The 132,347-nt window shown below is 36.6% G+C and overlaps 1 protein-coding gene and 1 long non-coding RNA gene across 7 annotated transcripts; one reads left to right on the forward strand and one right to left on the reverse strand.

Annotated features, from left to right (window-relative positions):
* Nucleotides 1–39,720: 39,720 nt before the first annotated feature.
* Nucleotides 39,721–87,638, reverse strand: SMC2 (structural maintenance of chromosomes 2). 6 transcript variants are annotated; one of them, XM_033237929.1, is made up of 25 exons: nucleotides 87,480–87,637; nucleotides 86,418–86,646; nucleotides 85,676–85,825; nucleotides 83,473–83,595; nucleotides 82,351–82,389; nucleotides 81,836–81,946; nucleotides 81,607–81,651; nucleotides 79,810–80,043; nucleotides 79,429–79,578; nucleotides 69,457–69,690; nucleotides 67,829–67,988; nucleotides 67,226–67,343; nucleotides 66,482–66,620; nucleotides 65,005–65,124; nucleotides 62,952–63,156; nucleotides 60,863–60,998; nucleotides 57,855–57,979; nucleotides 56,082–56,275; nucleotides 54,419–54,562; nucleotides 53,753–53,947; nucleotides 51,370–51,570; nucleotides 49,103–49,219; nucleotides 46,623–46,783; nucleotides 42,668–42,815; nucleotides 39,721–41,962 (listed from the first exon to the last, which is right to left on the reverse strand). In XM_033237929.1, exons 2-25 carry the CDS (start codon nucleotides 86,583–86,585, stop codon nucleotides 41,786–41,788), a joined length of 3,594 nt encoding a protein of 1,197 aa, XP_033093820.1. In that variant the 5' UTR covers nucleotides 86,586–86,646; nucleotides 87,480–87,637; the 3' UTR covers nucleotides 39,721–41,785. The 6 variants fall into 6 exon arrangements, with proteins under 6 accessions (XP_033093820.1, XP_033093817.1, XP_033093821.1 ...); XM_033237926.1 differs by having other exon boundaries at nucleotides 87,452–87,637; XM_033237930.1 differs by having other exon boundaries at nucleotides 86,418–86,688; nucleotides 87,452–87,637.
* Nucleotides 87,639–87,914: 276 nt separating this feature from the next.
* LOC117099407 lies at nucleotides 87,915–99,724 on the forward strand. The gene is made up of 3 exons (XR_004443801.1): nucleotides 87,915–89,850; nucleotides 95,021–95,137; nucleotides 95,633–99,724. It is a non-coding gene; the product is annotated as an uncharacterized LOC117099407 (long non-coding RNA).
* The last annotated feature ends 32,623 nt before the right edge of the window (nucleotides 99,725–132,347 follow it).

A 132,347-nucleotide genomic window follows, 5' to 3' on the forward strand; every position in this document is an offset into this window, starting at 1 on the left:
TAAAGGAAGTATGTGTGTGTGTGTGTGTGTGTGATGTGTGTCTTCCACACATCGTATATATATATATGACAGAATAATTAGCCATAAAAAGCAAGAAATTCTGGCATCCATGACAACATGGATGAACCTGAGGGACATTGTGCTAAGTGAAATAAACTGGATGTATTTTTAAAAAACTATATGGTCTCACTTATATGTGGGATCTAAAAGAGTTGAACTCACAGAAGCAGAAAGTTGAATCATGGTTGCTAAGGACTAGGGAACTGGGGAAATGGTGAGACATTAGTCAAAGGAGGCAAACTTTCAGTTATAAGATGAATAAATTCTGGCATTATAATGTACATCATGGTGACTGTAGTTAATAATTCTTTGTCGTTTACTTGAAATTTGGTAAGAGAGCAGATTGTGAGGGTCCTCACCACACACACAGACACACACAAACACACAAAAGGTAACTATACGTCATGATGAATGTGTTGATTTGAATGTGGTAATCAGTACACAACGTATATGTGCAACAAATCATTACATTGTACACCTTGAATATATATAATTTTTATTTGCCAATTAAATGTTTGTTAAAATTGAGATGATAAACCCAAATAAGCTCACCTTTTTTATAAGACGTTTTTCCTCCAAAGTCAGAAAGGTGTCGTCAAAGCCAACATGCATTTAAGAAGTGTCTATGTTAATCCAAAGGAGGGCCACAAGCAGGTTTTTTAAAAGTCACTTCACATTTGAACGATGTGAAGCAATTTCTGCGAAAGTCCTCATTTAACCATTTGGTTTAGTAATCCATATTTTCTTTCTTATACAGTTATAAATCATCCGCCTCCTGGTTTAGTTTTAATTACTGAAAATGGTTCAATAATCATGCAAATACAAAGTATCGTTTTCATGTATTAACGTTCCTCAGAATCGACCTTGGTCAAAGGTGATAGCTGACACCTAGTGGCTGATAAATGCCAGGTAATAAATGCCCAAAACCCTTGTCTCAATTTATAAGTCTCTGAATCAATATATCAACTCTAGAGTTCCCTATGAAACTGACTGAACTGACTGTGGCAGCAGTGTGCTGGAGCCAGGTTGTACCTACTCACAAAACTTAACTTTCAAATATTCAGGAAAGGTACACTGTACTTAGTTATCAAAATACATGGGGGCTGGAATCTGACTTAGAAATTAGCTTACCTTCTTGAGCAAAGTTATTTAATCTCTCAGAGCCTCAGTTTGTCATTCAAAAACAGAATAATCCCTACCTCACGAGAAAATTGTAAGGATTAAGTAAGAAAGTTCCTGGTTTGAAATTAATATTTGTTAAAGCAATATGCTAGCAAAACCAGTAACTGACCACAGGGTAAAAGTTTCAGCATGTTCAGTGAGCCTTGGCTATCTCTCTTTACAACACCCTTTTTTTCTATTTCCTTTGACATTTCCTTGGCTGGTAAGATCATGTTCTGGAAAAGAATATTGCTTAGAATAAAGACTTAAGTTTCAATCCAAGCTTTCAACCTGTGATTTGGAATAATCTTTTATGGGTTATAATGACCTTAACTGCACAAGGTGGGCTATTTAATTTAAAGTCCCTTCAAGTTAAAAAATTCTGTGATCATATATCTTTTCAATATTTTCCATAAACATGTCCATTGTGAATCTAGCTTGAACCTCTCTACTTCTGCCTTTTCCAACAAAACAGTTTCTTCCCAAGGAACCTATTGCAGTCTTTAAATATTCCAGTCACAGCTCATAAGTGAGCCTGTGTAATAAAGGTTTAGAGAGAGATCTCTGAGAATGTTGTGATGCAAATTTCAACTTAAATTGCTTCCAGGGAAGCCATTGGCAAACAGATCTTTCTCTTCCTCAATTTCACAATCGTGCACTGTGAACTAATTGGATCTGATTTATTACGTGTCGCAACTGACCTTCCAGCTCACTGCTAAGCTATTAGGTTTGTCTTGAAGTCAGTAAACCTTGGGTCCCTCTGGTCCTCAATCTGGGCCTTCGGCATCATATGAGCATCATTCACCTTGATTGTCTCAGTCAATGACCTTTCCTTTTAACTCACTAGAGCTTCTGGGATGTTTTCTTTTTATCCCCTACAATGAAATAGCTTTCACTATTGAGACCTCAGAGCCTCAGATAAGAAACCAGTTAAGGTGCTTTAGGCCATTTTTTTATACTTCAAAAAAGATATTATTGCTGTAATATATTGTTTTCTTTCAACAGAATTTCCCCTGTGAGACTGCTGTGTACCTCTTGGTGCCTCTGATTATTCCTGATTTTGAATAGAAGCATTCTAAATTTAATACAAGAGCTATATACTGAAAGTCCAGGCCAGAGTCCAAGTGGCTTTGGAGACTGTATTTGTAAATTTAACTGGTACCTAAAATGTATCAAATGTTGCTTTTTGATTATGACACCAATATTTTATTTTTTATATTTATTTCACAGCAGAGAAAATGCTATAATTCGCTTAAGGGACAACATGGGAAGGAGGAAACAGCCTATTATTTTTAGTTATAGGCTGCATCCTGGATCTACGGGTTCTAGAAAGAGATTCCGAGGCCCAATCAAAGAAACTGCATGTGAGCCTGAAGCTCCTCATTGGTGGTAAAGCTTGGATGTATGTATATTAAGAGGAAAAAATTCAAAGACAGCTATAAAATAGAACTACCATTTGAGGAACAGGTACCTAAGAGCATCATAAGGCATAACTTATGCTACACATATAAGTGCTGTCCAGCCATGCTTTTTGAAGCAAAGAACTTCACTAGCTACCAAGCTCTTTATTAATTCCAGAGTACCCAGTAGACTGGTAGCATCTGAAAAGCAGCTGAAGATGTAGCACTGATTAGAACAAACTTGGTGTTAACGAAAGGCTATAGCAACAAAGTTTTATGTGCAGGCCTTCATGGCAGAAGACCTATGTTTTTGCTGAGTGATGTCTAACAGACAAGGAGTCTGTGAAATTATGAAGGTGGTCCTGATGTCTACTGGCAGAGCTAGGGGCTTGCCCAATCCCTCCTTGTGGCCTCTGCAGTACTATCCAAAAGTCACACCTTTGTGTTGTATTGATGTAAACCAATGTAAAGCAATCCAAAACAGAATAATTCTTGCTTCTTTTGGTCTTTGTTGTTCCAATTCTGGCGCCAATATTCATCAGCACTATGATTCATCAGCAAGTTCCTTCAACTTTCTAAGCCTTGCTTTCTTCATCGACAGATACAGGTTGAGCATAACTCATCCCAAAATGCTTGGGATCAGAAGTGTTTCGGATTTTGGATTTTTTTCAAATTTTTGCATATGCATAATGAGATATCTTAGAGATGGGACCCAAATGTAAACACAGAATTTATTTATATTTAATAAATACATTATATGCATAACCTGAAGGTAATTTTATACAATATTTTTAATAATTTTGTGCATGACTGTGACCTGTCACATAAGATCAGGCATGGAATTTTCTACTTGTGGTGTCATGTCTGCACTCAAAAAGTTTTGGATTTTGGAGCCTTTTAGAGTTTGGATGTTTAGATTAGGGGTGCTCAACCTGTATATGTACCTTATGGGGTCATTGTAGGGATTAAATTGAATTAAAGTACTTGAAATATAATGTGTGTTTAATAAATGGCAACTGTCATTGCTATTAGGATAATGATGAAAATGATAATGGAAATACTGACTTTTGAACAAATATTTATTACAGAGTTTAGTACATAGTAAAAACTTAATATTCATTTCCTTTCCTTTCCATTTTGAGATTACTTCATGTCAAATATTTACAGTGCAGTCTACGTACAGGTCTTCTCCCTGAAGCCTCAAAGAAAAATGTCCTGCATTTTTCTCTTTAAGAGTGATCAGACATCTTCTCTCCACAAGATACTCTACTGTGCTGTGTCAAGAAGTGGGAGAAAAAATGGCGTTTGGATTCAGAATAGCTGGATTTTTTTTTCTCTCACTACTCTTCAAGTATTAATAAACATCTGTGTTAATCATTTTTCTCTTATTTTCAAAGACCATTAATTGCCCCAAAGTTCCTGAATCTTATTCCATTCCAAAGTATTATATAATGAGAGTAGCTACCATTTGAGAACATTTACAGTGTTTCTGTACTATCTCATTTAAAGCTTATGATTTTATGATGTGATTATTACTGCCATTCTCATTTGATACATGAAAAATGGCTAATAAAAGTAAAATAAAACTAGCCTAAGGTCACATAGCCAATATATAACAAGAATTGGGATTTAAACTTATGCCTGACCCTAACTAAAGCCTTTGCTTTCATCAATTATGCTGTTCAACTTCCTTACCAAAGATAGAATCTCTAGGAAAGTTGATTATCTTAGTGAACCAAATGTCAACTTCTTCGTTAAAGTAGGAAGTATACACGATATAAAAATGATAAATCAGTTGACTTTTTTTTTTACAACCTTGGTGTTTCATGAGAAAACTAAACTCATCAATCTTCTTCCCAACTAATCTTTTCAACATTAATCATTCTCTACAGTAACTTAGAAACTAGGAATTAATTTAATGAGTTTTTCTTCCTAATGACATAAACCTCATATCATTGTGCTTTCCAAATCAAATCATCATTTAAGTAATCAAAGGACGTGGACTGCAGCCCTCTCTGATACTCAGTTAAATGTGCAATTGAACAATTAAAACTTCTCACTGAAGTGGATACTTTTCATTCTTGGAAAACAATATGTTTTAACATAGCCAGAGGTCTCATTTCCTTAGCAATGTAAGGATGTTTGTTTCTTGTCATGTGTTACCTGATCCACAAAACACATGCTGCCAATATAACATGTGACTTGTATACATTTTTAAATACACAATTATAATTTTCAATGAGCCATGTACAAGAGATGTATTGATTCATGTCATTTGCATAAAATGTCAGTCATATTGTCAGCTAGTTTATCCTTTTGCTGTCCTTGAAGCAGAGCACAGAATGCTAAATCCCACAGTGTCATTAGTAATGCCACTCAGAATAACAGTCACTCACTTTTAACTAAAAGAATGAAAAATTGAATTACCCCTGATTTGTCAAATTATTTCACAGAGTAATAATACCATTAATAAATCAAATTAGTCCTACAAAGGGACCAGAATTCCCACCATAACATTTACAGGCAAATCATTATATTTGAGGAGGTAGAAAATTAAACCAAAAGGTTTGGATACTTTTAAGTAAATTAGCACTTGAAGGAATAAGTTTATTCTTTCCAGTCAGTGTACATCATTTTGTTTATTTGTTTCAATATATACTCTGGACAAGATCCCCTTTTCATAAGGGGAATGTCAGAACAGTTAAAAACATTTCTGAGTTGCTGCTATGCTAAAGGACGTGTAATTTACAAAGTTTACAGAAGAGGTTGAATTATGATGATGAGAGGATGAAACATATGAGGAATGGTTGAGAAAATTGGATTTATTTAGCCTCATGAAAATTCAGCAGAGGACGTGCTAGATACTTTAATTTATTTGAAACTGTCATATAGAAATGGATTAATAAACCAAACAAAGGTAAATGGGTAGAAGACACAGGAGTTAGATTTCAGCTCACCATAAGAGAAGATTTTGTAAACATTAGAGCTGTGCATTACTATCTAATCTGCATATCATTGGGAATATTCAAACACAGTTAAGAATACCATAGAGGATACAAAGTATTTTATATAAGAAGAACACTAGGTAAATGGCCAGTGATGTCTTTCAATCCTTAATGTGTCTATTCTAGAGAATAAGAAAACAAAGACATGAAATTACCCAAAAATAATTTTGAAAAAAAATAACAGACTAACAAATATGAAACAAAAATTCAAATTGAGTAGAAAATATTGTCATAGGCTGGGTTCCTCCAGAAGCTGATTCTAACACTGAGTTTAGTTTGCTGCATGTTTACTAAAGAGTTCCCTTAGGGAGAGTCCCTGTAAAAGGGACAGAAAGGAAATAGGTTTGAGTAGAGAGAGAAGTCGAGTTGTGTGGCAGGACCAATGACAGCCTCAGCCTACTCCAAAAGTTGCTCTGGAGCTAAAATACTCCTTCAGAGTTGTCCTGACTTGGGTCAAGAGAGCCAAGTCTTTACGCATTTTTATAAATCATCCATTCTATATGAGCAACCCCAAGAAGGAATGCAACCCTGGGCAAAGCGAGTCTCTGTGGCTGAAGCAGAACCTAGAATAGCTGACAGCTAAAACACTAGTGAACCAATCTCGTGATTTTTCCTCTTCTGTCAGCTGGTCATATGGTGTGATTTGATGGAGAGGCACTAAGTAAGAGTGAGAGATTAAGTGTGGGTCTTCAGCTAGCTAACATGACTCATACTCGATTCTTTGTTGTTGTTGTTGTTGAGACAGAGTATTGCTCTGTCACTCAGGCTAGTGTGTGGTGGCACCATCACAGCTCACTACAGCCTTGAAATCCCAGGCTCAAGCAGTTCTCCCACCTCAGCCTCCCAAGTAGCTGGGTACTACAGGTATGTGCCACCATGGCTGCCTATTTTTTTTTTATGTTTTGTAGAGACAGGGTTTCATTGTATTGCCCAGGCTGGTCTTAAACTCCTGGGCTCAAGCAATCCTGTCTCAGCCTCCCAAAGTACTGGCATTACAGGTATGAGCCACCATGCCTGGCCTCAATTCTTGTTTCAACACTTTCATTTTAAAATGCATAGTTGCTGGACCCACCTGGCTTTATAACTTGGTGAGTCTGATAAGAGAACCTAGCTAATGATGGGCAGTTGGGGCTGTAAGGTCATTTGGTACCCCATGGTTAGGTGCTCTACCTCTACATAGGCTCAGTAGCACACATGGAGCTGTTTGGCAAAAGATATGGAAGTCTCTGCTATAAATAGTGTTGGCCTTGCCCTAGAAGTCTGTATTGTGAATATCTCTTTGAGGCTTTCATAAACTCCACATGGTATCTTTTCCCACACTGATACTTACAGTACTATAGGGTGAGCCTGGTCATCTGTTCCAAGTGGCAAGGCTGCTTTCATCATAGCCTGGCCTGGCTATAGAGCCCTTTCCTGTTTGGGGCCCCACTTGAAGCTTCCATATCTCTTGGCATATGGGTCAACACAGTATTCCCAATTGTTGAATATGCTGCCGTCAGAACCTGAAGAGACCTACCAAGCCTTGTGCTTCTGTTTTTGTGTTGGAAGGTACAAGATGCAACAGTTTGTTTTTTACTTGATATGGGATGTTCTGGAATGTCCATGACCACTGGACCGCTAAAATTATACTGATGGAAAATATCCCTGAGCCTTTCTGGGGTTTATCTTCTATCCTCTGAAGCATATGTGTCGTAACAAGGCCTCTAATACTCTAGCCACTTCTTGTTCATCTTGACCAATTACCATGATATCATTGATACAGTGGATCAATCAACATGGTTTTCTGCAAGAGGTTTAGAGTGTGTCCAAACCTCTTCATAGTATGTTATGATAGCAAATGGGAAAATTGATTTAATCCTGGAACTAAACTGTAAATAGATAGTGTTGTATGAATTCAAACTATTTCGGATCCCTTACTCTGATAGTAATGAAAAAGAAAACATTTGATAATTGAATGGCTATATTCCCACTATCCAGGGCTATTTCAATCTGCTCAAGCAAAGATATTTCATCTAACATAGTGGCTGTGGATGCAATCAGAGTTACTTCTTGGTTAAGTCTGCCATAATCTCATCCCATTTTCCAAGATTCTTTCATCTTGTTCAGGGGCTAGAGTGTTGAATTAAGCAGAGAAATGGCAGGGACCACCAACTCTCCACTCTGGTATGTTGACTCTAATTTCTGCCAACTTCATGGGATATGTTTGCTCACTTGGATGGGAGTTTTGCAGTATCAGAGGCTTCCACTTACAATTTCACGCTATGACAGATTTCACTCCAGAGATCCAATGTAAGCGTTATGCTGTTACTCAGCTTGTCATACCTGGGATCAGAGAAATGACCACTAGGTGGGCCCATGCACCCAGTGGACTCCTTTGAGCCAGTTTTAATTTATTACTAAGCCTTTATGTACTCCCATTTTAACAAGTCATGATGACATTTTAGGCCTCCATGTATCAGTACAACTCAGATTCTATGTCCATATTTTCATACAATATTTGGCTTTTTACCTTCCATGGTGCACAGTTAACCTAGCATATAGTTGGATCTTTTTTGTTAATCTAATCTGAAAGACTGTCTTTTTTAAAAAAATTGATGCATTTAGACCATTTTCATTTAATGTAATGATATTCTTGGATTTTGGTCTACCATTTTCTTGTTTGTTTTTTCTTCATCCTTTTGTCTTTCATCTTTCTGTTTCCTCTTTCTTGATTTGTTGTGGATTACTTGAATATGTTTTAGTATTCTATTTTACTTTATGTGGCTTTTTGACTTTATATATTCCTTTAGTTTATGTTGGTGATTGCTATAGGGATTTCTCTCTATATATACATATATTTTTTCAGTCTACTTAAAGTTAATATTTTATCTCTTCCAGTGAAATATAGAATCTTCATAGCCATGTATGTCTCTTTACCCTACCTTCTTTATTTTGTAGTTATCATAGATTATGTATGACAGAGTGGGGAGGATGAAGAGAAAACCAGGAAAGAGGAAAGAACACAGATAAAAAAGTAAGAAACTGAAGAAGACTAGGGAAAAAGGAACAGTGAAAAAAGTACCTACCTCCTTAATATTTATAAGTTCCATTAACAGAAGAAAAATTTCAATTTTTAGTTTGTTTTAATATACCGAGGTTTTAAATACAATTTAAAGCTCTTATTTCCATTTCTTATATCAAATATAACAATATCTCCACTAAATATGTTTTTTATTTCATTCACCAATATTTCTCTTTTGTAATGTTGGCCTTGGAGGCTGACAAGATAAGGGATGGGCTTTGGAGAACATCTATGCAGTTAAGATCAGGAAAACCCACTGAAATTGTCTGAAACTCATCAGATAATTTTTTAATTTTTTTATTTCAACAGTCATGCATATTTTTAAAAACTAAAGCAAAAAGGGTATTTTATATACATACTATTTACTATTTCTGTTCTTCCTTCATTCTGAAATTTCAAGTTTCCTTTTGATATCCTTCTGCCCACACAACTTCCTTCTTTCAGGGAAGGTTTGCTGGAGACAAATTCTGTTCATTTTATTTCATCCTAGAATGTCCTATTTCTCCTTCGTTTCTGAAGGTTGTTTCCTTTAAATAGAGAATTCTGGGTAGTCGTGTTTGTTTCTCTCAGCCCTGTATAGTTCCACTGTTTTTGGCCCCCATTATTTCTGATGAACAGTCCGAGGTCATTCAAATTGGTATTCCCTTATATGTACTATGTGGCTTTCTTCTGTCTGGTTTCAATATTTTTTCTCATATTTAATTTTCATTACTTTGATTATAATGTATCAGCACGTATTTTTATTTGAATTTATCATGTTTAGGTTTTGCCAGATTCCTTTAATCTTTTTTTTTTATTATTATACTTTAAGTTCTAGGGTACATGTGCATAACGTGCAGGTTTGTTACATGTGTATACTTGTGCCATGTTGGTGTGCTGCACCCATCAACTCGTCAGCACCCATCAATTCGTCATTTATATCAGGTATAACTCCCAATGCAACCCCCCCCCCCCATGATAGGCCCCGATGTGTGATGTTCCCCTTCCCGAGTCCAAGTGATGTCATTGTTCAGTTCCCACCTATGAGTGAGAACATGCGGTGTTTGGTTTTCTCTTCTTGTGATAGTTTGCTAAGAATGATGGTTTCCAGCTGCATCCATGTCCCTACAAAGGACGCAAACTCATCCTTTTTTATGGCTGCATAATATTCCATGGTGTATATGTGCCACATTTTCTTAATCCAGACTCTCATTGATGGACATTTGGATTGATTCCAAGTCTTTGCTATTGTGAATAGTGCCACAGTAAACATACATGTGCATGTGTCTTTATAGCAGCATGATTTATAATCCTTTGGGTATATACCCAGTAGTGGGATGGCTGGGTCATATGGTACTTCTAGTTCTAGATCTTTGAGGAATCGCCATACTGTTTTCCATAATGGTTGAACTAGTTTACAGTCCCACCAACAGTGTAAAAGTGTTCCTATTTCTCCACATCCTCTCCAGCACCTGTTGTTTCCTGACTTTTTAATGATTGCCATTCTAACTGGTGTGAGATGGTATCTCATTGTGGTTTTGATTTGCATTTCTCTGATGGCGAGTGATGATGAGCATTTTTTCATGTGTCTGTTGGCTGTATGGATGTCTTCTTTTGAGAAATGTCTGTTCATATCCTTTGCCCACTTTTTGATGGGGTTGTTTGTTTTTTTCTTGTAAATTTGTTTGAGTTCTTTGTAGGTTCTGGATATCAGACCTTTGTCAGATGAGTAGATTGCAAAAATTTTCTCCCATTCTGTAGGTTGCTTGTTCACTCTGATGGTAGTTTCTTTTGCTGTGCAGAACCTCCTTAGTTTAATGAGATCCCATTTGTCAATTTTGGCTTTTGCTGCCGTTGCTTTTGGTGTTTTAGACATGAAGTCCTTGCCCATGCCTATGTCCTGAATGGTACTACCTAGGTTTTCTTCTAGAGTTTTGATGATATTAGGTCTAACATTTAAGTCTCTAATCCATCTTGAATTAATCTTCATATAAGGAGTAAGGAAAGGATCCAGTTTCAGCTTTCTACTTATGGCTAGCCAATTTTCCCAGCACCATTGATTAAATAGGGAATCCTTTCCCCATTTCTTGTTTCTCTCAGGTTTGTCAAAGACCAGATGGCTGTAGATGTGTGGTATTATTTCTGAGGGCTCTGTTCTGTTCCATTGGTCTATATCTCTGTTTTGGTACCAGTACCATGCTGTTTTGGTTACTGTAGCCTTGTAGTATAGTTTGAAGTCAGGTAGCGTGACGCCTCCAGATTTGTCCTTTTGACTTAGGATTGTCTTGGCAATGCGGGCTCTTTTTTGGTTCCATATGAACTTTAAAGCCGTTTTTTCCAATTCTGTGAAGAAAGTCATTGGTAGCTTGATGGGGATGGCATTGAATCTATAAATAACCTTGGGCAGTATGGCCATTTTCATGATATTGATTCTTCCTATCCATGAGCATGGTATGTTCTTCCATTTGTTTGTGTCCTCTTTTATTTCACTGAGAATCTTTTTAATTATATCTTTCATACAGCTTTGGAAATCTTAAGCCATTATTTTTAAAAATAAATTTTCTGCACTGATCTCTCTCTTTTTTCTCTAGAACTTCACTAACATGGATATTAACTTTCCCGTATTCTTTCAAATTGGAAAATTTCAATTGGTCTATCTTCAAGTTGATTTTTTCCTCTTTTTTTTTTTTTTTTCCTGAGATGAAGTCTCGCTCTGTCGCCTAGGCTGGAGTGCAATGGCATGATCTTGACTCACTGCAACCTCTGCCTCCTGTGTTCAAGTGATTCTTCTGCCCCAACCTCCCAAGTAGCTGGGATTACAGGTGCATGCCATCATGCCTTGCTAATTTTTGTATTTTTAGTAGAGATGAGGTTTCACCATGTTGGTCAGGCTGATCTCGAACTCCTGACCTTGTGATCCGCCCGCCTCGGCCTCCCAAAGTGCTGGGATTACAGGCATGAGCCACCATGCCCAGCCAATTTTTTCCTCTCTTATATCCATTTGGCAAGTAAGCCATTAAAGAGATTTTGGAAATTTTCCATTATTGTATTTTTTAGTTCTATGATTTTCATTTGTTACTTTTTAATAGTTACTACATCTTTATTGAGAATATCTATCTTCTCATTTGTTTCAAGAATATTTGCCCTTATTTCACAAAACATAGCTACAATTCCTATTTTAAAATGTGGTAATTCCATTATCTGGGTCATCTCAGGGTTAGCATCTGTGAATTTTATAGGATCCTTGAGTTTTGTTGAGATTGATCTTTTTTGGTATGTCATGTAATTTTTAATTGTACTTAACTTTATGAATATTATAAAGGTTTGTCATATCCCTGAGAATGTTGGCATTTCGTTTTAGCAACAACCAATCTCATTAAGGTTAGGTGCAAGTCTTAATCTGTCTTCTATGGTGTATAGTTTAGATATCAGTTTAGTTGTCAAAACTTTTGCAGTGTTAATCGTGCCATCTAGGATCTGGTCTGTGATTTAGACTATAGTATACCTCAACTCAGTGCCATGCATGTGTAAATCAGGGAGTGAGCCTGGGAACTTATATATAAAAGTAGAAATCTTTTACTACAGAACCTTCTTCTCTGTGACATTCCTCCTGCATTCTATATCCAAGAAATATTTTTTTCCTGATCCTCTGGCTACTAAACTAAAATTTTAGTGCCCCGTGCTCCCAAACACTTCTCATGACTGGCTCTACATAGGCAGCAAAGTGGTAAGAGAAAAAAAGAGAGAGAGAATCAAAATTTACTCCACATTCTTTGGATCACAGGAACATCTTTTCCAAGTTTTTTTGGTCAAAGAGAAGGATTTTATCTCACAGTTTTATGTTACTACTACTATGGAAATACAGCTTCATAACTGGAGCTTGCATGAGTCTTGGACTACTATAATATTTTTAACTGACATTTTCTCCACAACTTTTCTAGGGCCCCTTTTTCTCTCCTGTTAGCTGGAAAAGAAGAGAGAATTTCTTGGACTTTTTTTTTATCCACACCCACTGATTTGGGATACACTAAAACCTAAAGTAGGAGACAGAGAAAAGAAAAGAAAAGAAAAAAAAAAAAAAAAACAGGAAGATGTGTTGGTTATTCTTTTAGTTTTTATTTCCCTCTCAAGTATGCTTCAGAATTGTCAGTTAGTGACTTTATTTACTTTGTCCAGGGCTTTTGGTTATAATAAGTGAGAGAGAGAAGGTGAAGTGTGTTTTCTCCAATTTAATTGGAACTTCAATCTCAAAAATTGAAGTTTGAAAAATTTAAGAATAAGTATTTGTGAAACTTACAAAAAATATTGGGTACTACTAAATCATTACTATTCTGATAAATTAGAGTCATGGTGTTTAAGAAAACTAAAAACTAAGAGCAAGAAACATTCAATAGTTTTTTCTTATGGGACTATTTTTACTTCGTTGGTTTTGAATTATCCTGTAGTTTCAGTTCTTTTCATGTATTAAGTGATTTTACCAATTTTTTTTATATAACAAAGATTTTAAGTGTCCTGGTTTGACAAATGATTCACTTGACCTATTTATGAACAAATACAATTGTTTGGCATTTCTGCTGCAAACTGTAAAGATCTTGAGTTTTCTATATTATTTTTCATACTAAGTGAAATGACTCCTTAAATGTTAAGTATCTTAGTCTTGTTTGAGAATAAATTGCTTCTCAGCAAAAATGATTTTAACACCTATATTTCATAATAAATTGTACAATAGCATTTATATGCTCTATACATAGCTTACAAATTTTTAAGTGCATTCTAATAAGCAGGAACACTGACCCTAATACTATCGTTGATGATGCATTGAATTGGTTTTTGTAATTCCTACCTTTTCAGATTCCCTTAAATATCTTCATCTTGATACTGAAATTTAACTTTTAAAAACTTTCTCTATTCTGCCTCTGTCATTCTGAGCAAACTATTTCACCTGTCTATGCTTTAGCTTCTCTGCTCTAAAACTGGAAAAGCCCCCACCAGATTAGATGACTGTTGCTAAGACTGAGGATAAAATATCTGTAAAATTAACAGGCACAGTAATTTGTAGTTATTAGTCCTTGAAATATATTATCATTTCTCCATATTACCATATCTTCTCATTATTAAATCCACCCACACTTAATAGATGACATTTGTGGCTACTTGTATCCAGGGCTTGGCCAAGTATGACCCATGTGGTCCTATCATCTATGTGCTCTTAGTGTGATCCTCCAATGTTCTCCCTTTAAAATGTATGGGTGAACAATGTTACCCACTGTGTCAGTTTCTAATAATCAGTTCAGTATACTAGAAAGGCTGTAATGACAAGCTTGTACTGATGACATTACAAGGCTAAAATGACTCAAAGGGATAAGTAACTTACTTTTCAGGGATGTGAAGAGAATTCATGAATTTAATATATATTTCCTGAGATCCAACTGTATACCAAGAACTGGGCTAAGATCTGGAAATCAAAAGGAAGGAAAAAACGTATCCCCAGATTTGTGGAGAAATCAGAAATCCCTGAACTAGATTGCAAGTTATTTCAGGATAGCTATTTCATTTTACTTATCTTACTGTTAACTGCATTTAGCAGATTTTCTGACATAAGGTTGTAAGTACTTCTTGTTCAATGTATGCATGAACCATCAATTGGAATACAGTTCTAATAGTGCTGTGATGGAAGTATACCTTTTAGTTACAAATCACCAGGCAAACTGTTACCTATCAATCATACCAGGTTCCCATATAATCTCTTCAGGAAAAGAGCACCACCTTCGAGCTCTTACAGCCTTTTTTATATTCATTCAAATATCCATTCAAAAAATATGCATTGGATAATTACTACATTGTATTATAAGTATTTTATTATGTGTCTGTTTCACTCTTTCCCAATAAATGTCCTTCTACTACTTCACCCTCCCAACCTCCACCAGCAGGGCTAGGACTGACTCTCAGTCCTCTCACACACACACTCTCTCTCTCGGCTAAGAAAATAACAGGTACTTTACAGAAAGTACATGGATGTTGAAGTTTTCAGTTAGCTTTCAAGGCTACATTTTGTTTTCAGGTAACATCTTTAAGACATACTGGACCTACTTCTATCTAAACAGAGAGGCCCAGGTCCCCGGACATTCTCATTTAAATTTCTGATTTCCCAACTGAAATCTCTCCTTTCTCATTTCTATGTCCTTCTTGACACCCTAAGATAGGAGACAAATAGATACACACTAAGTAGGACTTAATACTACTATATCAACCTATGTTAAAGATGTGTTTTAATTTTAAAAATTTATTTAAATATTTTTTAGCGTCACATTTTCTACAAAAAATCTATAATCCAACAGGAAAGAGTAAAACATCTCTGCTATACTCATGGACAGGAACTCAGAACCACTTGGCTGTTCTCAGCCCCATGGCAATATATCTATGAAACCCTATGGAACACAATTTGAAAACCGTCACTCTAAAGAAATACTACTGCTTGTCATCAGCTGTGAAGAATGTCCTGTGGAATAGTAAATGGGCAGTCTGTATTTTCTTCAGTGCCTCCTATTTTCTCTTATGTAAAAATCTCATCAGAACAGGATGCTATCATTAAACCCAACAAAAATAAACAATTTTGTTATTTGTTACATTTTGATCAAAATAGTGAGAGTCAAAGGCTTGATATACAAAAATAAAATAATTAATGATCCTATCTGGCTTGAAAGCAGCTGTACTTCTAGCAATTCCTACAAAGTCTCATGGATTTCAGGGAGGGGCACACTGCTGTAAAATATTTGCTTAAGCCTCTTTGCTTGATAATGGTTTTTATAAATATAGTTGAGTGAGATTCTATAAATCCCAGTCGTGTCTATTCTCTTTCCAATTCCTTGTTTCAATCCACATAGCTCACAGTTCTCTCCTTTAAGTGCTCTACAGAAATACATAAATACAGAGTAGAGACACGTTAAGCCCCGTTGTCTAAGGTGATGATAGAAAATAAGTGAGATTAAACTTAAAATGTTAATAAAAATATTACATATTTAGAAGTGTTTTAATCTTTTTAATATCTCTGACCAAGACTTGTTATAGGACCAGTGAAAAGTTAGAGAAAGATTGTTTTTTGATGTCCTCCGTAATTCAGAATTCAATTTCAACCACTGTTTCCCTTCCTATTCACTCCTTTCTTGACTCCATGTTGGCCCATTTCCTAGGATTGAGTTTCTTTCTTACTTACTACTCCTGTTTTGATTTCCTGGGAATGGAGCTACGTAAATGCAACTTCAAGTCAGCTCCCAAGGATTACCTCTCTTTCCAATCATATTCCATGCCTAACCTCTCCTATACACACATTCTGGCTCTGGCCATTTAGTTAGATGTATTTACCAATTCATTAAGTTATGAATTCTTATGCTGTATGCACTTCTCTCTCTCTTTTTTTTTTTTTTTTTCTTTTTTTTGAGACAGATTCTCACTGTATCATCAGGCTGGAGTGCAGCGGCACGATCTTGGCTCACTGCAATCTCCACCTCCCAGGTTCAAGTGATTCTCCTGCCTCAGTCTCCTGAGTACCTGGGACTACAGGCGCACACCACCACTCCCAGCTAATTTTTGTATTTTTACTAGAGATGAAGTTTCACCATGTTGGCCAGGAATGCACTTTTCTTTAACACGTTATACTTAACAGATGGTTATTAAAGTAATATTATAAACAAATAAAAACATAAAAAAGCACCAAAAAGAAAAATATCCCCGAACACCAAACATTTGGAAAAAGTGTTTATATTAATATATCTTATAGGGAAAAAGATTTGGGAGGAGAAATTTTGTGTAGCTGAGGATACTGATAAGAGTCACTCAGAATGGTTGAATAGACTGTCTCCTGCTTTGGCATGATATTGTATGTATGTGTTTGCAGGGGAGGGTGGGAAAAGAAGACAGATAGCTAGAAAAGTATTCAGAGATGATGATTTGAGCTTTATGTTCAACCCAGCAACTTTTTTTTTTTTTATTTAAATAAAGGCTACCCAGTACTTTTCTGATGAGACAATTCCATATTACTCTACGACCCTCGGCATGCCATCATACCTGGATTTCTCTTACTATGTTCATAATTGCCTAACTGGTTTCTCTAGGCAAGAGAATGAAGATGACTCCACCCCAGTGCCTTCTCAAGAATTAGCCTGTTAGTTTTTCTAGGCTCTGCTCCTCATGGCCCCACTTACTGTGACCTCCTGGACACCTATCTTGTACTGACCTCAATATGAGTAACTCAGCAGCCTCCTATAACCATGTCAAAAGTTTTTACACATAATATAAATGTTTCTGTTCTCCATTGTTGAGGCAGGCCATGAAACATATTCAGCATTGTTATTTAAAGTTCATCTTGGCCCAATTCTCTGGTAAGAGTGGGGTGGGAAAATTCAGAGCATGAAAAGGTTACTAGCAATTTTTATAACTAGGAAAGCTCATTTATATAATAAATCTGGAGGATAAGTATAAAACTCATCCATAGAATAAGTTATATCATGACAAGACAGTGCACTGAATAACCGTAGTCTACATAAACTATGCTATCCTAGATAATAATGTAGTTTTTTCTATTAGGATAGAAGTTATTATGAGCCATAATGTCCTAAGTATTATTTTTGTTTGTTTGTGGACTTATCCACAAAAGAGGAATACTTGAACCAAAAAAAAGTGCAACATTATATGTCATTCCAATATGAATCTTGTCTTAGACTAAAGTTGATTTGCCATGTCTAGCTTGTGAGAAGTCAACTACACAGCAAGGAATGGGTCTATGATAATATAAAGGAGGCAAATAAATAGTAGAATGCATGGTGGAATTTCTGCTCAAAGACAATTAAACAGGAAAGTCTCTTCCATAATATCTTTGATCAAAAATAAACATACTCAAATAACTTTATGGTACTGACACAATGGAAAGAGGAAATTGGTAATATTAATTAGGAAAGACTGAAATAGAAATGGTCTAAAAGTGTTACTCTGGAAATAGAAACCCAAGTGGAGAGTGGGAGAGACAATGTTTTTATAGGTATAAAATATAAATTTTGAATTTTTTGCCATGTCCATGCACACATAACAGAATTTAAAAATATTTAAAATAGGCCGGGCGCGGTGGCTCAAGCCTGTAATCCCAGCACTTTGGGAGGCCGAGGCGGGCGGATCACGAGGTCAGGAGATCGAGACCATCCTGGCGAACACTGTGAAACCCCGTCTCTACTAAAAAATACAAAAAACTAGCCGGGCGAGGTGGCGGGCGCCTGTAGTCCCAGCTACTCGGGAGGCTGAGGCAGGAGAATGGCGTGAACCCGGGAGGCGGAGCTTGCAGTGAGCTGAGATCCGGCCACTGCACTCCAGCCCCGGCGACAGAGCAAGACTCCGTCTCAAAAAAAAAAAAAAAAAAAAATATTTAAAATAATGATGTAATTGAAGACTTGAAAAAGAATGCCCTGGTTTAATTCTAAAATTCTAGCAGTAACATTTACTATGATACTTAACATATTTTCAGCATTGGAAAGATCTTAAAGGCAGAATTATACATTCGTTACTAAATTTATAAATGCTTTGAAAAATAGTCATTTAACAAATACTTAGTAGATACCTACCATGTAACAGGCATTGAAAAAACACAGCAATATATAAGGATGTGTGCAAAGATTAACAATAGCAATGTTCATTGCAAAGTTATTTACAACTACAAAATCTGGCAACAGTCAAAAGACCAAAAACGATTAGATGTTTACAAAGACCTATTTTTCTGTTTTATACACACACACATATATATCGTATACATGTATTTATAAATTCCTTTTTAAAAGCATGTATGAGTTTGGGAGGCTGAGGCGGTGGATCATCTGAGGTCAGAAATTCGATACCAACCCGGTCTATGTGGCAAAATCCCATCTCTACTAAAAAAATTAAAAAAGGAAAAAGAATACACGAATTAGCCAGGCATGGTGGCACGTGGCTATGGTCCCAGCACCTCGGGAGGCTGAGGCAGGAGAATTGCTTAAACCTGGGAGGCGGAGGTTGCAGTAGAGTGAGACTTTGTCTCAAAAAAATAAAATATATATAACTTTTGCATATTTTCTTTTACAAAATATGAACACATTCCATAATTCTATCATTTAAATATAAATGCATTCTATCACAGTTATATACATGTAACATGTACTCATGGAGAGTGTATACATTCTATGATGGAATGCATTAAATTATACACAGAATTAAAAATTATGTAATATAGGAACATTTGGAAATATGCATCTTGTTCAAATGGTAAAAATGTAAAGAAATGCTCCTTTTAAATTAAGAAAGTATGTATTATGTAGATAATAGAAATACAGAAAGTTTATACATGATAATGTACAGTGGTTATAACTACATAATGACGTTGTGAGTGAGTTTTATTGTCTTCTATGTATTTTCAATGGTGAACAAAATTTTTCTAAAGAGACAAAAAGTTGTTTTAAGAGGATATAGTCAAACTTTATCCATCCTTTTTTGGAATTGCAAAGGCCAATAAAAACATGCGTCAAACTATTCTATGATTTATGTATGCGAGAGGGAAACTGGGTGCATTTGCCTATGTTTGAATGGGTGACTGTACATCTAACGTTACAACAAATCTTGTGAACTTGGGAAACTTACTGATATTTGAATCTTAGCTCTGTGTACATTGTTCCTACATTTCTGAATGTTACTTAAGCTTTAGACCAGAGTGGTTTATGCCCAACTAAGTTTGGATTTCCCCATGTTTTTGGAATGGAATTTCTCATCCAAAGTTCAGATTCACAAGGCACCAATATGAGTAATGTACACTCAGTGTTTAAATGCACACATGGAGTTAATTTAGCCTGTGAAGTTGACTTTTTCTTTAACAGTGTATCAGTAAATTGGTAGCTAAATTGTTTCTAATTCCATTTTAATGCTTGTAATAAAATTTGGAGTTCAATAAATTTAAGGTAGCATAATCAGAATAAACTATGATTATAAATAAATTTTATTTTGCATGACATACCGATTTGTGGCCACCTATTTATTAGAATGTTGACTTCTAATGGAAATGTGGTAAACATTACTGTGCTGTATAGCTTCTTTTGTTTTATAGAGCTCAGTTGTGCATTGTAAATATAACCTATTTGAATTCATTATAGTTTGTCAAGTAAATTTTTAAATCAGAAACAATGAAAAGCATTTAAATTTGGCATTACTGGGATACAATTTGGACTATATGTAATTTTAAGTGGAAACTTGCTTTGGAATTCATTTACTGTGTGGTATTACAAATATGACATATAATTAATTGTAGATTTTTTCTTATGTTTTTAAAGGTGGAATATCGTATATGGTTCTCTGTAATTATTTGTGTGAACAATTACCATGGATTTTAAAATTGGGGAAACAGATGGACCCTCTGGATAATTTATACAGTAAATATCATACATTTAAAATGGCCACATTCAGTGTGCTAAATCTAACCTTGGTTTACTATGAGATGAAGATAAAAAGGTTTCTTCTTAACTAAAGTGTTTGGTAAAACTAATCGTTGAAATAGACACCAGTGGGAAGTGACGTAATATAAACAGGGAAATCCTAAGCTTTGGGATGGCACAGGGCTGTACTAAAATGTCAGTTCTATCATTTATTATCTGTGTGTCCCTGGGCAAATTACTTAGCTAGTGTGATTCTTGTCCATATCTGCACAATAGACCTGATAATACCCACCTTTCAAGAATGCTATAAGAATTAACTAAGTAAAACGTTTTAAAGTGTCTACTAGAGGCCAGGCACAGTGGCTCATGCCTGTAATCCCAGCACTTTGGCAGGCCGAGGCAGGTGGATCACCTGAGGTCAGGAGTTTGAGAGCAGCCTGGCCAACATGATGAAACCCCGACTCTACTAAAAACACAAAAAATTAGCTGGGCGTGGTGGCAGGTGTCTGTAATCCCAGCTACTTGGGAGGCTGAAGCAGGAGATTAACTTGAACTCAGGAGGTGGAGGTTGCAGTGAGCTGAGATCACTCCATTGTACTCCAGCCTGGGCAACAAGAGTGAGACTCCATCTCAAAAAAAAAAAAAAAAAAGGACCTACTAGAGAATACTGCACAAATGTAAACTACAAATTGTTAGCTACCTACTTTATCCCATTTCATATAGACAAATAGGACATTAGTACTGTATTAGTGTATATCTATGGAAGCAGTATGAAAGCATCTCTCCCTGCCACATCCAAACAATCCCATTCCTACAAAGTGATCCCTTAAGGAAAGTATGACATTTTGGCACACCTCAAAGATTGGCTCTGCCCATTATGCTGCATTCGTTGGCCAGGTACATCTCAAAATCTATTGATTGCATTCTTTCAATCATTAATTTTTACATTTATATTATTTTGTAATCTTTAAAACTTTTAACAATGTTGATTTCAGTGGTCACCATTAAACTTTTCAAGCTGCAACTTCTCTATTTGATTCTATATTTTGACATATCCCTTGAGTAGCTGGACTATTGCTTGGAGTTATTTTGTTTTTTTTTTTTTATGGAGACAATGTGGATGATACTATTTTTGAAACGTTGCTTAACTGGGAATGATATTCTATTGCATTCTCACATTATTAACAATTTGGCTGAATATATAATTTATGACTTTTTCTCATGTAGGTTCTATTCAAATATCTTCTGCTATATAATATTGTGAAGGAGATATCAGAGGCCACCAGAATTTTTGTCTTCTGTATGGCATTTTTCCCAAAAATCTTATGAGATTCTTAATTTATACTTTAAATAAAGTGTGTATAAACTATTTAATTTGTATACATATTTATATATATACATGTATATGTTTGTTTATATATATGTATGTATATATTTTTTAAAGGGTTTACGTGTTTTTCTCTCCAAGCATTAAAAATCCTCAAAAAGACCTTTTGAGGTCAAGCCTTTCTTCACCTTAGGAAAATATTCTTTCCTTACATCTTTGTTTTTATCTGGTCCTTTTGTTCTTGACTATTGTTCAAGAACTAATTATTGTGTATTAGGTATTTGAGCTGAACTCTGAGTTAGAAGTATTTAAAACTTGTATTAATCTTTATTTTTTCTCTTTTTTTCTTGTTTCTGTAACTGAAATAGTACTTTACGTTTGTTTTTCACAATATTGATTTGATTTTTCAAACTGAACTTAACTACTTTTAATGTAAAATTTAATTATATCTGTTTTTCAGTATTATGATGAATTTTCCTATGCAGTTTCCTTTACATTTGTATGCCCTTATCACTAATTTACTTCAGGCTATTGTTTGGTTTGACCGTATCTTTCTCTTTTCATAAAGTTGGTCTTGTTTCATAAACATTGAGAAAAAGGAAAAGCCTAATTCTTGATTTTTGTGTATTTATTATATTAAAAGCCTTAAAGTATATTTATCTCTGCATTTTAAGTACTTCATTCTTTCTATTTGATATGCAGAATAACTTAATATACAATATTTTGTTCAGTGCTTTTTTTGGTTAGTTTGTTTAACTACTAGACGTTTCTGAAAGCCCCATGTTTAGCCATATGTGGGTGGTTATTGATTTTTTAGATGTCTTCACTCTCCAATCTTATTACTGTTAGAATCTTTCTCTCTTATCTTCAGATGGATGGCTAATAAACTGACATAAATATCTCCGATCAGTTCAGACGAGGCTGATCTGGAAACATGACAGAGCCAAGTAGTTCAAGTAGGGAAATGTCCTATACTCACTAGATTTCTTTTGAGTTGAATCAGCCTTTTCACCAAAAGTCCTTTGTGTCCCAGCATCTCATTTGAATATAAACTTTGGTTGTTCCTAAACTTCTTAACAAGTTATGCTTATAAACATTATGTTTTAAAAAAAACATAAAATATACCACTATAAAAATAATATGACTGAATTATTTGAATATAAAAAAACACTCAGAATACCCACTATTCTATAAGTGCTTTCACATTTTTGCATACTGTTTTCAAACCTTTTTTTTTTCTTCTTTTTTTTAAGACACAGTCCTGCTCTGTTGCCCAGGCTAGAGTGCTAGAATGTTAGAGTGCAGTGGCGCGATCTCAGCTCACTGCAACCTCTGCCTCCCAGGTTCAAGCGATTCTCCTGCCTCAGCCTCCTGAGTAGCTGGGATTACAGGTGCCCACCACTGCACCTGGCTAATATTTAAATTTTTAGTAGAGATGGGGTTTCACCATGTTGGCCTGGCTGTTCTCGAGCTCCCGACCTTGTGATCCACCCACCTCGGCCCCCCAAAGTGCTGAGATTACAGGCATAAGCCACCAAGCCCGGACTTCAAACCTTTTATGTAACCTTTTAAAACTTTACATAGTAAAACAAATAAATATATGTAGTATTTTCCCAAAAGCAATCATAAATAATGCAACATGCAGGTTTGTGCTTCACCAAGAAAATTTTTGTAAGGCAGCTGGGACCAAGAGAGTTTGTTTTCTGCTTGGGGCATAATTTTCTTTCTATCCAGAGGGAGTGAAATAGGTGAGTGGACCATGCCAAAATTGATTCAACATTGTCTAAACAAAGTCCCATCTACTTTTCAAACTATATAAAACTATGCTGCTGATTGACGAAACTTAAATAACTAGTCACGTGAAAAGCAGCAGAAAATCTTGCAAAATGTTGCCTTGAATTCTTTTGTAAAAATAATTGAATGGCATCAGAAACAAGCTAGTGTTCTATTACGTTGGTGCAAAAGTAATTGTGGTTTATGCCATTGAGGGGAATAGCAAAAACTGGCCAGGCGCGGTGGTTCTCGCCTGTAATCCCAACACTTTGGCAAGCTGAAGTGGGCAGATCACTTGAGGTCAGAAGTCGAGACCATCCTGGTCAACATGATGAAACCCCGTCTCTACTAAAAATACAAAAATTAGCCAGGCATGACATGCACACCTGTAGTCTCAGCACTCAGGAGGCTGGGAATGAGAATCCTTGAACCTGGGAGGCGGCGGTTGCAGTAAGCTGAGATCACGCCACTGCACTCCAGTCTGGGTGACAGAGCGAGACTCCATCTCAAAAAAAAAAAAAAAAAAAAAAAAAAGCCGGGTGCGGTGGCTCAAGCCTGTAATCCCAGCACTTTGGGAGGCCCAGACGGGTGGATCACGAGGTCAGGAGATAGAGACCATCCTGGCTAACATGGTGAAACCCCGTCTCTACTAAAAACTACAAAAAACTAGCGGGGTGTGGTGGCAGGCGCCTGTAGTCCCAGCTACTCGGGAGGCTGAGGCAGGAGAATGGCTGAACCCGGGAGGCGGAGCTTGCAGTGAGCTGAGATCCGGCCACTGCACTCCAGCCTGGGCGACACAGCGAGACTCCGTCTCAAAGAAAAAAAAAAAAGTAAAGGATTATAAATTACTCTACTACAAAGACACATGCACACGTATGTTTATTGCGGCACTATTCACAATAGCAAAGACTTGGAATCAACCCAAATGTCCATCTGTGACAGACTGGATTAAGAAAATGTGACACATATACACCATGGAATACTATGCAGCCATAAAAAAGGATGAGTTTGTGTCCTTTGTAGGGACATGGATGCAGCTGGAAACCATCATTCTTAGCAAACTATCACAAGAAGAGAAAACCAAACACCGCATGTTCTTATTCATAGGTGGGAACTGAACAATGAGATCACTTGGACTCCGGAAGGGGAACATCACACACTGGGGCCTATCATGGGGAGGGGGGAGGAGGGAGGGATTGCATTGGGGAGTTATACATGATATAAACGTCATGCACATGTACCCTAGAACTTAAAGTATAAAAAAAAAAAAAAAAGTAATGGCAAAAAATGTAATTACTTTTGCACCACCCTAATATGTTTACAGTAAGAGTTATAGACATAAAAGAAAATTACCAATGAGACAAAAATAAGTGTGGAAAAATGTTACATCATTCCAATATAAATCTTGTTTGAGGCTAAAGTTGATTTGTCATGAGTAGGTTGTGAGAAGTCCACTAGAGAACTCCACCACATAGCAGGGGTAGGTCTATTACACTATGCAGGATGCAAATAAGCAGTAGCATGCATGAAGGAATTTCTGCTGAAAGACAATTAAATAGGAAGGTCTCTTCCATTATCTCGGTCAAAAATAAATGTACTCAAATACCTTTATGGTACTGACACAATGGAAAGAGAAGATTGATAATATTAATTAGGAAAACTAAAATAGAAATGGTCTAAAAGGGTTACTCTGGAAATTGAAATGTGAGTGGACAGTGGGAGGAATTTTTTTTATAGGTATAAAATGTAAATTTTGAATTTCTTTTCCCATGCCCATGCACACATTATTTATAAGAGAATTTAAAAATATATAAAATAGGCTGGGCATGGTGGCTTACTCCTGTAATCCCAGCACTTTGGGAAGCCGAGGCGGGGTTGGATCACCTGATGTCAGAAGTTCAAGACCAGCCTGGCCAACATGGAGAAACCCCATCTCTACTAAAAATACAAAAATTAGCTGGACATGCTGGTACATGCCTGTAATCCCAGCTACTCGGGAGGTTGAGGGACGAGAATGGCTTGAACTTGGGAGGAAGAGGTTACAGTGAGCTGAGATTGCACCTCTGCACGCCAGCTTGGACAGCAGAACGAGCCTCTGTCTCGAAAAATAAATAAATAAATAAAATAATTATAATGAGGTAACTCAAAGCTTGAAAAGAAAAAGAATACTATAATAATTCTAAAATTTTATCAATGTTACTAGTACTTTATAACTTTGTTTTATAGGCATGTAAAATACAAAAGCTATATGTTGTTTGGTGCATTTCTTGTGTAAGGAAATGGTGAATAGCAGAAGTAGTCAACATATAGCTTGCCTCATATTACCTAAAAAACATGATCTACAAAGTGACAAAGGGATGCCAATCCCTCTCCAAATAACTGCTGTCTACTTATGTTGTATTCTGAATCACACCAGTCAAAAGTAAGAAAAACTTATATTGAGAACTTTTAACACCAAATTTTATATATATAAAATTATATATATATATACAGCCTATTATATATATATAATTGCATATATACAGCCTGTGTGTGTGTGTGTGTATAACATTGGTCCACACTTATTTTTCTCTCATTGGTAATGTTCTTTTATGTCTGCACACACACATACACACACACACACACGAGCACAGTAAAAAAGAATACCACTTGAAATTCTGTGCTTTCATTGCAGAAAGGACTTTGAATTAAGAATGGCAATTTGGGTGAGAAGTTAAAAATTAGAACTGAAAATCTATGAAATCTATGACCATATGTTTTCAGGGAAAAAATATATATGAAAACATGAAGGTTACTAATTGCAGTGTCAGTAGAATTTGTCACAAACTGTGAATGGCTCAAACAGGCTTTTGTACCAATACACCAAACTGTTGTCTTTCACTTTAAAAGATTTAGTGCTAAGAAATGCTTTCATTTGTGGCAGTTGCTACATTTATATACTTACTGTGCAACATATCTTTTTATCTGGATTATTTGATAATGTTTCCTGTGAAATGTTGGAAGTCATCATTTTTTAAGGGATTGGAAGTAACTGTGCCTGCTTAGTTTGGTATTACTCTTCCAAACTTTTTATTTCCTTTCAGAGAAAGAAAAAAAAATTACTTAAGTTGCTCACTAGAATATTTTTAGCTGAAAATATTATAAGAGTCTAAATTTTCTTCTCTGATTAAGCAGAAGGCCAAAGGCTTAGCCTGGGCTATAATTCTGGGGAATGAAGGCTGGAACTAGTAGTAGGGTAGAAACAGTGTTTCAGGAAAGAAATTTCATTTTGGCAGAAAACTCTCCTGTAGAAATACTAACAAAAGATCTACAAGAGCATGCAAGTGATTCAAAACCAAAAGAAGCCCGCAGTGGTGCAGATTTGTAGTCCCAGTTACTCAGGAGGCTGAGACAAGGATCACTTGAGGTCAGGGGTTCGAGACCAGCCTAAGTAAGATGGTGAGACCATCCCATCTCTAACAAAATGTTTTTTAAAAAGACCATGAGAAAATATGAAAATTAGGTTTGTAGTTAGCAAGACTTGAGTAGATAGGTTCAAGACAGAAGAAACGAGGAAAGCACCTGAGGGATGGATAAAATAATGAGAGGAGCCTCAAACAGAAGTGCTGATTCTGACACAGTTACCCAGACTCTGTAAGTCCCAAACATCGAATACAGGCCGAATTTTATTCCCATTGGGTTCTGAGTTAGGTCTGTTGTGGTATCCGTAGGCTGGACAAAGCAGGAGGCAGCAAAAAGTGTAGTAGATGTTCATAGTATGCTTGCAGTTGAAAAATGAGTAGATTGACAATTTTTACATTTTGAATTTGAGTTTGAATATATCAGTTTGCATATTTAGCTACAGATAATGCTTTGTAACCGAAAGCAAATCAGAAGGCCAAGATAGTTTTCAATGTGGTTCCTTTCCCGCTGATTTTGTCTAAAATCCAGGGAACACCTTGGATTTGCCTTAGCAGTATTTTTCTGTTTAGAAAAATTTTAATGATGTCTCTGGTTTTTGCTCTGGCTACAATTGTGCTAAATTCGCAAGGTTAGATCATGGGTCCACATCCACATTAAAAAAAAATTTGTCACGCTGCTTTTCTCCTGATTGATCATTGTTTTAGGATCTTTGTTTTAGGATCTTCTAATTTTCCAGTGAAATCAGATTTGTTAGGAAGAGAGAATTTAAAGTCAAATGCTTTTCTCAATCCAGTTGTAGAATTGCCTTTCCAGCTTCTTTTCTTGATTCCATTTACATAATCTATAACCCAGGCATATAGAAATATTTTTAGTCCCCAACATTTAATGTTTCATATTTTCATGCCTTATGCATGTCCTTCCCTCTCCCCTGGAATGACATTGTCTTTTGCTGCCAGTAAAGGTTCATTCATTTCCCACTCTCATCCAGAAGTATTAATCATCAGAGCCTCTATGCCTACAGCTGTCTTACAAATAGACTACTTGTGATTTAGTGACAAGTACCGTAATGGATCTCCTGGAAAACCATCTGCTCTACCTCTTGTCCAAGTGCTTGAGATTTCCTCAATTATAAACTCACGAATCTTTAACAAAATGAAAAACTTTTTAACAAGCCTAACACTTTCCATTTAGAAATACTTGTTTAGCTAGAAGAGATAACTTGAAATGTTCCCAAAATATAGACATAGTAAGTACTCAAGGCGATGGATTCCCCAAATCCTTTGACTTGATTATTACACACTCTATATATGCAACAAAATATCACATGTACTCCAAAAATATGTAAACCATTATGTATCAAGTGAAGAAAGAAACGTTTGTTAATCTCTCTGTGTCAGATACTGTGTTACGTATCAAGGATAAAGAGATACGTTAAACGTTCTCCCTGTCCTCCTTGCTTTCCAGGGGGTATAACACAGAAATAGAATATAGTAACCATCCTGAGAGGTCTTGATATATTGAAAAAGTATGAAAGAGGCAGCATCTCAAGCTATCTGCGGCAGGGCCTCAGTAGACATAGCGTTAAATCTGACACTTGAAAGATAGACAAACAATTTCTAGACAGAGATTGAAATGACTTGTAGGCAGAAGAAACAGACAAGTAAAATAGAATGGAAAATTTGAGTAATGTAAAATATATATATATATATATATATATATATATATATATATATAAAACTATAAATAACCAAGACACAGAGTAGGTCGGGGTAGTAGGCAGCATACATAAGGGAGAAAGTACTGGGTTGGACATTCAGGGACAAGTTAAAGAAGTTCCTTGACATTCCTAAATTTAAATTGCCTCATAGTGAAAATAATTATGGGGTTGAATCAGATGAGCTCTTAAGGAGAGGTGTGTGTGTGTGTGTGTGTGTGTGTGTGTGTGTGTGTGTGTTTGGGTGGAAGTGTGATTTAATTTATACAATTCTTTCCTACTATGTTTCATGTATTGTGTTAGGTAAAAGGAAGATAATTCAAAAAAAAAAAAAAAAGAGGAATCTTAAAAAACGTTTTACGACATTGTCTCATGTGAAGGTATTACACATCATATGTGAGGTGACATAAACAAGAATTCACTAATTCAGCAATTCCTGATAGGAAAACTCCTAAGTGCTAAGCACTAGTTTAGGCACTGAAAATGCTAGAATAAGCCTGCTCTCTGAGTTAGAAGAGTTTGGTTTGTTGGGGTGACAAATTAATCCATAAGAAATGATCAAAATATAAGTGGAAATGTACATTTGGAATAGTATAGAATAATTTTGATTTATGTTAGTGGTGATAGAGTTTAATATTTTTTAGTACCTTGTATGTGTCAAGAAACTGCAAGAACATTTACCATCTTCAAATTTGTCTATCGAGTTGATATTATCAACATCAAGTTCACATTATGAAAGAGAAAGGACAATAAATAGATTACATTATATTTAGCATTTGTACAGGACTTTGAGAAATTCAGAGCTAGACCTAAATGGGAAGAGCTATTCCAGCTCGCTGTTCTTAATCCCAAAGTCAAGAAGTCTGTTCTGAAGCTGTCACTCTTCAGGGAGATGGGGAAAAAGCTTTACTCTACACAAAGTACAGTAGAACACAGATGAGAAATATTAGTAAAAATCTTCTGAGGAAACTGTTACTGTGGAAGAAACTTTTGTCAGAGAATAATGTTCCTATATAAAAAGCATATACACTTTCATATGCTATAGGGCAGTCTTCCTCAAACTGCAGTGTGAGGACCTCTGGCGAGGGGTCTTAGGATACATTCTCAGGGGTTGGTAACTTCTCAATATTTTAAATTTGTGCTTTTTCTTTTGATAAGTTTAAACATGAATATAGGCATGTTTGAGGCTCATCTTAGTAACTTGTATTCTTGATACAAGTGATTTCATTGCTTGCCTTTATAATTGTATAACAGTATCTTTAGCATGAAGTAGGAGTGCTTTAATGCAATTGGGCCATGAAATAAAAGAACAGAGGTGTTCTTAGTCTGTACATGGTTTTGTCTTAGTAGATGATGACAAAATAGCATACTGTATAAGATTACATTGGTTTACATTGAGAGAAGTGGCGGGAAAAATGAGTCATTACATGGTTCATAATACATGTTACATGCTCTGTATCAGAAAATATTTTAGTCTCTATGCAGCAACTTTATTTCACACCTTTATCTGCATAATGAGATGTTGAGCTAAATTTTGTTTTCATGGTTGTTTGTAGTCATTGTGTATTTTTTGCTATTTCAGTTTAAAAGAATGGAAGGCAAGAGTTCATTTTGAAGTTTATGATCCTATATATTTAAGTAAATCTGTGTAGAAAGTCTTTTTTTTCCTTAAATTGTTTTTACGTTATTAAATGGCATTTTAGAAACACATGTTGAAAAATCATGAACCTTGGAACTGAAGAGATATATTCAAATTCTGATTCTACTACACCTCAGTTGAGGGAGGTAAATTACGTCTTTGAGCCTGTTTTCTTATCTATGAGAGTAATAATAGCAAATGTGCTGAGTTGTTAAAAGGAGATAATAGATGAAACTTTGTGCAGCCAATGCATCCTTGTTTTCTTCATTTCTCTTCTCTACCCTGAACCCACATTTTTCAATCTAAATTGTTCAGTAGCAAGGCACCAGGGTAGCATGGGCCATGAAGTAGTAACCCAGTACATTTTTGGTTCATTTAGTCCAAATGGAAATTATGTGACAGACAGCGTGGAAGATATGGCTTAAAACATTGGAGTTATTTATAAAAGTAAATTACCTATGTTCTTTCTGGTCCCACAAAGCAGAGGTAATCAGGATATGTTTAATACCTGCTTCCTTATGCTGAGTTAGAAGCAATCTCAGAATAAAAATTTTTTCTCCTCCATTAGATTTCTTTTTCCTTTTCTTCAAATTAACATATGCTTTGAATGTTCAATTCTAAGTAATTAGCAATACAGTAGACTTCTATAACTAAATTACTAAGGGATTTAAAAATTTGTCTTTGATTAAAGTTGAAAGATGTGAAAATAAAACCTTTTACGCATACAAATATAGAATAGGAAGCAACAGGTACAATACATAAAAGGGCTGATACTATTGATTTTTTTTTTCTTTTTTCTTTTTTTTTTGAGACAGAGTCTCATGCTGTTGCCCAGGCTGGAGTGCAGTGGTGGAATCTCAGCTCACTGCAACCTCTGCCTCCCGGGTTCAAGCGATTCTCCTGCCTCAGCCTCTGAGTAGCTGGGATTATAGGCGCCCACCACTACGTCCCACTAATTTTTAAAAATTTTTTACTTTTAATAGAGACAGCATTTCACCATGTTGACCAGGCTGGTCTTGAACCCCTGACCTCAGATGATCCACCCGCTTTGGCCTTCCAAAGTGCTGGGATTACAGGCGTGAGCCACTGCGCCTGGCCAGAATATTGTATTTCTATTCAAGGGGGAACCACATGTTATCTTAGCTCCAGACATAAATTTAGGAGTATTTCTCACTCATTATAATGGTGCAATATCTAAGAGTATGGGCTTATCAGCTAGACAGTCTGAATTCAAACTTTGGCTTTTCTATTTTCTAGCTGTATAACTTTAGGCAAATTGAGTAACCCAACTAGAATTGAGAACAAATAGGTAGTTGGAAAAGGGAAGAATATTTTAAGTGTCTTCAAATAATGTGAATATTTTTCCTTAATATTAAAAACAAAATGTGACAATAGCTTCTTAAAATTTAGTTGCAATGTGGAGTTTGAAACCATATCAATAAAGTTTTTGTACTCTGTAATATTAAAACCATTGATCATTCCTGTACTGTGAATGACTATTTTACCCACATAATGATTTTGTAATATCACACATTGGTCACTGGAAAATGCCATTCACTGAATCATGCATATCTCCTAAATGTTAACACATTTCATAATACAGTATCAAAAAAACTTCATTTGTTAATATTGCCACCAGTTGTATTAGAAAAGTCTTGAAATATTAAGATATGTCAAGCTCATAATGAATACAACTTTGCCAAAATTCTAATTTTCATTTGAAAGCTACAGTTTTATTATTGGCAACAGGTATGTCAGGTTTATATGAAGGCTCACTTTGTTTAATTCTGAAAAATGGGTACCTAATACCATAAACTTAATAACCATAGTTTGTCTGTTACAAATTTGCTCAAAAAAGCATTTATTTCAGACTCCAAATAAAACGGCTGCATTTCTGTAAAATAACTATCATGTTTTGCTGTGCAGTAGAAGTGCTTTATACATAATTCTCATTTCATCCCACAGATTATTAAAGACATGTACTCAGGAAGTTGAGATACTAAAACTTAGCGATTATTATAGCTTTATTAAAGACAGAAACTGCCATTAAAAAATGCAAATGTGTTGCAGTGAGAAGTACAATCATTAGAAGTCACTGGGTTGCACTGCCTTGCATGGTAAGGTGTCAACAGTTTAACTCAGTCGGCCGCTCAGTTTACCATTCATACAAATGTCAACAAGTGGGTTGCAAGAGTTCTTTAAACATTTTGGATGCAATTTTGTTAAATTTATACATTGCAAATAATTTATCCTATTCTGTAGCTTGTCTTTTCATTTTCTTAAGTGTCTTTTGAAGAGATTTTTTTCAACTTGATTTGATGAAGTTCAATTGGTCCATTTTTCCCTTGTATCTTCTTTGTCCTAAGAAATCTTTGCATAACATAGGGTCACTATGTTTTCTTCTAAAAGTGTTAGAACTTACTTCTGAGCCTATGACCCATTTGTATTTATTTTTGCATATGTTGTTGAGGGTCAATGTTTACATTTCTTTCATATAAATATCAAGCTGTCGGCACCATCTGTTAAAAATAACTCTGTAATGGCTAATCTTTTATAATATGTCATTAGATTTAATTTGATAATAGTTTAAGAATTTTTGTTCCTACATTAATGAGGGTTGTTTTCCTCTAATTTTTTGTTTTGTAATGTCTTTGTCAGGTTTTACTATCAGAACAACACTAGTCTAGTAAAAAAAAAAAAAAAAAAAAAACAAAACTAGGAAGTGTCTTCTCCCCTTCTATTTTCTGGAAGACTTTGTATAAGATTGGCGTTATTTCTTCCTTAAATGGTAAAATTTATGAGTGAAACTTGGAGTATTCATTGTAGGATTGGAGTTTTCTTTGTGGAAAGATGTTTAATAATAATTTCAATTTCATTAGTAGATGTGAGGCTATTCAGATTTTGTCTAGTCTTGCGTCAATTTTGGTTTTATTTTTCAAAGAATTTTTCTATTTTGTCTAAGTTGTCAAATGTATCAGCATAACAGTGGTCATAATTTTGTATCTTTTTAATCCAGGTAAGATCCACAGTGGCAGCTCTTCTTTCATTCCTGATAGTGATTTGTAATTTCTCTGGTTGACAGGGATATATAGATTTTGTTGACAGTTTGAGAACTCGATGTGGGTTTCACTGATTTTCTCCATTGTTTTATATATTATGGATTCCTATCCTTTATTTACATCTTTTTACTTGAGTTTACTTTGTTCTTATCTAGAATACAGCTTAGAATAGAACCTTAGACTATTATATTTGTGGCTTTTTGTTTTTTAATAGAAGCATATAAGTCTATCAATTTCTAATTTTTTAAAAATGGAAATGATACAAAGTATGATCCCTGACCAAACAATAATTAAATTAGAACTCAAGAAGAAAAATATACTTGGAAAATCTCAAGAATTTGTAAGTTAAAAAATACACTCCCCAGGGCCAGGGGCGGTGGCTCGCGCCTGTAATCCCAACACTTTGGGAGGCCGAGGCGGGTGGATCATGAGGTCAGGAGATCGAGACCATCCTGGTTAACACAGTGAAACCCCGTCTCTACTAAAAATACAAAAAATTAGCCAGGTATGGTGGCACACACCTGTAGTCCCAGCTACTAGTGAGGTTGAGGGAGGAGACTCGCTTGAACCCAGGAGGCAGAGGTTGCAGTGAGCTGAGATCGCCCCACTGCACTCCAGCCTGGGCGATAGAGTGAGACTTCTCAAAAAAACAAAACAAAAACCAAACAAAAAAAAACACTCCCCCAAAAAACCCATGATTTGGAGAAGAAATGTTCAAGAAAGTAAATTAAAAAACATTTTGAATTTAAAGAAAATGAAAATGGAAATGACAAAATCTGTGAGATGACATTGAAAGATGACTTGAGGGATGTTTGTATCGTTACATGCTTATCAGAAAAAAATTAGAGTTCTCAAATTAGTAAGTTAAGCTTCCTTATGGAGAAACTAGAAAAGGAATATCAAAGTAAGTCCAAAGCAAGCAGAAAAAAGAAAATAATTAAGCTAAGAGCAGAAATCAATGAACCAAAAACAGAAAAAGAGTAGAGAAAGTTAATGAAATAAAACACTGGTTCTTTGAAAAGATCATTAGACAATAGATAGACAAACCTCTATGTACCAAGGGTGACAAAAGTTAAAAAAAGACACAAATTATCATATTGGAAATGAAACAAGGGATATCAATGAAAAAACCTGAATACATCAAAAGGGTAATAATAAGGAAATACCATGATTAACTCCACACACAAATTTGACAATTTAGATGAAAGACAGTAATTCCTCAAAAAGAAAAAACTATTGCAATTCATTCTATATAAAATAGATAAAAGATATAGAGTAGTCCTATAACTACTAAGGAAATATTTACTAATAATTTTACCACCCACCACCACCCTCAAATCTCAAGGCCAAGATTATTTCACAAAATTCTACCAAATATTTAAAGAATTAACACTAGTTCTACACAATCCTCCAGAAAATAGAGGAGGGAACATTTCCCAATTCAATTTTATGAAGCCAGGATTATCCTGAAACAAAGCAGAAAAAAAGAAAACCATGCCAATGTCTCTCACGAATACAGACATTAAGACCATGACTAAATGATTAGCAAATACAATTCAGCAAAATGCAGAAAGAATTATACATACCATTCTCAAGTAGAGTTTATTCTAAGGAAAGACTGGTTCAGTATGTAAAAATCAAGCAGTGTAATCCATGATATTAACAGGCTAAGGAAGAAGTTACAGGATCATACCGATCAATGCGGACAAAGCGTTGAAAAAATTCAATACTGATTCGTGATAAAAAAAAAAAAAAAAAAAAAAAAACTGCCATCAAAATAGGAATAGAAGAGAACTTCCTCAATTTGGTAAACAGCATCTACCAAAACCCTACAGCTAACATTACACTTAGAGGTGAAAGAATATTTCCTTCCTGATTTTGGGAACAAGGCAAGTGTAGTGGCTCTCACCAACTTTTATTTTTTTTGAGACAGAGTCTCGCGCTGTCGCCCAGGCTGGAGTGCAGTGGGGTGGTCTCAGCTCACTACAACTTCCGCCTCCTGGGTTCAAGCAACTCTCTTGCCTCAGTTTCCTGAGTAGCTGGGACTATAGGTGCCTGCCACCATGCCTGGCTAATTTTTTGTAGTTTTAGTAGAGATGGGTTTCACCATGTTAGCCAGGATGGTCTGGATCTCACCATTCTTACGCAACACAGTGCTAAGAAGTTCCAGTCAGTGCCATAAGGGAAGAAAGAAAACTGCCTATGATTGTAGAGGACATAACTGTCTGTGTAGAAAATCCTCCAAAATCTACAAGAAACCTAGAACTAAGAAGTTTAGCAAGGCCAACGGTTACAAGATAGACATATAAAAATTATTTGTATTCACTAACAATGAACATATGGATATTAATGTTACACATACAATACCCTTTATTGTAGCTCAAAAAATGAAATATTTAGGTGTAAGTCTAACAAAATGTACAGAATGTTTCAGCATATACATTTGATTCCTGCTACTTTATTCCTCTTTGTCAAACTAGATATTCTAGACTGTTGTCTTTCCATATATGGTGTACTGAAAATTATCAGTATTGAAGTTAAAGATCAAAATAAATGGAGAGACATTCAGTCTGTGTTCCTGGGTTGCCAGGTTCAACACAGTAAAGATATCAATTCTCTTTAAATTAATACCTAGGTTTAATGTAATTCCTATAAAAATCCCAAGGCATTCTGTAGATATAGTTAAGATTATTCTAAAACTTGTATGGAAAGGCATCCATCAAGAATATCTAAATCAATTTTGACAAAGAGCAATAAAGTAGTAAGAATCAATCTAACTGACTTCAAGGCTTATTACGTAGTGACCATAATTAGGACTGTGAGATACTGGAAAAGGGACTGACACATAGATCAATGGAACAGAATAGAGAACCTATAATAAAAATAAGACTTAAAAAATGCCCAAATAATTTTTGACACAGTTGAAAAAGCAAAAAAACCAACTTGATGGTTTTCTAGGAGGAAAGATAGTCTTTTTTTTTTTTTTTTGAGACAGAGTCTCTTGCTCTCTTGCCCAGGCTGGAGTGTAGTGGCACAATCTCAGCTCACTGCAACCTCTGCCTCCCAGGTTAAAGTAATTCTGCCTCAGCCTCCCTAGTAGCTGGTATTACAGGCACACACCACCATGCCTGGCGAATTTTTTGTATTTTTAGTAGAGATGGGGTTTCACCATGTTGGTCTGGCTGATCTCGAACTCCTGACCTCAAGTGATCCACCTGCCTCTGCCTCCCAAAGTGCTGAGATTACAGGCTTGAGCCACCGTGCCTGGCTAAGATAGCCTTTTCAAAAAATTGTGCTGGAGCAATTGGATATCCAAAGGCAAAAAACGAAACAAAACAAAACAAAAAACCACACACACACACACACACACACACACACACACAAAAAAAAAAAAAACAGTTCACCTCTGGCTCCTTTCCATGCTGGGGGTACATCCTTACTCAGTATTCAGGGCTTAGGTTCAGGTTCTGTTGGTGTACTGGTGTACATTACAGCGTTAGGAATGCTGGTGCTGTTTTAAATTAGTTACCTCTGCCAAAATGTCAGAACCACAACTAACAAAACCTTGAGGGGCTGGCACTTTGACACACCTCTTTTTATTACCTGAGTAAGTATCCCAATGGCAACAACAAAAACAGGGACTGGATTGTTAGCCCTCTGTGTAGGGGCTTCATGAGTAACATTGTACACGACAACCTGAGCAAATGCAACTATGCCATTAATAAGACTTGGTCACTGTGGTCTGCGACAGAATGAGGTCCAGAATGGCAGGTCACTTTGCGGCCATGGTCACAGCTTAGGAGAACCTAACAAAGGTGTTAGGATTTCAAGCCTTAGATGTCTCACCCCATGTAAAAAGCATATTGGCCGGCTAGTACCCTACTCTGCAGCGCCCCCACCAGATCTCTCAGAGTTGACCCTATCTATGGGACAGAGGTCAGGCTGAGTTGGTGCAGCAACCCAGTCTGTCTGTCCCTATCCTGAGGCCACTACCTCTGCAGGCCCCATTGTCCTTGTTACTTCTCCCAGACCTTTTGGCCTCAGCAGTCTAGCCCAGGAAAGGAGGTCCGGTCCTAAACAAACTTGACATATCTGATAACATCGCCCGTCACAATGGAAGGATCAGATCTCTGTGACCTGTACACAAATGTTTATAGTATTCATACGAGCAAAAAACTAGAGTCAACATAGATATAAACATACACACAGAGGAATATTATTTAGCGTTAAAAGGACATGTTATTTGTGACATGTATTAACATAGAAGGCATAATGCTAAGTGAAATCAAAGAGGCACAAAAAGACAAATACTCTAATGATCTCACTTGTATGTAAAATCTGAAAAAGTCAAACTCATAGAACCAGGGAGTAGAATGTGGTTGCCAAGGGCTGGGGAGCAGGGGAAGTGGGGAGATGTGTATCAAAGAATACAAAGTAATAGTTATGCTTGATGAATAAGTTCTGAAGATCTGCTGTACAGCATGGTGACTATAGCTAATACTTTATTATATATTTAAAATTTACCAGAAGAATAGATCTTAAATGTCCTCACCATACACACAAAAAAGGTAATTATGTGAGACATGTTAATTAGCTTGATTGTGGCAATCATTCCATAACATATATGAATATCAAAACATCACACTGTATACTATAAACATTACCATATCCTGTGGTACTATCCTTGAAATGCCTCAGATCTTTCAGCCTCAGTCATCCAGTCCAGGAAGGGAAGTCACTTCTTGAATGATGGATGACACGTCTGACATTGCCCAGCTAAATGGATCAGATGTCCCTGGCACTATTAGAGGGACTTTAGCACCCTGGTATTTCTTCATCCTGTTTCCACCCCTGAGGGATCTCACAGGGAGTGCACCTGAGGGAAACACTGACTCCAGATGAGAGTTAGGGGGGCCTTTTGGGGTACTATGGCAGCCAGAACTGCAAATCACCCACAGGATGTACATTGCAAAAAAAGAAAATGGCTGGGAACACTGGAATTTGGATTTCACAGGCAGAGGCCATTATCTGGTCCACCTGTACCTCCTCCAGACTCAGTGTTTCTCAACATGTGCTGCAATCATGTGGTTCCTTTGCCCTGGAGCGGTGTTCAGTGTCCCCATACTGCCCTAATCAGATGGGCTGCTATCACCCCACTAGTAGGTTATCCTGATGTCCTTCCTTCACTCGTTGTGAGCTGGCTTTCCATTGTTCAACAGCTCTATTGGACTGAGGATGACAGGGTGCATGGAAAGCCCATTGTATTCCATGAGTGTGCCTGCTGTCATGTTCCTTGGGCAGTAAAGGAGGTTCCTTGTCGGAGCAAAGTTTTACAGGGTATCCAAAAACATAATTTAAGTTCCCCTAAAAGGTGGCTATGGTATTCCCAGCATCCACAGGTGACACGTATTTGTCCTTTCCAGTTAGCAGCCTTTTGCCATACTCCTTGTAACCACACAGATCTTTTTCCACTTGGTTGTCATTCACCTGACCAGATAGCAAGGCTGTTCTTTTTGACAACCAGTGAGAAGTGGGGAGAAGTGGGTTAGTCCAAGGTCACCTGGAGAATGGTCTTGCAGGTGGCGGCTCAAATCACAATTCAATTTTATTAGAGTAAACTGCAAACTTCTTGTCTCACAGATTATCTTTGATGAAATTTTAGCCAGGCTCCTCTGAGTCCTTTCTACTTCTAAATAAACCTTTGCCTGTAAAGATCTGAAAAACACATTAGCAGTTTCTAACAGCTCAAAGCCACATCCATAGGTTGACTGTCCTCCTCCTGAAAGTGCTTACGTGAGAAAACTCAAGGTTGCTAAGAGTTTACTGTTTCTTCCAACCAACACTTGAAGGTCAAGTCCCAGTCTCTGTGGGAGGGTAAGAGCCTACCTTGGCATTACAGCCAGTTAACAAATCCAAATGGGTTTCACATTAACCAATTCCCTTTCCTGTTTATATTCCTGACTCAACTAAGCCCCCACTTATCCTCCTCTCTATTCCCTCATTCTCCATTTAAGACACCCAGTCACCTCAATACAAATTCAAGTTGAGTTCAGTTCATACTGGACTCTTCTTATTGCAAGAGTATGTTACTGATTTCAATCTGTCCTTACTGTTTTAACTAGTATCTGGCTTTATCTTTGATATGTTCTGTATCTGCAGAGTTCAGGGGTTAATTACTTTGGCTAACTTCATCTACTAAGTCTGGGATCTCTTTCTCTAGGTCCTCATTTATCCCTTCTGAGATTTTTCCTTCACTTTCTGGAAGCTGTGGTTAGCCCAGATTCCATCTCTTAGTTCTTCAGACCAGAAAGACCCCAGGCTTTCCACTGCAGCCTTAGCTGTCCTACAGCTGCATCGTGACTATAGCTGGTACTTAGGTCAAAAACATTAACCTTAGCTTGTGCCTATCTCTTCCTCCATATCTTATCTCCCATCCAAAATCTTTCTAGTTTTTCTTCAGTTTCCTGAACTCTCAGGTAGTTGTTTCTAGTATTTTGCCCAGGATCTATATTTATTATCTGTGGGAATGTTGGCCTTTAGATTACACCACCATACTGGAAGAGAAAATTTCATGTCTTTGCTTTGCATTTGCCGTGAGCTTACATGAAATGCCAAAACTGCCACCACCACAACGAATCCTCTCTTCACACGGTTGAGGTTCTTCTTTAACATTCACATTGTCCATACTGCTCATACAGGTACTTTTCTAAAATTTATTCTATACAATAAATACAAATATTCAAGCTGTCAGTGACATAGTATATCTTAGGTTCTGGAGACTGACAAGATTTGTTACATGGGCCCTGACACTCCTAATTGTATTATCACCCTGAGCAAGTTTCCTAACTTTTCTGCTCAACTCAATTCCTCAATTACACCATGCTGACAACAGTATTTACCTCACTAGGTTACTCTGAGGATTAAATATGACAATATATACAATGTGAAAAATGTAAAAGAGCTTGGTAAATATTAGTTAACTCATATTACTGCAGATGTGTGAAACAAATGTCCCCAATCCCCTTAATAACTTCCCTCTGATGAAAAAAAATTACAAAAATTTAATACATGTTTGAGGATTGTCAAAGATCAAGATTATACAAGATAAAAATCAGGAAAGCATACAAGCAGAAAATTTTTAGCAGAGAAAAGGAAATGAGTACATAAGCCAAGATAGTCAACCTCCCAAATTATTTTTTAAACACTGGCTAAAACAGTAATGAACTACCACTTAATAACTATTAAATCAGAAATATTAACAGCAAGTACTGACTAATTTGTATACTATGGTATACTTTAATGTTGACTGTGTGAATTGATAACTGTTTTGGCACAGTTTGTGATACATCTGAAAGGAAAACAAAAAAACTGTATTTGATATTAGACTTTTTGTAACTCAACATTTATAGCATTATTTCCTCTCCCCTCCACAGTGGACAGAACTAATTCCAGATTCAATCCTTTCCAATGTGTCCCATAGTATCAATTACTGCATGTTTTCTGACATCTCATATGTATGTAGAATGAAGGGTGAGAAATGTCAAGCCCAGGGCCAGGAAGTACAGCCATATATCAGGGAAAGTATGATAATAATACTAAGGAAATAACACATGGAAGATCAGATTACATCACGTCAGAGCTTTTATGATTCAGTTTGGAGTCACTGTTCTACTGATGATGTACCTAAAGATACTAAAAACTGTAGATAGCATTCTCATGGTGTTTGCTAGTGTCATCTTTCAAGTTCTAAAGGAATTTCATCCCTTTGAACTGGAAAGCAGAAGACACAAACAATTATCCAACTTTTGAGTTATTTTGGTGGAACAGATGGATCGATTTATTTATATATATATATCAGATATAAATATATATATTTTATATATATCTCAAATACATATATCAAATACATATATATATGTATCAGACTCAGGGAAAAATAAATTTGGTTTAGTCTACAGGCTCCTACATTCTTGTTTACCAATAGGCTGTTGATGACTGGATTATGAAAAGGCTGACAAAAATCTTGGAAAATATTAACAGACTTCAGATAAACTTGCAGCAGATAGTACCACACAACACACCTCCTCCTAAGCTTTTATTTAAAAATACTTATAAAGCTTAAAAAAAAAAAAACATTAAAGTCGTAGAGACCAATTATTAAGCATATAGGAACATGATATTCATGTATCATTAACATAAGAAATCTTTCAAGATCTGTTTTCTATCTCAGTCTAAATCAGGGGTCTGGAGTTGTGTCGTTAAAAAACTAGCCTCAAACAGCTCTGTGCATGCATAATAGCTTTATATGTGTTCCCAATGTTGGTCCAGTTACCTGATTTATAATTCTTCCTTACCTGAATGACTTTATTAGAACAGAAAACACATTAATATTGCCTTAGGAATTAAATCAATTAAACACTGATGATCAGCTACATTTATCATGTAATTTAATCTGCTTTTTTGTATATTAGCTTTTACATATGGAATTGGGTATCTCAGGATTCCTAATATATAAAAGACCTGCGTAAGAAAAAAACATTTGATGATATGCATAAAATCACAATCACAATAATTGGACCATAATTAGACTGGTTAAGAGATTAGGAATATATGCTCATTTGTAAGTGATAAGTGATTATATAAAGAGAAAACATGGATTAAGTAACATAGTAACATTAATTTTTTTATATCAACAAATTACTTATCCCAAGTCCTTAAAAGTTTATGTTTAAAAAAACAGGTCAAGATGAAGAAATAAACTTGTAGTTTAAACTTCCACATGTGCTCCTTTGGGTGGTTTTGCCTTGGATTTTGCTTCCTTTGAAATCTTTCCATTTTGACATTGAGTAAATCTGGCTACTGTAGAAACACCATCCACAAACTTGGTTTTGAAAAGAACGTTTGCATTGTTGAACATACCTTCTTTTAGTGACACTACGATGAACTTAAGGAAAAAAGAAAAAAAGTATAAAAAAACTTTTTGTGATATATTTGAAGTTTACTCCTTTACACTGGGCATAAGAATTGTTTGGAGATAATTTTGATTTTATTTCTTTAGTTATATGAGGCACCTAAATGAATACTAGCTGTCCAAATTGTTTTAGAAGTCTCTTAACTATGAGTGGAGTCCCCACAGTTGTACAATGCATAATTTATGCAAGCATATTTGGCAGCCCCAGGTCCTACAGCAACACTGTAATAAAAACAAACTGTTCTTAGCTTCAGAGGCTTTGTTCGACTTTTTAGCCATGAGAAATTAAATTCCCCCATCAAGTGGCACATGATTTTCTGATACCTGAGTTAAATATCCCTGAGACAGTTTTGTTTTGATTGTACATCTTGTACATCTTTATGGCAGCTAACTAGAGAAGACAATTGTATTAACCCTAAGTTAATTCTGTATTATGACTAAATTGGAATCTCCCTCATGCTACAACCAACATTTTTAATGCCTAGGTCTTTCTTTAAAAGGAGAGTGAACCTTTTTTCCTTCTATACCTATTTAAACATAAGTTTATTTAAATAAATATACAATACTTTAGTATTTATCAACCCTAAATATCTTACTAACATTGACTACTACTAAAGAACGGTTTTAGAAAAATAGTCTAATTAAACTATTACTGAGACTTTTTTTTCTGGTTCTTACCTGAGAATGTGTGAAATGAGTACGCAGCATCTGTCCAATGTTTTGGGTATGAGAAAGATCCAAGGCTGCATCCACCTCATCAAGGATATAAATTGGAGCAGGTTTGAAGAGGAGCATTGACAGTATTAATGACAAAGCCACTAAAGACCTAAGAAAAAGTCAGTAGAAGAAAAGCCATAAAAATTTGATTTTACCACTTATCAAAACACTGAAGCAAATATGTGATCCTATTATTGTGAATACAGCAGATTTATCTGAAAGGTAGTCATATAAAAAAAGAATCTTGAGTTTCAAACTTTAACACTTATGTTGTATTAAAATATTTTTTATTTTGGCTTTCCATTTTTCCTCTTTTCAGAAGCATGCTATTTTCAGACAATTTTAATATTGCCATATTACGTTTGGCACCTACTCTTAAGATCATGATGTTAGTTTTAAAAGTTCTTTTTTTTTCCTTCCCCAGTTGGCTCATTAGAGCCTAGGTAGCAGGTGAGTAAGGGCTATGGTCATTATTTAAGACAATAACTATCGTCTTGGTAACAGTAACTGGGTGAAATGTCATTTTTCAAACTTTCATAATGTACACGCTTACATAAGTATGCATATATACACAAAAACACACACACAATCTCTATATTTTTGGTACCATTTGCGAATAAGTTGTATGGATGATGGCCCATTACTCTAAGTACATCACTGCCAAAAATTCAAACAATCTTATGTAAAATTCATAGTTACACCTAATCTCAGGTTCCACAGCACTATTTTCAGTTCTCTTCTAGCTTAGTGCAGCTCATTCTAATCTGGTATGAAGAATCATAATAATTATTATATTTTTTCCTTAAAAATAAATTTTTTCCTTAAAAATAATTCATAAAATCTTATTTTAATATAAAATATTTATAATTACTTAACATTAGACTAAACATTAGAGTAGCATTTGTAATATACTTATTCTGTAACTTCAAGTACATCTTGGCATACAGTACTAGAATAGCCAACTCAATGCTTGCTGCATTCTTTTTTATTTTTTGAGAGTCTTGCTCTGTCACCCAGGATGAAGTGTAGTGGCACTGCAAACTCTGCCTCCCAGGTTCCAGCAATTCTACTGCCACAATGTCCCTAGTAGCTGAGATTACAGGTGCATGCCACCACACCCAGATAATTTTTGCAGTTTTAATAGAGACAGGCTTTCGCCATGCTGGCCAGGCTGGTCTCGAACTCCTGACCTCAAGTGATCCACAAGCCTTGGCCTCCCAAAGTGTTGGGATTATAGGCATGAGCCACTGTGCCTGGTCCAAGGCTTGCACATTCTAATAGGGCTATTTATTAAGAAATATATAAGTAGGGAAAAAATGTGTGCACAAGCAGAGAAAAATTCCTAGCAAAAAAAAAATAATAAAACAGTATCATCAAAATGAAATCGCAGTGAGACTGTTAATCATCAATCACCTCTATAAAAGGGAGCTAAAGTCATTCAGCCAACCTAAAATTAAGTTTGTCTTTCTCTGTGATGAGTGCCTCAAGTACTGAGTTTTAAACTTAATCTTTAACCCTTCAGCATAGCAGAATTTTTTTTTTTAACTGCCATGCTGGATAGTGGTATATCTAAAAATAGCTTTATAGCACCTTAATTGTGGAAATAATTTATAGGTCGCAGTAAGAAGAGAAGCATACATTTTCTATTTTCCTCAAAACATTTTCTAGGGCTTTGGCAAATATAGCTAAAGATACTGGGAACTAAACTGTGGAATTCAATTTTTATGAACAGGCAGCAGGTGCTGTGTTTTTTATTCTTATTTACAAATTTTATAAAAATATAAAAATATATTTCTACTCATAAAAATGATATAAGGGGTCATAAGGAACATTAACAGGTGTCTATATTTTCTACATACATTAAAAAAAGGGTTACATGATGGTATTACAGGACACAGTGGTATTACAGGACACAGAAGAACAATTCAAAGCCTATGGATTATATACCATGCCGGAGAAAAAAACAATTACTAAATTAATCACTAATTCCAATTATGTGAATATTCATTCACAACCTTCTTTTAGGAGGTTTTAATTAATTGGCTATCTGCAGGTAAGACGTGAGGACATATGACCTTTTAGATTTCTATCACTATGCTGACTTTCTGAATCACTGTGTAAGGTTGGAAGAAACTTTCCTGAACTCCAAATCCATGTTATTTTCCAACACTCTTCCTTCCTTTATGTAGATCCAAGGTTCCATCTGGTATCATTTTCCTTTTGCCTGAGAACTTCCTTTAACCTGTAGTATGGTTCAGATGTTTTTGTCTGAAAAGTATTCATATTGCCTTCACTTTGAAGAATATTTCTGTTAAAGAAACAATTCTAGTTGACATGTTTTACTTTCAGCACTTTATGGATGTTCCAGACTTCTGGCTTACATATGTAGCATTTAACAAGAAGTCTAAAGACATTTTTATTTTTGTTCACTAGCATATAGCATATCTCTTTTCCTCTAGCTGATCTTTTTTTTTTTCAGAAGGAGTCTTGCTCTGCCGCCCAGGCTGGAGTGCAGTGGCCAGATCTCAGCTCACTGCAAGCTCCGCCTCCCGGGTTCACGCCATTCTCCTGTCTCAGCCTCCTGAGTAGCTGGGACTACAGGCGCTCGCCTCCTGGCTAGTTTTTTGTTATTTTTTAGTAGAAACGGGGTTTCACCATATTAGCCAGGATGGTCTCGATCTCCTGACCTCGTGATCCGCCTGTCTCGGCCTCCCAAAGTGCTGGGATTACAGGTTTGAGCCACCGCGCCCGGCCTCCTCTAGCTGATTTTAGGATTTTTCTCCTAATTACTGGTTTTCAGCAGTTTTATATATCTTTTGCTTTGTTATTTTGTATGTGTTTCTGTTTATCCTGCCTGAGCTTGACAGAACTTAAGTCTGTGGGTTTACAGAATTCATCAAATCTGGAAAATATGGGGCTATAATTTCTTCAAGTATTTTTCCATCCTCCCTATTCCTCTCCTTTTGGAACTCTAGACAGCTTCCCTTAGGACACTGAAGCTAGTTTTTTTTTTTTTTTCCCCCTCCAGTTCTTTATTTCTCAATGTAGCTTGAATAGATTCTGTTCTATTGCTATGTCTTCAAATTTACTCATCTTTCTTTTACAGTATCTTATCTGCTGTTAACCTCATGTAGTAAACTTTTTTTTAATCTCTTGAAGGTCCACTTAATTCTTTTTAGTAACTTCTATTTCTCTCATTATGTTCATGTTTTCTTGTAATTTTGGAAATGATTAATGTAACTCTAACTTGTTTCCTACTTTCATGCCCTACTTTCATCAACTGTCGTTTCAGAGTCTGTTTCTACTCACTGCTTTTTCTCTTTAATTTTGATTACCTGCTGGACATTGTGGTTATGTTGTTTAGTATCTCAATTTTTTTTTAACCTTCTTTAAAGAACACTGGCCTTTGTTGTGATAAACAAGTAACAGTTTGATCCCTTCAAGAAATCTGTTCAGTTTCTTAGGGTGTGTCTACATTAGGCTTCACTTCAGGGACAGTAGAGACCTAATACCAAGGTGTAGCACTCTAGGGCTGTGCAAAATTCTCATGTGTCTTTTTTAACTTAGTGAGGCTACTGACCTCTGTTTGGGCACCTGAAGTCCAAAAACTGCCACTAGAGAGAAAGCCAGAGTGAACACAGGGCTCAGCATTTCTGTTTCATCTTGTCCTGGACTATTCATTTTCTAATATTTGAAAATACATTTTTAAAAAACATATTTTGTCAACTTTGTCACCTGTTTTAATCAAATGTTTTAACCAAAATGTTTAGTCTTATATATTAGGCTCCTTAAATTCTACATGCAAAGGTAGTTAAGCAAATTAAAACACAAATACAATTGTAAGGTAATGAGATGATGAATCATAATAAAGTAAGAGGAATGAAAATTATAATATAGCAAAGTGATTCCTCCTCACCTCTGACCACCACTGAGTTCAGTTAGGTTTTCTTTCCAGGTATTTCCTAAGGCAACCTTGAACTCCAGACCATCCAAAACAGTTTGACCCTCTGGTGGTGCAAGCATAGCATTAGCACCAGGCAAAAGAGTAGAAAAAATAGAGCCAAAGTCCGTGTTCACCTGGATTTAAAAAATAAAAAAGTTAAAACATCAGGATGCTTTCCAAGAAGAATCAATTGTTGATATATGTATATATGCATATATGTATATGCAACACAGCAGGTCTACTTTGTCTACTACTGTAACTCAGGGGTTGACAAACTATGACCCATGTGAAAAATCTGGATATGCTCATTCATTTACAAAGTGTCTATCATTGCTAGTGATACAACAAAATCAGGTAGTTTCAACAGAGACTGGATGGGCTCCCAAGCAAAAAATATTTATTATCTGGCCCTTTACAAAAATGAAGTACTGAATCCTGCTCTAATTTCCAGGGGAACTAGAAGTCACACCTCTAACTCTATCCAAAGTTTTGACACTTTTGTAGAACACACTGTAGGAATCCTCAAGATACAGTTGTATCACATGAGGAAAAAAACACAAACTAGAAGCAAACACAAAAACAAAACTCTTTTTGGAATAAACTGTTCTCTTATAAAACTTTGCTTTTTCCTGTTGACCGATGTAAGAAGATGGGTCTAAAGGCCTAAGCAGATCAGTGTGAGGCCCAGGAGAAAAAGGGGCATGAAATCAAAGGACCAGATCTGTTAAAGGGTTATTTTCTATATGGCTCATCTCCTAGCCGAAGAGGATAAGCTGTTGAGGGCCAGAAAATAGGATTAGATCCCAAGAGATCTAATGTTTGGCCTGCCCCTGTCTTGTCACAGAAGGAGACGAGATTTAGGGCCAAAATCCTAGTTTGTAATAGTGTAATTTTTGTTCATACGCACTTGATTGATGATCTGGAAATCTGGCCATCTGTCTTCAAAGACATGACTAATATTCTTAGTTCAGCAGTCAAACTTGAAAGTCTAACACACATACACACACATACAAAAGGACTTGACAGCCAAGTTCTCTAGAGAAATCTCCAAATTCAAATGCAGATATACAATATTCAAATGTAAATATACTTTTTAATGAATACTTAGTGTAACAAGAAAATCTCATAGACACAAGCAGTGCTCCTAAATATAGTACTAAGTAACAAACATTTTAAGAGCAGGTACACAGCTGCGAATAACATCCTACAGAATGGAAGTAGGTTCTAAACCAAGTAGGGGAGAGGCAGCTCAGGACCAAGAGAGAGGAATGCTACTACACCTGAACATAACCAGGGATCTAATGTGAAACTTCCTCCAAAAGAGAATGGACACAGAAGAATACAGTCCTATGCTACACAGAAATTGAGTTACATTCATAGACTGATACAAAGATGAAATAAAAGAGAATTCTGCAAGTCCAATGAGGCTATGAAGGAAACAAACCAAAAACAAAAGAAACCTAGAATACTCTGGCTTTGTCACTTTGTCAATCAAGTATGCCTGAGGCCAGAAGGAAGAATATAATGCTGATAACAGTACCTACTTCATTAGGTTATTGTGAAGATTAGATAAGAAAATTAATTTGAGAATAGTGCCTGAAGAAGCACTGAATAAATGTTACTACTGGCTTTGGAAGAACCTTGGAAATTAGGGAAGAGCAGGATATGTTTAGACAATAGATTCTGATTTGTACTAAGTCCAGGAACCTTGATGGGAAAAAAGAAAACAAAAACTTCTCAGATCCAGTGTTAAATTGACATGCTGTACAACAATAATAGAGTCAGCCTTTTGCTTCCATTTTTAAGACAAAAATAGTACAGGGAATAGAGCACTGAAACTAAGTCTTAGAAAAGAAAAAAGCAAGGTGACTAAAAGGGATAACTGTGCTGCATTACTGAAGATAGAATTCCTGCAGAATTACAAAGAGAAAAAGAGGCAAGGTGCCCCATTAAAACCCAGAAGGCACAGGTTTGCTAAACTACCAAACAGCACAGTAACTCTATGTTTGGAATCTTTGAAGTAAGAGTCTTCTGCGACAGTAAAAATGGAAAAACTTCCACATGAAAGGCTAAGGGATTCTCCTATAGCAGACAGATACATGAAGTCAGGGAAGTAGAAGTAACAGCAAAGAAGCCTGACATCTGCCAAAGTTGTCATAAAACAAAATGGAATTGGGATTTTCTTCAGTAAGCGTTCTATAAAAGAGAATACTAAACTTGGCTTGTTTACTGTCCAATTCTTAAAGGACAAGAATGCCAGGATCTGGTAATAGTCAAGTCTGAAAAGAAAAAATGCATTTAAAAGTCTGAGGTTTTAATTAAAGTGTGAATATGTGCCTCATTCAAACACAGATCAGCCATTTCAAATTTCTCATAGAGTATAAATCCACTGATATTTTTTTCATCCTTGCTACCTCATATAAAACAAAACATAATATTCTGGGGTTAAATACCTTTTGCCATGCAATATTTAGGGCTTGGTTTTTCTTCTGGTCTAGGTCTTCTATAGTTGTAAGAATTTTGGATTTGTCATTTTCTACAATTCTCTTCTTCTTCATCAAGTCATTATACTATGAGATAAAAAACATGGTTAACTGGGAAAACATAAAATCTCTTCTATATTCCGGAATTCAGTCAGAAATAAACAGGTTTCATTATTTTGATATATAATACATACATTCCTATTTACCAAAAAGATATAATGCACTAATAATTATATATACTCTTATAAGCATATGCTATACATATACTACATGATTTGTGTATATATACATACTCAACAAAATTAGGAATAAAATCATCCATATGTATATAACAAAATTAAATTGCTAGAAGAATTTATAAGACAAGTCCTTAAAATATTTTGACTCCACTAATATTCCCTTATCTCCTTAGCAGCCAAGGCAAAAAAAAAAAAAAAAAAGAAGTGTTATATATAAACTTAAATAAAAGTAGCCCTGAAAAAAGGTAGTCCTCTTAAGGTCAGCCTTAGCAGTGACATGAATAAAATTTTGATCCTTCACCATGATGTATAGGTCCCACATAAATTGGACTTTTTTTTTTTTTTTTTTAAATTTAAGTTCTGGGATACATGTGCAGAATGTACAGGTTTGTTACATAGGTATACATGTGCCATGGTGGTTTGTTGCATCCATCAACCAGATTTTAAGCCTGTATGCATCAGGATAAAGGGAATTGGACCTTATTTATCCCTTGACTTTATGGCATTAAACTCCTCCCCAGGTTCTGGCCATCTGGTCTTTTACAGCTCCTTTGAACACAATAAACTCACTATTGTCTTATGGCCCCTGCACTGTTCTCCCTTCCTGGAATATTCTTTCTTCTGGCATAACGGTTGCCTGAAATTTCAGCTCAAATATCATCACTTTAAAAGTAGTATTCCTTTGAGCAAGGCTGTAGAGGGATAATCATACCATCAACAGCAGTGGGACTTCCTAAAACTCTTCCTAACTCATTTCTCCTCAAAGCCCTGCATTTCACATTCACCTTTAAAAACTCTAGCCAGTCCTGATGTCTTCCTTGCTGTCCCTCTTCTTTATAGCCACGTTCCCCAAACCTCCTCTCTAAGTTTTTATCTTATTTTTTCATGAAAATCCATATAATTGATTATGTAGATGCATATAAAACACAAGAAGAAAAAAAAGGCCATCTGCTGATCAACAATACAGGCTTCTCCTCTGGTAACAAGATGGGAGTTGATAAATTCTTTTGAAAAAAATATTAGACTCAGGTCTCCTCTAACAGAAGTAAACAAGTAAAAGTGAACAAGTTTCATCATATTATGCAGATCAAATTCAGACCAAAGTTTTCCTTCTATAAATATGCCACATATATGCAAAGCTTTAATGTAGAAATGAAAACCAGCAGGAGCATTTTATAGAGAGATCACAACACCTGCATGATTCATGTTTGGTATCTAACATAATCTAGACTCTTGGTGCATATATTCATGCCAGTAACAGTTAAAAAAAAAAGTTATGGTAAAATTTCTTAATTGTGCTATTATCAGTGTTGCAGATTTCTCATGAATTTTACTCTATGATTTGCAAATTCAAACAGAATTTTGCAGAATTAAGGAAGTTATGGGGCATTAATATAAAATTACTAAGATAGTCATTTCTTATGGCTATCTTAAGAGTAGGGAATGCTTCCCCCACTGGGTTTTTCTAGTGATAGGTCCTCCCAAGTTCATCACTAAATGACAGTAAACTCCCTTCCCAGACTCAAAGTTTTGTCAGGTTAGGGGAGATGGATAACACTATCGAGTAATTAAGAGCATTAAAACTGAGAAGAGGTTGCAGGATTTACAGATTAGTGAAACAGTATGTATGTATGTAATGGCTTTAGTCATTACTTATATAACAGTTTCAGTATACAGTAGAGTCAAGAGAACGACACCAGCATACCCTATTCAAGGCTTTTCAATGCAACTGAAAGAAATGACAGAAATGTGAGGAATTATGTTTGACAAAGAACAAAAGTCAGTGGAAAAGTCATTCCAGGTTTAACAGAATGTAAAAACCACTAATGACGCACAAGAGTACTAAGAAAAAAATGACAGAGAAAAAGGAAAGCAGAAAGAAAAGCATCAAAGACATCTGCAAAAGGTTAACTCTAATAACTCCATCAGGGGTCATACAGAGCTATCAATGCTGGTCATGTTCTAATGTGGCCAGATATTCATAGGAAATTGACTTACCCGCTCTTCAGCTTCTGTCAATACATTCATAGCTCTCATATTGACATTTCTTCCTAGTTTCTCCTTCATTTCTTGCAACTTCTGAAGTCTCTGACCAGCTTCTTTAGGGTTGTTAGTTTTGAAATCATAGGCACTATTGGGTTGGCCAAAGAGGTGTCTCTCTGCATTAATCCAGTCATAATCTTTCAACATTTTGGATACCTAGCCACATATAAAATTAGATGGAGATCTACAAATGTTTACAAACCAATATGTATAAGCCAGTTTCTTAAATATTTAATACTTTTGAATCAAATACTGAAGATGAAAAAACCTTCAATGACTGATTTTGTTTGTTTGTTTGAGATGGAATTTCGCTCTTGTTGCCCAGGCTGGAGTGCAATGGGCAATCTTGGCTCACCACAACTTTGCAACCTCTGCCTCCCAGGTTCAAGTGATTCTCCTGCCTCAGCATTCCGAGTGGCTGAGATTACAGGTATGCACCACCATGCCCAGCTAATTTTATATTTTTAGTAGAGATGGAGGTTCTCCATTTTGGTCAGGCTGGTCTCGAACTCCCGACCTCAGGTGATCCACCCACCTCGGCCTCCCAAAGTGCTGGGATTACAGGTGTGAGCCGCCGTGCCTGGGCGACTCGTTTTTAAAATGAGTTTCATTACTGACAAGAATAAAGATGAATATTTTTACGTGGAGCACAGACTACAAAAACAAGACATTGCATAGCAAAAGATCTTCCCATTACGTTGGCATTAAAAGAGCCAACTCAGAGAAATTTTTACAAAGTGTATGCAAAGCACCTCCATTAGAATGAAATGGAAGTCAGATAGAACTCCTTTAGAATTTAGCAAATTCTACCTATTGCTTCAAAAAACAACTTGTAATAAGTTAAAATTCCTTTAATACTTAAGTCATAGATTTGATAAAATCATGGAAGCCTAATGCTGACTGAGACCTAATGATTTTTCTCTCAGAACTATATTCTAAGAAACTGCCCTAAACATGGACTCTATCCCTGCTCCCACCCCTCTGAAAAAGGCACAGGATAATACTTCATGTAATACAACCGATTATACAGTTCAAATTATAGTGCTTAAAGAAGACTTTCTTCTACTAGAATTACGATTCATTCTCACTGGCAGAATCCAATCCTTGTTAATTTGTTGACTTGCATTAATTCCATGGATATGGTCTCAAATGTAGGCCCCAAAGTAGAATTATCATTTCAAGTCTATCTTCCTCTTGACCTGTAAACTCTCTGAAAGCATTCTATATCATTCATTCTGTATATGTGTTGCTCATCCTTATATTGTCAGTGCCTGGCACAGGATCTGATATTAGTAGGTATGTATAAATCTTTGATAAACTATGTTTTTCAAAGAATCATTGACTTCTTAGCAGACCCACTTGCAAGTCCCTCCTTTTACTCTTTCAATTGTAAATAAAATCTCCTAGCAATCACCAGTACTAGCATTTTCAGTTACCAAAACACTATTAGCAGTAACATTGCCATTGGTAATATTTCAGTCAGTTCACTATCACTAAGCTAATGGGAAATCAATAGTAATAAAGTGGGAGATTATAATGTAGCCATAAAAAATGTTTTTTAAACCAAGTTCCACAGTTCTTTCAGAAGAGGGGAAGATTGTTTTGTATGTTCTTGATCTTTCTGAAGTTAAAGTTCATGTATTTTTAGGATGCTTAAAAAAAAATATCTTGGACATTAAAAAGGTGCCAAATTGTTACACACTCGTAATTATTAACACCATGTGAATGCAGCTTCTCAACCAAGCAATGAATTTCTACAAAAGCATGTGTTCTCTTTACAGCACTGAAGTAAGGGCGCTGTGATACATGAAAGAAGGAATGTGTCTTCTGTGGGATAACCTGAAAAACATAGCTGCTTGGCAAAACATCAGATTTTTATAAAGTGGCAAATCCTGACAGCAGTGACACTCATAAAGACATGTGGAAGCCAATTCAGTCCTTTTTTTAGGTTACCTGTATATATAGTTCTGTGAGTTCTTTAAATTCAATTTGAAATAAGGTAGAGAATATACATCATTATTACTAGCACAACAGTAATTAGTTCTATCAACATTTGGAGGTAAAAAGTTATTTCCATGGGAGACCACTAAACATTTGGTAACTACATCTTGTAGATGGGAACAAATATCTAAAATTAAATCTAAAAATAAAACATTTGTGCAATTTGTTGAAAATTAGCATTGTTGAAAAGCAGTTAATAGCTGCAAGCTCAAATTTATGCCAGGTTGTAATTTTGCCATTTATATTTATAGATTTCTCCATCAAGCAGTTTTCTAAAATTTTTCAAGAGCTCAGTGACAAAAATTTGATTAAGTATAAAAAATGAACACAAACGTACCTTTGCAGCACCATCTTCAGCCTCCCGTTTATGTTTGCTGATGTTGTGGTCTAATTCCTTAATTTTAAGCTGAGAATCATTGTTTTGCTCCTTGTGTTTTGCCACTTCTGCATATTTAGCTTTAATTACAGTGTCTTGGGCTGTTATTACCTCTTTTTGCTTGGTCACCTCTTCTTGAGCTTTATTTACTGACTCCTAAAACAAAAAATAAAAGAAAATATGTGGTGAGGTAACATGTAAATCATTTTAATCTACTAAACAGTTATCTGACAGATCCCTGGGCAAGATGTCAATGTGATTACAGGCAGAGAGAAGATCACCTAACCCTCTATTTTATATCACCATTAAAAGGACTAATGAATTTATACACAGAAGAAAACTTGGATTACCCCTGGAAAAAGGGTTGGGGTACAATGCCCATGCTGCAAATGACAGCGTTTCTGCTGGATATAATGTAGATGGAATCAACCGGGTGAGGAAGACTGCTAGAGGCTGACCTATGAGATCCCCAAACTGGCAATTCTGGATGAGTAAAAGCTATTTGTGCCTCATTCTCTCATGACAATGAGTGAAAAGACTGAGAACACCAAAGTCAAACATCTTAAGCTAATGTTTCATAAAAAGATTATCATTTTCAGCTTCTCCAATTTGATAAATAAATCCTACCTTATTTTTAGCCACCTCAGCTGCCATTACTTCAATCTGACTTTCATAGGATTTGATAGCTTCATTTACAGCTTCAAGCTGTTGTTTGTAAGATGTATGCTCTCTCTTGAGCTCTTCCAGTTCCAGAGTGATAGCTTCAACTTCCTATAAAAAACACAGTATTCAGGTATTCACATAGGTGATTAACTACTCAAGAACAAGTATGTACAGGAAAATTAAATAAATAATAATCTCATGCAAGTTAAGACCCACAGCTTTGTTATCACTCAGCTACCAAAAGTACAGGTTAAGCTGCTTCCCCAGAAAAAGAAAGTTTATTTTCCTGTATTTAAAAAAAAGTGTAATTTGTATAGGCTGAAAGAACTCTGCATAAATTATATCCTTTATCATTTATTCCTACAGGGAAAACAATATAATATTCTACATAACAGATGAATTAGTGGAAGTAAAGTTTAAAAACAAAACTGTTCAATGTGTAAAAAGTTTCTCAATATTATTCTTTCCCACTGTAGCCTTCATTTCATTAGAAGAGCAGTCCCCAACCTTTTTGGCACCAAGGACCAGATTTGTGGAAGATGATTTTTCCATATGGTGGGGGCAGGGAGAGAGTATGGTTTCCGGATAAAACCACCCCATCTCAGATCATCAGGCATTAGATTCTCACAAGGAGTATGAAACCTAGATCCCTTGAATGCACAGTTCACAAAAGGGTCTGCAATCCTATGAAAATCTAATACCACTGCTGATCTGACAGGAGGTGGAGCTCAGGCAGTAATCCTCATTTGCCTGCCATACACCTCCTCTGTTACTGGTCTGTGGCCTGGGGGTTGGGGACCCCTGCATTAGAAAATACTTTGTACAGCTATGTAATGGTAAGAATCTTAGAGTGGGCTAAAAAAAAAATGTGAGGGAAATATATTTAGGTGAAATCAATCACATAAAAGTGATTAAAAACCTAGGTTCAAATTCCAGCTTTGATATTAGCTAAAAGATATAATAAAGTATCATCAGTTTACAACTGAATGACACCTTGTAAATATAACATGCTTTGTCTTTCATCATGTTCTCACAGTGCACATTCATTTAGGTGCTTACCAAATAAAAATGTCAACTTGCTGAATCTCTGATATGACATCCACAGTATCAAATAATCCACTCCCGAAGAAAGGCCATCTGCTCTTGAAGGAAGCATTTACCAATGGTCAACTTTGGCCTTTCCTTAAAATTAGCATCCCCTACTCACAACTATGAAATACTAGATTGCAGTGTTTTCAGAGAAAAATACAGATTAAATATCCCTTATCCAAAATGTGTAGGACCAGAAGTGTTTCAGACTTCAGATTTTTTTTTTTTTTTTTTGGATTTTGGAATATTTGCATTATACTGACTGAGTATCCCAAATCAAATCTGCTCCAATGAACATTTCCTTTGAGCCTCAGATCAACACTCAAAAAGTTTCTAATTCTGCTGTATTTCGGATTTGAGATGCTCATCCTGTATATTCCTTTGACTTGTAAGAAGCATAATTTGTTTCCAAAGAACACTGGTCCCTTTTAGATTTTGAGATCAATTGTGATGACTAAGGTCAACCAATGATGCTCTACCACCTTCAGCTCTATGTTGACTTTAAAAGGTTGGTTCAATTTCAAAAAGAAGTTATTACCTGTTGTTTTTCTTTCATCTTCTTGCTAGATGCATCTGCCTTTGTTTTGGCACAATCCAGTTTTTTCTGAGCATCCTTCAGTTCTCGCTCTCTCTCAGCTTCTGCATTTTTCATTTTATTTTCCAATACTTCATATTTTTCTTCTGCTTTTCTTTGGATTTCTTCAGTGTTTTTCAAAGTCTCCTCACTTTCCTCTGCATCACAAAGTAGGCAAATGTTGCTAAATTAACAGTTATACGTAAAAGTTTACAAATTCAACTTTTAATAGAAAAAATGGTTTGGAAAATTACAGGCTACAATTTAAGAAAATTAACTATCCCAATGATATTCTAGAAATGGTATAATGAAACACAGATCCTACCTAAAGGTCATATCTGAATTATCTAAAAATCTGTAATGAAATCATTTCTTCTGCTATGAAACTGAACTTCACCTACAACCATTCTTTTACAAAGGTATTGAAGCAACCTATTTAAAACAAACAAACAAACAAAAACCACGGATTATATTTTTAACGCAACTGTATGCTTCCTAAAACCAGAACAGTATAACTATGGTATTTTTCCTGTAGTTGCTGGAAAGTGTATAAATTCATAAACAAGCTTACTTTATGTTCTTTGCCTATTTTATACATATTCAGGGAACTTCTCATTAAAGTTGACAAATAATGTGACAGCAGGATACAGCAAAGGAAAAACTTCCCCAAATTTGTGAAAGAAAAAAATAAGGCCAGGTGTGGTAGTTCACGCCTGTGTAATCCCAGCACTTTGGGAGGCCAAGGAGGGCGCATCATGAAGTCAAGAGATCAAGACCATCCTGACCAACATGGTGAAACCTCATCTCTACTAAAAATACAACAATTAACTGGGTGTGGTGCTGCACACCTGTAGTCCCTGCAACTCAGGAGGCTGAGGAAGGCTCTTGAACCCGGGAGGCGGAGGTTGCAGTGAGCTGAGATCGCGCCACTGCACTCCAGCCTGGAGACAGAGAGAGACTCCATCTCAAAAAAAAATAAAATAAAAAATAAATAAAAGAGCAATAGTGAATGAACAAGTGTTGCTGTAACAACTGAAGTATACTGTTTGTTAGTGTTGGGACCCAGGTGCAAATAACCTTGGAAGTCGTTACTGCACAATTTCTTACGCTACTTTTCATTGCAGAAAATACCATTAAAATATTAGTGGAGATAAAAACTTTTGTATAACAAAAATATTATGAACACAAAATTAAAAGACCAGTACATAGCCAAAAAAGACAGTAAAAGGATATTTGCAATGCACATAACCTACAAGAAATTAGGACTCCTAAGAATGAGAACACTGGGAAAAAAACCACGAGCAACCCATGGGCAAAAGAAATAAACAGAAAATTTACAGAAGTATAAACCCAAAGGTCCAATGAACATATAAAAAAGATCCCAAATTCCAACAGCAATTAGGGAAATGCAAATTAAATGCTAATGCATGCGATCTTTTCACAACCAACAGATTTGGAAAATTTTAAAAGTCTGGAGAAAAAAAGAACTTAGAGAAATGAAAACTTTCATATGCCACTGGTGGACATGAACATCGGTAAAAATGAACAGACCTTTGACAATATATAATAAAGATGAAAATAACCATACCCTAAGACCTAGAAATCCCATACTTGGATTTTCCCTAAATAAACTTTATCATATGTATCTTAAACATAGCACAGGTAGAGAAGATACCTAAGGTAAGGTAATGGATACAAATAAAACCAGAGATTAAGCATGGGCTGTTTTCATCTTACCAATGGTTTTTTTAAGGGCATCTAATTCTTCCTGTTGCTTGTGATATGAGCTTTGCTGGAGCTTGGTTTGTAATAAATCTGCCTCTTCAGTTTTCATCTCCCACTGCTGTTTTAGTTGGCGATACCTTACAAAAACAGAAACACGTAAGAAATGACTGTAATTTCTCTAGTATTTGAGAAATACATTCAAACTTCAGATTCTTACCTAAAATAAACTCATATACATTATAAACCATATAAGATGCTACTGGTTACAGGAATAATTTTGATGATTTTCAAGTTTCTGAGGCACCAATTAATTCAAATTTAGATATAGTCATTGAAGGTAAACAACTCTAAATGACTAAAATCCACAATAACTATTTACACTAGAAATATTTAACAGCTAGGTTTCCTTAAAAATAATCCCTCTTGCTAACTAAAAAGAAAAAAAAAACCAACTACTCACCACAAAAAATGGTTATAACAATTACATAACATTTCAAAAATTTAATTATCTATTAACCTCATTTTCAAATGTTAATAATAATGTTCCCTACTTTTAGTGTAAGAAAATCGTTTTGAACTTAGTTGTTTTAAAACGCACCTTCTTGAAAACTTTGTAATTCAATCCCAGTTCTGGATGCTTAGTCATTTCTTTGAAAGGTATTTAGCTAATTCAGTTGCAGTGAAATTTCAAGTTAATATAAATTCACAAAGTACCTTGTCACTAGAAATTCATGAGGTTTGAGGAAAAAAAAAACAAAACTTATAAAATATAAATACTACCCTGAATATTCCTGACTGAAGCTATACTTGACAGTACTTAATAATTTTAACTTCAAGTTAATTTAAAAATGTGGAGTATAGAAATATTTGTTTAAAAGATGTTACTTTCCTGATATGGTGTGAAACAATGGCTTTAGCTGATCCTTCCACCATTCTCATTTTTTTCAAAATCTATTTTCCTTCCTTGACCTCAGTGACACAATTAGGAAAGAATTCAATTCTGCAGAACAAATGATCCAATACTACTGAACAAAATTGACAGTTCTAAGCCAAATGTAACTAACTACATACTCATCACCTTGTTAGAGCTTCCACATATCACAGAAAAATTTTGTTTTACTCTTCTCACAGAAAAAAATTCATTTACTTTATGGTTAATTTATATTCATGAAGGTAAAATGCAGGCCTTTATATGTATGTGATGTTTGAAAGTAAACAGGATAGAACACTTGAGGCCAGGAGTTCGAGAGCAACCTGGCCAACATGGTGAAATTCCATCTCTACTAAAAATACAAAAATTAGCTGGTGTGGTGGCAAGTGCCTGTAATCCCAGCTACTTGGGAGGCTGAGGCAGAGGTTGCAGTGAGCCGAGATCGGGCCACTGTACTCCAGCCTGGGTGACAGAGTGAGACTCCATCTCAAAAAAAAAAAAAAAAAAAAGAAAAAGAAAACAGAAAAACTGATTCGATTTGTATCTTTGAATGGTCATCCTGACTATGAAAATCTTGTCCATATTTAGCGTCCTCAAAAGTCTTGGTGCCATTCTAAGCTTTCATAACTACAGAATTTGAATGCTAAAAACGTACCCCAAAATAATCATTTCAACATTTATTTAGATTTTTTAAATTGTATTCAGTATTGCGAATTCTGAATAAAATCTTTTTAAATCAGTCCCTATTTGTCATCTTCAGAAATACTGGAAAAAATTACAATTAAACTTTAAAAAAAAAAATTTTTTTTTTGAGACAGGGTCTCACTCTGTCCCCAAGGATAGAGTGCAGTGGCACAATCTCAGCTCACAGCAACCTTGAACTGCCCAGCCTCCTGACTAGCTGAGACCACAGGCACATGCCACCATGCCTGGCTAACTTTTTTGTATTTTTAATAGAGACAGGGTTTCTCCATGTTGCCCGAGCTGGTCTTGAACTCCTGAGCTCAAGCGATCCACCTGCTTCAGCCTCCCAAAGTGCTGGGATTACAGGTGTGCACCACTAGGCCTGGCCAAACTTTCAAACAATGCACTTTGTTAGGTTTGTAGCTCTTTTAACTCATGAAGCTTTCAATTCAAGTGGGGACTTATTCTCCCAGATAACCACAGAGCCAGTTCACTCACTCTTGTTCACTCACTCACTCGTGTGTTTACTCAACAATCATGTCCTCAGTGAGGCTTTTCTTGGTCACCCAATATAAAATTTTAACATGTCTTTGCCCTAGATAGTTCCTATCTCCTTTCCTGATTTACTTTTTTCTTCTTAGAACTAGTAACATGTTTTACCAATTTATCTTTCTTTATTGTCTGCTTCTCCAACAAGAAAAAAATAGATGAAGGCAGGGATACTTATCTGATCCCCAGCCCCTAGAAGAATATGTGGCACACAGGAAGCACTCAGTAAATGTTTACTGAGTGACACAAAAAGGTTACATTAGCATGATCCCAATATTGAAAAATAAAAATACACATATAACTCTATTATACTAAATAGAAACGATGTTGGAAAGTATTTATGTATCTTATCCATACCTATACAGAAGAAATACTGTAAGGAAACACAGTGCTGATATTCGACACGAACTTGTTTACCTGCTCATAGACAACCTAGCAGATCCTTGATATAGGAAGGATGGTCACAATGCTATTAAACTTACTGTGGGCACCTGATCAATGCTATACTCTACCATTTTAATGTCAAATCAGGAAATCAAGTAACCTCTGGTATCAGACACCAGAGTATCTAAGGGTTTCCCCACCAACGCTATCCAAGTTCTGCTTCAGCAGAAAGAATGGAATATTTGAATGATTTTTTTTGTTTTGCTTAAATAGATTTTGCTGATTTCTTAAGACATCTCTCTTATAAGAAAAAAAATAGATAAATGGTTACCAACTCACAATTTAATCAATTTTAAATAAACCAAAAAATATGAGAAAAGTCAGAAGCTGTATTTCTGCAAATAAAAGTAAATTTTCTATCATTTTCTACAATGCAAATCTTTAATTTAGAAAATGTATATACAGTTCTTACTTTTCAGCAGTGTTTTTAAGACCTGCTAATTCCTCCTCTAGAGCCCGCAGCTCATTCTCTTTGATTCTCAGTTCATCCTGAACATCTTTGAGTTCTTGAAACTTGGTTAAAATAGAAGCCGCCTGGGATCGAGCACCTGAGAGAGGCAAATTCAAACAGATCTTCCACATTGAGTTACCAGGTATACACTACACAATAAAAAGCCTTCTAAGAGAATTACACTCAAATCGATTCAATAGTAAATATTATAGTGAGCTTATGAAGCCATGGAATTCATTCCATCACCTGAACCTTAGAACACAGAGAACTCATAACAGATCCAAGAGGTTGTAGTAGGTATTATTTATTCAAAATAACCACTGCCTTGTATACTGGGCCCATCTTCCACCCTCTGACATTGGACTTGCCTATGTGATTTGCTCTGGCCAATGAAATGGAGAAACGTGTCCCTTCTGAAAGTAAGCTTTAGGAGGCAGTACATAATTTATCATTTGCTTTCCGTTTGCCCTGAGAAAAATATGTTCAAGACAGGGAGGGACTGCTTCTCCTTCACAATGAGTCCCAGAATGAGAATAGCACTGAGCAGAAAGGCAACTGATCTGCAGCAGATGTAGCATTCACATGAAATAAATTTGTTGTAAGCTAAGACTGGGGGGCTGACCTAAGTTCTGATACAGCGCAACAAGCAGAATAAACCGATTTCACATTATACAACTATAATTATCTGGCAGTGACAGGCTGAGGTATTATGTGGACAAAGAAACTCTGCAGATTTGATGGAAGAATGCTAAGGTCAATTAAAAATGCTGTTTAAACACTTGGTAATTAAGATATGGGGTTATTTCCTATCCTGTAAGTAAAAACTTCAAAAGCATCTGAATCAATAAAATCTAAAAAGTTTCTTCTCTTGTAGACATGTAAAAACAGTCTCTTTTTATCTTCCATTTGCAGATACTAGTCATTTGACTGTGTACTGTAGAACCTAATACCTGCATGGAAATCATTGAACTGGCTATTGTTTTCATGGCCTAGAAAGACATTAAGTCACTTGATACCTCAAATGGCTTTATGCCGTTTACTGGGTTAAAAACACAAACCCTGAAATCAGACTGCTGCGATTCAAATTCTGAGTTCTGCCACCCTGTATTGAGTTATTTAACCAGTCTGTATCTTCATTTCTGCAACTGTATATTAGAGATGATAATACTATGCCTACTTCATCGTTGTTATTAAGAATTAATTCTTATTTAAAGCCCATAGAATAGGGTTTTATAGAATGATAGACATGTTCTATATCTGCATTGTCTAATTATCCATTAATCATTTGTGGTTATGGGCTCTTGAAATGTGACAAATGCAACCAAGGAAATTACTTTTATTTAACTTAATTAAATGTAAAGAGTCACATATGGCTAGTGGCTACTGTACTGGACAGCATAGTTGCAGAACACTGGTATACAGTAAACATATTCAGTGTTTGTTATTCGATTGTCTTGACAAAGATCTGCAAACTCAGTGTGGCAAATACCAGACCAAGAAGAATACGATCACTGTCTAAGAATTCCTTTAAGACATTAAGGTACCATTTCAAGAGCAGGTTTAATTTTTTGTTTTACTTTTGACAGGAGGTAGGCGGCACTGGCAAACACACAAATGAGAAGTTAACAGGTTTCCTGAAGAAGTGGGTAGTTGGGCTAAAAATGTACTTAAGAAAGGCCTCTTCCTATTTACTACAAAGAATTGTGAGGACAAAAGGATATAAGTCGGGCGCGGTGGCTCAAGCCTGTAATCCCAGCACTGTGGGAGGCCGAGGCGGGTGGATCACGAGGTCAGGAGATCGAGACTATCCTGGCTAACATGGTGAAACCCCGTCTCTACTAAAAATACAAAAAACTAGCCGGGCGAGGTGGCGGGCGCCTGTAGTCCCAGCTACTCGGGAGGCTGAGGCGGGAGAATGGCGTGAACCCGGGAGGCGGAGCTTGCAGTGAGCCGAGATCGCCCCACTGTACTCCAGCCTGGGAGACACAGCAAGACTCCGTCTCAAAAAAAAAAAAAAAAAAAAAAAAAAAAAAAAAGATATAAAACTTACCTCCACTCAATGTCCCATGAGGATCAAACACATCCCCTCCGAGAGTTACAGTTCTAGTCATTATCCTCTTATCAAAGGCCACTTTTTTGGCATTATCCATATTGTCACAAACAAATGTTGTTCCAAAGACAAACTCCATTGCTTTCTGAAGTTCTGGTTTATATTCAACCAGGGAAAGAGCCACATGAACGCTGTCAGGGCCAACCTGTGGGACAACAATAGATACGCCACAGTACATACTACTTCTTTTCCTTTCAGGTATTATTTTATAAACTAGTAAGAACTGCTGTAATGGAAACTTAAGTAATACTTACCTAGCATTAAAATTCTTTCTGAACTTTCTAAAAAGCTATGTAATCGGGAAAAAAAAATTGCAGGTTTAAATACTGAAAGATCTATCGCTAAGTAAAATATTCATTAATAGCTAGTACTGGGCATCATGAAAGTTTCTATCAATAAGGAGCCATCACCATGTTTCTAAGTGTCCATTATCAAAGTTGACTGGACACAACTTTCTTAATGATGGTACAGATTGAGTATCCTTTATCCTAAATGCTTAGAACAGAAGTGTTTCAGTTTTCAGATTTTGGTATATTTGTACTACAGTGGTTGAACTTTCTAAATCCAAAATGTTCCAATGAGCATTTTTTGGGTGTCAGAGTTTTGATTTTTGCAAAATTTCAGTTTTTGGACTTGGAGTGCTTAACCTGTAATTCCCAGATCAACACAACTATATGAAAATTTTGTTTCAATAATCAGGAATTTGGTTTAACAAATATTTTTTCATACAAATGAAACATGCTAGAGCAGTCATCTGCCAGTTACAGAAATAAAAACACAAGTAATAGAGAGTAAAAGTAATTTTAAAAATCCCTCAGTCCTCTATTTTGATCACAATGCTTCTTCTCAGCCTTTGTTTATAGACGCTACCTCTGCCATCATTTTAAGAAAAAATAAGCATCTCTTTTAGAGCTTAGTATCAGCAGTGGCAATCACAACAAAAGAAGCTCTATGTAACGTATGTTCAGTATTGTTCTTTGATGTGGCAGCTACCATCAAATAGGTCTGGCTAAGGGATCTGAGGCAAAGTATTTTTGCTGTTACTTGAAATCCCAATTTCCTTCTAATGCTGGGACTTGACGTATGGCTGAATTAACTTCCTGAACCTTCTGGACTTAATGGTGATTCTTCAAGTAAAGAAAGTACCAACCAAAAACACCACCTTTCAATTACTCAGCATTCATCCTCCCTCTCCTGATAGTATACATATCAACACAACTATATTTTGAAATCATTTTCATTGAAATCTTCTGAATTTAACTAAGGATACAACATCCAATTAGTTACAAGTGTATTTGTAAATTTCACAGAAATGTTTTTTCAACTCATGTACTTGGAATGTCTGCTCAATAAAAAAACTGATTACAGCTGAATGTTATCACTGACTTCATGTTTTCACAGTATTACACAACTACAATAACTTTTAAATGTATTTCCTTGTACTGATCTATTTTCTTACTAGCAAGCATGTCACTTTAGATCAACGTCAGCAGTTGAATGGGATCCTGGTCCCTGCTATGTACCTGCACAGGCTGAATAACAATCTAGAAGAACTCTAATAAAGAAGCATCACTGCAATACTAATGAAGGCCTCCCATAATGGATGTCACTGTGGGCAGTTTAAGTATGCCTGACATAGGAACAAAAACAAAAACTTGAAGAATTTGGGGTATTTATCTAGAAGCTCAATTCTAATCATTCAGGAATCAGGAGTGTAATTTTCACCATCACCTGATAGTCATGTGACTTAAGGTTAAAAAGGACATTCTAATACCACAAAGTGAAGTATATGAAAGGGAGTTCAAGTCTTTCAACATTTCTATTTTCTTGTCACCTAATTGCACAAGCCAACCCAATTTTCTTGTATTTTAATTTTGTGGGTCTGTATATGATTATGCTCCTCAAAATTAACGTCTTCTAACTTAAAAAAAAAACACACACACACCCACACAGATGAAGATTAAACATATAAATAAGACAAAATGAGACTTACAAGATTCTGAGCCACTCTCAGAGTTTCTGGTGCAATACATCTGGCTGAAATTTTATTGAGTGGAATTATGGTGTATCGACGTTTCAGTTCCCCCCTTTCGAGTAGCTTTTTACCAGTAACCTACAACACACATTAGAATTTTAAAAACGCACGTTAAAAAAGACAGAAAATTGAGAGAATGCAAGTTTAGTAGTCTATAACAAATGTTTAGTGCCATTTATCCCAAACAATCAAGCTATAATTATTATATGCAATGGAACATCATTTGACCTTGAAAAAGGAGATGCTGCCATTTGTGACAACATGAATAAACCCAGAAGACATGATGCTAAGTGACATAATTAGACAAAGAAAAAAAAATACTGTATGACCTCACTTGTACATGGAATCTTTAAAACGAAGTTGAACAAATAAAAAGAGTAGGATAGTGGTTATCAGGGATGAGGAGGGAAAGAAAATGGGTGGAAGTAGGTCACAGGTCAAAGCATACTTACTTGCAGTTGGGTAGGATAAATAAATCTACCTATTCAGAGATGTACTGTACAGCATGAGGACTATAATTAATAATAGTGTATATTGAAAATTTGCTAAGAGTAAATTTTAGGTGCTATCACACACAGAAAAGGTAACTATGGAAGGTGAATGGCTATGTTAATATGTTTGACTACAATAACCATTTCACCATGTATATGTATCAAAACATCTTGTTGTACATTTGTTTTTTTCTTTTTTTAGAGATAAACAGTCTTGCTCTGTTGCCCAGGCACGAGTGCAGTGGTGTGATCTCAGCTTACTGCAACTTCCACCTCCCAAGTTCAAGCAGTTCTCGTGCCTCAGCCTCCACAGTCACTGGGACTCCAGGTGCGCGCCACCGTGCCTGGCTAACTTTTGTATTTTCAGTAGAGATGGGGTTTTGCCATGTTGCCGAGGCTGGTCTCGAACTCCTGGGCTCAAATGATCTCCCTACCTCGGCCTCCCAAAGTGCTGGGATTACAGGTGTGAGCCACCGTATCCAGGCTTCTTATACATTTTAAGTATATATAATATAAATTAAAAAAAAAAAAGTAAATTTGACAATGACTATGTAGCATTTACAGGAAAGAGTATGAGCATTTTACAGAAGGATAACAAGGAGAAATGAAGAAATGTAGATAAATTCAATGTTACCTTGATGGGAAGACTGACATTAAAAACAGGTCATTTGCTCTCAGATTATTTTACAAATTAAATTCAACTTATACAGCAAAGAGATCCCAAAAGTTTCAGATTGGTAATATGCATTCTGAGTTTCTGAGTAAGCATGAGCCTTCCTTTGGAATAGTTATCAAAAAGTTATGAACCAAAACAATTTTACCCTGTAAATACGTCACCTTAGAGGAGAGCCTTAAAACATCAAGAAAGTATTCAATTCTTTTAGCAGCACATTACTTTTCAAGCTAACCAAATTTAAAATTTTTTAAAATTAAAATCAACTTACTTCTGTGTCTACTACAACATTGTAGAGTCGTTCTCCAGCCACTAATTCTAAAGCTGTGGTTGCAGAAGTATCTTTCACACTAATCAGAGAAGCCACAAGTCCTTTCACACAATTCCTGTTCCAGTTCTTCTCTGGATCCCTGAAATACAAAAGTTGACAAAAATTTATCTTAGATAATAAAGTAGAAAAAGTTATACTTTACTCATCAAGAGCTCTTTTGGACAACACATTAAAGTGAAATGAAAGCAGAATCAGCACATGGTTTTAACAAACTAAAAATTTTAAAATGTCCCAAATGACTAGCCAGCTGTTGTTTTTACATCAATCAATAGATCTTTCAGTATGTTTCAATGTAATAAGAACAACTCTGATGTTCTAATCGCTATAATACTTATGATTACTGTAAATATTCCATTAACCCACATAGCAAAACAAATTATAAGATGTAAACGTGGATATTTAACATTAATGACAGAATAACTTTAAAGACATTTTGAACTGAGATTAAATTTCCCTGATTTTAAGATTAGTGCCATCATTAGCCATTAAATTTCACAAGAATTTCCCTGCCAACATTTAAAACATTTCAACAAATGCTTAAAGGAAAAATACCAGTGAAAGAAAAGCAGTTACAACAAATTTCATACAAAAATCTCGGTGTCGACAAAACTTTCAGACTACTTCCAGCTTAAATAAAAATGTCTTGATTACTTCTATCTTAAAATTCAAGGCAAAGTCTCTTACTTGTATGCAAATCGAAGATTGGGAAATCTGGCTAATAGAGCTTCATATGTTTCTTTCAATCTACCAATATCACGAGACAGCTGCCTGCGCTTTTCCAAAAGGCTTTCCTCTTTATTTTCTGAAAGATAAATCATAATAAATTAAAACCAAGTTTTAAAAGTTCAGTCTACTGTTTTAAGGAAAATATTAGTAACCACTATTTCCAAAACATGCAAAAAATACAAATTTCTGTAACTATTACAAACGCAGGCTGAACCTTCCAATTTCTATCCATTGTCAAACATTATTTCCAACAGTAAATAATTTTCATTTCAAAAAATAATATACAAACCGAATGCCTACTAATGTAGAAATACACAAATGACATTTTTGAGCTTTCAAATGATTGAAGCAGGAAATTCTCAATACTGAGTTTTCAAAAATTCAAGAGTTGTTTTATAATTAGGTTTTTTTTTTACTATACTTACAAACACTTCTTAATACTAACGCTCGTTAATAGGCTAAGAAATGTTTCCTACTTGCTTGCGTTCTTTATTTAAATTAGCTTTTTATCAAAAATCACTACCTCCTCATGATCTGATTATCATGTTTTTAAAGGCAAACCTTCATAATTTAGCTTTTTCATTTCAGCTTCAAGGTTTTCTTTAAGTCTTTTTACAGCTTCTAAAGCTTCTTGATCCTTCCTGTAGCCACTATCCATCTTCTTAACTTCAGCTTGTTTATTCTTTAATTCCTGTTGAGCATGCTTCAACTTCATCTGAGCCTGTGGCAGAAAAATGCAACAGACTATAGGATGTATGAGGGAGACAGTGCTAGTAATTAAATGGCCAAAGATTCAGATTGGTTTTACTATGAGATCTTAGCCTTAAAAATTTAATTGTTTGGTCTCTTGGATTAGTACTTCAAGAAATTAGTCATTTCTTAGTATTTTCTTCTCAAAAACTACAAAAGTATAAACTAATATATGATCAATATGTTGTTAAAGAATTTGAAATTAAAGTCCATATTTTAATAAGATATGACATATTAAAATTGAAGGATTATATCGAATAACTGTCAGTAGCTGGTAATTACAGCAAGCTAGAAATCACAACTCTCCTTCCTTTCCTTTCCGCTTAGTTGTTCAAATTCGTATTTGTATATATTTGTGAGTGCTGTCTAAAAACAGTTAAGATACTGAATTGAGCAATAAGATCTAAAATTATATAGGAAAAGAAGCTAAACTGACAAAGAAACATAAATGCTGAGAGTCTAATAATTAAATGCTAGAACTATTTAAATTAAATGTGTCAGGCATTCAAGAGTTTATACAATTGACCACTGCTTCTTAAAACTATGAACTAGTATTCTAAAACCCAGATGGGGGTATCCTCCAAAACTGTGTATTTTTTCCCCGTTCCCTTATAAAATAATAGACAGAGTACTTTAAAGATTTTCTACTGTTGAGAGTTCTTATAAATTTGTGACTGTCATCTCTGTCATGCCTGAATGAAAAAGTTGCAAATATATAAAGAGGAAAACCTGAGGATTAATGCATAATCACACACATTTGTGTACCTGTTTTAAAATCTGCATCTTCCATTTAAAAAGAAACAATGATATGCCTGTGTATATGTATTTTTTCTGCTAGCAAAATTCTTGTGTTCATAGGACTTTAAGTTGTACTACTATGTAAAATCTGAGAAACACTGTAATAGACTGACAAGACTTTTAAGATTATGAAATCAGAGTAGGGAGAACAAAGACTATAATGTGGCTAAATGTGAGGTACAGATACTTCCTAGAAAAATGTAAAGCTTCAGAAACAAGGTTTTAAGAACTAGGTATGATAGGCAAAGCAATGGGGAGGACAATCCTGTTTTCCTGTTAAAGCTTAAGACTTCAACATTGTGATATTAATAAAAAATAAAAATAGCCAAAAAAAGAATAAATGGATTAATCTCTAAAATTCCACACAATGCTGCAAACAGAACAAAGCATTTATTACACTCACATACTGAATTAACGTAATTTATGTTGTACAGCATCTTAACAAATTAGGTTCACCAATATTTAGCAATAATATATTTGAATTTTCCTGCATTAGGCATTAGAGTTGCAGAATAACGTAAACAAACAAGTTCCTTGACACTGATTATTTTCAACATTATGTAACAATTGCCAAAGCACAATGTGAAAAGAAACTTCTTAAAAAAAACAGCAATCATATAGTGCTTAATGTCTATATTTACCTGTTTGGCTTCTGTCTGAGCTTTACTTATATCATTTTTACAGGCCATCATTTGACCAGCAAGAGTTGCTTCTGCTCCATCTTCATTACTGGACAGGCCAGCGGAAACTGCATTGAAGTGCTGCTGTGCAACCGCCAGAGCTTCAGCATCTTTATTACTTGCTTCTTGAAGGGCATGCAGTCCATCTGTTATCTTTTTAACCTCTTTTTCCTTTGCTGCTAAAGTTTTAGAGTCCTTTAGGAAGAGTTTCAAATGGAAAAATAATGTATTTCAGGAAAAACATCTACTTTCTTATACGCATATATCCTTATGTAATCAAATTCCATAGCAATTTGGAGTGAGCATAATAAAGCAATTTAACCATCATAACTGTATATAAATACTGAATTATCATTTTGAAGTTACAGTTTTTAGAATAAATATAACTCTTAAACACTACTTGAAATATTTTCATTCCATGTTATAAATTAAATCCATGAGACACTGGGCTAAATAATAATTGCAGATTTAAACAAATCACTTGAAGGGACTAAAAATGAATTTCTAAAACTGTAAAACTGAAATAACAGACATCCTACACTAAGCTTAAAAGTAGATTTTAGAATTAAGAGCACATATATGAAAGTATTTTATAAACTGTCAAGAGCCATAAAATTCGACCACTAAATAGTTACAGAAAAAGTATTACTATTATGTAACACTTTTTAGGTAATATTAACCAGATATCTGACACTATGCAAGATACCAGCCCCGAAAAAAGAAAATCTAACGATCTTATTTACAATGAAAGTGACAACAAATTATGGCCCACTTGATTAGTTCATGATTCATCATTTATTAAGTGCTTACTGTATAGTAGACCCTGTTCTAAGACACTAAAGACACAGACTAAGTCACTGTTCTAAGGGAGCCTATATTCAAGGTTAGAAGACATGGTCAACAAACAAAATAAGGTTGGGGAATAGAGAGATAGGAACTCGTACTTCAAGAAGAGTAAGAGAAGGCCTTTGAGATGCCATTTGAACGGAAGACTGGATGAAGTGGGATGAGTGACTGTGCAAATACTTGTGGGACAGTATACTTGAAAGCCCTTAGGAACATGTTTGAATGTTTGAGGAACTGGACTAGGAGCACAGTGAGTAAATGGTTAAGGAGCCAACAGTCATATCATGAAGCACCTTGCCGGCCATGGTAAAGACTTAGATTTAATTATACAGTTGATCCTTAAACAAGATGGGAGTTCGAGTACAGACCCACCACACAGTCAAAAATGCTTTTGATTCCTCCAAAAACTTAACTACTAATAACCTACTGTTAACCAAAGCCTTACCAATAACATAACACAATTAACTTATATTTTGTATGCTACATTATATATTGTATTCTTGCAATAAAGCTAGAAAAAAGAAAATGTTAAAAGCATAAGAGAAAATACATTTACAGTACTGTAGTGTATTTATTGACACGGTAAGTTTATATCATCTGTTTACAATATAAATCATCTGTCTGGAAAGGAAGGCAACTACAGCTGCAGACCTCAATCTATGGTATATTATCAAGCAACTCAACTGTTTCTTGTAGCATCCTGACTTCTCTCTGCTTTTTGGGAGCATTTTCAGTATCACTAGTGCCACTTCATATAGATCCCATGTTATTCGGGTTTATGGTATTGCACTAAACATGATGAAAAATACAGGAGAACCACAAGACATCACTTTCTACCGAGCTTGCCACTTACTGGAAACGCGAACTACTCAGAAGTAAATGATTAATGTCACACTGAGTTTATTTGAGTTCACCACCACAGCAACAGGAGGTGGCTACAAAAGTATTACAATAGTGTAGTATGTTCTATAGTTTTATGCAGTTATTTAATATTGCATCTTTACATTTGTTTACATTTCTCTGAACTACAAATAGTGCCAAATATGGTGTTTAAGTTTTGAAAAATTTTAACTTTTTATAACAGATTTTTGTGTATTTTATTGTAGTAAATGATAAAATAGACTAGTACCTACATATATTTTGTGCATTTATGACATACTTAAATTTTTCTTAATTTTTTTGATATTTCTAGGTCATATGGTATTTGTCTGCAAGTTTTTTCAAATTGTTGTAAACCTTCAAATAATTTTCCAATATATTTATTGAGAAAAATCTGCTAATAAGTCGATCCACGCAGTTCAAACCCATGTTGTTCCCGTGTCATTCAGCGTACATGTAATTTGGAAACCACTGAAGGATTTTAAGCACAGGAGTGATGTGATTCAATTTATATTTTAGCTTCTGTAAAGAACAGACTATAGAGTGGCAAAAGGAAAAAAGTAGGGCAACTAATAAGCACATTATTGCAGTAGCCCTCATGAGAGGTGATGGTTTGAATGAAGTTGGCAGTAATGCAGGTAACAAAAAGTGGCTGTATTCTGAATACACTTTTAAAGTTAACAGAATTTATTGATAGACTGGATCTAGATATTTAAAGAATGGCGAGAATCCAGAGGACTCTTAAGATTTCTGGCCTCAACAATTAGGTAAATAGTGGTACCATTTACTGACATGAGGAAAATTCAGTAACTCAGGTGGGTCTGGGTAGATGAGGAAAATTCCTAAATTCTATTCTGAAAATGTTGTTTTACACTTTTTAAAAGTCATCCAGGTAAAAATGTTAATTAAGTAGCTGGACAAAGAAATCTACAGTTTGTTGGACAGTCATCTGGATGTCATTAGACTAATCTTTTTTTTTTTTTTTTTTTTTTTTGAGGCGGAGTCTCGCTCTGTCGCCCGGACTGGAGTGCAGTGGCCGGATCTCAGCTCACTGCAAGCTCCGCCTCCCGGGTTTACGCCATTCTCCTGCCTCAGCCTCCCGAGTAGCTGGGACTACAGGCGCCCGCCGCCTCGCCCGGCTAGTTTTTTTGTATTTTTAGTAGAGACGGGGTTTCACCGTGTTCGCCAGGATGGTCTCGCTCTCCTGACCTCGTGATCCGCCCGTCTCAGCCTCCCAAAGTGCTGGGATTACAGGCTTGAGCTACCGCGCCCGGCCATTAGACTAATCTTATTCTCCCTTTCTCAGTTGTGGTTCTTAAAAATAGCTGTAGAATGTGCTAGAAAATGCAACATTCTGATAGAGGGAATGGCCTGAATAATCCATACTCTATTTCAGTTTCCTCCTAGAAATATGCATGTCTTTTCATGCTTTAGCTCAGCAACTCATGTAAACCAGGGGATCATGTGCTGACCACCCCCATTTCTCTATTTCTGTGATACAAACCCAGGGCAGGCTGGGTTTATAGCCTGGGGTGTAAACCCAGGGCAAGCTGCTTTCTAGGGTCCATCAGCTGTATGGGGAACACACAGATGGAACTCCATCCAACACTTGTGGGAATGGCCCACCATGAAACCTAGGCGTTTACTATTACTGCCTATCTGTAGGAAATAAATTTGCTTCATATAACTTGTGCTGTATGAGTTCCATTAACACTGACAAGTTGGTAACTAGTACATAGTGAACTTGTTTCATACCATCACTGCAGTTAGTAGGGTCTGTTCTGACAGAATCATGGCTTACTGATAAAGCTGGAATGGCTTCACCCCTTCGCCTCCCTGTCCCCAATACCCAGCCTAGGGCAGAGATATCACCCTAAAGGGTTGAGGGGCTTGGATATGCAGCTGGATGTTTTATGGAGAAGGAGCCATAATAAATGGAATATAGATGACCCCCTCAATGAATAAGCTGGCTGCATGAATTGAGGCAGAGCAAGAAACAGAAATGGGGGAGCTCGGCACATGATCCCCTGGTTGTTGGACACATGTAATTGCTCATTCCCAGGGCCAGATAGCTCGGGAAGCGGGTAGTCAGATGGATCCTGAGAGGGAACAGGAAAGAGGTACTCAGACAGTCCCTGAGGCATCTGAGAGAACCAACACATACAACGCAGGCCTCATAGAAAACGAAGCTCACTAGAGGATGAGTATACAGAAAGGCCAGGAAAGACTTATGCAGCCTGGTTGAAGTGTTTGTTTGATAAAGGGACACTGTGGATCCAAATGGCTAAACAGAATAGTTTAGAGCAGGACCAAGGTCTCCAGGTCCCCACCAGAGATGGCCCTATACTCCTGTTAAGATGAGAAAAAGAAATGAAAGTAAGCTTTTCTGGAGTTCTTGGATGCCGGAGCCCACAGGACTTATTTCCAGTTTTCCTAGGGAAAAGTTAAACTGATGACCATGGGAGGGTTTCAGGCAAATGTAATGACTCACTATGCTTACCTGCTGTGAGTAGATACTTTGTGTCACTTTGGGTGCTGGTGACCACAGTTCCCACCACTGAGTATGGACATTGATAGTTTGGTAGCTTGTGGTGCAGAACATCACCACTACCTCAGGAGGTATGCCCCTCACAGCTAAGAATTTGAGCTATACCAGTGGCACATATCCACCCTGACCTGCCACCTTAGACCTCATAAGTTATTCAAGACTTACCTAAGACCTCATAAGTTACTCAATGAAAGCAGTATTGCATACCAAATGGAGAATAAGACACTACTTTCTTAATTCAAAACCCACTAAAGATAAAAATGTCACAATGCACTGGCCTAGTCTGGCTGGTCAGACAGGCCTTTGGGGCATGAAGACTAATGGATGGTCATAAGATGAATGTCAAGGTCACTTGGACAGAAAGCCAAGGAAGTATCCCAGATACAGTCTAACAAAAATTGTTGGTGCTGGTGACACTTACTAACAAAAAAGAAGCCCCACAGCTGGTAGGTCTCTTGGGTACTAAACACAGCATATAACCCATGTGGGTGTTTTTTTGGCCCCCTTTAATCCTGGTGACCAACAAAGCTGCCAACTTTGAACAATGGACTTTGCAGTAGCAGGCCTTAGAAAACAATGTAAAGTGGTAGCCTTGCTGCTGCTTTCAAAACATTTACAGTCTGTTAGTCTGATGCAATGACAGGTGTCCACAACCACCATGCATGCTGACCGGAGTCTATGGCAACAGAAACTTGTCACTGGGAGACCTAGCCTCTTCGAAGTTGAACTTTTAAGTTGCTTGAGGCAGCCACCCGATACAGCTCTTGGAATGTAACTTTTTGCTTGCTATTGTGCACTGGTGGAGACTGTGTGTCTTAAGGCTAGAGCACCACATGCGACTCTGTGACTTAAACTGCCCACACTTGAGTGCTTACAAAAAAAAAAAAAACCCTATCAATGAATTATAGCAGGCTCAAAAGAGCTTGATTATCAAACAGAAATGGTACATTTGAAATCAAGCCCAGTTGCAACCCCAAGGGACCAGGAGGCTTCATGAAAAAATGGCTTGCTTATTAGAAGGGTCCAAACAACCCACAGGGGATGCTTTGGCTTCTCCTCTGGCTCCCTGGGTCCTAAGATTCTGAGATGTGCCTACCAATGGTATGGCGTGATTTACTGAAAGTTCCATCAAACAAAACAGGAGGGATCCTCTTGACTGTAGCCACCATCAGGCCAATAAGTGGTCATCTTTTGACTGAGGCTGAACATGGACATTATGCTCAATGGGTCAAACTATATGCAGTGATGATGTCCATTTGGGCCACCCCATCGCCATATCTTGCTACATTTCACCAAGTCATAGGCTGTTGCCAACAGCCTAGCCATCTGGTCAGCAGAAGGGCAACTTAGTGACTGGACTGCTAAAAAAAAATCCCCTATGTGGGCCGGGCACGGTGGCTCACACCTATAATCCCAGCACTTTGGGAGACTGAGGCAGGCAAATCCGACCTGAGGTCGGAGTTTGAGACCAGCCTGACTACTATGGAGGAACCCTATCTCTACTAAAAATACAAAATTAGCCAGTTGTGGTGGTGCATTCCTGTAATCCCAGCTACTTGGGAGGCTGAGGCAGGAGAATCGCTTGAGCCCAGGACGTGGAATACAAGGTGTAGTGAGCCGAGATTGTGCCATTACACTCCAGCCTGGGCAACAAGATCGAAATCCTGTCTCAAATAAATAAATAAATTAAATTAAATTTAAAAAAATCCCCTATGTAGAAACAAGGACATGCTTTCTGAAAGCGACAAATATATGTCACTCATATGGACCCTGATGCTACCCTTGAAAGAAACATGTCATTTTTTTTGATACTTCATCATATTTCACTCTGACCAAGGAACATCCTTCACTGCCCAACCTGCATGACAATGGGCATTCTCTTGTGGAATACAATGGACTTTCCATGTACTCTGTTATTCACAGGCCAATGGAGCTAAAACGAAGCAACGAGAATGGAACAATGAAATAGCCTACTCATAAAGTAACTGAAGGATATCAAGGTGGCCTGTTAGTGAGGTGGTACCAACATCTGACTAGGGCATTATGGACCTAAACACTGTACTTTAGCACAAAGGAAACACAGCACTGCAATGCATATTATGATAGCTCGGGAAAATCTGAGATCCTAGGAGTGTTAGGTGGGAACATCTGAGATCCCAGGAGAGTGTTAGGTGGGAGCACTGACCTGTCAATACACTTTTTCCACAAGAATGTGGCAGCAAAGACCTGGAAGCATAACACCTCCCAAGCTGTGGCCATGGCAGGTAACATAAGATATTAGACATGATATCCAGGAACTTTCTGTCATAGCCCACAATGACAATCTGGTCCTGCTAGTAGTGAACTACCCTAGCATTCCTAATGTCACAGTGTACATCAATAGACCCTAACCCCTGGCTTACATGAGAGGACATAGCATCTGTCGCATAAAAGGGTGCTAAAAATGCCGTTTTAACTTAACTGTGGCAAAATGTTATGATGAAACATAACCTCAATGGGTGCGCCCCTTGGTGACGAAGGAAACACAATGAACTAGTGCAAGCCCTCTGTGTAGGAGCTTCATGAACAATTGTGTACGGGGGAAACTGAACTTATGCAACTATACCACTAATGAGATTTAGCTGGCAAACGCTAATGCCTCCCTACCCATGAATGGGGCCACTGAACAGTAAAACAGGGGAAACGGTGCTATGTAAGTTTATATAAAAAGGCTGAAACCCTAGGATACTTTCAACATTTAAATGTTAGGATAGTTCAACATTCAAAAGAGATTGAGTACTGTGAGGAAAATTAGGCCAGTAAGTTGTCCTGGAGTCCAGGTAAAAAAGATGTTTGCCAAAGACTACATCATTTTCCATGGACAGTATAGGAGTGACCCAAACAGAAGATGGGCGATGTCAGGCCTGGAAAGCTGGCAGATGGTGGGATTCTGTACGTTGGGAATGCTGGGGGATGCCCCTACGTATCACTCCTAGAAATGAGATATATCATAGGGCCAGCAGCCTAAAGCTGTACAACAGATTTACTCAGGACCTACCGAGAGGTTTTACTGTCTCTGGGTTTAAGTGCTTTATAAAATCTTCCGTACCATACATAACATTGCTTTTCAGCCCAGCAGATATCCCTTGGGAAGGTTGTTTTAGACAACTGCTCTAAACCCGTTAGCACAAGTGGAAAGAGCATACGTGGTTGCCAATGCTTCCTGCTGTATCTAGATAAACACCTCAGGTACTGCAGAGCCACAAATACAGATCTGGAAGCAGGTCCGAAGGATCCTTCTTTGACCTCTTTAACAACTTCATATCTGGATTTCTGGGATCCTGGGCTGAGTCAGTGCTCCAGGCAGGTCTGATCATCCTGCTTGTGGTCCTCCTGGGCACAGTGAAATGTATTCTGGCTACGGCTCAACAATACCGCAATGAGATTATGTCAGAGTGTTATATCCATCTAAGACAAACCTCCTTCTTCTTCAGATTCAGAGAAGTCTGTGGGCATAACAAAAGGACTAGTTTTGCTAGTGTGGAAACCTAGATTGGAGGATAAACTACAAGACAATTCCTTAGGTGGCACTAGACTAAGCCAGTTCTTCCCTCTCTGGCTTATAGTTCTCAAGAATAACTGTAGAATGTGCTGATAATGCAATATCCCGAGAAAGGGAGGCAATGGCTGGAACAGCCAAGACTGTTCCTATCTGCTCCTCCAGCTGCCCTAAAACAGAATCTCAATGCTTCAGCCCAGTGTCTCATGTTACTCCAGGGTATAAACCCAGAGCAGGCTGTTTTCTGGGGTCCCTCAGCTGCTGTGCAAGTTGGGCACATGCAAATGAAATTCTAACCACCTTAGGCAGCTTTTCTGAGCCTTGGGGGAACGGCTTGCAATGAATCCTAGAATTCTGTTTTCCCTTGTTGCCTATCAATAAGTAATAAATCCATTTCACATAAAATGTTGTGTATGAATGTGTTCTGTCTGCTGTCCTCAGACAACCTGGTAACCTGCATACAATAAACCTGCTTCAGAGTTCAGGAGTTAAGCCTGCTTACAGATTTGCAAGGTATCAACATATAGATGATATTTAGAGTTACAGACCTGGATGAGACCACCTATGGCATGAACGTTTATAAAAGATATCAGAATGCTAGCCTTAGGGCATACTAACATTAAGAGATCTAGAAAAATAAGGGACACAGAAAAGAAGGATGAAAAAGGAGCAATCAGTGTGTGAAGCTTAAGGACATGACAAGACTAAAGAAAAATGAACCCAAAACAGGGCAGGTCTACATGTTTAGAGCTTTACAAAACCTTAAAAAAAAAAAAAAAAAGTAATTGGTGAATTGATTTCGGTTGTTGGATGCCACAACACAAACTGCTACATCACATTCATATCGCTTCAAAATTTTGTCTAAATTTTCTTCCACTGTTTCTTAATTCAACCATTGTATTTCTCTGCAAAAATATCTAACAGGGCAGTATAAAGAAATTATTTTCAAAACGTTAATTTTTCTTCAGTGAAAGGCAAATGTATATGTTCACTGGGACAACAGAATCACCCTCAAAAGAAGTGCCATAAGCTCCAGAAACACACCTACTCATCTGACTATATACTTGACTCTTCTGTTACCATGGATGACCTATTTCTAGTTCTCATGAAGGTGACCTCTATACGTTAGTTCCTATCCTACTTTCAGCTACCAAAGGGCCCTATTTTAACAACTCTTCCATCTCTCTCTCCTGAATTACAAATGACGCCTTTTCTACTGGATCTTTTCTGTCAATATAGAATTTATTTATCCCATGTAAAATCAAGCCAAAAAAAACTCTTTCTTCTGTATTACCCTCCAGTTAGCTCCCTATTTCTCCTTCTTTCAGAAAACTTCTCAAAAAGTTATCTATAGTCACTTTTCTTTTTTCTGCTTTCATTCTGTGAGAGTATGAACACAATCTAATCAGGTACTCACGGACACTTCTCCTTGAAATATCTTTTTTACCTGAACTCCAGGACAACTTACTCACCTAATTTTCCTCATGCTACTCAATCTGTTTTGAATGTTGAACTATCCCAACATTCAAATACTGAAAGTATCCCAGGGCTCCAACCTTCTTATATATACTTACAGCCTTGATCATTTTATCTAGTCTCATGGATTTAAATAACACCTAACATTGATGATCCCCCCAAATTTGTATTTTTGCCTGGATTCACTATTCATATATTTAAGTACCTAATCAACATCACTACTCAAGATGTCTTAACAGGCTCCTCAAGCATATTACATTCACACTGTATTTCTTAAGCTTATCAAACCTGTTCTCCCTACTCTCCACCTTACTTCAATGGCTACGCAACTTAAAATCCCAAACTGTACCCTTTTTCCCCTACACTCCTAATCCCCTTCCCTGCTTTACTTTTTTTCCACATCAGTTATCACTATGTAACATGTTACATGTTTTATTTATTTTCTTTAACATCATTTCCTCCAATGGAATGAATGCCCACAAGGCAAGGACTTCTGACCATTTGGTCCAGTTGTAACCCTAGCCCAAACAACTGTACTTAGCGTACAGCAGACACTCACTAAATATTCATGGAATACATAAATGTACACTAGTGAGACTATATACTTGTCTACAAGTGGCACTAGTGGCACATTAAGCTCACTTACTTCAACCATATTTTTTTCCAGCTCTTTGCGTTTGCTTTCTTCACATGCCAGATTTTTCTTCTTGAGATCAAATGCACTTTGAGATTTAGTATTAACTCGCTGAGCCTCTGCAAGAGCGTCTTCTAAAGATCGAAGTATACCTCCAATTTCCTGTAATAAAATGCAGCCAAGTCAGCCACTTATATAAAATTTGTTCATGTTGTCATTTTATTGTATGAGTTCTGTATCAAATACTTTTTTAATAAGTTATTTCATTATCTTACTATAAGATTAAGAAATCAATACAACAGACAATGCCCACTGAATCCTAAATAGTTACTATATATAATGTAGTACGTTTTTCACACAGTATATTATCAATTCTAATACACATGTTCAGACCTTATCTTTTCTTTTTTCCAAGTCTTCTATTTCATGATTAAGTGCTTTTATTTTTTTATCATTCTCAGACAATTCCTCCTGCAGCTTTATAACTTTATCTTGCATTTCTTTTAACTCCTCAGCTGAGCGTGCTTTGGTATCTTCAGCCAGCAAAAACTGATAAGCGATATATAAACGACTCAAATGTTCTATTTCTCTCATCACTTTTTGGTACTCCAAGTAGGAAGATCTTTCCTGAAAGGGAAGTCACAAAAAAAGAGTAACTCAAAACTGTATTAAAAAAAAATTCAATTACGCAAGATGTATCAAATTTCTCATTACGTGATATAATAGGTTTTGTCCTGTATTAAACAATTATAACATCTTAAACTGTAGGCTACTTTACATAACATTAGAAGTCAGTACTTTTAGATAGCATTATACCTTCTCTAGTGAATCTATTTGGCTACTTCTAATATATAATTGGGCAGCTGAGTTTAACAAAGAAATACGGACATAAAGTTCATAAGCTAGTGTTAATAAGTCTGTTAAAGACAACTTACACACCCACCAATGATACACTATTACATAGATTCTGTAGTAGTATTACCAAGAAGCCTACTCTAATATTCTTTGAAGCACTACTACAAGCACTTGCTCCCTCACATCATTACTAAACATGATTCCCAGAAGGACCTGCTGGGACCAGATAAAATAATAACTAAAATCCTCAATTTACACATAAAAATCAAATTCAGAATGATGAAATGATCTGTCCATGTTGTTAGATTTAGAAAGAAATTGTGGCAAAATCAAGTCGAGGACCTAAGTTTAAATTCCCGATCTAGTGTTTTCTACTAAATCATGCATACAAAAAGGGTACCTTCAAGATTACAATTTTTCCAGTAAAATCTACACTACTATATGGATTCACAAGATAGCTCTGAGTAGTACCAAATTTCAATGAGCATTTAATAAATTCCTAAATGGATATCTTTAAAAACGTTGTTCGGCTGGGCACAGTGGCTCACTCCTGTCATCCCAGCACTTTGCGAGGCCGAGGTGGGTGGATCACTTGAGCCCAGGATTTCAAGACCAGCCTAAGAAACAACAAGAAACCCCATCTCTACAAAAAAAAAAAAAATAAACTAGCAGGGTGTGGTGGCATGCATCTATAGTCCCCAGCTACTCAGAAGGCTAAGGTGGGAGGATCCCTTGAGACTGGGAGGTGGAGGCTGCAGTGAGTTGTGATCACACTACTACACTCCAGCCTGGGCAACAGAGTGAGACTTGTCTCAAGAAAAAGAAAATGTAGCTCATAAACGCATTCTTTCATGAAATACTGCCACGTCTTTTGATGTCAGGAGCAGCAAAGATGATAGAGAAAATTCAATCCTCTGTTTCAACACCTTCTGCTTACAAAATACCTTGACAGCAATAATTATAGTGATAGCCCCTCTTATCCTGGAAATTGTTCACTCTACCAATGAGGGTGTCTAAGAGTGCCATAAGAAATGTTGTTCCAGTCAATCCTATTTATCTAAGAAAATCCAGATTTGCTTAGCTTCAATAAAGTATTAAAATTCAGCATAACATTTTCTGAAACTATAAATATTACTCTCCAATATCCTATGACTCAGTAGATAAGTATATATCCTCTGCAAGCAGAAGGCTCAATTATGGACTGCCAACTCTAATTCCTTATCTCATCGCAGGAAAAAACCCCCAAGAAATAGTATCACCATGTGTATGATTTTGGATACACTGCTGACTTTGAAAGACATTCTAATAGATTATCCTCAAATATACAGAATATACCTCTTTTAATTTTTGAATGGTTGGAGTAATCTCTTCTTCAAGTATCTGGAAAACAAAGAAAAACAGTATTTTCAGCATGTAAAGTACTATTAAAATGTATTTGAAAGAAAAGTAGCAATGATGGCTATGGAAAACTGAACCAACAAAAAAATTTTTCCCTCTTTACAGCAAAAACTCTACATGCAAAATTACATTCTTCTCCAAAAATGTTTTATATGAATTAAATTACCGTCTTAATTTCTTTCAGCTTAGCCTCTTTTTTTTCTATAGTTTTCTGTGCAGCTATTTTTTTGTATTCATACATCCTGGTTCCAGCTGCTTCTTCTATCATGGATAAAATCTGGAATGACAATTTTATTAACGTTTAGTATCCAAGACAATGTGTCCAACTGGAATTTACATTAAATATAACATTTTTGCCTCGACCTCACTAAACATCTTACCAAAATTTGGCCCAAATGAACCATTAAAGTTAAATACAGTAATTTCACACAAATCTTTTCCTGTAGGCTTATTCTGTAGGAATGAATTCCGACACGAAACACCAGTTGAGTAAGACTCCTTTACACGATCAAAATCAATTTTAATATCTGGGCATAGTGCCAAATATTACACAAATATACAACTGTCTTTACTAATCATTCCTAAACAATGTTTCCAAAAATTTTAATAATATTTAAAAATTGTCTGAAAGATTAAATATCTATACCAACTATTTTTAATGTCCATAAATAGTACTCTTACCTCTGGAGGTTTCATATTTAATACTTTTGTAATTCGGCCCTGAAAATAAAATGGAAACTTACTAAGATAACAAATTACAGAAAATGTTTATCTGTACTGCCATTCATGTTTATCTAGACTGAAGCTGCTTTATCTCAATATACCAATCTTTGGGGATCTTTCCTTTATAATTCTTCCATGATTCTAGAATTTTGGAACTTTACTATTAACTTTCTCACTTACCAGTAATACAAATTACGGAAGTTAGGAAATGATACAAATGAAATAATTCATTAAATGATACAAAGTTAACAAGGACCATGTTTCTGAGACAGTTAACATTCATAAGTAGAAATATTCAATTTTAAAACAGGTAAATATAAAAAGAAATTGTGGCATAATTAATAAACTTTCAAAATTTATTTGAATAATAACCCTCCAGGATAATTCACAAAACAGACGACATACTTCTATGCTTCAAATAAAATAAAATATTTTATATCAATGCCAGTAAACCATTAAATTCATTCATTACCAAAAACAATTAAAACAAAACACCTGCATGCCCAGGTCTCAGAGAATCGTATTACTAGAATGTAGATTCACTTAAAAGTAAGTTTTCAACTTTGAAGATGTGTAGTGGCAATATTTTTATTTTGGTCCCACTGAGATGCTCCCATTGACTTTACTGTAATTCTCTCAAAGGATAGCTAGATGGGTCAAATGACATAATGTAAATGTAAGATAAAATCAGCCTTTACTCCTTATTTGTGTAAATCTCTAAATAAGCAAATTATTCAAACTTTTATACTTGAAATATTAAGATGCATTAATCCAATAATTTAAAAGGACATATTATGGCTTTCTTTTTTTTTTTTTTTTACAGTTAACATGTATTGTTCTTTTAGTGACAAAATAAAAAGTCAAGAAAAATCACTCCTAAACATTCTAGAGGAGTCAAAGGTCTATAATACAATAGAATATATCACTGCAAGTAACTAAACCACATTTAACAGATGGCCAGACACAGCACAATAGTAAATAAAAAGTATAAAATCCAAAACATATGGTACTTTTAACTGCTTAAATGTAAAAAATATCAAAACTATTACGAAAGTGACATAAAGACCTCAAACAAAATACCTGCATGATGAGAAAGTGAGGGTTGTTAACATTAAGGCCAACAGAACAGAAGAGATCCTGTACTCTTGTGTTGTTAGCATTGACTCCATTGATTAAATATTTATTTCTACCACCAATAACCACCTATAAAAGAAAGCAATTTTTAAAATATTCATGTACATGCACACCTTGTGCTAGGATAAATTACTAAGCATATTAGCTTACGTTTATTTGTTCTATCCAACTAGCAGTAAACAAAACCAATTCTGCATAAATAGTGGAACAAGTATGACATAGCTAAAAACACTAACTTGAGTCAGGACAACTGGTGTTTAATGCAAGTACTTTTGCTAACTAGTTATGTAATTACACACAAGCCTCTTACCCTGGCCTGCACCAGACTAGGTCTCCAAGGTTACCTTCTAGCTTTATGTTTCCAAGTATACGTAAAACATACTTTCCTTTCCTAGTTACCTTCTTTCTGTAATTTTTCTACAGAGTAGAAACTTTCTCTACTTTTCCACAGGAATAGACGTCAAAGTAGCTTGACATCAATTCTTGACAAGATTCAAAAAGCTATTAATAAAGACATGATTTGTGACCATTTAAAAGAAAGGGTAATTACAGAGCTTCAGTATGGTTTCACTAAGTTATCTCAGACACCATACTCTACTATCACACTTAAATTGTCATTTATTGGGTATGATTGTCTCATCTACCAGATTGAGGTCCTTAAAGACAAGCTCTGTTTCTCATTCTTCTAACTATATCCCAGTACATTCAAGAACACCCAATATACATCAAGTATTTAATAAATATTGAATAAATATTGTTTCATTTCTTTTCCTGACAGGACTACTACGTTGGTAGTTCATATACTAATGTATTTGAAGAGACCTCTCTGACAAAAACTTTATAATTTTGGTGAAGATACAAGTTTATAGCCTGAATGAGGACAGAAACAATTAGGTAGATTATTAGTAAGAGACTTAGTTCCTAAAGGATAGATATTTGATGGATGCCTAATGACATAGAACAGGATTCTGTCCTAACCTAGCCTATATTTCTTTTTTTTTAAATCAGAGGCTTCCATTACAATAGAAGAGAAAATCTGTTAAGTGATAAATGCTAAGATGGACAGTAAATGGGAGTTGACCACATTTTTAAAAACAAAGCCTTGGGCTGGGCACGGTGGCTCACGAGGCCGAGGCGGGCAGATTACAAGGTCAGGAGATTTAGACCACCCTAGCCAACACAGTGAAATCCCGTCTCTACTAAAAATACAAAAAAAAATGAGCCGGGTGTGGTGGTAGGTGCCTGTAGTATCAGCTACTCAGGAGGCTGAGGCAGAAGACTCTCTTGAACCCGGGAGACGGATACTGCAGTGAGCTGAGATGGTGCCACTACACTCCAGCCTGGGTAACAGAGCAAGACTCTGTGTTTCAAAAAAAAAAAAAAAAAAAAAAAACCTTGACAAGCTGAAAACACTGCCTGACTATATTAATAATATATGTAAAAGAATTGTTCTGCCGGGAAAAATAAAAGTAGAATATCTAAAATGAAAGAATAACTCTAACTAGACTGATTTTGGCACACTCAATCCAAGGTGTCATTAAAAGATAGATAGATGAATGCAGGGGCAGGGAGGGAAACTGGAGCATACCTGGTATAATCAGGCAAGTGAAAGAACTAGGAACAAACATCAATGAAAGACCTAGCAAGATTTCACTTAGCACTAAAACACATATACTTGCAGATCACTTAAACACTGAAGTAAGGAATAAGTCAGATTTGCTCTTAGTGCTCTGAAGAGGATTAGGATTAATGAATAAAATTTGAAGACAGCAGACGCTGACAAAATTTACAGGGGTAACTTTCTAATAAGACCTGTCCAAAAACAGAATGGGTTATCACAGAAGACTGAAAGATCTCCAGTACACAGGTGTTCAAGAACAGCCAAAGAAGATTCAAGTATGGTTTAAGATTTCAGCATAGTTGATGCTTATACCGGATGAATAACTTTTCAGTTCTTTCAGTTCTCTTAGTGATAGAGTGTGCATGATCAAAATTTTAATGTAAGGAAGATATTAAGGAATCTAGTCAGAATTTAAGGCACCAATTTTGCTTATGAACTTTCTCTAGCACGTTTTGCAAAGGCATAGGGCCAAAACCCACATCAGACATAAAAGGTCTTAAGATACCGAAATGTTTAATAGCCACTCACCTGCCTTGTTACTGTGATTTCATCATGAACCTCAAATCCTAAAGGACTTTGCTTTTTGTCAGAATTATCAAATGTGATTGACACAGAGGCTTTGGTAATACCAGCCTGCCCATTTTTGTAAACTAAATCTTGTAAATTAGAAGCTCGAACCTAAAATAAAAGAAGAAAAGTGTATCAATTACAAAACTCCCTACTGTACAAAGCAGCGCTAAAAATGACTTCCTTGCTGTTGGAAAACCCACCAACATAGTGTCCACTAAGCAGACAAGGATAGGCAGCTGCATCCTCTGGCAAGGAAAATAGGTAACAACCTGCAATGGACACTTTTCTCTATAGAACCTTTTCAACTCTGAATTGAATTGTTTCCTATTCATTTTTTAACAAAAAGTTACTTTGCAAGATATAAGGAAAGTCCAGTCCCAATGATTTTCACTAGTCATTCAATCCATTGGCAAGATTTGAAAAGGCATCATTACACAGGGTTGAAAATACTCTGGAATGAGACTACTTTACAGTCAGAAAGCCTGAGTTTTGAGGCATTGTTACTTATAAACATCTCTAACATAAACATCTCTATGTTTCTATTTTCTCATCTAAAGGAGTAATAATAGTTTCCTTTAAAGGTGGCAGTGAGGCGTAATTTACAAAAAGTATAAAAACACAAATGAATATTGGTAAGTCTCCAAAGTTCAGTAAGGATTCTCCTGCCAACTTAAAATAAATCAGAAAGTTTACACTTTACCTGAGACAGGTTGGAGATGCCCAACAAAAAGCAGATGGAGTCCAATATGTTTGATTTTCCACTACCATTTAAGCCAGTGATAGCATTGAAGAGGGGGTCAAAACCATTTACTTCGGTTCTCTGAGCATAGGACTTGAATCCCTCTAGAATAATTGACTTAATATGCATTTTCGATCCTGTCTTGGGTCAGCAAACCTCTGACAGGAATCAAACAGGCCACAAACCAGTTCTGTACGAAACAGAAATACCACCACCTAAGTGGAATGTAAACCTGGAATCATAATGAACACGAGGCAAAAACGGTAATGATAGGGTGATAGAAATAAAACAGCCACTTGACAAACTATCTTGTCTGATGTAAAGACATCGTTCATCTACTCAAAAATAAAACAGAGTTAGCCGCTATCTGGAAATTAAACCATTCAACTGGGAAGTCTTAACTATTTCTTACACCTGTTTTTCCAGGCTTGCCTTCTACTTTTATCATACTCTAGCTAACAAAGACTACGGATTATTTCATATCCCCTTATCTTTGCCCATAATGTGCTTTTTTCTGATACTGACATAGCTTACTCTCTACTGCACTCACGTCTTTGCTCAAATGTCACCCTACTGGAGTCCTCCCTGACCTCCCTGTGTCACCTCTCCACACTCCTTCACTCGGCTTTTTCCTTCATGGTACTTAAAACTGATATTAGACGGTCATTACTTGTCTGTAAGTTCCTGTAGTATCTTCACCTACGTCCATCATTGCATCCCCGAATTGTGCTTGACTCCGGGAGGAGGGGAAGTCATTTAAGTATTTACTAGAGATGAGATGTATCTCATATTCTCCAACGTCTTGCTTTTACTCAGGCTGTTACTTCGCTTCTTCAGGCCTGTCTACACCTCTTCGCCCTACTCCAAGGCCGAATAGGATCTAGCCTTTATTTCTAAGGATCACCTAAGGTCCTCCTCCCCAAAGCCCCCGCGTCTCGCCTCCCGCCTGGATGTCTGGCCGGGCCCAACCGGCCGTGCTCACGCACACGCCTCACCGCTGCCTCAGGCCAGGGCTTGACGCGCCCCAAAAGCTCCTCTGGGTCACAAAGGCAGGGAGCAGGCCAACTCTCTAGCCGCGGCTACTATGAAGAGAACTTCACCATAGCGGATACAACACCTGCCACACCGCTCTCAACACCCGCGCCGGAACTATTTATTCCTTTGAATTTCGGCGCGAGCAAAGGACCCCACCTCCATTGCTTATTTCCTGTGCTGGTGCCTAGGAGCTGCCTGTCTTTAGGGTTCCATTTTTCCCCTGCACGCGAAGGATTAAAGCCGCAGGGCAATAGGGAGCCTCGATAATGGCAGCTCCGGGGACTCCCAGGCGCGGGCCTGGGTACTACAGGAGCAGGTAATATATGTTCACACCGGCGTCCGGCACGCTATGGTCAGCCCCACACCTCGGCCCCGGGTCCTCGCGCTTCGCCAGCCCCGCCCCTCCTCGGGCCCTCTAGTCAGCGTTCGGCGCCCTGCAGACTCCGCCTTCTCGAGTCCTGGGCGGTGCTCACCGCGGCTTACTCCTCTTCACGCAAAGCAACAGAGTCAGGAGATGGAGAAGCATTCGCATTCTTTGAGTGCGCTTATCGGTTCTGTTTTGGAAGCCTCAGAATCTTCTTCGGTTGGCTCAGATAGCTGCAAAGTAAAAGCTGTATTTCGTTAGGGCCGGAGAGGCACAGTCCTTCGGAGGACTCTGGCCCGTGTCCTGGCTCCGTCCCGCGCTGCCTTCGGACCTCGCCAAGCTTTTTTATCTGAAATTTTCACGTCGGGAAGGGATCGTAGTCTACTGAGAGCTGTTCTGAGCCCAGAGGACAAGTTGTGTGGTGCTAAGTAGCTGTTCACCTCCCTTACACTGGAAAGCGTTGTAATGATAAGCCTACCTAACCTGTCAGGGATTTTTTCTGGAAACCTTTTAAGACAGTTCATATTTATTGAGTTCTGAGTGTTAGGCTATGTTCCAAGGGGCTTTTTAAAATCCTCGTAGCAACCCAGTGAAATCAGAAATTGCCCTCGTTTTATAAATGAGTTAAATGAGTCCAGGTAAAAGGTTAAGCAGTTTGTCTAGTAAGCTAGGATTTGTTCCCAGTCTAGTTCCAGATTGCATGCTTTTAAATACATACGAGGCTCCATGCATAGATTCTAGTACTATTCACCAATCCTGTTAATTGGTATGTATTGTTCTTTAGAAAGCAAAAAGGTGTCAGCATTACTTACGTTTCCAAGCACGTTGATACTAAAAAGTTAGGAAGGGTTTAACTCCGAATGGGTATGGTATTATTCTAGGTGAGGTACAAAAACATGGTGTGGACAATGCCATTTTGGGATGGCTTGATCCTTTTGGGCTTCCATAACAATATCATAGACTGGGTAGCTTATGAACCACAGAGGTTTATTCTTCACATTTCTGAAGGCTAGAATGTCACAGAACGAGGTGTGTCTAGGAAGGGGTGCTTTCTGTTTAGTGGATAGCACCTTCTGACCCTGTCTTCACATGGTGGAGAGGCAGAGGCCCTCCCTTGGGCCTATTTTATAAGGGCCTTTCCTTTCTTCCCATTCCTCACTTCCCAAGAGGCCACTTGCTAAAACCATCAGTTTGGGGGTTAGGATTTCAAAATGTGAAGTTTGAGGGACACGTTTAGACCATAGCATAGGGCGTGTTTTTAAAGTTGCTTTCTTGGCCCTGGAATGGCAATGCAGTCATCTGAACTGGTCTTAATCTACCAGGAATGGGCCTACATTTTGAAAATATTTCTCGTTAAGGGAGTAAAATAAGTTTTGTGGTTTTTTTGTTTAAGAAAGGATTCATTTATTTACTCTGATATGCTTACCCACTTCTGTGATGTCAACCATGGGTAGTGACCTAACATGAATTTACTTAAGCAGATATCTTTGTCTACCTTGATTCCTGCATCCCCTAGGCTCCACAGCTATTCAATTGTATTGATTCTGTTAACTCTTACACATTTACTTTCAGCTGTATCTCCTTCCTTTTATCATTTTGTGAGTAAAGAATTTTAATTTGCCAACAAATCCGAATGTGGACGTAGTCAAGTTGTGAAATAAAGTGATTTTTGGTATGGAAATATGTGTGAAGACAGACTGTTAGTCTTTGCACTTTAACAACTAGCTGATACACTTATGTCAAATGGATGAAAACATACAAAAGCACTGTTGTTGGATAAAGACTTCTGGGTGGTTAGAAGAATGTGCAGATCTAACTACTCCCATTAAGACCATTGATCAAAATGAAAAATGCTTATACAGGTGGAGATCTCTATCAGTTTTAGTCTTATTGCATGCCAGAACCACTAAGGAATTACTGCTAAATATAGGACAAATGGACTTGAGGAAATCACTGATGACTAACTTCAAACTCTGCCTCCTGAGATCACCACAGGTGAGTGGAAACAATCAAGGTGCAAAGCCAGTAAAGCCCCCTCATGTGGAGATGTGAGGGGTAGAAACAGAGATAGAATATAGGGTAGATGCAGTATAAAGAAAACACTGGGCCGGGCGCGGTGGCTCAAGCCTGTAATCCCAGCACTTTGGGAGGCCGAGACGGGCGGATCACGAGGTCAGGAGATCGAGACCATCCTGGCTAACACGGTGAAACCCCGTCTCTACTAAAAAAAATACAAAAAACTAGCCGGGCGAGGTGGCGGGCACCTGTAGTCCCAGCTACTGGGGAGGCTGAGGCAGGAGAATGGCGTAAACCCCGGAGGTGGAGCTTGCAGTGAGCTGAGATCCAGCCACTGCACTCCAGCCTGGGCGACAGAGTGAGACTCCGTCTCAAAAAAAAAAAAAAAAAAAAAAAAGAAAACACTGTTCGTGCTTCATCACCATGGATTAAAATCGTTTGAAAGCTTCAACGCTAGCAGGCAGTGTTTCAAGCGGAAATCTGGCAGCTAGTGGAGTCTGAGTCCTTATATGGAAGGCATCAGTACTAGCAAGGATACACATACAGCCCTAAAGCAAGACCTAGGAGAAAAAGTTGGTGCTTTACTCTCCTAGGGAACTAGAAGGAACCGGCTCTGTCCTGGGTATACTTTTCTAATTTTAGAGTGCTAAAGAAGCTCTTCTCACAGGGACCTGAGTGAATCCTTTCTCCTTGGAACAAAGGACAAGAAAAAAAGAAAGGATTTTCCCGCAGAAGTAAGGAATACTCATTTTGTTGAGATACTATTTTTAGGTTCAAGGGAATGAATTGATAATGACAGTTTATATTTTTACATTGTATTGACTAGCAGCAATTTTATTTTTTTAGAGAGGGAGCCTCACTCTGTCTCAGGCTGGAGGGCAGTGACCTAGCAGCACTTTTTGAATACAGTCATGCACCACATAATATTTCAATGTCCGACTACATTGTATGACTATGGTCCCTTAAGATTATAATGGAGCTGAAAAATTCCTATTGTTTAGTGATGTAACATCATAGTGCAACATACTACCCTTTCTGTTTAGAAACACAAACACAACATTGAGTTACAGTTGCCTACATTATTCAGTACAGTAATATGCTAGAAAAGTTTATAGTCTAGGATCATAAGGCTATACTATCTAGGTTTGTGTAAGTATACTTTATGATATTTGCACAACAATGAAATTGCCTAATGAGGCATTTCTCAGAACCTGTCTCGTCGTTAGGCAACGCATGACTGTATTTTATTTCTAACACCATGTTATTTGAACTGTGGGTTCACCAAATATAACCTGTTCGACAAACTTGCAAAGAAACCAGCTAAGTATAATTTAAAATGAGGAATAGAAAAGAAGGTTATTATATTCATTCACCAGTGGGATCTGGTTAGACCCATTCATCTTCATTTCAATGACAATATTGTTTTCCAAAATACATGTTCTGTTTGTTTTTTTGCGAATTCTGCCTATTCTTTCATTATGATTTCTATTATTTTGCCCTTTTAATCAAGTTATATGTGTTTATTTTATTTTCTGTTAGTTCTGTTATTTTTAGCTTTTCAGTTCCTAACTCTTGTTGACAACCTCCACTGACTCTTACTCAGTGATTTATTTCCTCATGTGGTGCTCTTCTTCACTGGGGTGGTTTTGTTTATGGGACTCTCTTATGCCCCTAGTTGCAAAAGAGTCCCTTTAGAGCAATTATGCATTTCCTTCTGCCAGCATACTGTAGCTCTTAAAGATCCGAAGCATTTTCAAATGATAATTTCTCAGTTTGTGTCTCCTGAATTATGCAAATATTGTAAATTTATATCTGTTGCAGGGCTGCAGTTTTGATTTCTCATAAGTGCCTTATGTTTTTTCTTTTTTTCTCCCTATCCAAAGCCCCAAAGAACAAACTTCTTCATCGCTTCCCCAAACTAGTAGATTACCTTTTTCCAGTTCTAGTGGCTGGCTATTCCTAAGGCTCCAGGTTTTACATAAGGGCTTAGTTCCAGCTCACCTGCCTCATTAAAGCTCAGCCTTGTGCTTGGACATTAAAACCCAGCTACTGGCTCCTGAGGCATATAGCCAAGTATAGAATTTTGGAGGGCTACCGAAGTATCAGTTCTGCTTTCTGCTATTCAATTTTTAAAATTTATTTCGGGCACTGAGAATTTCCTTTTTGTTGTTTTCTGTTTTTAAGGTTGTATATGGTTTATATAACAATAATTATATTTTATCCATCGTTTCTATGAGTTTATAAAGGAAAGCTCAGTCGACCATGTTGGAGGAGGTCTTCTCATTTACTTTTCGTGAAGAACATCAGTGATCTTTGTTTTGCTCCTCCTGAGTCTTCCTTACAGAGCTCACATTCCATATTCAAAGTCACTTTTCCTAAAAATCAGTAATTACTTCTCTAATGAAGTCTGGTACTAGGTCTTAAGGAATTATTTTCAGCAAGGCGCAGTGGCTCATGCCTGCAATCCCAGCACTTTGGGAGGCCAAGGTGGGCAGATCAGGAGGTCAGGAGATCGAGAGTATCCTGGCCCCAACATGGAAACCCCATCTCTACTAAAATACAAAAATTAGCTTGGTGTGGTGATGCGTGCCTGTAATCCCAGCTACTCGGGAGGCTGAGGCACAAGAATCGCTTGAACCCAGGAGGTGGAAGTTGCAGTGAACCAGGATCTTGCCACTGCACTCCAGCCTGGTGACAGAGGTTTTTTTTTAAAAAAAAAATTTCATGTACTACTCATAAAGTAAGTTCTATTCTTGTTTCATATTCGTTTCTTTCTGGTTTTCCAGTTATCCTTGGCTTTTATCACTTGCATGCTGGTTAATAGCCAGAGCTACCTATCTCACCTCTCTTCTGCTTTGTCATACCCCTTCATTTATGGGGATAATTATTGGCTTCTGTTCCTCAAATGTTATTCTTATTTCATAGTTCTCCTTGTCATGGTAGTCCATTGTTACTTTTTATTTGAAATCCACACACACATCTGCCTGATCCTCCTCCAACTGGTTCCTTTTTATTACCAAACTCAATTCTTACTAGATTCAAAGAGAGTCTTCACTCTCAGAATTTTTGGTTTACAAAACCAAAACTGCTTCTGCAGTTAACATCTCCACTACCTCTTATACCACTCTGCAGTCCTCTACAGTCAACAAATATATCCTAACTTAATCTACTTCAACAAGACTCTGCCCTCTCTAAAATTTATATATATATATGTTTCTATATAAAAATGGTACCTCTTCACTCTGTATAAACCTTTGGTGAAAATTACACACAAAGTTAATTGTAACCTCTCTTCCTTGGATTACCATGTCTTTTTTTTTTTTTTTTAACTGTTGTGAACTTATGCACCAACCAATGACAAAAGAAGGTGCTCACTAACTTTGTTGGTGGATAGATCAATCAATGGATTCAATAAGCATTTATAGAATGCCTGCATTGTGCCAAGAATTGTGTTATGTGCTGGGAATCAAAGATGAATAAGATGTGTGCCGGTCTCCAAGGAATCCATAGTTGAGTGGAGAACGCTTATATAAAGACGTTACCCAGGAGAAATGAAGAGTGAAAGGCCATCATGTAAATAGAGTAGATTGCACAGGCAATGGCACAGAAGATAAACATAACATATGATGCAAGAAGTATCAAGATTTAGTGTAAGAGATCCACAGAAGGCAGGTTATGGAGCATTTTATGCACCATCTTAACTTTTCATCATTCCTGAAGCATCGGTGTTCACTTCTCCATCTCTTTCTTTGCACATGCTGAACTTGAAATATCCTTTGACTCTTCACTTCTCCCCCTTGTGTATTTCTACATGTATTTAAACCCCAAATCTGATCCATTTCTTAAGTTACTTACAGCCTCTTCCGTAATCCCTTAACCCTTTATCCACACTTTTCTTCTGACCTCCATTCCCATTGTGACGTACCTTTATGATACATATTGGTGCTTGTCACATAGTAGATACTTAAAAAATATTGAATATGAATAAGTTCAGGGGTTTCATTTTCTGCTCGCTCATTAAGGTACAAGAAAAGAATAGTTTAAAAAAGAAAGAAATACTTGAAAATATACAACATATTTCACAAAATAGTATTTTAAGGTTCAGTGAGTTCATTGTAGTGATCACTTCTCAATAACCTAATACCGAAAACTTAAAACAAAAACCTGTTATCAACACATTCTATTTGTATAAGATCATCAGTGACCACTGTGATAGTAGGCTAAGGAATGTACCACGAAATATTTATGCCAGCTGTATGCTTCAGAAGGCTCTCGGCACCATATTCTTTTCCTCTGGTTGCAAATTTTTTTGCCAGTAAAGTAAAAACAAGCTTCTATGCTTTATGAACAGCTGCAGTTTTGTGTTGAAAGAATCGAATTCAGCTACTACTTTCTTAGTTGCTGTCGAGGTATAATTACCAACCCTCCTTTGTATTATCTTATTAATTACACAGACTCCTGTTACATGCATTTATTTATATGTTTGTCTCCCACTGTGAGCACCTTGATGTCAGTGGTCTTGCCTTGTAAGTGCCTGTAAACCTAGCATCCAGTCCAATTCTGGATACAGAGTTGTGCTCCATAAGTGTTAATTGAAGGGATAGCAACTACATGAACATACAAAGATTATAAAAATGGTCATTCTCTCCAAACCAGAAACTACTGTTTTCCAGATTTTTTCAGATGAAAGTTTGTTGTTGTTTTGTTGTTATTTTTACCCATATTTAAGTTCCTAGGTAATTACCTGCATACTCCATCAAACATTAGTGTGCATAGAAACTCAGGAATTACCTTGATCACTCTCTTCCCTTTCCCATGCTGGCCTTATCTCCACACATTGACTTCCACTCCCACCTCTATCCCATTATAGGTAGGTGGGAAGTGGGGAATTCATAGACTTCTGTGCATTCTATTTTGGTCTCCCCACTCCCTATAGTCCATTCTCCCCAAACTCCACCCCACCATAAGAGTGTGGTTTTGTGCTTTGGTTCCTGAGCGTCTTCAGACCATGATAATGTGTGGCATCAATACATTTCTGAGAATTAGATGATGTGTTTTTAAATAACAGCAATTGTAGGAAATCCACAGTGGAGTTCAGGTGAGGCTTCAGCAATCCAAATCATGTTCTCTTTATGTCCCTTGTCAATAGATGATGAAGATCGTGTCTCCCAAGTCTTTTCTACCGTTGCCAGTATCCTCTCCCAATCTCCTGTGGGCAACTTCTTTGGGAAAACACTCATGCAATTTCATAAAGACAAGCAATAATGTAAGGCATGGAATGGTCTAGGTACATACGTAATAAAAACATCTTTCTGTCCTTATGCTAAGAAAAGAAAGATATTTTAAAAATAAACCGGTTTACATTAATGTCACTATGTTAAAATATAAAGCAAAGCAGTTCATTTCTTTGCTGCTACATGTCTAAAATATGTATATTGCAACTGGGAACAATCGTTCTACATTTGTGTAAATAAAGATCCATTCAGATGACTTTACAAAAACGAAAGCTTTTTGTGCCTGAAAATTTAATCCTTCACATTTTAAGAGAAAGAAAATGCTTGCAGTTTTTAGACAACAGTTTTCCCCATTGTTGCCTTTCAAGGATTTAAATAATCTTTTATTTCAGACTTAGTTTGAATTATTTATGATTATTAGAAAGTAATTTTATTGCTTAAAATATTGATTTATACTTGTGCTATACTTAGTTCCATACACGTTTCCTAAGTTACTTCATGTAATACATGTAATTTCTTTTTCATAGATGAAGAACGTGGATCTTGGAACTAGGCTTTGATCACAGAGCAGAGGTGAGATGAAAATCCATCCACTCATTCAACAAATAATTGAGTGCTTACAAAAATTTCTGCTGTATGGAGCTTATATTGTTGTCAATATCAATTCTTATTTTATTGATTATAAAGCAGAACTTTTTGCAACAATTTTACACTACCCTGGGAGTACCTATCAGTCTTCATGCCTCAAGTAATTGTCCTTTCCATGTGACTATGGAAGCCCTCAAATCTTTGAAACACCAGATGACCCATTTCACCAGATGCTTGGACATTCTCCGTCGAGTTTGGATTTATAATGGGTACCTAGATTTAGGTCAAGAACATAAAATCTGAACTGCTTAGGCACTGCTCATAAGGAGTAAATTCCTAGTGAAAAAGCAAGGTCCCTCAGGAATGATTGCTATAGCAGGCTAAAAAGTAGATTTATAAATGTTTATAAAAAGCAGATTGGATTTAGCAGAGGTAGCAGTGATGACCAGGAGCAATAGGAGGAAATGTTCTTAATAGTGCTGTTTGGTGGCATCTTCCTTTTATACAAAGAAGTCTTACAAGCATTTCTACTTGAATGACTAATTTGGAGTAATTTTTAGTTTGTGTATTTTTATTAATAGGATCCAGGAATATAATAACCTGGTGAGAATATCTCTGTGAATGGCAATCAAATTTTTCTTATTCATGAAACTCATAAATAAGCTATAATCCAGCATTTTATAACTAGGGAAAATAAAACTGGGGTCCTGCGGTTTGAGAGGCTAAGGGAATTTAACAGAACACTGGGGGATTTACAGTAGATTTATGATGAAGATACATTCTAACTGGAAGCTTAATTGTGATTTAAATTATAGGTCAAGCTGTGCAATGCGTTTTCTTTTTAGGGGGAAATCTTTAGCGAGATAGAGTGTGCTTGTTTAAAGAGGAAACCGAACAAATGAGAAAACAGATTGCATTTTCTGTTTTTCTTTTAAAATTTCAAGCTGTTTTAAGTCAAATTGCCCCTGAGTTCCTGATGATGGGTGTGGTGAAACTGCCTTGTTTTACTTTCTTGCCTTCTTTTCCAGAGCAGTTATTTTACCTGAAAATAACAAAAAGATATAGGCAGCATATCAGCCAGCAAACTAATATGGAAACCAGAGATGAAGGACACTCAACCTGTCTAGAATTGTGACATCCTATAATTTTAGGCTGAGTTGTATAAAATTAGCAAGTAATATGGATAAAAGGGCCCTTGAAAAGTTATTGCCACTCATTTTGCAAATGGGAAAATTGAGGCTTCTACTGATTTTCCTAAATTTTTTATCTCAAGTACTTTTAAGGTCTCATGAGGAAATAAAATGTATGTACAAATAATTTTAATTGAAAGTATAAAAAAATTGCTTCCCTGAAAAATAAAACTTAAAACAGATAACAAAAGATTGATTCTGTAGGGAGGATTTCTACTGGGAAAAGGACAGTTAAACCTGACAGCCCAGACACTTACTCTCTAACATTTCCCTACCCCTTGACAGAATCCTTCAATAATTAACACCAGGACAACCACTTCAGCCACGGATGTGTCAGAGGCATTTGAACCAGAGCAACTCCATCTTGAATGCAGGCTGGGCAAAGTGAGGGTGAGACCCGCTGGGCTGCATTCCCAGGAGGTTAGGCATTCTTAGTTACAGGATGAGGTAGGAGGTTGACACAAGATACAGGCCACAAAGACCTTACTGATAAAATAGTGTGGTACAGAAGCTGGCTAAAACCCACCAAAACCAAGATGGGGACAAAAGTAACCTCTGGTAGTCCTCACTGCTCATTATGTGCCAATTATAATACATTAGCATACCAAAAGACACTCCTGCCAGTGCCATGACAATGCCATAGCAATGTCAGGAAGTTACACTTTATGGTCTAAAAAGGGGAGGAACTCTCAGTTCTGGGAATTGCCCACTTCTTTCCTGGAAAACTCAGGAATAATACACGCTTTGTTTAGCATATAATCAAGAAATAACTATAAGTATAATTAGTCAAGCAGCCTATGCCACTGCTCTCTGTCTATGGAGTAGCGATTCTTTTATTCTTTTACTTTCCTAATAAACTTGCTTTCACTTTACCCTGTGGACTCACCCCAAATTCTTTCCTGAATGAGGTCCAAGAACCCTCGCTTAAAGTCTTGATCAGGACCCTTTTCTGGTAACATCTTCCTGGTGACCACAAAGTGATTAAACTAAGGAGACTCCCTATCCAAAAGAAATAGATTAGAGCACTAATTGGATGACTTTGGGTAAGTGGTAGGAAGCATTTTACCTGGTTAAAGGATGGAATTGGGTTAGAAGCCCAACTTAGGAGAGTTAGAGTCTCTCCTAAGACAGACAGCTTAAAGGCCCCTCTTAATAAAAGGCAAGGACACTTGATGGAACTTAGATTCAAGGCCCAAATTAGGAATGTTAGAGTCCTTCCTAGGATTAAGGGGATTAGAAGTCCTTCTTGATTAAAAATGGATTTGACATTATAGGATATTAACTATTATTCTCTTTGGATTAATCTGCCTTGCACTCTTTGCTGATGGCTGTGGGTGACAGGATTAGGTGTATATAGGATCATTGGATATGGGGAAAACTTGAAAGCTGATGAGACAATTGGCCACCCGAACTTTAGATTCTGCAATGGATGGGTCTTTCTCTGACCTCCCTGAGCTCCTCGTTTTGCCCACCCTGCTGCAGGCAATGCTGTTCTCCTTTTCTTTCTTTTCTATTTTCTATCTTTTCTGTTACTCAGGGCAACTGTCTGTGGTTTCAGTTGGCTCAGAGACCACATGTTGAAACTCCTGGTCAGAAGATCATTCCACACCACTTTGAGTGGATCAAAGATGACAAGGCCCAACCAGAGTCATGTTTGAGCCTTGCCAGTTTGATACTGGGTGCTAAGCAGAGTGGCTAATGTCTATGTTTTGTCACATGTATTTTGCTCTGGCTGGTTTGGAAAATGTTAATTTGGTTACCCCAATTCAATCTCTTGGGTGATATCTTACAAAATTTAGAGGCTTTTGCCTATGGTTTCATGAAATGGAAAAAGGTGATTTCCCTTTGTGTTGTGGTTTGGCCCCTAGGGCTGTAGTGCCACAAGACAGGTCACTAGAGCTGCTCAGGGAAAGGGAAATCAGAAGCCTGGCATGCCAGCAAAAGGGTAAGGTTCTTACCATTCAGACTTCTGGCCTGTCTGTGCAAACAAGTTATAGGAATGGTAAATATCACTGTTTATTTCTTGTGAAGTTTTAATTAATAGGAAAAAGAATTTTTCCATTAAGGTCGTCTTAAGCTGTAGTGAATTTGGTGTACTTTGTCCTATACATTTTTCTTTCCATATTGTTCTGTCAGAAGAAGGGGTACCTTAGGATAGAATACAGGGTTAAGCCCCCATGTGGTGGTTCATACTGAGTGTTAAATTGATTGTATTGAAGGATGCAAAGTATTGTTCTTGGGCGTGTCTGTGAGGGTGCTGCCAAAGGAGATTAACATTTGAGTTGGTGGACTGGGAGAGGCAGACTCGCCCTCATTCTGGATGGGTACCATCTATTCAGCTGCCAGCTTGGCTAGGATAAAAGCAGGCAGAGGAATGTGGAAAGACTAAACTGGCTGAGTCTTCTGGCCTCCATGTTTCTCCCATGCTGGATGCTTCCTGGCCTTGAACATCAGACTCCAAGTTCTTTAGCTTTTGGACTCTTGGACTTACACCAGTGATTCGTCAGCAGCTCTTGGGTCTTCAGCTACAGACTGAAGGCTGCACTATTAGCTTCCCTACTTTTCAGGTTTTGGGACTGGGACTGGCTTCCTGGCCCCTCAGCTTGCCGATGGCCTATTGTGGGACTTCACCTTGTAATCATGTGAGACAATTCGCCCAAAAAATTCCCCATTCATCTATTCATCTATCCTGTTAGTACTGTACCTTCAGAGAACCCTGACTAATACACCCTATAAGACTGCTGTTCAAGAGAGCCCATCAAACTGGTCACTTACAAACTTTGCTTCAGGTCCCTGAAGCAAAACAAAACAAAACAAAACAAGGCAAAACAAAAGCAAAACTGAAGTTTCCCTCTTGTCTTGTTTTATGTTCTTGGGAGTTTGACCTTATAACCATGTGGCAGTACTTCCTCTTTGTCTCTGTCATCCAGAGGACAGGAACTTTGGGGTTCATATCATACCCGTAAAAATTATATTGAGCAGTTAAAAGGCTTTTGGCTGCTCTAGACTCCGTCTGGGAAAAGCAATGGAGATTGCCCAGTGCTGTAGAACAACTTCTGACTTCCTTTCTTGAATTTTCCTTTTTCTGAGTACCTGGGAGGTTACCTTTGGTAAAGTTCAAAAGCCAGAAGTATTTGCTGTTTGCCTGGCTAGAGTCTGATAATGAGATTTTTTTATTTTAAGAATGCTATGGTTAAAAGTCAGCTTCATTAAAAGTGTATATTCAAGCTCTAATAGCCTGGGACTCCTTGGGAAAAACAGGAAGCACCACAGACTCTGTTTGGGGAAAAACCTCTGCTTTCTTCATGAAAACCCAGAAATTGAAATCAGATAGATCCCTCTCAAAATCTAAGGCTCTCCTCTGTTTTGCATTGTGATGTGTGACATTATTGACTTTTGGGGTATCAGAAATTACTTTGCATTATGAGAGAGCTTTGGTGTGTAATAACTAGGTAGGAAATATACTTTGGGGGAGGCTAATGGCAGTTATGGGGAGATGCTTGGCACTTTGCATGTTTGGATTAGAGAATCATGTTCTTGGCCACCTAGAAAGTTTGAAACTGTCCCCATTCCCCACTGAGAGAGAAGACTCCCATGGGAGATGGGCTGATTCCCTCTTTTTAAAAATTTAACTCTAAGTTCTGGGATACATGTGCAGGATGTGCAAGTTTGTTACATCGGTAAGCATATGCCATGGTGGTTTGCTGCACCTATCAACCCATCACCTAGGTATTAAGCCCCACATGCGTTAGCTATTTATCCTGATGCTCTCCCCAACAGGCCCCAGTGTGTGTGGTTCCTCTCCCTGTATTCATGTGTTCTCATTGTTCAGCTCCCACTTATAAGTGAGAACATGTGGAGTTTGGTTTTCTGTTCCTGTGTTAGTTTGCTGAGAATGATGGCTTCCAGCTTCATCCATGTCCCTGCAAATGACATGATCTCATACCTAATTCCCTCTTTTCTTTGGAGATCCAGGATCTAATATAAAAATAAGACCCTTAATTTTGGGGCTCTGTTTTGCCTTCCAGCTGTGCCTGCTTATTAGGCCCTGGAAACTGCATGCTTTCTCAGTCCTGTTCCTCCAAGGGCTCCACCCTAAAGCCAGCAATCCAATTAAGAAACTTGCAGATGGAAAATCTTACAAGTACTGAATTTTCTGTCTGCATATTTACATGTGTGTGTGTGATGTTTATACATAAAAGAGCTCTGATTAATTGGTTTAAAGATAATAGGTAATTAAAGCAAATATTGTCAGAAAAATAAAAACAAATGCCTTTTAATTCATGTAACTTTAGTAATATTTAGGAATTACAGACAGTTTTAAAGATTATTGGTAAAATAAAGACATTTGGTCTGAATTAGCCCAGTCAGATTTAGGTTTGCCAAATACTTTAATATCATAAACTGCTTCTTTAACTTGATAATTGTTCAACTTACCTGCTTTGGAGCCATTAGATTCCAGGTAAGGCATGGGAACATGTGGAGTTAGCCATGCCCCCCCGGCTATGCTGAAAAAGGACCTTATCTGGATTTCTCTCTAGTGTCTTAGGCTCCACACTTGATAGATAATTAAAATCCTTACTTACCAGATTTTTCACTAAAAATAAAAGTTGCTCAGTTAGCATTGTAACATTTAATTGAGTCTACTGAATAAACAGTTTTACGTGCAATGTGTGTAAGGACAGTGACGTGTTTTTGGTAAAAAAAAATATAAGAAGGCATGGGAATATGGATTTTTTTTTGGCCTAGTTTAGAGGCCTAAAATTTTTTTTCAAGCTATATAGAAAAAAGATGAAGGTTTAAACAAGTTGTGGAAGTTTTGTGAACAATTAATCTTATAAAAGAAATTCTGTGTGTGAACATATTAGGTACAATTAAAGAGGGTATTCAGGTTTTTTCATAAATTGAACATTGGAATAAAAAAAGCACAACAGGGTTTTCTTAGAACACTGATCTGCTCTTTAACAAAAAATTGTAAAGGGTTATAAAAGGTTTATGAGAATCTTACCTTACGATCTAACTGATTAAGATTGGATAAATTTGTCTATAAGGTTTTATTAAGAATTAGGTTTGGCATCAATACTGCATTAATGTAAAGGTGAAATTTGGCTTTCTCTGTTGAACAAGATTTTCATGTTATATTAAAAAATATTAAAATAGTTTTGTTTTCCTGGGGAAGGAAAGAGTCAGATTGTTTGGAAAGCTAAGTCTTCCCTCTATTAAGGAGCAAAAGATTTATTTGTGTAAATAAGTTTTAGGTATGTGTTCCAAAATTATGGGAAACTCCTATAATTCTGCTATGATTTAGTGCATGTTATTAATAGTCATAATTATTATGTAAAATTGTTATATGCCACAGAAGTAACCAAAATTTTCTTGTCAATTGTGGCTTTAATAGTGACTGTCCTAAGACTTTTTGTCATCCACAGACAATTGTTGTATTATTTTGATCCTCTTCAAAAGGTGGTTTATAATCAGCTATAAGACTTTGACAGGTGCTCTTGAATGCAGGTTTCTGATAACTCTGGAGACTGTGACATTATAATAGAGGAAAAACTTGCAGAACTCTCATGGAGGGCTGAACTGTCCATGAATATCAAGCAGAACAGGAGTTAATTGCATGGACTGAACTAATAGAAGCCTGAAGTAATCTTTTTTTGGCTTTTGGCTTAAAACATTACTGATCCTTTGTTTCTCAGAGCCAAGAAAACTTTTGTTTTGGGCTATTTACAGCTTTTAACAATTGAGTAAATTACTGATATGGTTTAGCTGTGTCCCCACCCAAATCTCATCTTGAAATGTAGCTCCCACAATCCCCATGTGTCATGGCAGGGACCCACTGGGAGGCAATTGAATCATGGGGTGGGTTTTTCCCAAGCTGTTCTCGTGATAGTGAGTAAGTCTTAGGATACCTGATGGTTTTGTAAAGGGCAGTTCTCCTGCACACACTCTCTTGCCTGCCACCGTGTAAGACATGCCTTTGCTCCTCTTTCATCTTCTACCATGATTGTGAGGCCTCCTCAGGGAAGGGGACTGTAAGTCCATGCAACCTCTTTTTCTTTATAAATTACTCAATCTCAGGTATTTCTTCATAGCAGTATGAAAATGAACTAATACAAGTATACTCCTGTGAACAAAATTGGGAGCGTATTTGTTTCTTGCTGCCTGATTTCTCCAGAATTTGGAAACCACCTGTGAGTATTCTTAACTTATGATAATATAGTTATTTGCATAAGTGCAATAAGAATCTGTTTTTTTTTTTGTAACAGGACACAATTGGAGAAACTGATTATTTTACTAAGACTTTGACTGGAATGGCATGCTTAACTTGTAGAGCCAGTAAAAGCCCTTTGGGAAAACTGGTCTCATAGCTTGTCTACGCAGTCCCTGTATAGACCTCTCTTGGGGTCTGGATCAGGACCCCTTTCTGGTAACAGATGGGGATGGAGTCGTGAGTGGGGAAGGGGCACAAAAGCCCTAAGAAGGAATAGAAATGATCTCTCCTTTTAAGGTTCTGAAGCAAGGGCAAGTCAAGAAAGGAACTTGAGAAAAATCCTTTGACCTGTGGTATGTAAAGAATATAATTTTCTTGACATGTGGTATGTAAAGAATGTAATTTTCTGACAGACCCAGGAGCCCCAAGTTATCTTGGGACCTCAGGAGGAGCCAACTCACATAGATATTTGACAGTAAAAACCCATGTCTGGGCTTGGCTTTAAAAAAGGTCTTATTTGAGATTCCTTCTATGGAACAAAGTTGCATTAAAACTAATGTAAAAAGCCTATGTGAAAAATAATCATTCTTGCTGCACTTTATATAAATAATCAGTCCAAGTATAATAAAGTAAGTCAGTCTTACTATGATTTGTCTTTAGTAAAAATGGGAGACTGGAAAGAGAAAAAATATGTTTCTAAAACTATGGTGCACCCTATTAGATTCTAGTCTCATCAGTTATTTTTGAGGGTTTTGTTGTTGTTGTTGTTGTTGTTGTTGTTGCAATTTAGACTTACTCTGCTTATTCCTGTAAACCAACCAGTGATCTCTGGCTGCAGCTCAGAAGAAACAAGAGGGATGGGTAATGTAAAAATCCAGATCAGTATTCTACCTCTGGGTACATAATGGAATCAGTGAGCGATCCCATATCAGCTCAGTTCCAACAGTGGTCCGGTTCATGGAAAGGCTTCTTATTTAGTTTACTGGGGATAATTTTCCTTATTTTGCTTTACTGATGTGGAATTTATTACCATTGTACTCTTTGTATAGGAATGCAGAATAAACTTACTGAAGTTTTACTGAATAAGTTTTCTTGAATTAAATACTTATTCATCTTTCAGATACCACATTTTGTTGGAACTCAGAGTTATGAGTGGCTCTCGCCATACCTATGCTTTCTGACTGAGCTCCTCTCTACCCTGAATACAAGAGACTCCAATAGGCAGGAATATCATCACACCTCTTCAGCCTGAAGATGTTACAGAAGATGAATATTTGTCCTTCTACAACCCTTAAGATTAAGGGTTCCCTTATAAAAGGGAGGGGGGAAATATGTCAGAGATGTTTGAACCAGAGCAAGTTCATCCTGAATAGGGGCTTGGTAAAGTGAGGCTGAGACTTACTAGACTGCATTCACAGGAGGTTAGGCATTCTTAGTTACAGGATGAAATAGGAGTTTGGCACAAGATAGGTCATAAAGACCTTGCTGATAAAAGGATGTGGTACAGAAGCTGGCCAAAACTCACCAAAATCAAGATGTGATGAAAGTGACCTCCGGTAGTCCTCATTCCTCATTATACGCTAATTATAATGCATTAGCATGCTAAAAGACACTTTCACTAGCACCATGATGGTTTACAAATGCCATGGCAATGTCAGCAAGTTACCCTATATGGTCTTAAAAGGCGAGGAACCCTCAGTTCTTGGAATTGCCTACCCCTTTCCCAGGAAACTCACGAATAATCCATCCCTTGTTTAGCATATAATCAAACAATAACTATAAGTATAATCAGTTGAGCAGCCCATGCCACTGCTCTGCCTATGGAATAGCCATTCTTTTATTCCTTTACTTTCCTAATAAACTTGTTTTCACTTTACTCTATGGACTCGCCCTGAATTCTTTCTTGTGCAAGGTCCAAGAACCTTCTCTTGGAGTCTGGATTAGGACCCCTTTCTGGTAACAGATTGGGATGGAGTCATGAGTGGGGAAGGGGCACAAAAGCCCTAAGAAGGAATCGAAATGATCTCTCCTTTTAAGATTCTGAAGCAAGGGCAAGTCAAGAAAGGAACTTTAGAAAAATCCTTTACTAAACCTTTGGGAATATTAATGGGGAAGCAATTCACACAGTATGGTGAAAAGAGAAGAATCTGGCTTAGAAAACGTAGCCCTGGACTACAGGACACTTTGGGACTCAGCGCTAGTGTTATCTGTGTGGGACCCTAGAGGAACAAATGAGACCTAAAGAATCTCCTACTGAATATGTCAAGTTATTTCTCCCACCTCTATCAACCTCCATCTTGGTTTCTTTATACCCCAGGTTTGAGCATCAGCTCCATAGTCATCCACTTAGAGGGCTTTTTTCTTACATGAAGCAAACTTATGAAACAGTTTTGGCATAGAATGCCAAGAAAGTCCACAAGAAGAAAAAAAAATCATGGTTGGTAACATCATCAGGAGAGATTCTTTTTGGAGGATTTTACTAGATGATGTTTGAGCTGAATTCTTCAGGTTAGGTATGCATTTGATGCTTGCAGACAGGGAAACAGCAATTCAGTGACAGATCATGGTGGACAGAAACTGTAGTAATGGTTTTAACAGGAGGTAACCTGGTGGCAGGTTGCCAAAGATTTCATTAGAAACTTTCATTGCTTTTACAGTGGTTGCTGTGTTGCATCCTGCAGAATCCCTCTTCAGGACACAGGCATAAATTCCTTCATTAGGCAAGAGTGTTGGCTGGTGACCGCTCATCATTGAGTTCCTTCCCAGGCTTTGCCTAGCTGAAAGTTACATTTTCTCCCCTGGGGTCACCTGTATCCAATGACTGGTTGATGCAGAGACACAAGAGTCCATACCTTTTGTTGCAACCAGGACAGCTATAAAGGGCCATCTAAATGCTCCCCATGCCATGAGCTAAGGTCTTTGTTCTGATTGCACTGCAGTTCAGCATCTCCCTCTGGACAAGTATGTTTTCTTCACTCGGTTATGTGTGTTCTGGATAGCACTCCCAGCTAAACTTTCTGAATACAAATCTTTGTCTCAGAGTCTTTTCTGGGGAACTCATCTAAGACAACTCCAGACATAATTTGAGATACAATAGGCTATTTTAACAGAAATAACATAGACTTTGGAAAGCATAAAAGTGCATATGACTCAGTCATTAGAAGTACTGACTTGTGGTCTCTATGGTAACAATGTGGAATTTCAAGATTAGTGCTGATTTACTAAACCAATTTAGATGCCACTGACAAATAACTGGAAAGGAGAGAGATTGTACCAGGGCCGTGATTCATCTGCTCTCAGGCTTTGCCAAACCCATCAATCAGTTTCAGTCACCAAGTGTATAGTCTATCCACACTTAAGACTATATCAGGAAATTATGCTGTGATAAACAAAACAAAACAAATGAAAAACAATAACAGAAAACAAACCTCAAGGGCTTAAAAAGTAACATTGACTTATTTTTATTGATGCTCCATGTTCATTTCAGGTCAGAAGAGAAGGTATTTCTGTTCATAGTCACTATGGAAGCTAGTCAGTGGAGCAGCTACCACCTAGAATCTTGCAAATCATTGCCAGAGGGAACAAAAAGTTTGGGAGGGTTTAGATCTATGACTTAAATGTTACACCCAAAGTGATATACATCATTTATACTCAGAATTGGCTACAACTATTCATAACAAGGGGCTCAGAAAATGCAATCTCAAAATGTGCCTGGTGGAGCAGGAGTTAGGAGAATTGGAATATTTGTCAGGTTACACTAGTAAAGACTTGGGGGAAATCTTGGAACCTATAAAATGAAATAAAAAAAGAAAAATCCATTTAAACTGGTAGTTGAATTCCTAATTTTCAATTAAGTAAAAAGTAGATTAGTAATAAGTAATCATTGATTGATCCTTTAGTATCTTTAAAATTGTATTTGCAATCTTCGGAGTTTATTTTGTAAACGTGTTAGGTGCCTTCTGTTTACAAAGTACTCTGATAGTTATTCTTAGGGCACAACTATGAAGAATCCCTGGACTATTTCTTTAAAGGTGTTTATATCTACTTAGAGATAAAGGCATACAAAATATGTAGGGCAGAGAACAAATAGAGGAGGGCAGTAGGAGCAACATTTAGTGAATGTAAAAGAGAGAATTGTTAAGTGCCAAATTTCCATGCTTGAAGCTTGCAGAGAGGACAAAGTTTTGTCTTCTGCAAATATACCTAAAAATACTCTTTTGATCTGAGCTGTACAGAAGGGATAGATAAGGAAAAATAAATATTACATTATTGCTTTTAAATCCATTTTTTATTTACATTTTCCCTTTCCCATTCCAGACCCTTCTGATTACTTTTTTTTGTGGTTAGAATAAATGATTATAAACTGAGAGCCAATATTGTTACTCCTTGAGATAAGGAATCATTATTTTTTGGTATTCTGTATATTCCATTCCACGTTAATGAGGATTTATCATGATAATTATAATAGACTGTACCTCTAATTAATGTGTCTTACAGCTTATAAAGCAAGTTTCCATATGCTGTTACTGTTATTTCCAAAACTTGCTAGTGCAATAGGTTCAGAAGGTCTTAATAAAATTATTTCCATATCACAGAGAAATTGAGGCTGAGAGAATTAAAATAATTTAATTATTGTTACAGCTATTTATAGGTGTGAACAAACCATCCTAAAACAATGACTTAAAACAATAACTATTTTTTTTTTTTTTTCTCACCTGAGGGTTCCCTGGGCTTAGCTAGTCAATCCTTGTTTGGAGTCTCTCATGCAGTTGTGGTCATTGATGGTTGGGGCTGAGGGCACCTCAAAGGCTTTATTCACGTTTGATGCCTGGTCTGAAATAATGCAAACATCTGGGATCTAAAATAGTTGGCGATCCTCAGACATAACACCCTCTGTTTTCTCTCCATGGTCTCTCTGCAGAGCAACTTCAGGGTAGCTGGGCTTTGTGCATGTGAACCAAAGACTCCCAGAATGAATGTCCCAAGAGGGACCAGCAGAAATCTCATGTCGTTTGCTCCCTAGCTTCATAAATTACACATCACACAGCCTCCTTCCCCACCATATTCCTCTGTTTGTTGAAGCAGCAGCAAAGATCCACCTAGTTTCACAAGTAGGGAATGGAGATTTCAACTTTTCTGGGAAGAGTGTCAAAAATGTTGCCAACCTGTCAAACAACCACAAGTATATTTACATGGTAAATAATAAAATAGAAATAGTCTCTGTGCTGCAAGCTGGGTTCCCCAGAGAGCAGGTGTCAGGATAGTGTGTAGTGAGCAGGAATTTATAAAAGAATGCCCTTGGCACCAACACTTGTGAATGGGAGGCTAGAAGCAGGACTGAGCAGAAGCTGAGTTGCAATAAAGGCCTAATGACTGCCAGCCCCACTAGGCTAGACTGCAGTTTCCTGCAGAGTGGTCCCAAGTTGGGCTTAGATGCTGCAGCATAAATATTCCCACATAGACCAATAGATCAGTAACTGAATGTGGGCCACCCTGGAAAGGAGCATGACCTTGAGAAAAGTGGTTCTCTGTGGCTGAAGCAATCTCTGAAGGTGCTGACAGCTGAAGATTATCTGCCAATAGGACTTCCAGCAGTTGAAGCAACAAGTTATTCATTGAAGGAGAATTATCACACTTTGGCTCCACACCTAGTAACTTTTCATTATACCACACTGTCTCCCCTAAGAAAACATCACTTATTTGTAGACATTGACTAAATATTAATTGTGAAATAAATTGTACAGTGAAAATAACATAGGGACACGTTATCGGGATGCATCACTTATATGCCAATATTGGACACATCTGTGGGAAACACAAGAGATGGGTTATATGAACTATGAATCAGTCCAGGAAGCCAGTGGATGCCAGCTTTATTTTTACTCCAGGCTGCACTACCAATGCTCCTACCTCTAATTCAGTGCTTGTTGCAGTGCAGACATATCACTGTCCATCAAGTTCCTGAATGCCACTGCCCAGTTAACATTTCCACTAATATCTTGTCAGCATCTCAAAATCTACTTGTCCCAAACTGAGCACTTGATTTTGGAACTCTTATGAAACTCTTATGCTTTTACATTAAATGGCATAACCATTCACCAAACCCTAGAAGTCATCCTTGATTCCTTTCTTTCACATCCTGGAGGTGAATATCTAAAATTACTGTATTTCCTCATGTACTTATATTTTCTCTCCTCCTTTTAAATTTTAGCTCCATGAGAGTAGAAAATTTATTTGCTTACCTAGTGTTGTCCAACACCTAGAAAAATTTAGGACCATGATTTGCAAAGAATAGGTATTTAGTAGACATACAGTGAATGAATCTTTGTGGAAATTAACTAATTGTTATTAACCAATTCAGGATTCTACAGGCACTAACCTCAACTGTTCTATACAGATTCTGCTCCAAGAAGCTACATCTCCGTGCCTTTGGCATTGGTTTGATTTCTACGGGCACTATTTACTGAATACGAGCTCTTTGTGATTTTCTTTTGTCACAACCTCCTTTTTGCTAGTCTGATGAGGCTTTCCTAGCTGCTGGACTCCAAACCTACTTAAAGGTTTTGGCTTTACAGTGGCACCATTTCCAGTAACCTAAGATGGCATGAACCAGCAATACTGTTGCCAAGATATAACTATGCCTGCACTTGTAAAGGATATGTTAAGTTGTAAAAATACTTACTCTACAGCAGACTTATTTGAGTCTCAAAACATGACTTATCTGGTGAAACAGACCTTGGAATTGACACAAAGCCCCTTTATCCTCCTTGGTCTTATACACAATTATAGCTGGGGGCTAGGATGGATACACATAAAACCTTAATGTTGAAAGAGGTCAGTTTCTGTTCACACCAATTCCTTCATCCCTGAATAAAATTCTCTTGAAGAAGTCCTATTGTCCCTTTCTATAATCTGTCTCCAGTTTATCAGATTATGTTTATATGTCTTAACTCTAAATAAAAATATAAATAGAGTTGGACAAAGCAGGTACAGACAGAACTAAACTGCATACAGTTATCTGGTTCAGAATAGACTGCTTCAGGACCGACTTATTTCTGAATAAGAAATTATTCAATTATAAGAATACTTTTATTTTAATGTACATGAGTTTTAAGAATTCTAAAATTTTAAGAGCATGTTATTTCTATATTTGTACCAAAAAAGTACTTGAATTCTCACTCAGGAGTATTAGATACTAGGTAAAAATATTGCCAAATAGTTTTCAGTTCTCTTCACTTCCAGTCACATGCTAACATTGTATTTCTTGGCTCTGTTGTGGTTGGGTCAGTCCATGTGACCAATAAGTTTGTTAGTAAAAGTGGCATGTGTCACTTTGAAGTGGAACATTTAATTGCTGATGTGAAATGGTGACTTCTTCATCCCTCTGAGGCAATAACTAGTAATGTTTGAGACGGTGCCTTCTGCATCAGCCTGGGTTTCCGAGAGTCTACAATATGTGATTTCTCCCTGCTGATACATGGTGGAAAAACACAAATGAGAAATAAACCTTGTTTGTGTTAAGCCCCCTAAGACTTTGGATAAGTGTTACCAAAATATAAACTGCCATTTTTTTAGCTGTGTAAACTGGAACCGATCATGTTACCTTTTGGAACCTCAGTTTCCTAATTTTAAAATGGCAATAAATATTTAGGTCATTGGGTTTCTCTGAGATTTTAAGAAGACTATATTTGAAAGGTGTTATAAAAATTCTAAAATTCTTTACAGAGGCTAGCATGTATATCAATATGTACAATTCATTTTTTAATTTTTAGATTCACCTAGTTTTCTCTCATGACATTAATTTTATTTTTTTTCAGCCTTTTGGACAAGTATGTCTATGCATGGAAAAAATATGAACAGTAGACTCACCTCAAATAAATTCCCAAGGATGCTTCAAATCTCCATGAGAGGTATCTATTCTTTGTACATCACTAAATATTTATTTGATTGTTTCCTACCTCCCTCTTTTTGTCATTTCCTCCCTCCCTTATTTCTTTTATTCCTTCCATCCTCCTCTTTCCCTCCAACCCTATCTTCAACAAATATTCACCTATTCTGCCAAGTACTGGGAAAACAAAGATAATTGGACAGAGCCTCTGATCTCAGGGTACAGACACACACTTGGAAAAGTACAAACTAATTGTTTCAGGTTTATGACAAATATATGTTCAAACTACAGTGAGTCAAAAAGATAGAAGTGCTCAATTTTCAGTAGATAATTTTAAAAGTCTTAGTTCAGAAACAGAAACTAATTGTGTCTGTAGAGATGGTTAAAATTTTTTCTTGGGGTGATAACAGAGTAGTGGAGATAAAAAGAGAAAACTGGATACCAGGTCACTGGAGCAGTATAGGCAAAAACAGATTTGTGGCCTAATTCATGGCACAATGTAATTTGTTAAATCAGTCTAAGTTTGACATCCAAAGATTCATTTTTGTATTCAAATATAAAGGGTACTTAGTTTCAGATATACTAAATAATTCATAAAGGGGAGAACACATCCCTTGATTGACTTCTCTTTTAGCAACTTTCCAATTATAAGAGTTTTACAATTCATAGTAGGAATTAATAAAATATAGAAAAGTATATTTTAAAAAAACTTCTAGAGAGAGGCAGTGATAACAATCCAGTGTATTTACTTCTAATTCAAATACATGCTTGTGTATAATATATATTCCTAATATTTTTACACAATTTAAAATATATAGTTAATGTTATATTTCTATACTTTGCCATTTTTTTTCTAATTTATAACACATATGTGAATCTAATTGCTGAAGACCAAGGTGTGGTTGAGTTTGTGATATAAATGCTTCCACTGAGCTGATTCTCTGTTCCAGAACATGACAATTTTTGCAAGTTTATGCACAGTAGGATGCCAATTCCTGGCATAAAATTATGGTCAACATAACTTAAGTTTCTGATTACTTGATAGATCCACTTTCTTTAAAAGGGGAGAGAAACACAAAATTATTCCTATATAATTCACATTTTAAAATATAAATTAGAATGTATATACGTGTGTGCATATATGTATGTATATGGTACAACAGAATGACTATAAAATGTAAAAATACATGTTTCCTGTTATAATGAAGCACAAACTATGTTTTCACTTATTTGAACCGAATAATTTAGCTATGCTTCACTAAATATTTATTACTGGAAGACAATATTATTATGTATTACGATATCTAATCTTAAAAACAGCGCTACTATTTTCTCCTATTTATGAGGAAACTGATGCCCAGGTAAATTAATTAACCTGCCCAAGGGCACACATCTAATAAATACTCAAATTGAATTTAAACCCAAAAGAACTGTAATAATTATTATGGTATCAAATAAATACTGCAATTAATTTATTTATTGATTCTCCTCTTAATGGACACAATTGGAAAAATACACAATTATATTTTAATAGTAGCTAGCTCTGTGTGGTAGGAATTTACAGTGGATTTTTATTTTATTCTTTACTGTTATAATCAGGAAAAAATACGATAGTGGTTCTGCCACTTATTAGAAGCATGGCCCTGGGCAAGTAACTTAACTTCTTTATATTTTATTTTTCACTTTCGTTTCATTTGGGAATTGACAGTATTGAGCAACTTTTTGACAGTCCATTCCTACTTTGAATTTCTGTGGCTGTAAGTCTTAACAGGCGAAACATAGTATTTCCCTGGAGAGAATATTGCATGCGGAAGACCTACATAATGTTGAGACTAAAGTTCATGTTTATATAACCTTATTTCTAGGAATACATTACAAAATCCAATTTTGTCTAGCAAACACTGAAAAAGTCTCAGAGGAAAAACTAGAGAAACTAAAGGGAATCATTTTGGATAAATTGTATAGCACAAAGAACATTTTGCTAAGAAGCAAGAGCAGGTTGCATTCTGTTTTGCTGCTTTCTGGCTGTGTTGAGAAAATATATTTCCTCCCTGATTCCCAGTTACCTCCCTTGTAAATAAATGAAGCATCTGGGAATTGGAGAGGTTATTATCTTGCTAACATATCATGAGAACTTGAGGCTATATGGGAGATCGGAATCAGAGCAGTAGGCACCAATAAGCTTATCGTTTTTGGTAGGATTGGGAAAGGGGGACAAAAACTGCTAGATCCTGAACTGTAACACATCAAAAACCAAAGATATCTTGTTCCAAAGACAAGATGAGCTTCTCGATGTATAGGCTTTCCAGGAGAATTCAGGGGTGGAGGGGTAAAAATGTTTAACTGTTCATTCCCAGGCTACAAAATATTGAGAGCCTTGCCCTGTGAGATCTGTATGCCTATTTACAGAGGACTTACTTGGATACAGTCAGTCTTTACCTAATCAAACATTCCCCTGATACGGCAACAGAGAGAGGTACCCAGTCTAAGATTCCTGATTTCTACTTTCCACAAAACAAATGCCTTCTTTGCTGCAAACCATGCAGAAAGAAATGATGTGATTTCTTCACTATTGTATAATCATGACCCATAGTGTTGATGAGGAGAGAGTCTAGCAGTTACCATGGTTGAGTACTATACTGAGGTCTGAATCCAGAGGAAAAAAGAATCACAGTAGGTTATAGGTGTCATTATATTATCACAAGAAAATATGTAACCTCTTTTAGAAAGAAAAATATGTAACCTTCATACATAGTGAACATTGGTAATATCTGTTAAACTTGAAGATAAATATTCCCTACAACTCAGCAGTTCCTTTTCTAGCAGAGAAACTCTTCTGTGTGCACAAAAGGATACTATGTTCAAGGCTGTTTATGGCAGCATTATTTGAAAAAGCATAATTGAAAATATTTGAAGTGCCCATCAACAGAAGAATAAATAAATAAATTGTGTTGATATAGTCATAAAATGCTGTAAAAATCATACAGTAAAAATAAACTAGAGCAATACATATCTTAGTAGGAATGAAGCGCAGATTTATAATGTTGAATAAAACAAAGCAATTTGAAAATAATACCTGTATTAAGATAGCATTTAAATCGTTAAAAATTCTGCAAAATCATAATATAGATTTTTTACACATGAATAAAAACATAGAAATATTAGAAAACTTAACTGTAAATGATAAATTTGGAATTAGTGAGAATAGATTACCACTGAGTGGGAGCAAAGATAATGGAAATAAAGGATTTTATAGAGTATTGTAACTATAACTATGGCAAGTGTGGAATAATATGACAATATGATAAACATAGGGGCTAGGCACATAATTTTCATTATAGTACTCTATATTGTTATCTGAGTTTTTTGAACTACTTTATAATTTTAAAACATTGATTTAAAAAAGTTTAATGTTGTATATAGCATATTCAAGCTTGAGTGTTTTTTAAAATATATATAAAAATTGCCATGAGTAAAAGATAAAATACCAATCAAATATTGGAAACACTAAAGCACAACCTCAGGGTTCTATAGAAACATGAATTTGTACTAGGTTATTTAGAGAAGTTCTGTGTTACATTATTATAGGGGATTATATTCCCTCATTGAATGAACTGAATGAGAGAAATTGTATCCATTTTTATATGACTCAAATCCAAACTCTGAGTTTTACTGCATATAAAACACAGGTATATTCAATTTGCTCTAATTTATCCATTTCTAAAATGGACATTTGGTTTAGGCAGATTATTATTTAAAGGCTCTTTGAAAAGAAAAGGTGGCTTCTAAAACTGTAAATAAAATCAGCACATTTGTTTGGCTACTAAACACTATACGAGTTTTACTTCAGCATTACTTGCTGAATGCATTCTCACCATGTCTGTCTAAGACACACCGAGGCTGTGAAGTTCAAAGGTGTTATGTTCCTATAGATTTCTATTACAGTAAAAATCCTTGAAGCATGAGAACTGTGCAGCTATACTGATTTTTTTCCAGCATGTGATGAAGAATTTATATACTTCATTTTACTCCCATAAAATAAAATCCATTGCCAAAAATAATAGGCCCTGCACAAATTATATATTCAGTATGATCAGATACCTCCTTTTAAAATTTCCACTTTTCATATGACACAAAAATATAAATTGAGAAACTGAGGACTTTGAAGAAAAATGGTTAAATTTGTCTTGGCTTTTAGCATCGGTATTTATTTTCTATATATTTTCTAGTACTTGAATTAATTATAATTTTCAGGAAGTAATGTACCTATTTGATTGCATATTCGTATTAAAATGTTTTTCAAAATTTGTTTTCCAAGAGTATTCCAAAAGATATATTTCTCTAATCCATTATTTTGGTATTGCTTATAGACCTACTATATGTAAGACATGAGGGACAAAGATACATAAGGGATATAAAATTTAGCATATATTGAGTATAGATTATATTCAAAACATTTGCTAAGGATTTTGTAATAAAATTTCCTATTGACTTTATAGCCCTGAAATGTAGATACGCCATTATGCTGATTTTGAAAGCTTCTCCCATCAAGAGGTGGAGTCTATTCTCCTACCACTTGAATTTGAGCTGCCCTCATGATTAGAGAATGTGAAGGAAGAAGTGAGTCAGTCTCTGTCTCTCTCTCTGTCTCTCTCTCTCTCTCTCGTTGCTTAGGCCCTAAGAGGTCTTCCACTTGTTTTCTCTTGAAACTCTGTCACTTCCATGTGGAAGAAACTAAGGCCATCTTGTTGGAAACTGATAACTTACATGGAAACGAGCCCAGCTGTCCTTGCTGAGACTATGCTAGATTGGATCATCTTATTGCCAGCCAACCACCTAGCTTACTCATAGATTTAAGAGCAATAAGAAATGCTTATTGTTTTAAGCCACTAAGTTTTGAGGTGATTTGTTACACAGAAATAGCTGACACATTGATCTTTCAGAAAATGACAATTTAGAGCAGAATACTGAGTCACCTAGACAACTTGAAAGCCCATGTTCTTTCCATGTACTGCACAGAATAGAAATAATGATGTAGAAGAATATAGAACAAAGTTATATGGCTGTTCCAGAGAGAGAGGAGTTACTTTGAAGTGACTAAGAAAGCTATCATAAAGAAGGTGCCCTTTGGATTGGCCCCTTAATGACTGGAGAAGGAGATTTGCAGTTGAAAATGAGCTTAGGTGCAGAAGGAAGAAGGTAAAAATTATGTTCAAAGAATGGCAAATGAGCCTATTGTCCAGAAAAGCACAGTTGGTATAACACAGCATTAGGTCCAGAAAGTGGATTTCATTTACCTCGAGATTTCTTTCATTCAGGTGAAAATTTATATAAAGAGAAAGCTTTCTTAGTTTGAGATCAGAAACATTTATTGGTTGAGCATTTTAATTACTTAGATTATAGTTTATTAATGTTCTGGGTTAAATTATATTCCTGTCAACGTAAATTTACAATAGAAAATTGGGAATTTAGAGAAAAAAATATACTTAACCTTTGAATTAAATAATTAAACAAGTGAAAGATCACAGATGTTAAAAAGAGAGAAAACATTAAACATGAAATTCAGCCTAGGAGTGTACTGAATGGACCTGGGCAAGATACTTAACCTCTGAGTCTCAATTTCCCTACCTGTAAAATGGAGATGATGAATATTTATTTTATAGGATTGCTGGGATAATTAGCTATACCATGTGTAGAAGTGTCTGGCATGTAGCAGGAACTAAACACATAGTAGCAATTTTTACAAAACACATTTAAAAAGTCCCCTGATAATCAATATGTTAATCCTGGCTTTAAAGATGGACGCAATTATGAATAAATTCAGTGGTACTCTTAAGTGCAATATTTTTCATATTTTACTTATATGATTTCTTAGATTATTTGTCAAATAGAAATAATGATGTAATTATACAATTATGGAGACTACAGCTACCCCTTCCCTATCTGAATTGGTATCCATACTTTCTCTATAAGTTGAGATGCAAAATGACACACATCATGTTCCAACATCAGAAAATATTGAATGAGTGATTTTGTGGTAGGAATAAAGCATAATATAACTCCCTTTCAGACATAGTTGAAGAATGAAACAGCAATTGCAAAGTGGCTAAAAGAAGGTAGGATCATTTCTCCCCCAGAGGTTTACTAGTTTCTTTTGTGACCTCACCATTGTGTTAAGAGTCCTTATATCAGAGCGACAACGAGTTCACATACAAACAGCCACTTAGGGCACAAAATTTAATGTGATTATTTATTTATTTGTTTGTTTTAGATGGAGTTTCATTCTTGTTGCCCAGGCTGGAGTGCAATGGTGCGATCTCGGCATACGGCAATCTCCGCCTCCCGGGTTCAAGTGATTCTTCTGCCTCAGCCTCCTGAGTAGCTGGAATTACAGGCATGTGCCACCATGCCCAACTAATTCTGTATTTTTAGTAGGGACAGGGTTTCTCCATATTGGTCAGGCTGGTCTCAAACTCCTGACCTCAGGTGATCTGCCCGCCTCAGCCTCCCAAAGTGCTGAAATTACAGGCATGAACCACCATGCCCGGCCAATGTGATTATTTATTAAAGATGTAAAATCAAATGGTGTATTTTTTTACAATTATTAAATTAGCATATATGTACAAGTGAGCTTGTGTTGAAATTGGTGCTTTCAAATAAGCTACTGAGAATATAAGTTGTAGTCATCTTTTAAAAACAAAATAGCAAAAACTTGAAATTGTTCCTTTTTTGATCTGTTGTTGCTGTTGTTCAGATTTAATATTATTTTTAGGGAAAAAGGAAAAACACATGTAAAAATACTCATTACTAACTCATTTATAATAGTAAAAAAATGGAAAGCAGCTTCATGTTTGAAAACTAAGAAATGGTTCAGTAAACCACCGAATATAAATTTGTAGACTATAAACCATTAATTTAAAAAACTTATTGTGAAAAATAACAATGTAAAAAATGTTTATAACGTAATGTCAAGTGAAAAAAACATTACAATGAACAGTATACTTTCAAACACATAAAACATGTTTCCTTATGACCCAAAGAACATAAAAAATGAAACCAAAGGATTTGTTAGTGAGTTGGGATTGTGAGATATTTTTCTTTTTTATTTATTTCTTTCATTGTTGGTATAATGTTTCTTGTGCTACAAATAGAAAACAAAATGGTAAATTCATAAAATGGAACTATTACTCTGATGTCAGACTCTAGAGGCACCTATGCAGGTTGATTTTTTATGGTTTACTAATATCAGTGTTATTACCTATTTATAAAAATGCTTTGTCTGTCTTATTTAAAATATTCAATTAAATGTTCTTGAAACAGGAAACCAACATCAATCTGAAATTAATTTTTTTTTTTTTTAAGATGGAGTCTTGCTCTGTCGTCCAGGCTGGAGTGCAGTGGCACAATCTCAGCTCACTGAAACCTCTGCCTCCCAGGTTCCAGTGATTCTCCTGCCTCAGCCTCCTGAGTAGCTGGGATTACAGGCATGTGCCACCACACCCAGTTAATTTTTGTATTTTTTAGTAGAGCCAGAATTTCGCCATATTGGCCAGGCTGGTCTTGAACTCCTGACCTCATGATCTGCCTGCTTCGGCCTCCCAAAGTGCTGGGATTATAGGCGTGAGCCACTGCGCCCAGCCTGAAATTAATTTCATGAGGATACTTGGCTTGAATGTATGCAGTCTGCACTGGGTAGAGTTTAGAATGAATGATAAAACAATTACCCACCAGTTTCTCAACACTTCAGTACATTTGGACAGAAAAACAAGAAAAAAACAATTCTGGAAATGATGTTTTCAGTCTGTGAGTTGTTTTTATGAACAATGAAAACACTTGTTTTTTTAATAATGTCAGCTTTATGGATTTTACCTAATGAGAGCATCTGCATTTCACATTAAGTTGTATTATTCTTTGTAATAATTATAGAGCTATTTTTTCTATCCATGCCACATAAGGAACTATAGTTTTGAGCCTTTGAAACAATCATTTTTATGTACTGGATGTTGATTTTTTTAAAAGAGATTTGGATCTGAATGGTAGCACTACCTTAGGAAAGACATATTACCTGCTTTGAGCTTCAGTGATCTTATCTATAAACTGATAGTAATTGCCCTCTTTTCTCTGCTTCTCAGGAAAAGTTATGACAACTATAAATTAGTGAACATAACTGAATTCACTGGAAGTGTATAAAACAATAAATGGCATTTACTCCCCTTTAGAGAGATATTAATAAATGTTAAAAACATTCAATTCCAAAAGAAAAAGAACTATATCTTTTCATCCTACATTCAGTTCCTTCTGTCATTCAATAAATATTTATTTGGGGGTCTACAATCATTGTGCTAAATGCATGAAATACATCATAAAAATGCCAAAGATCTTGATCCTCACTTTAGTGTGAGAGACAGAATAATGAACAGACAATAACAGCCCAGTCTGATAATTTTTTATAATAGGGTACTATGGCAGAGTCCTAGACAAACAGTAAAACAATCCACGCTAGACTTTGAATGGGGTTAATCATAGATGGTTTTTAAAAATTAGATTAGAAATTAGAAAAAACATCCTAAAATAATTACCAGACTAGAAGTTAGCTAGTGAAGCTAGGGGTTTGAGGTATATACTCAGAGAAGACAGAAGAGATGAGCATTCACAGAAGTTAGCAAAGAATGATCTTTTCTGGATTTGTGCACACACACACACACACACACACACAAATTCTATTGTTTTGTTTTCATTCTACAATTTAGACTTTGTATTGTTTTTTATAGTGTTAGATTTTGTCACGTATCTAAATTTATTTGCTCACTATTCATTTTTGCATTTTAGACCTTCTTTCTATAATTATTTTCCTTCCTTTCAGAAGTACAATTCTCAGAATTTCCTTTTGTGAAGATTTGTGAGTGGTAAAATCCTTTACTTTTATTTATCTGAAAATGGTTTATTTTGCCTTGTTCTTGAAAGATGAGAACTGTCTAGGTACACAATACTGAATTGTAATACAATATCTTATTTTTTCTAATTATTTGTCCCCTCCCTGTAAGACTATTTTATATCCCTGCTCATTGCCATATAGTTTGCTGTCTTTCTCTGTGGGAGGAGTATACTTCCCTACCACATAGATACCCATCTTGTCTTCAAAACTTACGTTGGCCCATAGAAATGTGAGCAGAAGTGATATGTGCCAGGTCTCACAGAAGCTTTAAGGGTCATTACCTTATTCTGCCCTTGTTCCTTTTCTTTTGTCATGAGAAATGCGTGTTCCAAATAGGTATTACTCCTATAGTCTAGATGCCATAAAGACAAAACATGATCCAGAGCTAGTACACTGATAGCTTACTAAGCTACTGTGTAATACAGGCAAAAAAATAAAGCTTTGCTGGATAATATGCACTTTCGGAAGAATCATTTGTTGCTGCATCACGGAACAAAATGACTGGCAGCCAGTTATGTCAACCAGATAGTTTGCGAGACATTTTTTTCTTCCTTTCTTTCTTTTTTTTTTTTTTTGAGATGAAGTCTTGCTTTGTCGCCAGGCTGGTATGCAGTGGTGCAGTCTCGGCTTACTGCAACTTCTGCCTCCCAGGTTCAAGCAATGCTCCTGCCTCAGCCTCCCAAGTAGCTGGGATTACAAGCATGCACAACCAAGCCTAGCTAATTTTAGTATTTTTAGTAGAGATGAGGATTCACCATGTTTGCCAGGATGGTCTTGATCTCCTGAACTCATGATCTGCCCACCTCGACCTCCCAGGACAGCCATTTTTTGATTAACACTCCACTTCGAATAAATTGTTCTACTTTTTTTTTGTTTTTTTTTGCTTCCATTGTCACAGTCAAGAGGTTTTATGTTACACAAATTGTTCTTTGTGTGACCTTTTAGCCCCAGCTGCTTTTTTTTTTCTTCTCCTTCTTTTTTTTTAAATTATACTTTAAATTCTGGGATACATGTGCAGAACGTGCAGGTTTCTTACATAGGTGTACACGTGTCATGGTGGGTTGCTGCACCCATCAACTCATCATCTACATTTGGTATTTCTCCCAATGCTATCCCTCCCCTAGCCCCCAACCCCGCAAGAGACTCCAGTGTGTGATGCTCCCTGCCCCCCACTGTGTCCATGTGTTCTCATTGTTCAACTCCCACTTACGAGTGAGAACATGCGGTGTTTGGTTTTCTGTTCCTGTGTTACTATGCTGAGAATGATGGTTTCCAGCTTCATCCATGTCCCTGCAAAGGGTATGAACTCATCCTTTTTTATGGCTGCATAGTATTCCATGGTATGTATGTCCCACATTTTCTTTATCCAGTCTATCATTGATGGACACTTGAGTTAGTTCCAAGTCTTTGCTATCGTGAACAGAGTCACAATAAACATACGTGTGCATGTGTCTTTATAGTAGAATGATTTATAATCCTTTGTGTATATACCCAGTAATGGGATGGCTGGGTAAATGGTATTTCTGGTTCTAGATCCTTGAGGAATTACCACACTGTCTTCCACAAAGGTTTAACTAATTTACACTCCCACTAACAGCGTAAAAGCATTCCTATTTCTCCACATCCTCTCCAGCATCTGTTGTTTCCTGACTTTTTAATGATTGCCATTCTAACTGGCATGAGATGGTATCTCATTGTTGTTTTGATTTGCATTTCTCTAATGAGCAGTGATGATGAGATGTTTTTGATATGTTTCTTGGCCACATAAATGTCTTCTTTTGAGAAGTGTCTGTTCATATCCTTCACCCACTTTTTGATGGGGTTGTCTTTATCTTACATATTTGGTTAAGTTCTTTGTAGATTCTGGATATTAGCCCTTTGTCAGATGGACAGATTGCAAAAATTTTATCCCATTCTGTAGGTTGCCTGTTCACTCTGACAGTAGTTTCTTTTGCTGTGCAGAAGCTCTTTAGTTTAATTAGAGCCCATTTGTCAATTTTGGCTTTTGTTGCTATTGCTTTTGGTGTTTTAGTCATGAATCCTTGCCCATGCCTGTGTCCTGAATGGTATTGCCTAGGTTTTCTTCTAGGGTTTTTATGGTTTTAGGTCTTATGTTTAAGTCTTTAATCCATCTTGAGTTAATTTTTGTAAAGGTGTAAGGAAGGGATCTAGTTTCAGTTTTCTGCATATGGCTAGCCAATTTTCCCAACACCATTTATTAAATAGGAAATCCTTTTCCCAATGCTTGTTTTTGTCAGATTTGTCAAAGATCAGATGGTTGTAGGTATGTGGCATTATTTCTGAGGCCTTTGTTCTGTTCCATTGTTCTAAATATCCGTTTGTTATCAGTACCATGCTGTTTTGGTTACTTTAGCCTTGTAGTATAGTTTGAAGTCAGGTAGAGTGATGCCTCCAGCTTTGTTCTTTTTGGTTAGGATCGTCTTGGCTACACATGCTCTTTTTTTGTTCCATATGAAATTTAAAGTAGTTTTTTTCTAATTCTGTGAAGAAAGTCAATGGTAACTTGATGGGGATAACATTGAATCTATAAATTACTTTGGGCAGTTTGGGCGTTTTCACAATATTGATTCTTCCTGTCCATGAGCATGGAATGTTTTTTCATTTGTTTGTGTCCTCTCTTATTTCCTTGAGAAGTGGTTTGTAGTTCTCTTTGAAGATGTCCTTCACATCCCTTGTAAGTTGTATTCTTAGGTATTTCATTCTCTTTGTAGCAATTGTGAATGGGAGTTCACTCATGATTTGGCCCTCTGTTTGTCTATTATTGGTTAATAGGAATGCTTGTAATTTTTGCACACTGATTTTGTATCCTGAGACTTTGCTGGAATTGCTTATCAGCTTAAGGAGATTTTGGGCTGAGACAAAGGGGTTTTCTAAATATACAATCATGTCATCTACAAACAAAGACAATTTGACTTCCTATCTTTTTATATGAATACGATTTATTTCCTTCTCTTGCCTGATTGCCCTGGCCAGAACTTCCAATACTATGTGCAGTAGGAGTGGTGAGAGAGGGCATCCTTGTCTTGTACTGGTTTTCAAAGGGAATGCTTCCAGCTTTTGCACATTCAGTATGCTACTGGCTGTAGGGTTGTCATAAATAGGTCTTATTATTTTGAGATACGTTCCAACAACACTTAGTTTATCGAGAGTTTTTAGCATGAAGCAGTGCTGAACTTTGTTGAAGGCCTTTTCTGCATCTATTGAGATAATAATGTGGTTTTTGTCATTGGTTCTATTTATGTGATGGATTACGTTTATTGATTTGTGTATATTAAACTAGCCTTGCATACCAGGGATGAATCCAACTTGATCATGGTGAATAAGGTTTTTGATGTTCTGTTGGATTCAGTTTGCCAGAATTTTATGAAGATTTTCACATCAATGTTCATCGGCGATATTGGCTTGAAATTTTCTTTTTTTGTTGTGTCTCTGCCAGATTTTGGTATCAGGATGATGCTGGTCTCATAAAATGAGTTAGGGAGGAGTCCCTCTTTTTCTACTGTTTGGAATAGTTTCAGAAGGAATGGTATCCCCTCCTCTTTGTACCTCTGGTACGATTTGGATGTGAATCCGCCTGGTCCTGGACATTTTTGGTTGGTAGGCTATTTATTACTGCCTCAGTTTCAGAACTTGTTATTGGTCTATTCAGGGATTCGACTTCTTCCTTGTTTAGTCTTGGGAGGATGTATGTGTCCAGGAATTTATCCATTTCTTCTAGATTTTCTAGTTTATTTGCATAGAGGTGTTTATAGTATTCTCTGATGGTAGTTTGTATTTCTGTGGGATCAGTGGTGATATCTCCTTTATCATTTTTTATTGTGTCTATTTGATTCTTCTCTCTTTTCTTCCTTATTTGTCTGGCTAGCAGTCTATTTTGGTAATCTTTTCAAAACTCAGCTCCTGGATTCACTGAAGAGACACTGGGCCAATATTCAACATTCTTAAATAATTTTCAACCCAGAATTTCATATCCAGCTAGTGTTTCCTGTAATTGGAGTACATTAATCTTAAATATATGAATTTGGAGGCTTGAATGAAAGATATTTATACAAACTTTTTTTGTCATCATAACCATTTTGTGATTCAAGCATTTTTTTAAGTATGTTGCATTATTGTGTACTTTTCTTTTTTTTAAGCGATAAAAATCCACACCTAATTTGGCATGATTTCTTTGGCAGTTAATAAGTATACATTATACAGTTTAATGAATCTGCAAACTAAATAATGGTTGTAGTGGGTGTGAAAATAGGGATATTTAAATGCATAAGGAAATTTAGCACACATCCCAGTAGCCATGTAAATAGACTTCTGATTCTTTTATAAATTGCAAATACTTTCTTGTGCAGAAACAGTGAAAAATACAGGGCTGCATCCATACATAGATCTCATTATCACACCTCAGAATGCTCACTGCATACCTATTATCCACTTAAAAGCTCCATTAAAACACCCAGTCTGTTTCAGCAGCAGCTAAACAAGTCAAAAACTAATCCTCATTTGTCACTATTTATCCCCAGAGATTAAAGACAGCTGTATTGATGAGATGTATTTAAAATTACATCTCCTGTTATTTTGATAAAAAGCTTTTAAATATGACCCTGTGTCATATAAAATCAGGATTCAAAAGCCCATTATTGGCATCAATTCTAGAATAGACAAACCTGAGAGAAGTGTTTATGAAGAAAAATGATCATGGGCAATAGACATTTGGTGGATTGTACTGTTAACATGCAATAAAAAACTTAACCTTTTGGTATAATAGTTGTGTATTATTTACAATTGACATATAAAATGTCAACATATTCAATGTTTTATATAAAAGTAAAATAATTAACAAGATAGCATATTGCTGAGAAAGATAAATTGAGTTCCAGCTTAGAACCAAGTAAAGAAACCATTATATATAGAGGCTAATAACATTCAGAATGTGCCATAGTGGTGATACATTTGAAACCTGAGTTTTTAAAAGCCATGAAATTTTCTCCCATTTTCACTGTGCTCCATCTATCCTTTATTTGGATACCATTGGTCATTGTTTTATAATTGCTGTGTTGCCATTAAGTGGGCAGATGGTAGCAGTGTACATAAACACAAATCAGGATGTGCTAGGTTATGTTTCTAAAACAAATACAAAATGCACGACTAGTCATATAGAGATCAAGTGATTATTTGTATGCACTATGTCTGTCCTTTGGATGTATGCCATGAGAAGAATGGTGGTGTCTATATTTAGGTGAGCTTAGATTCAAACCGTGTGTGTGTGTGTGTGTGTGTGTGTGCGCGTGTCCTCTCTCATGTTTAAACATAAAACAAATTATTACTATCTTGATTCATTCCTCTGTTTTTATGCAAGTATAATTGTTAGGAACTCAGTAAACATATTTTTCCGCAGTATAAAAATGTCTTTCAGAGTGAGTATTGAAAAAACATTCTTAAAAATAGATGCATGTCACTGTTTAACTATTGTATTTAAGGATTTCTCTCTCCCTCTCTCCTTCCCTCTCTCTCTGAAGTCTGGACTAATGCTACCATCTTGCTATTTCATGATTTCTAGATACAGCAGATTTTGGTTGCCTAATAACTATTTTCTTATCCATTGTCCCCTTTCTCCTTTCATTTAAAGAAGCCTGATTTTGTTTAGTAGGTAGCATGCTAAGTTAACAACATTAATTATTATTAGTCTAAACACTTCTCCATTTCAGTGGTTGGTGAAGGAGTAAGTAGGTGACTTGTTTCTGGCCAAGAAGGTGCTCGGAGGTGTAGGGCTTTTGTGAAGGCATCTGCTCTCTGATTAGAAAGGAGATGACCAGGTGACCCTTTCCTACCTCAGAAATGTTCTGTGGAGACGTGATGCTAAACACCATGATGGGGCCATGATATCATCAAGTACTTTACCTGCAAGTGCAGCAAATCGATTGGAAAGAAAAAATGTTCATTAAGGGGTAAGAGGAAGTTATGTGGATCTGAACCAAAGAAATGGCAGTGGAGATAGAGTAGATGGGTTACATTTCAGAGATATTTGAGAAGTAAAACTGACAGGAATTCATGATGGATTTGATAATAGAATGAGAGCAGGAGTTGAAGATAACATTGACTTTTCTGACACTGAAGTGGTGGTGTGCTGTTAACCAGGACAGGTAAGAGATAAGATTTCATATACTTCTAAATGTCAAAGCAGTGTTTTCCAGGAAATAGTTGAGTAGGCATCTCAGCTCAGGTAAATTATAAGGACTAGAGCTTTATATCTGGAATTTAAGTTTATTAATATTAGATAAATTCACGGGTATAAATCAGGTTAAAATATATGTGGGACATTCTTTCTCTTTCTTCTTTGTCATTTTATATCTTTGGTTTTTGTAAAGCCTAATTCATTTCCCACACATCCAACTCTGTTGAATATCTTTCTAACTGGAAGCCTTTATAGGCACCTCAAAAACCGAATATATAAAATTGAACTCCTACTTCTAACAAATCCAATCCTTCTATTCTGTTCTTTACTTTCAAGAAAAATAAAAAGTATCCTTTCAATGGCAGAATTTTAGTCATTTAGAATCTTGCATTTTTTCAAGATTCCATATCTACTTGGTTATTTTACTTTCTTAGTGTATCTTTATAACCTTTTCTCTATGTGAACATAGCACTTATTTTTTATTTATTTATTTATTTTTTTATTATACTTTAAGTTCTAGGGTACATGTGCATAACGTGCAGGTTTGTTACATATGTATACTTATGCCATGTTGGTGTGCTGCACCCATCAACTCATCAGCACCCATCAATTCATCATTTATATCATGTATAACTCCCCAATGCAATCCCTCCCTCCTCACCCCTCCCCATGATAGGCCCCAGTGTGTGATGTTCCCCTTCCCGAGTCCAAGTGATCTCATTGTTCAGTTCCCACCTATGAGTGAGAACATGCGGTGTTTGGTTTTCTGTTCTTGTGATAGTTTGCTAAGAATGATGGTTTCCAGCTGCATCCATGTCCCTACAAAGGACGCAAACTCATCCTTTTTTATGGCTGCATAGTATTCCATGGTGTATATGTGCCACATTTTCTTAATCCAGTGTGTCACAGATGGACATTTGGATTGATTCCAAGTCTTTGCTATTGTGAATAGTGCCGCAATAAACATACGTGTGCATGTGTCTTTGTAGTAGAATAATTTATAATCCTTTGGGTATATACCCAGTAGTGGGATGGCTGGGTCATATAGTACATCTAGTTCTAGATCCTTGAGGAATTGCCATACTGTTTTCCATAATCGTTGAACTAGTTTACAATCCCACCAACAGTGTAAAAGTGTTCCTATTTCTCCACATCTTCTCCAGCACCTGTTGTTTCCTGACTTCTTAATGATTGCCATTCTAACTGGTGTGAGATGGTATCTCACTGTGATTTTGATTTGCATTTCTCTGATGGCCAGTGATGATGAGCATTTTTTCATGTGTCTGTTGGCTGTATGAATGTCTTCTTTTGAGAAATGTCTGTTCATATCCTTTCCCCACTTTTTGATGGGGTTGTTTGTTTTTTTCTTGTATATTTGTTTGAGTTCTTTGTAGATTCTGGATATTAGCCTTTTGTCAGATGAGTAGATTGCAAAAATGTTCTCCCATTCTGTAGGTTGCCTGTTCACTCTGATGGTAGTTTCTTTTGCTGCGCAAAAGCTCTTTAGTTTAATGAGATCCCATTTGTCAATTTTGGCTTTTGCTACCGTTGCTTTTGGTGTTTTAGACATGAAGTCCTTGCCCATGCCTATGTCCTGAATGGTACTACCTAGATTTTCTTCTAGGGTTTTTATGGTATTAGGTCTAACATTTAAGTCTCTAGTCCATCTTGAATTAATCTTCATATAAGGGGTAAGGAAAGGATTCAGTTTCAGCTTTCTACTTACGGCTAGCCAATTTTCCCAGCACCATTTATTAAATAGGGAATCCTTTCCCCAATTCTTGTTTCTCTCAGGTTTGTCAAAGATCAGATGGCTGTAGATGTGTGGTATTATTTCTGAGGACTCTGTTCTGTTCCATTGGTCTATATCTCTGTTTTGGTACCAGTACCATGCTGTTTTGGTTACTGTAGCCTTGTAGTATAGTTTGAAGTCAGGTAGCGTGACGCCTCCAGCTTTGTCCTTTTGACTTAGGATTGTCTTGGCAATGCGGGCTCTTTTTTGGTTCCATATGAACTTTAAAGCAGTTTTTTCCAATTCTGTGAAGAAACTCATTGGTAGCTTGATGGGGATGGCATTGAATCTATAAATAACCTTGGGCAGTATGGCCATTTTCACGATATGGATTCTTCCTATCCATGAGCATGGTATGTTCTTCCATTTGTTTGTGTCCTCTTTGATTTCACTGAGCAGTGGTTTGTAGTTCTCCTTGAAGAGGTCCTTTACATCCCTTGTAAGCTGGATTCCTAGGTATTTTATTCTCTTTGAAGCAATTGTGAATGGAAGTTCATTCCTGATTTGGCTCTCTGCTTGTCTGTTACTGGTGTATAAGAATGCTTGTGATTTTTGCCCATTAATTTTGTATCCTGAGACTTTGCTGAAGTTGCTTATCAGCTTAAGGAGATTTTGGGCTGAGACAATGGGGTTTTCTAAATATACCATCATGTCATCTGCAAACAGGGATAATTTGACTTCTTCTTTTCCTAACTGGATACCCTTGATTTCTTTCTCTTGCCTGATTGCCCTAGCCAGAACTTCCAACACTATGTTGAATAGGAGTGGTGAGAGAGGGCATCCCTGTCTTGTGCCAGTTTTCAAGGGGAATTTTTCCAGTTTTTGCCCATTCAGTATGATATTAGCTGTGGGTTTGTCATAAATAGCTCTTATTATTTTGAGGTACGTTCCATCAATACCGAATTTATTGAGCGTTTTTAGCATAAAGGGCTGTTGAATTTTGTCAAAAGCCTTTCTGCATCTATTGAGATAATCATGTGGTTCTTGTCTTTGGTTCTGTTTATATGCTGGATTACGTTTATTGATTTGCGAATGTTGAACCAGCCTTGCATCCCAGGGATGAAGCCCACTTGATCATGGTGGATAAGCTTTTTGATGTGCTGCTGAATCCGGTTTGCCAGTATTTTATTGAGAATTTTTGCATCGATGTTCATCAGGGATATTGGTCTAAAATTCTCTTTTTTTGTTGTGTCTCTGCCAGGCTTTGGTATCAGGATGATGTTGGCCTCATAAAATGAGTTAGGGAGGATTCCCTCTTTTTCAATTGATTGGAATAGTTTCAGAAGGAATGGTACCAGCTCCTCCTTGTACCTCTGGTAGAATTCAGCTGTGAATCCATCTGGTCCTGGACTTTTTTGGTGGGTAGGCTATTAATTGTTGCCTCAATTTCAGAGCCTGCTATTGGTCTATTCAGGGATTCAACTTCTTCCTGGTTTAATCTTGGGAGAGTGTAAGTGTCCAGGAAATTATCCATTTCTTCTAGATTTTCTAGTTGATTTGCGTAGAGGCATTTATAGTATTCTCTGATGGTTGTTTGTATTTCTATGGGGTCAGTGGTGATATCCCCTTTATCATTTTTTTTGTGTCTATTTGATTCCTCTCTCTTTTCTTCTTTATTTGTCTTGCTAGCGGTCTGTCAATTTTGTTGATCTTTTCAAAAACCAACTCCTGGATTGATTGATTTTTTGGAGGGTTTTTTGGGTCTCTATCTCCTTCAGTTCTGCTCTGATCTTACTTATTTCTTGCCTTCTGCTAGCTTTTGAATGTGTTTGCTCTTGCCTCTCTAGTTCTTTTAATTGTGATGTTAGAGTGTCAATTTTAGATCTTTCCTGCTTTCTCTTGTGGGCATTTAGTGCTATAAATTTCCCTCTACACACTGCTTTAAATGTGTCCCAGAGATTCTGGTATGTTGTATCTTTGTTCTCATTGGTTTCAAAGAACATCTTTATTTCTGCTTTCATTTTGTTATGTACCCAGTAGTCATTCAGAAGCAGGTTGTTCAGTTTCCATGTAGTTGAGCAGTTTTGATTGAGTTTCTTAGTCCTGAGTTCTAGTTTGATTGCACTGTGGTCTGAGAGACAGTTTGTTATAATTTCTGTTCTTGTACATTTGCTGAGGAGTGCTTTACTTCCAATTATGTGGTCAATTTTGGAATAAGTGCGATGTGGTGCTGAGAAGAATGTATATTCTGTTGATTTGGGGTGGAGAGTTCTATAGATGTGTATTAGGTCCGCTTGGTGCAGAGATGAGTTCAATTCCTGGATATCCTTGTTAACTTTCTGTCTCGTTGATCTGTCTAATGTTGACAGTGGAGTGTTGAAGTCTCCCATTATTATTGTATGGGAGTCTAAGTCTCTTTGTAGGTCTCTAAGGACTTCCTTTATGAATCTGGGTGCTCCTGTATTGGGTGCATATATATTTAGGAGAGTTAGCTCTTCCTGTTGAATTGATCCCTTTACCATTATGTAATGGCCTTCTTTGTCTCTTTTGATCTTTGATGGTTTAAAGTGTGTTTTATCAGAGACTAGGATTGCAACCCCTGCTTTTTTTTGTTCTCCATTTGCTTGGTAGATCTTCCTCCATCCCTTTATTTTGAGCCTATGTATGTCTCTGCCTGTGAGATGGGTCTCCTGAATACAGCAGACTGATGGGTCTTGACTCTTGATCCAGTTTGCCAGTCTGTGTCTTTTAATTGGAGCATTTAGTCCATTTACATTTAAGGTTAATATTGTTATGTGTGAACTTGATCCTGTCATTATGATATTAACTGGTTATTTTGCTCATTAGTTGATGCAGTTTCTTCCTAGCCTCGATGGTCTTTACATTTTGGCCTGTTTTTGCAATGGCTGGTGCCGGTTGTTCCTTTCCATGTTTAGGGCTTCCTTCAGGGTCTCTTGTAAGGCAGGCCTGGTGGTGACAAAATCTCTAAGCATTTGCTTGTCTGTAAAGGATTTTATTTCTCCTTCACTGATGAAACTTAGTTTGGCTGGATATGAAATTCTGGGTTGAAAATTCTTTTCTTTAAGAACGTTGAATATTGGCCCCCACTCTCTTCTGGCTTGTAGAGTTTCTGCCGAGAGATCTGCTGTTAGTCTGATGGGCTTCCCTTTGTGGGTAACCCGACCTTTCTCTCTGGCTGCCCTCAAGATTTTTTCCTTCATTTCAACTTTGGTGAATCTGGCAATTATGTGTCTTGGAGTTGCTCTTCTGGAGGAGTATCTTTGTGGCGTTCTCTGTATTTCCTGAATTTGAATGTTGGCTTGGCCTACTAGGTTGGGGAAGTTCTCCTGGATGATATCCTGAAGAGTGTTTTCCAACTTGGTTCCATTTTCCCCCTCACTTTCAGGCACCCCAATCAGACGTAGATTTGGTCTTTTTACATAATCCCATACTTCTTGCAGGCTTTGTTCATTTCTTTTTCTTCTTTTTTCTTTTGGTTTCTCTTCTCGCTTCATTTCATTCATTTGATCCTCAATCACTGATACTCTTTCTTCCAGTTGATCGAGTCGGTTACTGAAGCTTGTGCATTTGTCACGTATTTCTCGTGTCATGGTTTTCATCTCTGTCATTTCATTTATGACCTTCTCTGCATTAATTATTCTAGCTATCAATTCTTCCACTTTTTTCAAGATTTTTAGTTTCTTTGCGCTGGGTACGTAATTCCTCCTTTAGCTCTGAGAAGTTTGATGGACTGAAGCCTTCTTCTCTCATCTTGTCAAAGTCATTCTCTGACCAGCTTTGATCTGTTGCTGGCGATGGGCTGCGCTCCTTTGCAGGGGGAGATGCGCTCTTATTTTTTGAATTTCCAGCTTTTCTGCCCTGCTTCTTCCCCATCTTTGTGGTTTTATCTGTCTCTGGTCTTTGATGATGTTGATGTACTGATGGGGTTTTGGTATAGGTGTCCTTCCTGTTTGATAGTTTTCCGTCTGACAGTCAGAAGGACTGTCTGTTGGTCTGTTGGAGATTTCTTGAGGTCCACTCCAGACCCTGTTTGCCTGGGTATCAGCAGCAGAGGTTGCCGAAGATAGAATGTTGCTGAACAGCGAGTGTACCTGTCTGATTCTTCCTTTGGAAGTTTCCTCTCAGGGGTGACTCCACCCTGTGAGGTGTGGGGTGTCAGACTGCCCCTAGTCGGGGATGTCTCCCAGCTAGGCTACTCAGGGGTCAGGGACCCACCTGAGCAGGCAGTCTGTCCATTCTCAGATGTCAACCTCCGCGTTGGGAGATCCACGGCTCTCCCCAAAGCTGTCAGACAGAGTCGTTCACGTCTGCACCGGCCCCCGCTGTTTCCCCTATTGGACTTCAGCTGTGCGCTGTACTCAGAGGTGGAGTCTACAGAGACAGGCAGGCTTCCTTGGGCTGCTGTGAGCTCCACCCAGTTCGAGCTCCCCAGTGGCTTTGTTTACCTACTTAAGCCTCAGCAATGGCGGGCGCCCCTCCCCCAG

Source organism: Trachypithecus francoisi, unplaced genomic scaffold (genome assembly GCF_009764315.1).
Source record: "Trachypithecus francoisi isolate TF-2019V2 unplaced genomic scaffold, Tfra_2.0 Lachesis_group16, whole genome shotgun sequence".
Taxonomy (NCBI): domain Eukaryota; kingdom Metazoa; phylum Chordata; class Mammalia; order Primates; family Cercopithecidae; genus Trachypithecus; species Trachypithecus francoisi.

Excerpts from the sequence above, each read along its gene's own strand:
- SMC2 (XM_033237929.1), bottom strand. The coding sequence starts at position 86,585 with ATGCATATTAAGTCAATTATTCTAGAGGGATTCAAGTCCTATGCTCAG. Across the intron at positions 83,596-85,675 it reads AAATCACAGTAACAAGGCAG|GTGGTTATTGGTGGTAGAAA; the intron begins GTGAGTGGCTAT and ends TTTCTTTTATAG. Across the intron at positions 66,621-67,225 it reads AATCTTCGATTTGCATACAA|GGATCCAGAGAAGAACTGGA; the intron begins GTAAGAGACTTT and ends TTTGTATTTCAG.